The sequence below is a fragment of the Diplotaxodon limnothrissa genome, linkage group LG2 (assembly GCF_057381915.1).
Source record: "Diplotaxodon limnothrissa isolate DT_005_m linkage group LG2, D_limnothrissa_male_GT1.1, whole genome shotgun sequence".
NCBI lineage: Eukaryota > Metazoa > Chordata > Actinopteri > Cichliformes > Cichlidae > Diplotaxodon > Diplotaxodon limnothrissa.
In genome coordinates this window covers 19,202,705-19,334,049 of record NC_140597.1, presented here as the reverse complement: position 1 = coordinate 19,334,049, position 131,345 = coordinate 19,202,705, and the positions used below count along the sequence as shown (strand labels likewise).

Here is a 131,345-nt window from a genome sequence, read left to right as displayed (position 1 = left end):
GACTACCCATAATTCATCAGTGCAAGCACCCCCCCCCCAAACACACACACCACACACAGAGTCAGACTAAAACAGTGCTGTGTGTGTGAGTACGAGTACTTCCTGTACTCTGATTACAGAAAGTACATTGTGCAGTATTATTCTCCACATTACTGCCATAACGTTGTAGATCCATCAGCTGATCAATGAGTGAAACAAATCAAAATTTATTTCAGCTTTAACAAACAAATCAACACACATGAATCATTAATCCATGTTTACCAGCTATGACTCAACACTTTAATGTCCAAACAGAGGCGCACACACAAAAAAGAAAAAAAAAAAAAAAATACAATTCAGCAGCAAATAACATCAACATCATGGCCTGTGGTCCAATGGCAGCAGGACTCAGCTGTGGTCTCAGAGTGATGTCAGATGTACAGGGGGTGGTACTGGCGGTGAGTAAGTCTCTTCCTGCAGGTGGGACAAGTGTGTGATGATGTCAGAGAGTCTCTCAAACACTGACTGCAGAACACGTGACCACAACGGGTGGACACGACCAATCGGCCACTCCCAACAATCTGCGAAGAAAAAAAAAAAAAAAAAAAAAAAAAAAGCAAACAGAAATTAAATAACAACAACAACAACAACACACCAACAGCCAATCAGAGCAATGCACTCAAACGTCACTGTAATACTTTCAAAGTAAAACACAAAACCAGACTGAAACTTTCAAAATAAGAGTCAGCAAATGTATGTTTATTGATTAGGTTCATTGATCAGTGGCCATGTGAATGTAGTAAAGCCTGTATTTCATTACCCACAATGCCTCAGGAAGCACACTCGAGTCACCAACACCAATTTGTTCTGAGCACGCTCACACTGAAAGAAACGTCCCCTGCATTAAATCAGCAGCGAGCTGAGGGCTGTAAAGTCGATCTTGAAGGTTACTCAGAGCTCACACTAGCTGTGTCCCAGAAGTGAGAGACTGTGAAATGGGACGGTCTAGCCTTCAGATTTGTGTCACCAGCCATCTCGATGGGCATGAATAAACTCAGCCATCTGCTCCTTGCTATCTAAAATATAACAGGACACTGGAGAAAATTCTCAATCATCTCGACCATCTTCTGTATGGACAGCAAAGGAAGAACTTCATTGCACAGAGAAAAGCTATTTCTTCTGCACACATGACAATAAACACTTTGAATCTCGCACTTTAATCAGTTTTCTGTTTGACGTTTATTCAGCTGTGTGAAAACCCCCGAGGAACCCTCCCAATGGACTAATAAAGTTTTATTTTATCTAATAACTTTAATCTCAGCCAAACCGATTTACTCAGGAACAAATAAAACAGTGAAAAAAGCCAAACAATAACATTTAAGTCATGTGAGTGGCACACACACACACACCATGTTTAACCTGAGTAGCCAAAGACGGCGGCAGGTCTGATAACGATGTGCCGGGTGTCCGCTGTTCTCTAGTGAGCTTCGACCTCCCAGCTAGCCATCAAGCTGGTGGGTAACAGACATCTCCACAAACGTCGCACTTTTGTAAATATGCGATGTCTTGATAAAGCAGATATTTGAACTTTACACAGCTACATTCTCGCCTGGAAATATGTTAAAAGTTATTTTGTGACCCAGAAAGATTAATAAGAGTAATATTAAAACTAAGTAGCAGCCGCCATTGTTGGCAACTGGAATTGACTGGGCCGCGCTATGAATTCTGGGATACGGTGGGCCACGAAAGACACACCCGACCCATCCTTCAAAATCTTGGAAAATGAAGGACGCATTTGGAGGAGCCTTCAATTTGGGACAGCCTACCTCACGTTGTTCAAGTGCTGCCTCAGGAGGATACGGCCTAGGTTTTGGGACACAGCTAGTGAATGCTGCTCGGTTTGCAGTCCTGAATATCACGGCACAAGCAGGATTCACTGCACTGTTAATGTTAGCTATGTTATATTGCTGCCTCTGTTCGGCGGTGTCGAGCCAAACGAACTTTAACGTGTGTTTGAACGAGCTGACGGTTCACTCGTTAAGCTGAAAGAAAGATGCTTTAATCACAGGAGTCACACATGTGTCCACTGTACCATCTGGGAACTCTTCTTGTTTCGTAATAACACAAACACTAAATCCTCCTTCTCTTGTGCTGTTGTGTAGCAGTGTGTACACCTGAGACTTTCACCTGTCTGTCTGTCCTGCACACTCTCTCTTTTTCTTTCTCTCTGATTGTGGAATAAAAGTATGAACATGTATTTATAAGTTACACTTGTGTTTGAATCCTGCAGCTTATCACACATTTGATTTCCATGTGTGACAACTGCAAGTGTCCAGAGTGAGGACAGACTGAGGGACCCACTGCTGCACATCATCTGTGAGGCTTTGCACCCCTGATGATCCACCAGGACAAACTCAGCAGTGTGTGAGGAAGAGGAGGAGGAAGAGCCAGCAGCAGCTGACAGATGGAGAGAATAGACAGACTGTTCCCTGTTTGTGAAGGACTGCTAGAAAAGTTTAACATAACTAATTGTCTGTCCTGAATCAGTCTTATTAGGTAATGTTCAAATAATTTTATCATTCCAGTGTTTTCAGTGTGGGAGAAAGTACTCAGGGCCTTCAAGTTACACACTATGAAAGGCAGCAACAAGTGTAATATTCAGAAACCTAAAGTATGTATCAGCAGCAGAATGGACCTAAAAATAAATGTTTGTTTCAGTTCTATGAAGCTTTGAGTATTTTGGATTAGTAGTACTGCTGTGTTTGTTGCATCATATTGCTGTAATTGTTTATATATTCTGAGGTGAGTTGATCTATAGTGTTACATCATATTCTATAAGGATGTTATGTGTTTGTATACTTTCTGAGCACGCTCACCCTGAAGGAAGCGTCCTCGGAGCTCACACTGAGCATGTGCAGCAGGATAAAGAAAGAACCTCGCTGCTGGCACTCTGTTTCAATAAAGTTCATTTTTCTGCTTTATTCATGCTGAAAAGTCTGAATACACACACACACACACACACACTCTGACTGACCTCTGAGTATCCGTCCAGACACACAGGACAGCTGATTGTCCCTGGAGTTGACCTGAAACACAAAAACATTTGAGTGAGGTCACTGACAGGGTCAGTGTATCACCTGCAGAAGTTCAAGATTCTTTATTTGTCACATGCATAGTATATAACACACAGTGAAACGTAGCCTGACACGCTCCTCGGCATGTGCAAAAATTTGGGGGGGGGGGGGGGGTCGTAGAGGAAGAACATTATAAAAGTGTGTAGGGGTTGGTGTATCACCTGGAGGTGTTTGTCGGTGGCAGGAGGGTGGCACTGAGGACGGGGGGTGTGTCTTCATCTTCATCGCTGCTAACAAGATAACTCTGTACAGGTTGTCTCCAGTTCTGAGGACCTGAGTGAAAACAGTCACACAGGCATTAGACCGCTTCCTTAGTGAGAGCTCAGGCCTCAATCTAGTCTTTGGAACACAAAGTCTGACTTACCCTCATCCACCAGCTGAAGTTTTGGATACAGCAGGAAAAAAAACAAAAAAAACAAACAAACACAGAAGAAGAATTAGACATTAGCACACTTCGTGTGTGTGTGTGTGTGTGTGTGTGTGTGTGTGTGTGAGTGAGTGAGAGAGAGAGAGAGTTACCAGCACAGAGTCACTGTTGGTAGTCAGGTCGACCACAGCAGCAGCTTCTGCTCCACTCTCACAGGTGAGATCCACAACCACCTCCTCCTCACCTGAACACACACACAACCACAAACTCAGATTCGTGTACATGCTCTGCCCACACTTACACAGAGGGGAGGAGCCTGTGTTAGCCTGACATGCGGCACCGTCTCCATTCAGACCAACAGTGTGGCGATGAAATGGATTCACTGTACGCCTGCATCAGTCAGATAATTAAAAAAAAAAAAAAAAAAAAAAAGCAAAGCCAAGCGAAGTCCAAGCGAAGCAGATGAGAAATGAAACAGAGTGTCGAGATTCAACTATTCATCATTCTCGACGTTACCCGACATCAGTGACGTAACGTGGCTCCATCTTTACGATCAAAGTGTTTCATCTCCAAGTCTGGTGATTTTATCGATAACCAATAATCAGGTAAACAGATCGAGATAAACGGGCATGAACACTCACTGTCAAACATCTGGATTCTCACAGCTTGTGGTTCTTTATACCCAAAGTGGCTCCATTTGGCGGTGCCCAGCACGAACGACTTTAAGGAGCAGAGAGGTTCCCCACAGAGCTGTGACTGTCCCGTTTTTGGTCACCTGTGTATCAGACGTGTGGTCGCGAGTTTCAGGTGTTAAAGTCAAGTGTTAATCACACCCCTGATGAATTTCTAACTGTCAGGTGGATTTTGTTTCCTCTGGGCTGCAGGTGTGTCAGTGATCAGGAGACACCAGGAAACCCACTGACTGTATTTTCAGGTGTGGGAGGTCACCTTCAGCAGACAGCTCAGGTATGTTTATTTCTCTTAGCAGTGAGGACCTGCTACTTACATCACTTCCGGTGAGGTCTGAACATGTTTTTCTCTTCAGTTTTACTTCAAAAAGAAGCAGCTCTCTGATTGGCCGAGAGGTTGAGAGCGTGTCTAGATGAGTCAGGTCTGGTCTGAAAACACCTGTAGATGCAGGCCTATCAATGACTGTTCGATCAGTTGGAAACTGAGTGTACTGATCGGGACTGACCGTCCATCACATCAATGGTCTCTGTTGGGGGGGTGGGATCACTGTCGGCGTTCGCCGTCCTCCTGGTACTCGCAGCTCTCCCGCTCTTGGCGTTGTGTCTAGAAACCGGAGGACTTTGTGTGCTCCGCCTCTTCCTCTGAACCTGAAAACAGAATACCAGGAGGTGGAGCTTAACACACTTGACCAGGTAAACACCAGCTGACAGTGTGACAGCTGAACAGGTTAAACCACAGAAGAAGAAGATGACTTACAGAGCTGCTCATCTCTGACTTAATGATTCACCTTCACGGCACAGGTGAGGATGGAGACCAGAGAAACAGCTCAGGTACCTGCACCTGTAACAGCTGGAGTGTTATCGATTGTCAGTTTTAGACATGAATCAGTCTGCTTTGATCCACCTGTGACGATGCCCTCCAGCCAATCAGTAACAACCCTCGGCAATTCTTTTAATGAATCCATGCTGTGAGATTTTAAAAAATAAAACTAAATAAACATGGAAGAACAGAGTCCCACAGGTTTCATACACACCTCAGCCAGGTGTGTATGAATCCATCTGATCCTTGTTCATAGGGGAACAGGTAGTGATGGCCCGCTTGAAGCTGACGCTCCAGAGCGTGTGTCGAAAAAAACAACACACTGGTTCAGAAGCACTGTGTCGAGGCTTGCTTCGTTTGGCAAAAGTCATGTGACCAGTGACGTCCGAAGCTTCATTACGCACGTAACTGCTTCGGTACCCGATTCAAACGGATATAAGGAAGTGAATCATCCACGGGATTCGTGGAGTGTGTTGATGGTGACAGAGAGCGAAGAGGTGATCATTCCACTGACAGATATGGAGCCAGCGAGGAAGAGAGGACGTTATGGCGTGTGGAAATATTTTGAGTTGATTTTGCTCAATTCATTTTATCTGCCGAAGTGAAAAACTTGAAATGTCCAAAATCATGTTTTCATAATGTAAATATCATTACAGCATATGACTTTAGGAACACTTCCATGTGAATTAAAGCTAATGAAGACTACAAAAATGTATTTGACACTATATGTACATTACATTGCTACACAGTTTAGAAAAGCATTTTGTTTATTGTTTTTAGGTGATAGTCTGCAGGACCCAGGAATACCTGCATATCTACCAGCTTGCAGTGTGGTTCCTGCACTCCACAGCCTCTTCTGTTCCATGCAAGTGGATTTTCTCCAGGGCAGGAGAAACTATTTCTAAGAAAAGAAATAGACTCAGCCAGCGCACAGTAACACTAATCCTCTTTTTAAATGTAAATAACAAAAGGGCTACCTTACATTGATCATGTTTTTACTTTACAAGTTCTTGATTAGGGGTGGGTTTTGATTATCGCCTTTCTGATTACAATCCATGCTAAATTGAATAAAGTGATATTGATTCATTACAATCCTGTGTCGATTTGTAAATTAACGTTATTATGCCTGAAACGCCAGCATCTCAGGTTAAACCTCACAACATGTCGTCAAACACCATACAGCTAAAACTGTAACTGGGAGCAGGTTTACGGATTCTGCATACAAACGTGAACACAGAGCACGGACCCGACTCGTCAGAATCAGATTTTGGTGCGTCGTCGGGTCCGCGCTGTGTTTGCCTCTTTTTTTCTTCGCTGGCTTCTGCAGCTGCAGGTTTCATAACTCTCTGTTTACATCTCTAATTAAGTCTCACATGTGTCAGCTTTCTTGTAATAGATACGAAATTATGGATATATACTGATACATGACCAGAATTGTAATATTTCTGACTGAGGCAAAACTTTCCACATTCCAATCAAATTGAATCGGATCCTGTATCGAATCAAAATGATTCTACAAATCAGTGACGATGTATTACGCAAATACGCATTACATTTTTTCAGCCCCCCAATCGAGAAAACAAAACCAATTACATGTTCAAAGCAACGGAACGGTGGCCCAATATCACTCTTGAGTGAGCAGTGATGATTGAGCAGTCCGTTTTATTTTGCAGATTCAAGCTGCTCTTCAAAATATTCGCCACCAGATGTCACCGGAGAGGACTGTGTTGGAAAGCTTCGAGTAATGAACCATTTTTCAATACAAGCTTCAGTGCTTCAGAAAGCTTCATTTGGCCATCACTAGGAACAGGTATCTTTCTTCCTTTAGCATAAGAGACGCTGGAGCATCCTTTATGAAAGGGGAGGGGAAAAAACAAAACAAAAAAAACATCTGACCACGCATGAAAACAAACATGACCAAAGTGGATCATGTAAATGTTCCTTCTGACTGCATTTTCCATTTCATCCATACACCGCTGATAGATTTATAGTTTTGAACAGCAGCGGTTAAACTCACAGCTGAGCATCACACTGCTGGAATAAAAACTACTTCCTGTTGAGGTACTGTTGCACAAAGAACGCTGTACCAGCTAAAATTATGATCTATATCAGGGGTAGGCAACTCCAGGCCTCGAGTACCTTTGTCCTGCAGGTTTTAGATGTGTTCTTGATCAAACACAGCTGATTCAAATGGCTAAATTACCTCCTCAACATGTCTTGAAGTTCCCCAGGGGTCTGGTAATGAGCTAATCATTTGATTCAGGTGTGTTGACCCAGGGTGAGATCTAAAACCTGTAGGACACCGGCACTCGAGGCCTGGCGTTGCCTACCCCCTGATCTATATGAACAAAGTGTGCTCAAGGTTCTGTATGATCAGTGTTCATTAGTGATGTCCTTTGTTGTGGTACTGCAGGGTTTGTGTTTACTTCAGGTCAGCTGGGATCAGTGGTGATGGAGTAAATTTAATGCAGTTGCAGAATTCCTCTTCAAAAGGTGCTGCGACAGCCGCATCTGGATATTATATGCAATGGGACAGATTTACTCTGAGGTAGCAGAAGCAGCTGAATTAGTGACTCCCAAGGAGGGAGCGTGAAGGCTGCTAACCAAAATAACCCAGCGCAAAGTCAGGTTTTACTCGTTTTTTTTTTTTCTCTAAAAACAGCGATGGAATTTAGATAAGAGATCTGGATGAAAGAAAATCAATCTGTAGTTCATGTTCTGCAGTGTCACGCTGTTAAAAGAAACGAGTGTGAGGCCGTTCCTTTCCTCAGCGTATGTCTCCTACCCACCTTTCCTTTACCTCAATGATCCTTCCACCGTGGGCAAGTAAAAGAGGTTAGGAAAAGGAAACAGGAGGGACCTTTGAAACTCGCACCTTTTCTCCGTACCAGAAGCTGCTTCGTCTCTGTTCAGAAAGTCAAGAGTTCCTAATCTGAGCCTGATACATAAAACCAGGACCAGCTAAACTCGTGGAGCTGCAGGGGGATCACACTAAGGTCACCAGGAGCCGAAAGAAACGCTTCTGGTGACCCAGTGACCCTGCTGTCACTGATGATGATGATGGAGTTTTACCTTTACAAGAATTAGAAACACGGCCTTCAAGATTTAAACAGTAGATTCAGACACACAGATACTTTAAACGTGGCATGTGTGCAGTTGAGCTTAAACTTTACTTACTGTTAGCAATAAACTGTTAGCTTCCGCTGTCACCGTCACTGCTCCTCTTAGCAGTTTACTTTTAGCCGTTAGCACCTCTCTCTTCGTCACTGTGGTTCCTACCGTTAGCGTGAAGCTAGCGTGTGTGTCAGCGACAGATTTCCGGCCTCAAACATTTTAGTAGAGTAAAAAAAATAATTAAGTCGAATAAACGTACTGCAGAGGCTAACGTTAGCTACTGTCTGTCTCACAGCCGCTTCTTTTGTACCGGAAGTGTTCAAAAACACCGGCTCATTGGCGCCCCCTGCTGCCTCACCGCGTGCATCGCAGCGTCCACTGATTGAAGGGAAGACCTTTTTAAAAAAAATATATATCTTTATGGTTTTGTTTAGTTTATTTTATGTACTCAGACTGAACTACCTGACATGTACTTCAAAGTACTGCAGTAAAAGTACAGTTACTGTGTGGTTACTGCAGGGAAAAAGGCTATAAAAACACAGGACATTCAAATGAAACTGTTTAAATAACTCAGTCAGTCGCTGAAATCAAACTATATTCATGTCAAAGTTACATTGGATTGGATTAGTAACACCTGAAAGGAGAACCTGACCTGGGACATTGAACTTGTTTTATTTTAATAAACATGACTGTATTTATTTTGTTTGTAGTTACTGATGAGGATACTAAAACTCAGAGACACATGGAACCTTTCGACTGTGTTAAGCCCGACCCGCTCAGTCTACCTGAACCATTGAAACTCAGATGTAGGAAAATCCAGACCCTTCACAAAGAGCCTGGAGATGAACCTTCACATTTCAGATGATTCATGTCTCCAAACAGGAAATGATGATCAGCTCACATCATCACCACATGCCCGCTCCACCTTTGTGGCCTCTTTGGATTCAGTGCAGAAATTGCCTCATTTCACCACTTTTAATGTCATCTGATAAAACAGGTGACAAAAAAAGGAGCATTTGTGGAGTTTGTTGCTCTGTGGACTCAGTAACACTGTGATGGAAACAGCGTCCATGAGACGGATCATAATCCCATCCACAAACTAAACTCACTTCACCTCACTGATGTTGGCATGTTCCAGCAGGTCACATAAATGAGAACAGGTGAAACTGTCCTCATTAGACATAATGAAAAAAGCCCAAAATCATTCTGCTACGTTCCTGCTGCAGACACAATCTAGAGCAGGGGTGGGGAACTCCAGGCCTCAACGTCCTGCAGGTTTTAGACATGTCCGCTGATTTAAATGACTAAATGACCTCCTCAACATGTCTTTAAGTTCTCCAGGGGCCTGTTAATGAAGTAATCATTTGATTCGGGTGCACCAAGATCTAAAACCTGCAGCCCCTCAAGGCCTGGAGTTCCTACCCCCTCCCAGACTTTCTGTGACTGAAGTAAAAATGAAGCCATGTGAATCCTGCCTGATCACAGCAAGCCTCTGACGAGCTCCTGACAGGAATCAGTTGTGTCAGTCATACCTATCTATTACTTGAGTTTGTCAGCCATCTTCAAGGTTTCTTTTCCTGGAGTGAAAGTGCGTTGCTATGAATTCTGGGATGTCATGGCTGCTTCTCTGGTCATAAATGAGCCACACTGTAAACATGCTGTGAATAAAAGGCTCGATCTGCATGGACATGTGCATTTACCTGCAAAACCACAAACAGGCAGGAAACAGACCTGAACATTTTATTATTTTCACAATAAAAGCTTCACATAAACAGCCATCTACTTCCTGTCTACACACTAATTAGCACAAGGCTGCCAGCAGTGCTTTCTGGTATTGTAGTGCTGAAGGTGAGCCGGTGCAGAGGGAGTGCTCAGTTCATGGCGAGGAACATCCAGCCGGGCCCTTCAGAATCTGTTTTAAGGCCTGGCCTTCATGAACGCCATCAGGAGAACGCCTAGCAAGCCGGAGCACCTGGACACAGAACAGGTAATAAGAGAGAGAGACACCTGAATACAGCACAGCTGAGACCATCTCACAAAACATACTCCCTGAAGTACTTAAAGAAATGTTTCTGTCTGTAAATCAAACTCTGGCCCCGCCTCTGCCTCACCTGTCTCGGTGTCACACCCTTCTCTGGACTGACTGGACTGAATTTTTGTTCCTCTTAAATTGACTAAATTCAGTCTTTGGAGTCACAGGTGAGTCTGTACCTGTCAGGCGTTTCTCCGTGCATCAGTACAAGGAAAATCTAACAGATAGGTGAAGCTGATACTCTGATCGCACCTGCCGAGTTCACACAAACTTCCTGTGAGTCTCGTCACTGTGTGCAGTTAACTTGATGTGCATTCACCTGTAGCTCTAAGTGGAGGTGAAGGTCATGTGATCCACCTGGTTCATCTTTATGTGGTTGTCGAGGATCTGAAACATTTCCTGGATGTTCGGGACGTAACCAGACTGAAGCTTCGACCACAGGGGCACATCTGAGGGGACGACAGAAAGCGTTACACCAGGAAATGAGGTCAGAGGAATGTCCCTACCTGATCTCCACAAGGAAACCTGGGTGTGTTTGTACAGTTCAAAAATGACCTCTCACCTCCTGTTTAGGAGAAGGTAACTCAGACTCGTATGGTGAAACTACAACATCCAGAGGCAGGCCGCACCTCTTACTTCCCCTTGTGTTCTGAACTCGTCGTCATCCACAGTTTTAAAGAGGCGGGCGGCACGATTCATTGAGTAACTCAGATTATAACTTTATCATTTTAAAAAAAAAATCCTAGATTCTTCATTTAACGGACGGCACTTTAATAACAACAACGTACTTCTGATCTGGTTTCTCTCATATCACGTCATTGTACACACAATTAATAACAAAATAAATACATTAATCTGCACACCTTCATCATTTTGATTCTTGAGTTTATTCAAATATTTTTAATGGGCGGGAATTGCACAGCGATAAGCATTTCGCCGTATGTCACACAGTGCATGATATGTGACCAATAAACTTTGACTACAGACTACAACAGAAGTGTGTGAATAATAAACTGTGTTAAACCTAAAACACTGATAACAGCAGCACCGATGATGACGCTGGCACAGTTTAATGTGGAGGCGGAGTCTGTTTATACAACGTGAAGAGCAAAGAGGCAGAGGCGTTACCGACACAGTGAGCTTAGGTGGGAAGAAAGAAAGCACAGCCTCCGAAACAGCAGCGCTGTTCCTGAAGTCACCATTAAAACCTGGAAACAGCTGACCAACGGAGAAAAGCAAACTTTGTAGCTGCTCCACCCATCGCCGTTTAGTTTACAGAAAAATCTGCAGTAAAGCTGCAGAAGTAAGGCTACATCAAAATTTGCAGATGAATTGTTAACTGAGTCTGATATAATGTTTAATTTATAGAGCTCGCTGAAGGCTGACGGCAGCCAGCCCACTCTCCAGTGATCCCTACAGGGCTGAGTCTAAAGGGGGGCATAGAGTGTCCTACATCATATTTACCTCCAGGCTTTGTAACATTGTTTTTCAGATTTAAAGTGGAATAAAACTATATTGGACAACACGCAATGTGCCTCCTCGTATCGGTCTGAGCTGCCTCACCGCTTTCGGACAGACACTGTAAAACCCGATCGCACACTCGATTATTCTGGTTTACAGGCCTTCATCACTCTCTGAGCTGATACTTCCAGCTCAATCATGAACCTTCTTAAGCAGATTAAGATTCCACACAGGAACAGATCTCTCCTTTCACAATAAAAGTCCTTTACATAAATATAAAAGTTGTTTGCTGTTTTATTATATTTACTGTACAAACTACAACTTGATGTTTAATTACTGCTTACAGTGTGAAAATATCTTGGTTTACTATATATAGTAAACACACCCCAGTTCTTCCAGTTATTTATCACAATTCATGTGTTTCAAGTCCAGTGAATAGGTTGAAATGGTACAAAAGTGGTAAACTGCCAAAGGTTAAAAAAAAAAGGTAAGGTTACCCAAAACTGAAATGTAATGTATACGTCAGAATTATACAGAAAGGCCTTTTTCAGGGAACACAACATGAGTTAACAATTCAAAGCTGTTCTGCAGTATTGGAGGTTGATCAGCCTTGAAAGTTGGTGCTACTAATTCCTACAGGTGTTCCAACTTGTCTGGATTCCGTCCCCCTCTGTCTGCATGAAGCAGTGTTGGAGCACATTGTGGTACCATACCCTCATGGGCATCAGCTGAACAGTACTGTACTGTAGTGTGTTGATACAAACATGGTGAGAATAACAGTGGAAGAGACACAGACCATCATAACACATAAATGTCGATCTGTCCGACAGAGAAACTGCAAAGAAAGTCAAAGTGTCAGTGAGTCCAGTTTCCTTTAGCATCGAAAGGCTCAGAAACAAACTGTGACAGGAAGAGGTCTGCAGACCCAAAGACACGACTGAATCAGAGGACACGTTCCTGAGAGTTAACAGCTGTGATATAGGCGACTCACAGGACAACAGCTTCAAGCAGCTTAATAGTGGTCGTAGTGAGAAAGTCTCAGTTTCAGGTGTAAAGAGAAGGCTTTGAGCTGCAGGTTTGACAGGACGAGCTGCAGCAAGAAAGCCAGACGTCAGAATAAGACAAAGAGGCTTGTCTGGGCCATGAAACACCGACATTGCACTACTGAAGACTGGAAGAAGGTATCATTGACTGATGGATCAACATTTGGACTCTTCGTTTCATCACTCAGGATCTTTGTGCGCCGTGGAGTAGGTGAAAGGATGGTTCCACAGTGTGTGGCATCAACATGGAGGAGGAAGTGTGATGGTCTGGGGCTGTTTGCTGGATCCAGGGTCGGTGACTTTTACAGAGTGAGAGGCTCCCTGAACCAGAACACACAGCACTCTGCAGCTCCATGCAGCACCCTCTGGTATGAGGCTAGTTGTGGTGTTCGAAAACGTTTGACAGGTGGTGCATTTTATAGATATTATAAGCAGTTTTGGTCAAGTTACTTGAAAAAAGTAATCAGTAACTAATTACTTCCCCCCAAAAGTAATCCTGTTACTTTACTGATTACTTATTTTCAAAAGTAATTACTTAGTTACTTTTTTAAAAACACAATTTACAACCTGAATAGGTGATAAAGCGATAGATCTTTCAGCCCAATTCTACTTTTTCTGCAATTTACTGTTACAAGTAACGCATTATTGCCCATCTCTGATTATAAGAGGGTTTTTTTTTGTTTTTTAGAAAAACCATGAAACTCTGCGTGATTTCAGAAAAATCACACCATGGAGCCCTGCTCTAAGAAATGGTCACAGATTTAACTCCATTTGTAAAGCTGATTTAACAAATAAGTGTTCATAGTTTTTAGTGTTTGTGTAGCATCACCTAGTGCAAGTGTGTTTCGGAAAAATACACTGCTCAAAAAAATAAATAAAGGGAACACAAAAATAAACATCCCATATCTGAATGAATGAAATACTCTTAATACTTTGTTCTTTACATAGTTGAATATGCTGACCAAAAAAAAAAAAAAAAAAAAAAAAAAAAGTCACACAAAAATTATCAATGGGAATCACATATAGCAACCCATGGAGGTCTGGATTTGGAGTTAGGGCTGCTCGATTATGGCAAAAATGATAATCACGATTATTTTCACTGAAATTGAGATCACGATTATTTGACGATATTTATTTAACCCTTTAAGACCTACTATAGAACCAAGTCCACCAGAGCTTATATTATTTTTTTTTACATGCTGTAGTGCCATTTGTGGGAGCATTTCAAGTTGCTATACATCAATACAACTGTTATAGCCCATATTTTAATAATATGTATGCATTAAGTCCATAGTAATTATATAAATTGCAAAAAAGTGCAATAAACTACAAAAAAAATTGAAAATTGCTTTTGTTTTGTTTACATATATTTCTACTTGGAGAAATTTAAGAGGCTTATCCCTCAAAACTTTAAATACAATAAAGTTGCAAAAAATAGTTTCCCACCACAGGAAATTTATTTTGAGTGTCTTCATAGTTTTATTTTGGAGATACAGCAATTTTTATATACTGCAGGAAAAACAAAAAACAATCCTATGATGCAAATTTGCAAAGAAAACAGCATGTGCATCATTTCACTGTGGGAAGTGTTACGAACAGCTGATTGGAACGGCAAAGCGTGTTTCTGGAATATTATGTTTTTGTTCCTGCAAGCGCTTTTTATGCAATTTTTGCAAAGCTATATGTGGAACGAAACCGTGACCGAGGACAAGCTGATGGCATAAGATGTAAGTACAACTCCTCCGGTTTCATATGCAAAACAAATTATTGCGCTAGCTTACACGGTTCAGGTTCTACAGGGATTTAAAAATAGTTACGCAAAACGGAGCGTGCTGCTCTGACCGGCTTTAAAGGGTTAACAATGACTTTAAAAAAATAATATAAAATAGTGTGCAACACCACTGAAGTTTTTTTTTTTTAAACTCTCTTTTCAACCAACGGCAGTCACTCTCCAAATAACTTCTGCTTAGCTTTCCGAGCTTCCCTCGGGTCCTCTTAATCAGCGGTCTCCAACCTTTTTTGCGCCACGGACCGGTTTATGCCCGACAATATTTTCACGGACCGGCCTTTAAGGTGTCGCGGATAAATGAGGGAGGGGCTAATAATCGGCTCAGTCATTTTTAATGATCGTTGAAAGCCCAGATCGTAATCGTGATTAAAATTCGATTAATTGAGCAGCCCTATTTGGAGTCACACTCAAAATTAAAAGTGTAAAAACACACTACAGGCTGAAGCAACTTTTATGTAAGGTCCTTAAAACACGTCAAAATGAGGCTCAGTAGTGTGTGTGGCCTCCACGTGCCTGTATGACCTTCCAACAATGCCTGGGCATACTCCTGATGAGGTGGCCAATTGTCTCCTGAGCCATCTCCTCCCACACCTGGACTGAAGCATCTGCCAACTCCTGGATGGAGCAAGACATGATGTCCCAGATGTGCTCAGTTGGATTCAGGTCTGTGGAACAGGGGGGCCAGTCCACAGCATCAATGCCTTAGTCTTGCAGGAACTGCTGACACACTCCAGCCACATGAGGTCTAGCATTGTCTTGCATTAGGAGGAGCCCTTGTGAGACGATAGGCTCACAAGGGCTCTACGGATCTCATCTCATTCCTAATGGCAGTCAGGCTACCTCTGGTGAGCACATGGAGGGATGTGCAGCCCCCCAAAGAAATGCACCCCCACACCATTACTGACCCACTGCCAAACCGGTTATACTTGAGGATGTTGCAGGCAGAACGTTCTCCACGGCATCTCGAGACTGTCATGTCTGCCACATGTGCTCAGTGTGAACCTGCCTTCATCTGTGAAGAGCACAGGGCACCTTGGTGATATCTGACAAAACCCAAGCGTCCTGCACGGTGTTGGGCTGCAAGCACAACCCCCGCCTGTGGATGTCAGGCCCTCATGGAGTCTGTTTCTGACCGTTTGAGCAGACACATGCACATTTGTGGCCTGCTGGAGGTCACTTTGCACGACTCTGGCAGTGCTCCTCCTGTTCCTCCTTGCACAGAGGTGGAGGTAGCAGTCCTGCTGCTGTGTTGTTGCCCTCCTACGGCCTACTCCATGTCTCCTGATGTACTGGCCTGACTCCTGGTAGTGCCTCCTTGCCCTGGACAGTACGCTGACAGACACAGCAAGCCTTCTTGCCACAGCTCGCATTGATGTGCCATCCTGGATGAGCTGCACTACCTGAGCCACTTGTGCGGGTTGTAGACTCCGTCTCATACTACCACTAGAGTGAAAATACTGCCAGCATTCAAAAGTGACCAAAATGTCAGCCAGAAAGCATAGGTGGTCTGTGGTCACCCCCTGCAGAACTGCTCCTTTATTGGGGATGTCTTGCTAATTGCCTATAACTTGTTGTCCACTTCATTTGCACAACAGCATGTGACACTGATTGTCAATCAGTGTTGGTTCCTATGTGGACAGTTTGATTTCACAGAAGTGTGATTGGTCTTGGAGTTACATTGTGTTGTTTAGTTGTGTTCCCTTTATTTTTTTGACCAGTGTAGATTGATGTGTATGATGGACCAAAAACAGAAGCCTCCAAGGAACAAATGATATACTTTCAGGAAACCTTATTTCCCTGTGTTGGTTTATAACTACTGTTGGCAAACTGCTGTGTAATTAGGTGTATGGGGTCCTCTACAATTCTTGTGGCTTTGTGGATGCAAAAAGTGTCCGCGATGGAGGAAAGAGAGGCTCCAATGATCTTCTCAGCTGTTCCCACTATCCGCTGTAGGGTGTTAAGATCCGATATGGTGCAGTTACCACACCAGACAGTGATGCAGCTGCTTAGGATGCTCTGGAAGTACCTCAGTAGAAGGTGGTGCAGCATCTGGAACACTTAGCCTCATTTTTGCTTTTAGCCCTAATGGTTTCCGCTCAGTTATCACTTATCACTTCTGTCACTCGTTAGCTAACCTAAACTAATTTAGGTCTGTTAGCAGCAGCAACCAATGAAACAAATGACATCACTCTGTAGGGCTGTGCGATATGACCAAAATCTCATATTCCGATATAAGACATTTATCGTCCCGACCACGATATAAAAAATTTAACATTTTCTGTAAATTCTGTGATTCTTGGGCAGCTCGACTTGCGTGAAGTGTTTCGAGCTGGGTGTCCTTTACCTGGAATCCAGTGTTTTAACTCATGCATGAAACTATACATTTTTAGACATAGATTGTAAAGGCCGCCCTTCTCTTTGTGAGTGTTTATTACACGGCATGTTGCGGGGAAAAGCTTGTTCTAACGTTTGAGTCTGAAGTTTATTTTTTAGCACCTGACGGCTCTTTTTGCTTCTCATCCGTAAACACTCTGCATACAGCGGAGCCACGCGATGGTTTTACCGTCATTGTTGCTAACGACAGCACGTAAAAAACAGGCGCTTGTCCGTCCATAGTGTGGTTATATTAAATATAAGAGAAAGAGAGAGCTTTAAGAAATTAATATAGTCACTACAGTGACCATAGAAATAATGAAAAAATATTGCTGTAAACAGTTTATTTTGCGACACCACGAAACAAATGATAGCGTGATAGGAAACGATAGATGTTTTTATATCGTCATCGAACATTTATGGACGATCTGAGAACTGTCGACATTGCCTGGGACGAAGCTGAAGCAGTCGCTGCTGACCGACATCGATGGAGATCACTAGCTGCCCGATGCGCCGCTTGGCGTAGGAGGAACTAAGTGCTAAGTGTGCATCCGATATATATCGTTATATTGAACAGCCCTATCTGTGAATGTTTTTTGTTTTTAAATCAAGCTTCACATACAGTTTGTTTGAGCAGAGCTCCAGGATAGAAATTAGACTGAATACATACATGTTCTCTTTAATAACTCACACAAAGAAAAGAGTGAGAGATCATGTCTAAGACATGTACGCAGAGCTTGCTGTCAGAGTGACAGGAAGTATGAGCACTTTCATATAAGTAAACAACAAACTGGGTTTCTGGTACAGATCAGGCAGCATTACAGCAGGATGTGAGGTCAGCAGTGATGTAATTGGTTATAGTAAGAAGTGCTGTTCTGTTTCTGATGACTGACAGTTTATTACTCTGAATACTTTGACTTTAGTGCAGACAAGCGTCCAGGAAGACTAGCAACCACTGTTGTGGAAGCTAATGGGGTTCCTTATAAATAAACAAATAAACAAACAAGCGTGAACTACTACAGTAATTTGAGTTGTAGTACTGAAACTGTGTCACAAGCATGATGTTAACACAAAGGTCTGGTCCAATCAGAACTCACCATTTAGTGTGACCTCAAAGGCTCCAGTGGACAGGAAGTGAGTCTCCATCATGTTACAGAGGAAGAAGGCCATGAGGCAGGAGAAGATCTGCAACAGAAGCACAGTGTCCGTTACCATGGTAATCAGTAAACAGCACCCATTACCGTGGTAACAGCAGCAGGATAGGCGGACGATTCTACAAGCTAGCGCTCTGATCACACCATAACCTCAGTCATCAGTCTATTCATGAGTGTTTTTCCAAGGTCATTTAAATCATTCCTCAGTTTAAATGAGCTACACTGACAGCCTGGAGAAACAGGGATTGGTGAGATTTGGCCTGTCAAGCTCCTTTTCCATTACTACCTACTGGGATCAACTTGCCATGACTCGGAGCTCATCTACAATCACAATGAACACCGGTGTACCACAAGGCTGTGTGATGAGCCCTTTCGTCTACTCCCTCTTCACCCACGACTGCAGACCGGCTGATGGTTCCAACACCATCATTAAGTTTGCAGATGACACCACGGTGATTGGCCTCATCAGTGACAAGGATGAGGCCGCCTACAGGGAGGAGGTGGATCGTCTGGCTGAGTGGTGCGACAGAAACAACCTGCTGCTTAACACCGAGAAGACCAAGGAGCTCATCGTGGTCTACAGGAGGAATGCTGACCCACATCCACCCATCCACATTAAGGGGACGGCTGTGGAGCGTGTGAGCAGCTTCAAGTTCCTGGGAGTCCACATCTCCGAGGATCTCACCTGGACGACCAACTGCTCCAAGCTGGTCAAGAAGGCTCACCAGCGCCTCTTCTTCTTGAGGACTCTGAGGAAGAACCACCTGTCCTCAGACATCCTGGTGAACTTCTATCGCTGCACCATCGAGAGCATCCTGACCAACTGTATAACAGTCTGGTACGGGAACTGCTCTGCCTCGGACCAGAAGGCGTTGCAGAGGGTCGTGAAAACTGCCCAGCGCATCGCCGGAGCACCACTTCCTGCCATAAAGGACATCTACAGGAAGCGGTGTCTGAAAAGGGCTGGGAAAATCATCAAAGACCCCAGTCACCGTTCACATGGACTCTTCACCCTCCTGCCCTCTGGGAGGCGCTACAGGAGCCTCCGGACTAAGACCACCAGGTACCGGAACAGCTTCTTCCCCACAGCTGTCAGACTCCTGACATCTGACCCACGTTAAACTCATGGACTGAACACACACACACCCACAATGGACAACTGTACCCTCAAACACACAATAATAACATGGACTGAACCACCACTCACAACCACTAGCACTTTATATAGCCTCTGTAGAAATTATCCACACCCTCACTTATCTTAACTGCACTACTGTATAGCTCTGTGTAAATAATCATTCTGTACATTTGATAATTTTTAATCCTACAACTGTTTACAACTTGCATAGTTCCCATTTCTGTATAGCTGTATATCTCAGATTTCTGTATAGTTTTTTTATTTCATATTTATATCCTGTACATAGCTTGTACTCACTACAGCCTGTACATACTTATAGTTGTACAGTATTCATAACATACTTCACACCGTGTACATTATAACATACCACAATAGACCCATTTCTGTAATATACTTACATATCTATATTATTGCTAATATATATTGTAATATATCTATATCATGGCTAAAGCACTTCTGGATGGATGCAAACTGCATTTCGTTGCCCTGTACCTGTGCATGTGCAATGACAATAAAGTTGAATTCTAATTCTAATTAAAAAAAATATATGGTGGTTTAGATTTTCGTGAGTGACACACTCTCAGACTCATCGAACGATACTACTGACCAGCCAATCAGTGGCATGCAGTCAGACGATGTCACATTTTAGTACCTGCCCGGATCGATTGGAATCCTGGGAAAGCAGTTACAAAAAAAAAAAAAAAAAAAAAAGTACCAGGTGCTGTGACCTGATGCAAAACCCGGCAAACAGTGATGAACCGTGCAGAGTTGATTTGAGCAGGCACTAATGGAAAAAGAGCTTCAGAGTTAAGAGACTTGAGCTCACCTGTTGGATCCATAACCAGCACTGATTAGTGCATCAGATAGCACAGCGACTATCTGGCTCTTTGGATAAGTTATACTTGCAGATGTTTGAAGAATGAATGGAGAGCAAAGGACTCCAGTAATGTTTTTTTCACAGCAGGTGGGCATGTTCCAGTAGCTCTGATGTCACGGCAAAATGTGTAATAGGCACGCTAGTCCACTGTATCCATTTACACACCCATGTAAAAATTGGATTACCAGCAGGGGGAGCTAATGTATTTAAAGTCAAGTCAGTAGAGAGCAAAAAACATTAATTCCAGGGTCCTTAATCAGCAAAATCCATTATACTATGCTAATATGTATTTCCATGTAAATGTCTGTATAAACACGTTGCTGTGATTATATTCATGTTGGCTTGAAATAAAACGTCTCCTTCTGCTGGTACTACAGATTACTGCAACTTCTGCAAGCGTGTACATTTCACATTTTGGAGAGGCAAAGCGTGACATGGAAACAGTGGACGAGCGTGTTGATGGAATGGTAGATTTACTGTCATTAGTAAGTCCCACCTGAAACAACAGTGTGGGTGGAGTTTGCCTGTATGTGTCATCAGTTTGTGATTAAACATTATCAGTATTGAACAGCGGCTCAGGCAGCACCAATCAAGAACCACTAACAAACAGCCAATCACGGAGCTATGCACATGTGCTATCTGCTAAGTGCTGGTACCTTGTTGTTCTGACTCCAGGTCCAGGCAGGTGGCGTCTGGAGGTGGAGAAGCGAGAAGGGGTTCTGACCACTGACGATAACCAAAATGGAGAGCAGCTTCAGATACGAGATCAGCTGAGCCGCACACCTGACGGGAGGAGGCAGGTTAGACACAGCTGTAGAGGCTGGGGACAGAGTTTACAGACGGAGCACCTCACCTGCTGAAGCCAGTGGGAGGGTAGTTCTCGCCTTGGATGCGGATGTCCGGGTACACCTCACTGATGGCCTGAGAGTAATCCTGGAAGACTTTACTGTAACCTCAGGAGATACTGAAAGAAGCACATCAGTTAGGTGATTATAATCTGTCACACTTACACACACACACTGTCACACACAATAACATTAGCCGATCAATTATCAGGTGTATTTTTTTTATTTTCCCGAAAGACGGACGTTGAAGACAAGAACACCTGCCTTAAGGTGTCCAATTAGATGGTCAGAAGCGAAGCAACTCGAACTTGATCAGCCAACAAAATCCGGGTAGTCTCCAAATTCCAACCGACCAAATGAGCAAAGTTGGGTTACCCGAAGCTCGTTAACGACAAGTATTCACCGCTAGTTAGCGCTGGCGCCGTAGATCACGCTAACTTAACTCGTATTGTCGATGGTTTGTGTTTAGATTTTCAACCACCCTGTCTTTAGTTTCTCTTCACCTCGGTCATTCTCACGGATGCTCACCGCTAGCCTCCGTTAGCTTCTGCGTTAACTCACCAGTACTGGAACCGCAGTACGGGGCCGCTGTAGATCGCCGCCTTAGCGGGCTTTCCCGGTTCCGTGTCCGGGAAGACGGCCGGGTTGTCGGGTGGTTGGTGCCCACTCTGCGAGCTCGACCTTCCGACATAAATGTCCCGGAGGGTGAGCGCCGTGAAGAGGAACAGGGCCACCAGAAGGCCAGTCTGGCTGTACTCCGCCATGACTGCAGTAGTCAAACACATGAATCGGAAGCAGAACTACATTCGCTGATGCCACGCTTCCGCTCTGCTCTTTCACATTAAAAGAAACGTCCAGCGGGAAAAATGACGGTTTTTGATACATATTCAGCGGGCTTTAAATATTTTGATTGGAGCGATAAAGCTGGTTCGTGTTTAGATAATCTGAAATTTTTTTATCTGAAACATCAGCGGTGCGGTGAAGGGGGGGGGGGGGGGGGGGGTTGTTTTTTTTTACTCATCTATAATCACATAGTGACGTCACATTCACCCGACACAAAGTGGTAAACAGTGTAACGTCATAAACGTGGGACACAGCGTAGCGTGTGGTTGGAGGCGCCAAGGTGATAGAACAGATACAAGCAAATAAAATCGGGGATTTAATGATTTATTCAGCCTCTGACCCCGAGCACAGAGCACCTAACGGCTGACGTCACACAGGTACGTTTCCGCTGTACGGTCATGTTAAAGATTGCAATATCGAAGAAAAGAAAAAGGAGGTGTGATTCTGTTCTGAATGATTCAATATGTCGCTTGTCTCTGAGATTGTCATTGTTATTGTTCTAAATAAAGTTCATTAAAAAAAAAGATGCAATATCGAGCTGTTAACAGGAGAACGCATGAGATGTCTTTAATTAATGTAGGGGAGAGTGGGGTGAGTTGTGCCAGTTTTTACTTAAAGTGATTTTAAAGCGACCGTAATGTCCAACTAAAACATGTACACATATTTCAGGATGTTGAGCAGTAAAAATGTTCTGACATGTTCAGAACAAAATGACATTCAAATGAAGACGAAATTAACTGCAGTTGTCTTCACAAATCTGGCCTACTCCATAACATCCCAGCTGTTGATGCTACTCACTGCTCCCTTCTGGCTCTAAGTGGAATTGACAATTTAGTAGTCTGTTTCGTTTGTTCTATTTTGAAACTTAAACGCTTCAGCGGCTGCCTTTTGTGTAGTTTGCAATATTTGCCTTTATTTATCTGAAAAAGTCTCATGTTCCTTAAGTACATCTACCCTGTTGAACTTATTATGGGAAATAAATATTTAAATAAAAACAAGCTGCTGATTATTTCACATTTCACTTGTGAGCAACGGCACATTTAAATCTTACAAATATAGTTATTTGGCTTATATCGTGATATATATCGTTATCGCCTGAAATGAAAAAAACATATCGTGATATGAAAAAATCTTATATCGCCCAGCTCTAGAATATTGATATGGGTATGCATTTGAACGAGCTGGACATGGAGCCCATTTTTGTCTTGTCAAACCTCATGAACCAGAGACAGAGACGACATCCAGTGAAAACGACGCAACATCTGCAACACGGAGAGAGCTCACCTGGAACACCGATCACACTCACGTTTGTTTGTTGGCAAACAGGTGAAGTCCTGAAATGTTTCTGATCTCTGAGGAAGGTTTCTCATCGATAAATCGATCACTGCAAAACCTTGAGCTCACAGTTGCTTCACCAATTGTAATAACCTGTAAATAATCTGCTCATGATGGAAGATGAAGAGGAGTCTCATCCTTCCCTTCAGCGTGGTCTCCTACACATGGACTTCATATTTCACTCCATCCTGGTTCCTGTTGCAGTCATATGATATTTTACGGCCGTCCTTTCTGTGTCATCATTTCAGGCCTGTGAGGGTTACCATGTTAAGTGTGGGGGGCTCGTCGAGGATCTTCAGCCTTCCCATACGAGGATTCTGCTCAGCTGTGATCTACAGGAAGTCACTTCCACCTGTCATCACCTCTCCTGGCAACTACCTCCATAGATCAGGAGGGGGGGCACACGTGTCAGGTGTGCGGGCCCTGTCAGGTGGCAGCAGCGATGCTGCAGGTGGGTGGTACAGCAGCCTGGCGGACTCGACCCCAGTTCACCTGTGTGAACAGCTCCTGGTGAGCGTACAGGAGGCGAGCGGGTTGCCATGGTGGTTTAGCATCTGCGTAGCGACGCTGTCAGTGAGGACGCTCGTCACTCTGCCGCTCGCTGCCTACCAGCTGGTTGTCATCTCTAAGGTCAGTGACGCAGGGCTTCACATATAAGATAAGATAACCTTTATTAGTCCCATACGTGGGAAACTTGTTTTGTCACCGCAGAAAGTGGACAGTGCAAAGTTACATAGCAAAAACTGGAGAACACTGGAACACAATAAGAATAAGGTACTGTACACAACTGTACAGAATAGAATAAAATACTATATACAATAGGATAAAAATAGAATACAAATGCTTTATACAACTGAGTAGAAATACAACTTTGTTGGAAAAAGAGCATTGCACTTAGTCTTATTGCACATGTGTGGATGTGTGTGTTTGATCAGTTGAAGTCTTTGTTGTGGAGTCTGATAGCAGTGGGGAGCAAAGACCTGTGAAATCTCTCCGTCCCACATCGTGGGTGCCGCAGCCACTGAAGGAGCTGCTCAGTGCTGTCAAAGTCTCCTGCATGGGGTGGGAGATGTTGTCCTACAGGGATGACAGCTTGGCCACCATTCTCCTGTCACTCAACACCTCCACTGGGTCCAGAGGGCATCCTAGAACAGAGCTGGCCCCTTCGGATCAGCCTGTTCAGTCTCTTCCTGTCCCCAGCAGAGATGCTGCCACCCCAGCAAACCACACCGTAAAAGATGGCTGAGGCCACCACAGAGTCATAGAAAGTCTTCAGGAGTGGGCCCTCCACTCCAAAAGACCTGAGTCTCCGCAGCAGGTACAGCCTGCTCTGCCCTTTCCTGTAGAGGGCGTCTGAATTATGAATCCAGTCCAGTTTATTGTTCAGATGAACACCAAGGTACCTGTAGCTGTCTACAGCCTCAATGTCCATACCTTGGATGTTCAGTGGTTGCAGTGGAGGATGTTTGTGCCTGTGGAAGTCTACCACCAGCTCCTTGGTTTTACTGGTGTTGATGTGGAGGTAGTTCAGCTGGCACCAGTCCACAAAGCCTTGGGTCAGTTCTCTGTACTCCCTGTCGTCCCCATCAGTGATGAGGCAGACTATTGCAGAGTCATCAGAGAACTTCTGCAGGAAGCACTGGGTGGAGCTATGGGAGAAGTCTGCAGTGTAGATGGTGAAGAGGAACGGAGCTAGAACCGTTCCCTGTGGGGCCCCGTACTGCAGACGACCCTGTCCGACACACAGCCCTGAGTTCTCACATACTCTGGTCCGTCGGTGAGGTAGTCCAGAATCATGTGGTGAGGTGATGATCCACTCCAGAGTTCTCCAGCTTGTCCTTCAGGACCGTGGGCAGAATGGTGTTAAAGGCACTGGAGAAATCAAAGAACATGATTCTCACAGTGCTACCAGCGGTCTCCAAGTGAGAGAGGGAGCGATGTAGGAGGTGGATGACGGCATCATCCGCTCCAATGCCAGGCTGGTAGGCAAACTGAAGTGGGTCCAGTGATGAGCTCACAAGGCGCCGAAGCTGAGCCAGGACCAGCCGCTCCAGGGTCTTCGTCAGGTGGGATGTCAGAGCCACCATCTTGTACATGTAGCTGTTGAAGGTCATCTGTGCAGTGTCATTGCAGTAGTTACCAGAGTCACCTCACAATGACAAGGTTGCTGCTTCAGCTCGTTCTTCCTGTGTGATCCTGTTTCTGGCTGTAGGTGAGGCGGATGAGTGCAGAGTGCAGACCCTTTCTTTCACTGCATGAAAGCAGACTTAAACATGTTTGATGGTTTAAAATACTTTGAGTGGTCAGTAAGAGGGGAAAGGTCTGTCTGTGTCCACAGACTCATCCAACATACTTAATGCTGGTCACATGATCTCAGGTCAGAGTTTGAGGGTCTCATGATGTTTTTGCCGCTTCTAATCCATCTTTGTGCTTCTAAAAGAAAATCCAGCACTCCCACGTCTCTACATCTGACCTTAAATCAGACTGTAGTTTGTCCTCAGAGAGAAGAAATATTTCAGGAATCCAGACATTTTTCCCTCCCCCTTCTCTCCCACGAATTCTGTCCTCCTCGTCCTCCTCCTCGTGTCCTTTTAAACTGAAATGAAAAAGGAAGCCTCTGAGAATCTCAGCTGACACATCAGCTTTTAACCGCCTTTAAGTTACTTTACTTTACCTCATCATGTTTTGGAGGAATACTCTGCAGCTGCCTCTGAGTTTATCTAGTCAGAAGCATCCGTTTATTTAAGGTGCTTTTTTCCCCTGTGAGATGTCCCAAAAAAGTTCCAGTTGGTCAGAGCAAAGATGTAAGCTTTATCTAAAGCAGCCCCTTAGTTCCTGCAATGAAAAACCCACAAAACTAACTATTATTAACCAACCCCCCAGAATCTAACCATAGTAACCTTCAGGTGATGTGCAGGTGGAGGCACTACAGGCTGAAATCTCTGAGCTGGCCAAGAGACTACGCTATGAAGTGTCAGTCACAGCAAGAGAGAGAAGCTGGACGGAGAGAGAGAGCCGGTGAGACACAACTAACAGACTTAAAACAACAACAAACAAATACATTCAAAGAAACAAAAAAAAACATCCAATAGACAGCATACAACCAGTCAGTCTGTCCTCCTGCCAGGTTCCAGTTCAAGAAGAACCTGCGGCGGATCGTCTCTCAGCTCTACGTCAGAGATAACTGTCACCCCTTCAAAGCCAGTCTGCTGGTCTGGGTTCAGCTGCCACTCTGGATCAGTCTGTCTCTGGCCCTCCGAAATCTGAGCCTGGATCAGTCTGGTAAGAACCTGGACCAAATGAAACTAACCTAACCCAGCCCAAAATTATGAGGTAGGATACAGTACTGTGCAAAAGTCTTGAGCCACCCCTCATGTCTTAAAATTTTTGACTTTCCTGTATTTTTGTTAAGTGCTCTTGTGCGATAGTTCTCTTACGCGCTCATTCTTTTCCCTCCCTGCGACGTACAGCAGCTGGAGCTTCAGCTAGCAGACATACTGCGTGACAAACTGCACACAAACAGGCTGATATCATGAATAAGAGACAAAGAGAAATGCTTAAGGCACAGAGAAAAAAACAACTGAAACAGGCTGCATAATATATTTACCTATATGTTTGCAAACTTCGAAAAATTGGTGCACCTGCTCAAGAGTCATGCATAGTACCGTGACTTTTACCTGGTCCAGGATGTAGTCTACACCACTCCCAATCCAGGACCTCTGTTTTTCCTGCAGACCTGCAGGGGGCGCTGGCAGCAGGAGGTGCTCTGTGGTTCCCTGACCTCACCATACCGGACTCCACCTTGATCCTACCTGTCTGTCTGGGACTCGCCAACCTGCTCATCGTAGAGGTCAGTTTGTCAGCAGTATGTAATTAGCTGATCAGTGGTGTAATCAGTCTAAGCTTCCTGTGCACTTCTTCTTCAGGTCTTTTCTCTGCAGAGAGTCGCAGCGTCTCGAACCCAGCGACTGGTCTTGAACACCGTTAGAGGATTTTCTCTGCTGATGATCCCAATCGCTGCCACGGTGCCCTCTGTGAGTTTAAGGTGTAGTCCATCACATTGTCTGCCTGAGGTCTTAGACCAGGTCAGAACAGCCATTTGACATTCAGGAAAAAAGTTACAAGCTGAAATTTACAAAAAAGAAAAACATTTTAATCATAAAACATGCGTACTACACCTGCAGGGAAAATAACCTTTACACATTACAGCCCACTTAGACATGTGTACACCTGGACCGCCCTCATTTCCCGACCACTACACGTCCCATTCAACCTGAACAAGAACTTGAATTTGATCTGTGATCAAATGGGACACCATGGGACACATGGAGACTGAGTCTTATTCATTCACACAGCACAAATATGCAGGTGATGAAGGTGTAGTAAGCTGGTTAACATGAGACAAAAATGGCATTAAATAAATAAATAAATATAATTTTATTTATATAGCACCTTTCTAGACAGAGTCACAAAGTGCTGCACATAGGATAATAAATAATAAAAGGGTAAAACAGACAATATAAAACAGTCAGAAATTTAACCAAAAACAGTCTTAAAAAAGGTGAGTTTTGAGTTTTTTAAAAACAACTACCGAGTCCACAGATCTTAATGTATGAGGGAGAGCGTTCCACAGTCTCGGGGCCACAGTGGCAAAAGCTCTGTCACCCTTAGTTCTCATCTTAGTCTGTTTTATAGCAAGTAAGCCCTGATCAGATGACCTCAGGGACCTGCTAGGGATATAGGGCTGTAGCAGATCGGAGATGTAGGCTGGTGCCAGTCCATGCAAGGCTCTAAACTGAACCATTGAACTGGTGGACAGTAGGGCTGCTCGATTATGGCAAAAATGATAATCACGATTATTTTCACTGAAATTGAGATCACGATTATTTGACGATATTTATTTAACCCTTTAAGACCTACTATAGAACCAAGTCCACCAGAGCTTATATTATTTTTTTTACATGCTGTAGTGCCATTTGTGGGAGCATTTCAAGTTGCTATACATCAATACAACTGTTATAGCCCATATTTTAATAATATGTATGCATTAAGTCCATAGTAATTACATAAATTGCAAAAAAGTGCAATAAACTACAAAAAAAACTGAAAATTGCTTTTGTTTTGTTTACATATATTTCTACTTGGAGAAATTTAAGAGGTTTATCCCTCAAAACTTTAAATACAATAAAGTTGCAAAAAATAGTTTCCCACCACAGGAAATTTATTTTGAGTGTCTTCATAGTTTTATTTTGGAGATACAGCAATTTTTATATACACTGCAGGAAAAACAAAAAACAATCCTATGATGCAAATTTGCAAAGAAAACAGCATGTGCATCATTTCACTGTGGGAAGTGTTACGAACAGCTGATTGGAACGGCAAAGCGTGTTTCTGGAATAATATGTTTTTGTTCCTGCAAGCGCTTTTTATGCAATTTTTGCAAAGCTATATGTGGAACGAAACCGTGACCGAGGACAAGCTGATGGCATAAGATGTAAGTACAACTCCTCCGGTTTCATATGCAAAACAAATTATTGCGCTAGCTTACACGGTTCAGGTTCTACAGGGATTTAAAAATAGTTACGCAAAATGGAGCGTGCTGCTCTGACCGGCTTTAAAGGGTTAACAATGACTTTAAAAAAATAATATAAAATAGTGTGCAACACCACTGAAGTTTTTTTTTTTAAACTCTCTTTTCAACCAACGGCAGTCACTCTCCAAATAACTTCTGCTTAGCTTTCCGAGCTTCCCTCGGGTCCTCTTAATCAGCGGTCTCCAACCTTTTTTGCGCCACGGACCGGTTTATGCCCGACAATCTTTTCACGGACCGGCCTTTAAGGTGTCGCGGATAAATGAGGGAGGGGCTAATAATCGGCTCAGTCATTTTTAATGATCGTTGAAAGCCCAGATCGTAATCGTGATTAAAATTCGATTAATTGAGCAGCCCTAGTGGACAGTTATAAGTATTTGGGGGTTGTTCTTGATAAGACCCTGTCCTTTGAGTCACATCTTGCTGCTACAGTGAAAAAGGTTCAACAAAGACTGTACTTTTTAAGGAGGTTGAGAGGTTTTAATGTTTCATCTGAAATGATGACTCTTTTTTTCTATAAAAGTTTTATTGAATCTGTTTTAACTTTCTGTATCATTGCTTGGTACGGTAATATGTCCCTGAATAATAAGACCAGACTTAACAACCTGGTTAAAGTGGCTGGCAATATTTCAGGGAGGTCTCAGGTCCAGGTTGTGGACTTTTATAACAGGCAGGTACTGAGGAAGGCGACCTCTGTCCTGTTGTGTTCAGGACAGAGGTCCTGAACACAACTCTTTAATGATTTTCAACTGCTTCCATGAGATCGTCGTTATAAAGTGCCTGCAGTGAAGACAAAGAGATATAGATTGTCTTTTGTACCTAGTGCTATTATCATAGTTAATAACACTAAACCATAAGTGTTGTTGCCATTGCACATTGCACTTTTTTGATGAAAAATCTAGGTTGTTTTATCAGGCTTATATTATTTTGGTGAGTGTATGTGATGTGTTGGTTGTCTGTTTGTTTGTACGGACATACTGCAAATCAATTTCCCATTAGGGACAATAAAGTTACCATTGACCATTGAAATATCAAGACCAGGACCTTAAAATGTACTCTAAATTCAACAGGAAGCCAGTGTGGCTGAAATAGCAATGGTGTCACATGTGAATACTTGGAGGATCTTGTCAAAAGTCTAGCTGCAGCGTTTTGCACAACCTACAGATGATCCAGAGAACCTTTGCTTAGACACATAAACAAAGAGTTACAATAGTCCAAGCGTGAGGAAATAAATGCATGTATAGCTATCTCCAGTTCAGGGCAAAATAAAAATAGGGCTTAACTTAGCCACATTTCTTAAATAATAAAAACAAGACCAGACCAGAGAATTCACATGCCCATCCAATGTGAGAGTCGAGTCAAAAGTGACAACTAAATTCCTGATAGAGGATTTAACATACACAGGAAGAGGACCAAGGGCTTTCACTATCTGGGATACAAATCTGTCCGGAGCACATACGAGGACTTCAGTTTTCCCCTCGTTGAGTTGGAGGAAATTTACAGCCATCCAACGTTTGATGGAATCTAAGCATTCTAAGGCATTCTTCATCCTTCACATCAGCTGATCATGAGTGTCATAGCCCCGCCCTCTCTGAGCCTGATCTGAGCTCTAATTGGCTTATATCTCTTACAGGTAAAAGATTATTATGGCCACTGAATGGTTTAGGTGATTAAGTTGATCTGTATATAAGTGAAAGTTTTTAATCTCTCCACAGTCTGTGAAATGTCGGTACTGCCACCTACGAGCTTTACACTGGTGAGCTCGTTCTCCCGACATTTGTGAGTGAAGCAGCATTTGCCTCGTTTCCTGTTCATAAACACAGCTCTGACTGAGGAATGTTTCATGTTCAGATCTGCCAAGTCAACGAATGTTTGAACGTGTTGAGTCGCTCCCGCATTCCTGTCAGGTCATCAGATTAAAGTGTCTGTTCAGGGTTTTATTTTGAAAGAATGTTCCTGTGTATTAATCAGATTAAGGTGTTTTATTCTGAAAGTGTCTCACTGTGTCTCTCCTCACAGTCCATGGCTCTGTACTGGTTTGCTTCCAGTCTGGTGGGATTCAGTCACAACCTCCTCCTTCGCTCTCCTTCAATCTGCCGACTCTTGCAACTGTCGACTCCTCACTCGACATCTCCATACAGAGACCTACTGACCGCCTTCTTCGCCAAATACCGCAAATGACCGCGCTGTCAGATAATACAGCTGCAAACACCTACAAAACAAGTTGAGGACAGCAAACTGACTCAGTTTAATATTTACTAGCTGCCTGGGTCCACCTGATGGAAAAAAAAAAACCCAAAAACAGCTGACTGTAACTTCCTGTCAGAGTTTAAAGTCCTATAAAGTCAGATAAACGTCTGCGATGATGTGATCACCTCAGATATTTAAAGTGTTTGATGTTAATCTGAGATGTGTCTGTCTGGTCATAAATAAAGTCACTTCAGACTGTGAATGCTCTGTGTTCAAGTTCATCTCTGAACAATAACAGTGAATGCATGATCTTTGACCGCCTGTTTATTTTCCCACAGACACTCTCTAAACTTAGAAACCGTTAAAGAGGAAGGATTACAGATCAGCTACTTATTGATCAGATGTTTCCCGTATTTATACCTGTGTGGATCAATAGTGTCTTCTCTGATTCTTCTGTCACACAGTGTGACACAAAGTGGATGAGCTGTTGTGATACTCTGCACTTGTCCCAGAAGTACTGACTTTGTCTACATTATTCTTTCTATATATTTATTTGCTATGATTTGCTATGCACTGACTCTCCTGGCTTTGTTTGTGTGAGCATTCAGTCGCCTGAAAAACAAACAGCCAGCAAATTAAAGCAAATACTCCGTTACATGTTGTTTTATATTTTATTATGTCACAGAATTAAGTCATTTGTTTTCTTGTTTTCAATCTGCACACAGGTCATGTGCGGGAAAGGCCCGCCCAGCATCTCCTGACTACTACTGATGATCTGTCATCAGCAGGTTAAACCAGGAGGAGGGGTTTCTTGCTTGCTTGCTTGCTTTTGTTTGTCTCATGATACAAAGGGATTTGTTGCATATTTTTTCTTATATAGAGCCATTTAGTCATAAATGTGTTAATCAAAAGATTGGGGAGCTTTTTGTAATTCTCAGTCATTTCTGTTGAGTTTTAGATTCCTCAGCTCAAGCCAATGGTACTGGCTAGAATAACTGAAGGTAAACTGATTTGAGCTGCGTCCCAATTCAGGGGCCTCGTCCTTCGGATTTGAAGGCCGATTAGTTACAGCGACGTGACGAAGGCTGCTCCAAATGGGGCCAACAAATATGTCCTTCATTTTCCCAGATTTGAAGGATGGGTCGGGTGTATCCTTTGTGGCCCACCACATCCCAGAATTCATAGCGTGGCCCAGCCAAGTTTCCAACAATGGTGGCAGCTACTTAGTTTTAACGCCGACAGTCTCGGTTGTTGTGTCCTTTGGCAATACACTTCAGCTGTTGCCTACTGGTTGTGGTCAAATTCCAAACATTTTTTACAAATAAATAACTGCAAAGTGGGGTGTGCGTAATTATTCAGCCCCCTTTGGTCTGAGTGCAGTCAGTTGCCCATAGACATTGCCTGATGAGTGCTAATGACTAAATAGAGTGCACAACTGAAAACCTACAAGACAAGGCCGTCCACCTAAACTCACAGGCCAAACAAGGAGAGCGCTGATCAGAAATGCAGCCAAGAGGCCCATGGTGACTCTGGACGAGCTGCAGAGATCTACAGCTCAGGTGGGGGAAATCTGTCGATAGGACAACTATTAGTCGTGCACCGCACAAAGTTGGCCTTTATGGAAGAGTGGCAAGAAGAAAGCCATTGTTAACAGAAAACCATAAGAAGTCCAGTTTGCAGTTTGCCACAAGCCATGTGGGGGACACAGCAAACCTGTGGAAGAAAGTGCTCTGGTCAGATGAGACCAAAATGGAACTTTTGGTCCCAAATGCAAAACGCTATGTGTGGCGGACAGTGTTGGTCAAGTTACTTGAAAAAAGTAATCAGTAACTAATTACTGATTACTTCCCCAAAAAAGTAATTCCGTTACTTTACTGATTACTTATTTTCAAAGTAATTAATTACTTAGTTACTTAGTTACTTTTTAAAAACACGATTTACAACCTGAAGAGGTGATAAAGCGATAGATCTTTCAGCCCAATTCTACTTTTTCTACATAATCCATCATACAAAATGTAATCAAATGGAAAAGTATCTTTTTTTTAACTTGTCTTATCAGTTTTAATCTTTTAACTTTATGCATCAAGCAAAAATTTAATTATATGCAACATTCTCTGACTTGAATAAATTAGTTTAACATTTAAACCTATTTTCTGCACATTCCAGCACATAAAATACAATATTTTTTGTGTTTACACTCACTCTTTCAAGTAAAACACAGCAGAAAATAAATAAAGTCAAAGACTCAGCGGTCCTGTTGCTCTATTTTCACCTGTAAAGCAGGACTGCGGTAGGCGGAGGTTTACCCTGGTGCAGGTGTGCCGCGGTCAGTTGAAGAATCCGTGAGTTTCTCTGTGAGGTTCAAGGTTCTTTATTATTTGTCACATGCATAGTTATACAAGTATAACACACAGTGAAATGTAGCCTGACACGCTCCTCGACATGTGCAAAAAATTGGGGGGGGGGTGTAGAGGAAGAACATTATATATATATATATATATATATATATATATATATATATATATATATATATATATATATATATACACATATAGTATATACACTGGGTGAATGTGCAGTAGTAGCAGCAAGCAGGTGAATTCTGTACATTAATATGAATAGATATCTGACTATTTTACAGGATAGACAATATAAACATATTTAAAATTAAAGGAATTTGAAATGTACATTGTGCCTTGGTTTAGTGTCTGGAAGAGTCCTGTCTCAGTCAATTATAGATGATGTGAGAGGGCGGGTGTGTGTGTTTAGGGCACGGATGGCTTGGGGATAGAAGCTCCTCTTGAGTCTCTCTGTCCTTGCCCGGAAGATGCGGAACCTTCTACCAGATTGCAGAAGTTGGAACAGTTTGTTGCCAGGATGGGACGGGTCCTTCAGTATCTGCGCTGCTCTAGTCCGGCATCTCCTGGTGTAGGTGTCCTGAAGCAGCGTTCTGCTGTACGGATCACTCTCTGGAGAGCTTTTTGGTCCTTCACACAGCTGTTCCCGAACCACGATGTCATGTTCTGTGTGAGGATGCTCTCCACAGCGCCTGTATAGAAAATCCTGAGGATCTTTGGAGAGACCCTGAACTTCCTCAGTTGTCGTAGGTGATACAGGCGCTGCCTAGCCTTTTTGGTCTGGACCTGAATTCCCCATTACGTCGTTGCGCACTCGGTGCTTGCTTGGAAGTTTAGGGGTTTTTTTTGCTGTAAAGTTTTCTTCCCACGCACAATGGACGCTAATGTTTTTGTCACTTTTCATGGAATCAAACTCAAAGTAAGGTCAGTACTTCCACGCTTTAAACGCTGCACGCTCATACTCTCTCCCATAATCAATATGTGATCCATTGTTGATCTGCACAAGGCTGTTGTCACTAACGGTGCACTCGCTTACGTCACTGTCGTGAGACATTCTCCCAAAAAAATCACGGTTTTAGTAACGCAGTAACGCAGCGTTCCTACGGGAAAGTAACGGTAATCTAATTACCGTTTTTGCAATAGTAATCCCTTACTTTACTCGTTACTTGAAAAAAGTAATCAGATGGTAAATGGTAAATGGCCTGCATTTGTATAGCGCTTTTCTAGTCCCTAAGGACCCCAAAGCGCTTCACACTACATTCAGTCATTCACCCATTCACACACACATTCACACACTGGCGATGGCAAGCTACATTGTAGCCACAGCTGCCCTGGGGCGCACTGACAGAGGCGAGGCTGCCGGACACTGGCGCCACCGGGCCCTCTGACCACCACCACCATCAGATTACAGTAACGCGTTACTGCCCATCTCTGGTGGCGGAAAACTAACACTGCACATCACTCTAAACACACCATCCCCACTGTCAAATATGGTGTTGGCAGCACCATGCTCTGGGGGTGCTTCTCTTCAGCAGGGACGGGGAAGCTGGTCAGAGTTGATGGGAAGATGGATGGAGCCAAATACAGAGCAATCTTGGAAGAAAACCTCTTGGAGTCTGCAAAAGACTTGAGACTGGGGCGGAGGCTCACCTTCCAGCAGGACAACGACCCTAAACATAAAGCCAGGGCAACAATGGAATGGTTTAAAACAAAACATATCCATGTGTTAGAATGACCCAGTCAAAGTCCAGATCTAAATCCAATCAAGACTCTGTGGTAAGATCTGAAAACTGCTGTTCACAAACGCTGTCCGTCTAATCTGACTGAGCTGGAGCTGCTTTGCAAAGAAGAATGGGCAAAGATTTCAGTCTGTAGATGTGCAAAGCTGGTAGAGACGTACCCTAAAAGACTGGCAGCTGTAATTGCAGCAAAAGGTGGTTCTACAAAGACTCAGGGGGCTGAATAATTACGCACACCGACTTTGCAGTTATTTATTTGTAAAAAATGTTTGGAATCATGTATGATCTTCGTTCCACTTCTCACGTGTACACCACTTTGTGTTGGTCTTTCACGTGGAATTCCAATAAAATTGATTCATGTTTGTGGCTGTAATGTGACAAAATGTGGGAAAGTTCAAGGGGGCCGAATACTTTTGCGCTTTGTTGGATGGTGGAGGCTGTCATCTGGTGGTTAAATACTGGAGGTGATCAATCAATTATCTAATTATCAGAGACTCCACCCAACAACTCAGCAGACACGCCCAGGTATCCACCCCCTAAGAAAGAAAAGGGGAAAAAAAACCCACAGCTATCCTCTGGTGGGAGGAGTCACACATAAAACAAACACTGACAACATTGGATCATAACACAGTTAAAAGTTGAAATGTAAATGGTTGTTTTTTTATTATATAATTGATTTGTTTACATTTTATGTGGAGTGAATAAATAAAAGCATATTTATATATAAACATATAAATAAAAACATGTTGTTGTTGTTTTACATTAGTAATTCATTTTGTGCATAATTTTATATTACTGTTGATAATAAATTAATTAAACCAACAACTTGAAGAGCTGGTTGGGAGCCGGAATTCCCATCACTAGAGAAAGCGAACTCCCGGCACACCGTTTTCAGACCCCCCGCGATCTTTGGCTACTCAGGTTAAACATGATATATAAGTCACTCAGATAACTTAAAAATGTTATTGTTTGTTTTTTTCACTGTTTTATTTGTGTATTAAACCCCACCGAGACAGCGGTGACACAAATCTGACGGCCAATTTCACAGCCACTCACTTCAGGCCTACCCGGTCTTTGGAGGACACGGCCCACGTAGACTACGAAGGACAGGTCCTCCAAAGGATGCAGCCTAGGAATTGGGACACAGCTATAGTCAGTCTCTGCTTGATTAAGGTGAAGGAGGAGAGGTAAGCTGTGTTACCGATTCCATGTGCGTTTGTTAAGTTTCACAAATAATGGAGGTCACTGTAAGTAAATTGCCCGTCTCTGGGAACCCAAAATGTCTGCTTACCTTACCCCCTTCCTTGATACTCGAGTCAGACTGCTTCCCACAGTAATACTATAACACAGAGTACAGCACAGTTGTAATAATCAGAATACTTTAATGATCCCTGAGGAAAGTATGTGGTGTCAGTTGTACAAAGTCAATAAGAACAGTAACAGACCAAACTAAATAATAATACACTATAATGCAAAGTTTACAAAATAAGAACTAGCTCTAATATATAAAAATAACTCAATTATAAATATCTAGAATAATACGTGATATATACGATTCACATTTTACTTTAAAATGTAAAACTTTGTTATTTACTGCAGAGCGTGTGCAAAGAGTATAACTACTGCACTGTGTGCTGATGGAGCTGTACAGAGATGGCCTCCATTCCCACAACATTACTGGCCTTGTGACCAGTTTATTTACCCTCAACCTGCTGTCCCAGCATGCAACAGCACAGAGGATAGCACTGACCACAGCAGGCTGATAGAAAAATCCTGAACATTGTCTGACAGATGTTGAAGGACCTCAGAGACTCTGGCCGTTCCTGTAGAGTGCAGTGGCATTTTTAACCCAGTCCAGCCTATTATCAGTGTGTCCTCTGAGGTATTTATGCTCCTCCACAATGTCCACATTGACCACCTGGATTGAAACGGGGGTCACGAGTTTCCTGGTCTTCCTAAAGTCCACAATCAGTTCTTTGGTCTTTGTCACGTTGAGCTGCAGATGATTCTGCTCGCATCACGTGACAAAGGAGTCATCAGAAATTTTCTGAAGGTGGCAGGTCTCTGTGCATGTAATACTGTATGGAAATAGTGTAAAGTACAGTAGTACACAGTACAGTAATGCAGTATTACTTTACAGGGTCGTATTATCTTCTAGGCTGAGGGTGGGATCAGCTGTGGGTGGAGGCGGAGTCCCACCCTTGGAGCAGCTGTGTTTCAGCCCCTCAGTTTCAGACTGACTCAGAGCTGCTCGCAAACATGAAGTCTTTCTGCCTCCTCTCTCTGATCCTCCCGGTCCTCTCAGTCCAGGACTCTGCCCCTTTGGGATGTGGATCTTGTGATCTGGCTCAGTGTGCTCCTCTCCCAGCGGAGGGCTGTGCTGCTGGCTCTCTGGTGGACTCCTGTGGCTGCTGCTCTGTCTGCGCTGCCGCAGAGGGTGAGCTGTGCGGAGGTCGCCGGTCGGCAGCTCGCCGCTGTGGCTCCGGTCTGGAGTGCGTGAGAAGCGGCGAGAACAAGAAGAACAAGATGGGAGTCTGTGTCTGTAAGAGCAAATACGAGGTCTGCGGGACAAACGGAGTGACCTACACGAACACCTGTGCACTGAAAACTGCAGGCCTGCGAGCCCAGAGTGAGGGAAAAGAATCTGTCAACATGCAGAACAAAGGTCGCTGTGGTTCAGGTGAGGTCGCAGGTCATGGTATCAATCTATGTAGCCTGCAGAAGGGGGTCACTTATTCTGATATGTGGCTTGATACAGTTGGAGAAATAACCTGCAGCTGACGTACATATATACGTATGTATTTATACGTTGCTGTGATGTAAATGTAGAGCAGTTAAAAAAACCTAAACGTCTCTTTCCCCTTCTGTGGTCCAGCGGACTATGAGGCAGTCTGTCAGTTACAGACTGATGTCGCCTCTGATAATCCTCCTCCATCCCAAACATCACATTCCTTTCTACATGAAAACACCCACTGAGTGTGCTCAGAGCAAACTGAATTCCTGTGAGGTCACTGAGGACTTCCTGTCTGGACCTGTTTCACCCACATTCATCTTTTCTTTCTGTCTGCAGCTCCACTCATTGTTACTCCTCCAGGTGAGGTGTACAACGTGAGTGGCTCTCAGGTGTACCTGAGTTGTGAGGTGGTGGGCGTGCCCACACCAGTGCTAACCTGGAAGAAGGTGAGTTTGTGTGCCATCATTCAGCAGTTTGTCACACATTTAAGATGTATTTTGTTTTTCTCCATAAAAAGAAACACTCAAAGGTTCAGGCGTGACTCCACAGAAGTGTTTGCCTTCCTCTTTGCTGCTGACTTCCTGTTTCCTGCCGCTGCCAATAGAAACAATCAAAGTTCTCCACCTGGAAACATAAAACAGGAAATTATCCTGATTTAAACATTTCCCTGAACAGCAGCTTACATCACTACTTAACAACAATAGTCACCTTGAGGTACTTTAACATGCAAGGAACAGACCCCGCAGTATTAGAGGGACGCCAAGCAAAAATTAAATTATATCAACAGTCTTTGACTTGAAGAAATTGCTTAACACTTAAACCTATGTTCCGCATATTCCAGCATATAAAATAAAATCATATTTTGTGTTTACACTCTTTGAAATAGATGCAAGTAAAATGGCAGAAAATAAATAGAATCAAAGACTCAGCAGCTCTTAAATCTATTGTCAGCTGTTTATCAGGAGTGGGGCGGGTGGAGGTTTGCCCACAGCAGTCATGTCAGTGAGGGGATCCGGGGGTTTCTCTGTGAATGTCACATTCCCGTGGCAGCGTGCTCGCTCAGAAGTTTAGGGTTTTTTTCAACTGTAGAAAGAAGTTTTCTTCCCACGCAGAGTGAACAGCAGACGCTAATGTTTTTGTCACTTTTTATGAAAAAATGTTTACGCTTTAAACGCTGCATGGTCGTACTCTCTCCGTACGCACTCCATATTATCCATTGTTGATCGCCACACGTCTGTTACCACACGCTTACATCATTGTCATGAGACACTCTCACAAACAAAATCACAGGTTAGTACCACAGCAATGCAGCATGCTTAGGGGAAAGCAACAGTAATCTAATTACTTTTTTGCAATAGTAATCCCTTGCTTTACTCGTTACTTGCGAAAAGTAATCAGATTGCAGTAATGCATTACTGAAAATCTCTGGTGAGGATGTAACAGTATTAAAAGACAACCAACCTCTGTGGGAGTGGATGATATGCTTCTTCAATAACATGAGAGAATAACACGGATGAATTCTATCCTTAAACTTTGTTACTGCACCTTCAGAAGGACATGTAATGCAGTGTATTACCCACTGCTGTGTAATCTGTTACTGTAAACTTAAATGTTATTAAAAATGATCACGAAAGACAGTTTTCAAGAAATACAGTTAAATGTTCACTTTCTGTGGGATATGTCAGAACAAGGGTGTGAACTCAATTGAGTCTAATAATAGATTAAATTCCATGTTGAGGCTGTTATTTTCAGTAAAAGAGAAATGGTAGAGAAAGTCTGAGTATGGGTCAGCTGCATGATAGATAACAACAATTCAGTTTTTTGGTTAGCGTGTTATGAGGCTCAGAGTCGGCCTTTCAAAACTTAAATTGTTTTTGGCTCTATTGTTGATTGATAAGCTAGAGATGAAGATCGTCTTGGCCTGTGTCTCCAACATATCATTATGATAATCGTTGTTATCGTTGGAATCCGGTCTTTAAGTTATGACATGATGCTTCCGGGCCCAAACTACCCTGCGTTTAATAAGGCTTTTTGTGTTTTTAACATGTTTTAATGCTTTGTATCTTGTTGTATTTAATCTCAAAAAACCCTAAAAACAGTCTGTGATCACTGTCGGCCTCTCTTGGTTTTTATTACCGCTGTTCATTTTAAAACTCAGTTTTTAAACCCTTACGATGTAACTACAGCCCAGCCCAAGCAGCAGTAGAATGACTAACCTCATATTGTGGATGGATTATCTCAGTTGTTCTCCTGACTGAAGTTTGGTCCGTTTACAGCATCCTGCCATGCAATTGTATTTGTCTCTAACCATTGGGAACCCTCACGTTAACTTTTATGGAGTGGAAAAAAGTTAGTATTCATCCTCCAGCTTCACTGTGTTTATGCTATGCTAACATAGCTGTGTCGCTAGCGATCACGTAGCACAACATTATATACCAGCTAGCCCAACTTCAGTAACCCTTCAAACGTCACTGCTGTTTAGTTTTCTGTCTTCATTTATGTTGGAAGTGACAGCAGAGCTGTACGTTTGAATTTTTCAGAAATCTCTCAGTCAGAACATGCTATATCATGTTTAGGTGGAAACTAGTGAGCTAACTCCCTGCTAACTTCTAACTCTGTTAAATATCATAAATCCTGTTTTCATGGATGCCTGGATGTTAAACTTCATAGTTACACCTGGTAAAGCAGCAACGCTGATCATTTTATTACAGATGAAAGAATTTAGACAGTTTAAACTCTCAGTGATGCTGCAGTGTTTGTTTGGGACCTGCAGCGGAGTTTGGGCCCAGACATGGCTAATAACGTCAGACTTAAAGACCGGATTGGCTATGTGAGGAGTTCAATTTAACTTCACAACAGCTGCTGCCTCAAGGCAGTAATATAATAAATAGGTTAATTTACAGCATTCAGAGATATCAGCATGTTTCATGAACTTTATTTATTTTTTTTAAATCAGGGCTTAAAAACTGATTCTGACGGCTTGTACACTAAGGGCTCAGGTATGTTCAGGTGTGTCTATCAGGGTGGCAAGTAACGGCCTGTTTGAAGAGAATTTACAGACCTTAAGCCCTAAGACCTGCTCAGAGCTGTGGTGAAGCAGGATGTCCAATCATCAGTCTCAGCTTCAGGTGGGGATGTCAGGTGGTTCCTCCACCACAGTCAGAGTATGAGTGAGAAACCCGTTAGAAGACCACAGGGGTTAGACAACTCTGTGATGACATCACAGAGTCAATAAGGTATTTGAAGTTGGATCTCTAAGATTAGAGTGATGATGATAATGATGGGTTTCTTCTTTCAGATCCTCAGTGGGAAGAAGATGGAGCTTCTTCCTGGAGACCGTGACAATCTGGCGATCCAGACTCGAGGAGGACCGGAGAAGCATGAAGTGACCGGCTGGGTGCTGGTCAGTACAAACACTATGTTATGTCACTGCTGCAGTGGGACCAATCAAAATAGACCATGGTGTTTGTGTTTCAGATCTCGCCTCTGACCAAAGAAGAAGAAGGATCGTACGAGTGTCACGCCACAAACACCAAAGGAGAAGCTTCAGCAGTTGGAGCAATTCATGTGGTTGAGTCCATCGATGAGCTCACTGCCAGGAAAGGTAACATCTAAAATTACCTTATGAAACATCCCCCATGGTCATCACTGACCTTGGTCTCTGGAGGATTTACCTCAGCCTTTGTCAGCCTTTCAAAAACACCATCAGACTCAGCTCAGTTTTTCAGGCGTAGATTCTTCCACTTCTTCCATAACTATAAACTGTTAAATGAAGAAAAATGTTTCTAGTCCAAGAAGCAGACTTATCCATGTCAGTGAAACACGCTTTAGGGCGGCAGTGGAATCAGAGCTCCTGTTACTGAAACTTTTAAAATGATAAATAAAACATTTGCAGAGGCATTATCCAGCTTTTATTACCTGAGGCCTGTTCTCTTCTTATCCCATTACAAAGTAAGCAGAAAAATGATCCAGAGATGATTCTAAGCATGCCCAGATCATCCAGTTACAGACTGCTGGGCTCCTGCCAATTTATTCTGATAATCAGTCTTTTTTTCTTCACTAATCACAGATATATCATACAGGAATGTGGGGTCTAGATGGAGAGCACTGCAACCTTACTGACAAAATAAAGCATAGCCATCAGAATCCAGCATTGCCAAAAGTCTCTAACATAAACGAATAATGAAGCAGCCCAGGCTGCTTCATTATTCTTCTAAATTCTTCATTCCAGATTTAGAAGTGACTGGTGATGGTTAAGTTACATACAAGTAACATGTGTTGTACATGACACGTCAAACAAATGCAAACAGAGAACGTAACATCACATTCACAAGGAGATGATGAAATGAACTGAATATACAGGAAAATCAAAAGATTGGGACCCTTTTAAAAAACAGAAATGTTAATAAACACTGTATGTGGGATGACGTGTATATGTCTATGTATGAAAGTATTACATTTATACATACATACATGTATATATGCCACCCAAGTGTTTGTGATCATTGCTAATGAGTCTTTTACACACTGTGGAGGAATTTTGGTCCACTCATCATATGAGAATTGTTCTTATCAGCATCACCCGCATTTTTGAGGTCATGCCACAGCATCTCATTCAGATTCAGGTCAGGACTTTGGCTACGTTCACACTGCAGGTCTTAATGCTCAATTCCGATTTTTTGTTCAAATCCGATTTTTTTGTCTGCTTGTTCACACTACGAATAAAATGCGACAGTAAACGCGCTCTAGTGTGAACACTCAAAGCGGCCCGCATGCACAAAAGAAGACGTCACACACAACGCGCTCTGTTTAGACCCAGAGCAAACAGTATTGTTTGACTGATGGCCCTTAATATAGAGACTTCGGACTTTACGTTTCCCAATTTTTGCTTTAAGTTATTTTGTTATTCACATAATAATGTAGATAACCTAATAATGATCCTTATAGCTGTTTTAGAGGAGCGGTGCTTCAAAGGATAGTTGCAGATTTGTCAGAATCTGCAGATTATACAGTACAAATAAAATGTTCACGTTTCTCCAACGTTGTCTTCCCAACAGTTTCACTGACATCTACACGGGATGGCCAGGAAGCATTCGCGATGTCTTCTCGGGCGCTGATAATTGGCGTCTGTCTTGTGTCAGTGACGTAAAAGACGGATTTAATGCGACATGACCGTTCAAACAGCAGTCGCTTTCTAAAACATCGGATATGTATCGGATTCAGTACCACATACAAAAGTGACCCAGATCGGATTTGAAAATATCGGATTTGTGCCGTTCACACTGTCATACCATGATCGGATATGGGTCACATAGTGTCAAAAAAATCGGATTTGATGCGCTTTTGCCTGCAGTGTGAACGTAGCCTTTGACTAGGCCACTCCAAATTAAAGATGGACTTGCTGGTGTGCTTTGGATCATCATCCTGCTGCAGAACACAAGTGCACTTCAAGATGTTTTGGTAGAATTCACGACTCCATTAACAACAGCAAGACATACAGCTGCCAAAAAGTTTTGTCTTGCCAGAGCACAGAGTATGTTGGGGATCAAGATGTTTTCTTAGAAAACCGAGACAAGCCTTTCTGTTCCTTTTGCTAAGCAGTGGTTTTTGTCTTGGAACTCTGCCATGCAGGCCATTGTTGCCCAGTCTCTTTCTTATGGTGGAGTCATGAGCACTGGCCTTAACTAAGGCAAGTGAGGTGTGCAGTGTTTTGGATCTTGCTCTGGGGTCTTTTGTGACCTTTTGGATGTGCCGTTGCTCCACTCTTAGGGTAATTTATGTTATAAATTGGAGTGGGGCGATCACCTTTTTCACACATGGGTTTGGATTTTTTCCCCAAAGATGAACAAACACCTTTATTTAGAATATGCATGATGTTTTTAATTTTTTACTTGTGTTATCTTTCATGATCTGACATGAGCAGACCCACGAGCAAACATGTTTTCGCACCACTGTATATAAACAATATATCAAAAGATTGGGGGCCTGTTCTTCGTACCGCGCTAAGTGAGTTAGCTGGATGAGATTGTTGACGATTTCGCGTGATCCTGGATCGTTCGGTTCCCCGAAGCCCATCCGGGACTTGCTGTCATAGCAACAGAGCCGTAAGCGTAAACCTGCTGGGGAGCAGGTTTACTTTATGTAAACAGGATTAGATCGCGGCCACGCAGGTATGTCCGCGTCATTCATACGAAAGCAACAGCGATATTCCACCACTGTTTCACCATAAATAAATAACATCAATGTAACTAAAGATAATGCAGCACTTGATCCTTTTATTGATTTCACACAGATACATACAGGTCATCCCCTAAAAAAGGGAAATGTACTATTAACATTCTATTACATGTATGTGATTATTACAGATGTAATTCATATTTCAGAGTAGTAATTGTAAATTACTTCGTGTAATCAAGATGAGAGACCACGGCTATAAAAGCGAAGGTGGATTTGGGAAGTCTGTCGCAGTCATATCCTGTCCGTTTACGCGAGCAACCCATTGCGGAAGGTGCAAGATTGATAAGGAGAGTCCTCAGAATTCAGCGTATATTGCGGGACAGACAGGATCCTTTAGCTCAGCGCGACAGTGTGCTCATAGAGAGATATCGATTTTCCCGTGAGGGTATTATTCACTTAACCAACTTGTTGACGAGGGGGTGCAGGACCACCACCTGTCTTTTTTTTTGCTCTGCCCTTTTCTTGGTTGCTGTTATGAACAAACAAACAGAGTATTCCAGGGTCTCTTTCCAAGAGACGACAAGCAATATAAGTGATAAATATTACCATTCTGTAGAATATTCTTATATTTCACTTTTACTTGTTCCCATGTTCTAGTGGGTCCTGTTGTGGCTCTAATGTGAAAGGGGATATAATATAACATATTATAATATAATATAATGTAATATAATATTGGATAATATGGTGTGATATGATAAATCTACCCTACCGCCTACTGGTGTTGGCCAGAGGGGCCGATGGCGCAATATGGCAGCCTGGCTTCTGTCAGTCTGCCCCAGGGCAGCTGTGGCTACAACCGTAGCTGCCTCCACCAGTGTGTGAATGTGAGAGTGAATGAATAGTGGCATTGTAAAGCGCTTTGGGTGCCTTGAAAAGCGCTATATAAATCCACTCCATTATTATTGTTATTATTGAATTACTTACGAGTTTGATTTGTCAGCAACTTTCTGCCAGCCCTCTCTCCTTGCTTGTGCAGCCTTTGCAGTGTTCCCTTGCGTTTTAATTAAACTCTGAAACTCCTGAAATCCCTCACTCAAGAGTTCTTGCTCTGCTGCCGAAAAATACCGAGCGCGCTCCTTCGACATTTTCGCCGACCAATCAAAGGGTTGCCAATCAATGTTTCTACTATCGATGCGTAGCCCCTGTTGGGCCACCCAGTGATCTCACATTACTTCATCCAGCTATACTAATCGTCAACAACAGGTGTGTTCGGGGAACCGGAATAGCGAGCTCAGAGTTAGCGCGATGATTTGGTCTTGGATGTTTCATTTGATCTTGGATGTAGTAAGCGACGTACGAAGCACAGGGCCTGGGACACCGCCTTTACATTATTGACATTTTAAAATGATAATTTGTTGAACAAGAAAAGAAACATATCTGAAAGTAAATATGTCGTGTTTCTTTCAGTGACAAAGGAAGTCAACCTGTGATCAGCTGATCGTCTCAGGAATCCCAGACTTTTAACTTCCACTAAAACCTGAATTTGTTTCCTTTCAGTCGTTTTTAGTTTTAATCCAGCCTTTTTCAAACTTCAGTCTTTTGTTCTACATGTTATATCTTTTGTTATATTTGTAACTTTTAAAGTATTTTTCCTCCTCTGGGCACCAGCGGAAGTTTGAAATGGTGAAACAGGTGTATTTGTTTGTTGCAGTCTACACATTAAATATGAACCTTAAACTGCATGTTTTTCTTCTCAATTTAATAAACCATAATAATGTTTGTGTGTTGTTTGAATCTAATCAATATTTCAACTCTTTCAGTTAAATAATCAATGTTTTTACTGTGAAGGTCCCAGAAAAACATTATATTTTCAAAAATAAAAAGAGAAAAATGGAAAGATCAACTAATTCCTTGTGATCAATGTGAACTTTCATTAAATACAAACATGCATTCATCCATTTGCTTTTGCTTATCTGCGGCTGGGTCGTGGTGGCCGCAGGCTAAGCAGAGAAGCCCAGACCTCCCTCTCCCCAGCTGATCCAGTGGAACATCAAGCTGTTCCTAGGTCAGCTGAGAGGAGGCCCTGGGGCAGATCCTTTCACCTAGTCAACGGCGTACAAAGATCCTGCGCGATGAACCGTAGATTTCAAAGTTTGATTCCTCAGTCCATAAAACCTTCCAGTCTTCAGTAGTGCAATGGTGGCGTTTCATGGTCCAGACAAGCCTCGTTGGCTGTGTCCCAATTCAGGGTCTGCACGCTTGAAGTACGCGCACTACGCATACTACGTACGGTGCGTACTATAAGTACGAGAAGTGCGGAAGTGAGAGGCTTGTGAAATGGGACGGTATACGCTTTGTCGCGCTGTTCAGGTTGCCTAGCAACCATGATACTAACCGCGAGACACGTTACATACAGCTTTGTTTGACAGAAACGAAGGAGAAAAATGTTTTGTCAGTCATTCATTTTTGTCATGACATCACTTTGATTAGTTGAGTATCTGAGGCTGAGACCACGGGACTGTAAAACATGATTGTTGGGCTTCATTTCTGTGCTGAACAGTCATTTAAGATTAGTTAGTAAATAACAATTAGTTAATGTTGTTCATGAGACTAAAGTCATCTCACTGTGGTAATGTAAATATAATATGGCCAATATTATAGTATTGTCAGATTATTATGATATTGATTATTATATTGATTATGATATATATATATATATATATATATATATATATATACACACACATATACATATATCACTGACTTTCAGCTTGTTGTGTTTGTGGATATATGACTGACTTTAATTATTAAACATTCGCACATAAATAAGTGACGTCATATTCAGTACTTTTGACAGTTCACTCTTCGGCCGCTCCATCTTATTAGGGAAATTCCACATACATAAATGTAAATTTCAAAACTCAACCCCATCATTTAATTTGTTTTTGATTGAAATTGAATATTACTTAAACTCTCTTAAATTAACTTCCAATAAAAAAGGTTTATCATTGATTGAAATTCATTCAGAAATGTTTAACGAATGAGCTGTCACAACTTTCAAATACAAAGTTGTTATGAAGTCTGTCACATTCCCCCCCCCCCCTTTTTTTTCTTTTGTTTTTTTCCTTTATTTATTTATCCTTCTTATTTCATTGTACTGTATATTGTTACTCTTATTTGCCTTGTATGTCTGCTGTACAAACTGAACTGGAATGACTGACTTTTCGCTTTATAATTTCAATAAAGTTTGGGGAAAAAAAACCCCTCTTTGGCCGCTCCGTTCTGCCGTATTTTGCGGCAAAATTCTCCACATCCACCACCGCGCTATGACTTGTGGGATATATGGGACCACGAAGCGTGCACTGGACCACGCTTGATATTTGGGGAAATCGACGGCGCATTTGGAGTATGCATTTGAAGTACACTTCGAATTGGGACAGCCGTCGTCGCGTGGCAGTGATGTAACTGCACTTAAAATGCGTACTTCAAGCATGCAGACCCTGAATTGGGACACAGCCTTTGTCTTATTCTGACGTCTGGCTTTCTTGCTGCAGCTCGTCCTGTCAAACCTGCAGCTCAAAGCCTTCTCTTCACACCTGAAACTGAGACTTGCTCACTACGACCACTATTAAGCTGTGTGGACGTAGCCTGATTCAGTCGTGTCTTTGGGTCTGCAGACCTCTTCCTGTCAGTTTGTTTCTGAGCCTTTGGATGCTAAAGGAAACTGGACTCACTGACATCTTGACTTTGTTTGCAGTTTCTCTGTCGGACAGACCGACATTTATGTGTTATGATGGTCTGTCTCTTTTCCACTGTTATTCTCGCCATGTTTGTATCAACACACTACAGTACAGTACTGTTCAGCTGATGCCCACGAGGGTATGGTACCACAGTGTGCTCCAACACTGCTTCATGCAGACAGAGGGGGACGTAATCCAGAACAGTTAGAACACCTGTAGGAATTAGTAGCACCAACTTTCAAGGCTGATCAATCTCCAATACTGCAGAACAGCTTTAACCTCCTAGGACCTGGCGACATCACATTTTGGGTATTTAGACCAAAACACTCAATTTCGCTCTACAAGGGCCAAATATCCACTTAGGAGGATATTATACTTGTAACAAGTGTCACCTGGCAGTTTGTTGCTCTCTACCAGGTGATTGGCTGAAGAGCTGTGAAAAGGTAGTGGGTTTGTGGGGTGAAGTCAGCGCTCTTCTGTGGAAAAAAAACAGAGGCAATTAATTCACTCGAGTGCGAGTGGGTATACTGTCGGTAAGAGACTTTTGCCATTTTTGTTTGGATCATTTGCTATTGTATGTGCCTATTTTTAATGTGTTGTTGGACTTTTTTAGTGTGACCACGAATTTTAATAGAAGAATTGATCAAGCCCTAGATCGACGGCGCGCAGGGAAACTGATCAATATTGTAGGTATATTGAGTGTTTGTTTTGAATGGTTTCATAAAACTGATATTTTATTGGGTAATATTTTAATCGATAATCTCGATAGTCTCTGCTGTCCTTTCTTTGTTCTTTTGATTGATTTGTAATTTTGTTTTGGTTAGTTGTCCAGCCGTAAAGGCGGGTATTGATTGAGAGTGAGTTGTGTAAGGGCGGACTAACCTCCCTTTTTGTTTTTTGTTTAATTGTTTGTGCCACTTCCCTTTATCTCCCAGATCGCAGGTCATGCATAGCACTGATTTCCAGCTGCGCTGAGACCCGAATTGTTTGCAGTGCGTGCCACGATTGCAGTGTCGCTAAGCAGGGTGTGACGGGTTGCAGTGTTATTTTCGCACCGTTGGTGTGGTAAGTCTCATGTGCAGCTGGGATATCAGCAGAATGTGTTGTAAGTCCTGTCTAATTGATGTAATAAATAAATGATCAATTTATTTCTTTGCCCCATTTACTCATACCTTGTCCTCGGTTACATACTGCTACTGTTCTATCGAAATTTTAAACGAATATCCTCATATGTGGATCTCATTTTTCTTAGAAACAAAAATCAGGTTAAAAATGGTTTTTACATTCATCAGGTCCCAATATGCCCAAATATCAAAGAGAAATTAAAAATGCGTGCCATGGAAGACTTTGGGTCTTAGGAGGTTAAATTGTTAACTCATGTTGTGTTCCCTGAAAAAGGTCTTTTTATATAATTCTGACATGTACGTGTTTTTCCAGTTTTGGGTAACCTTACCGTTTTTAACCTTTGGCAGTTCACCACTTACCTTTGTACCATTTCAAGCTGTTCACTGGACTTACACAATTTGAATTGCAACAAATAACTGGAAAAACTGGGTGTTCTAAAACTTAACTGGTAGTGTATATATTAATATTCTTATATGCAGGTAACATGACCCTTCAAATGCCTGTAACGTGAGCGTGCTCAGAGTGAGAGAGGATTCAGTTAACTTGATCATCTGAGTTTTTAAATCGATCACCTGACTCAAAAACATCTCTGATCAATACTGGAGACTCACCAGTTGTACCTTAAAGTCATAACCCGTCAGGATAGTCACATGAAGAACAAAACACAGATCATCACATGATCAGGAACTGATTTATTGACTTTTACAAAAAGCAAGACAAAAAAAACTAAAAAAAACAACAACTAAACTTCGACTTTCACTTTCTTGTGACGTCACAATGTTCTCTGCATCCGGTTGATTACTTTATGATGTCATCATACGAGGAGCAATGCTCATTGACATCAACTCCTGGAACAGAAGCTTACAGGCGTATGGCATCCGCACCAGAGAGATCTGACAACAACAAACAAAGTGAGGTAAACAACACATAAGAACAAAGACAACCAAAGCATCTCTTCAGCTGGTTTTCTGAAACATGCTTGGACCCTGACATAAAACTCTGGCTTTTCTGTTCTTGAAAAACAGTAAGCCTAGGGACTTCTGCTTCAGCCAATGGAGTAACCGGTCACGTTGAGGAGTTGCTCTCCCACCTTACCTTTAGTTATTCCTTCTAATCTCGTTATCTTGGATTGTTTTCTACTCACTCAACATCGAAAGGGTTATAACCCCTAAAATGCCTTAAGGGAGTGGGAGAATATGCCGAAACAACAAGATAGAAGCGCTTCGACCGCTAAAGCTAACTCTCAGCCGGACCAAGCTAATGCTAGCAGCAACGCAGCCGCTAGCAAAGACTCGGAGATACTCAAAGCTATAGTAAAGCCAAAAGCGGAGATTCGAGAGGACAGCAGACAAAATATGGGCAAACTGAGCCATGAAATTAATGCAAGCTGGATAACATTGCCTGGGACATACAGTGCCTATCAGAGCGGGTGGATGAGGCGGAGTCCAGGATCACCCAGCTGGAGAGCTGGGCTGAAGAGGTGACCATGGCCATGTGCACGAGTCTGGAGGAGCGGAAAAGTCTTCAGCAAAAGATTACTGATCTGGAATCAAGGTCACAGAGAAACAATATTCGTCTATTCGGTTTGTTGGAGGGGGGAGAAAAGAACCCGGTTCCATAATTCATGGACCCACCTGCAAATACCGGAGGATTTTGACATGAAAATTTAACGCGCACATCGCTCGCTGGCAAGTAAACCCCTACCGGGGGCACCTCCGGGACCTGTCATCAACTTTCAGGAATATTCAACAACATGGTCCTGAGAGCATGGAAAAAAAAAAAAAAAAAAATCAAAGTAGGTGCCAGCTTCATCTATTTCGACCATGATTATCCATGTGAAATTGTCAAAAAAACGCAAAGAATACAGCCATAAAGAAGCTGCTCAAAGAGAAAAACATTTGGTTTCAGAGGAGGAAGATCAGCCGAATGCAGTGTCGCAACTTCGAGAGCTTCTGGGCTGGCAATCAGCAAAAGGCAACGGCCTAGCCACGGCAATGAGAGCAAAGGATAAGCTACAGGGTTTCCAAAGAGATCCAGTGGTTTAGTTTTAATGAGGAAGCTCCTTTCCGCTCCCTTTTGGCCTCACTTCATTCACCAGCCAGGTGGGAGAGTTGGTTCTCCGTTTACGTTCTTATACGTTGGGACTTTTAGGATGGTGGTGTTTATGTCTATAGACAGTTACTTTCCTTTCCAGGCCCTCTCACTTTGAGAGGCTTCCCCCCGACCCACCAACGGGGTCTTAGTTGGGGAGCAAGAGTCTCCTCTAGAAGTCAGTTCTTCATTGTTTCCCCTATATCTGTTTTGCTATGGTTTCGGGGGCCACTGTTCCAGTTTCACTTATTTTTACTGTCTTGTTCAATGTTGGATAATTTTAAAATAGCCTCCCTGAATGTTAATGGTTTGGGCAATCCACTTAAAAGGAAAAAAAGGGTTCTGGAGAAATTGAAGAAAGGATGGCTCACACGTGGCTTTTCTAAAAGAGACACATTTGTCAAAAAAAGGAACACGCTAAATTTTAATTTCCCAGATATTCCACTTTTTTATAGCACCTGTAGCAATAGCAGACAAAGAGGAGTAACAACTCTTATTTCTAATCTATTAAACTTTGATTTCCTTGATGAGGTTGGTGACAAGGTGGGCAGATATCTATCAAAGGGAGAGTTAATAATATTGTTATCACACTAGCTAATGTGTATATTCCTCTCGAATGTGATAGAAAATTATTTAAGTCATTTTTTTTGATGCTTTAATTAGAGTGGGCGAAGGGATTTTATTCTGTGGTGGAGACTGGAATACAATTCTTAACGTCTCCCTGGATATGACAAGTTGTAAGAGACAAAAAACATAGTTCAAAGGATCTTAATATCTTGATGAAAGAAACTGGTCTGTTCGATGTTTGAAGAGCCCTCCATCCTAAAAACAGGGATTACACCCACTGCTCATTCTCGCACCAAATTCATTCCAGACTTGATTTCTTCCTAATGAACGTTGTTGACTGACATAGAGGAAAGGAGTGGTCGATCGGTACTTCAGATTTATCAGATCATAATATGATTTATTTATCTGTTCAATTATCAAGTTTTGCCAAATCTACAATATGGAACTTAGGTATCCTCAATAAAGAGTCTGCTATAAAGGAGTTAAAGGGGGAAATAACCAGTTGCACAGGAGATAATAACGATGGTCAGGTTAAGGCGATTGTGGTGTGGGACACGGTTAAGGCAGTGAGAGGGGTAGACTGATTTCAAGGGTGGCTCATCTAAAAAAAAAAAAAAAAAAAGGTAAAAGGGCAGCATATGATGATCTCGAAAAAGATCTGAGAAACGTAGAAATCAAACTACAACAAAACGGCAAAGATCAAAGCTTGGTCAACCAAATTAGAGTAACTAAAAACAAGATAAAAGTGTTAGTGCAAGACGAATTGGAAAAGAGATTAAGATTCTGCAAGCAATCCCTTTACGAATCATCCCCGAAAGCAACAAATTCTAGCTAGGCGGCTCCGGAAGCAGGAACAAAAGCATGCTGTCCTTCGGATCAGGGACCCCTCTAACGCTAACTTGATTTATGATCTGGTAGAAATTCACACAATTTTTAATGACTACTACCAATCGTTATATTCGTGTCTAGCTCCAATAGCAGAAATATTTATCCTCTTTAGCTCTTCCTTCTCTTGGATTATTACAGAATGAAGCTTTATGCACACATAACTAGAGAACAATTAGATACTGCAATCAGTAACTTTAAAGCAAATAAGTGCCCTGGTAGTGATGGATTTCCAAATGAGTGGTACAAAATATTTAAAGAGGAACTTGCCCCTACTTTACTCGAATCCTTTAACTTGACCCTCGACAATGCTAAAATATCTCCATCCTGGCGTGAGGCAGTAATATCTGTCCTACCTAAAGAGGGTAAAGATAAAGAATACTGTGAATCTTACCGCCCCATTTCTATTTTGAATGTAGACTATAAATTATTTACATCAATAATTTCTAGACTAGAAGTCCATTTGCTGGATTTAATACACGAAGATCAGATAGGCTTCATAAAAGGGCGTCAAACACATGACAGTATCAGAAGAACGCTTCATATTATAGAAGAAGCAAAGAATCAGAAACTGAATATGGCACTAGTAAGCCATATTCAGTTTCTGAAAAAGCTTTTGACCTGGTCAGCTGGCCCTTTCTTTATAAGGTACTAGAGTGTCTAGGATTCAACAAGATCATTAAATGTATACAATCATTATACAGTAGCCCAGTGGCCAGGTTAAAGATCAATGGACATCTATCCTCTAGTTTTCAATTGAATAGAGACACCCGGCAAGGATGCTCAGCCCCTCGCTCTTCGCTTTGTTTATTGAGCCTGAATCCTGATATGTCACCCCCTGAGCTCATGTCAACTCTGAAAGAGTTTGGGGCCCTGTCTGGTTATAAATTAAATATTACTAAAACACAAGTCCTGAACTTTGATAATCTGCTGAACTCAATTCAGGAGGACACAACTCGCTGGTCTTCACTGACTCCGGACTTTAGTACAAGAATAGAGATTGTGAAGATGAATCTGTTGTCCAGATTCTTATATCTCTTTATGGCTCTGTTAGATTTGTATTGTTGATTGTCATTTATGCTTAGAAATATTTACTTATATATGCTTAGAGTTTTGTAATTAGTTGTAGATTGGTAGAGGTTTTGATCCTTGATAGTCTGCAAACTTTGTGTGTATTAGACAGCACTTTGGGAGCATGAGAGGTCATACCGTGTCTTATTGTTTTATGGTAGGATTAACGTAGTTGCGTCTGTTCTAGTCTAAGTGCTCTTTGTTTAGATGAACTGCAGGACTTCCTCACCGTGTTATCTAGGATGAACCATCTAGGGGGAGGGGGAGGCTACCCTCTTCCTGACCAAGGATGTTTGACCCTTTGATCAGCAGTCCACACACACACACACACACACACACACACACACACACACACACACACACACAGGCAAGGTACTCTTTGTGTGTATGTAGACGTCATATGTTAATGAACTTATGCATATTCATGTAACCTCAATAAAAGAACAGTGGTACGGGAGAACGGACGAGAGCAACTGGGGTCAAGCGAAGGAACGGTGCCTGTCCGGTTCTCTCCCGTGCACGAGAAACATGAAGAAGCTTGCCTACTTGTGTCTTGCTTTGCAGTGTAATTATATTGCCTTCAACGTTCCAGCGGATGGGTTCAAGCTACAAACCTATCATTAATTGGTCCTTCGAGCCGGATCCCTGGAATCGCATTCACCGAGGGGAGGAGGGACACGCTGAAAGACTGACGTCAGCCAGGAAGTTCCTGTGGATTCGCTGTCTGTCTTTTCTCCTCGATGAATGGCGATCGGCGGGATTCGATGCTGATATTACACGCTAAGCAACACCAAGTAAGTTTACAGAGGCCGACTCTATAACCGTGTCGTTGTGCAGTCTCCGCCACTTTGTGAGGCGTTGAGAAGTTCGCTGCTTTGTGGAGCGAAACCCGGGTTCCTTGCTACTGTGTGCAGCAAGAGGTTCCTTACCGCTTTGTGGGGTAAGAGGTTCCTTACCGCTTTGTGGGGTAAGAGGTTCCTCGCTACTTTGTGCAGCGAGAGGTGAGTTCTCCGCCACTTTGTGAGGCGTTGAGAGGTTCCGCGGGGTCCAGATTGTGCTGGACAGTAGGCCTATTTTGTGTTGTTGTCATTGTCGTTGTTGTCGTTGTTGTTGTTGTGTGAGTGTGTGCGGAGCAGAACATGTGGTCTGTGACACCGACTGCTGTTGTTATCATGGGTTTCTAAGCAACCAAGAGTGAGTCGGAGGGAGACAGACGTTTGTGCTGGACTTTGCTCCTGGCAGCACAAAGTATTTATGTAAAAAAGAGAGAGAGCGATGGCTCCTTAGCTGCGCGGGTTCACGCGAGCGCGGTCACGCGGACCTGAGCCGTGCGGTTAATCGCAGGCTTATAAATGGAAGAGATTCAAATGTTAGAAGTTTTCAGAAAACACACCAGCTTTGAAGAGCGTGTGGAGAAGGCCAGTCCACAGCACTTAAGATATGCTCTGGTGAATGGCTTTCCCCCCACCCCTTGCTGACACAATGTTTATTCTTTAGCTTGCCCTGATCGACAACAGCCTGTGTGCCAGACCATAGATTTAATTTAGGTGGATAGTTGTTAAAAGTAATCTACATTAAGCTTGTGGTTGCTCAAATTCAGTACAATGACATATGAGGTGAAGTGATATAGATAAATATTTAAACTAATGAAGTGCATAGAGGCACTTGACCTGTGTGAAAGACTGTCGTCTTATTATGAGCTATTGTTGAGATATAGAGCACACCTGTGAAAACAACTAATATGCTGAACCCTGTATGAAACATCTAAAAGTACATGATGGAGAAGCTGAATTGAATATGAAAGTGTAAGACTTTGCCACTGTGGGCAGAGCATGCAACTACTGTGTGATGTTGCGTTGCGTTTTTTTCTTTTTCTTCTGAGCTGATGAGCAAGCTACACATTATCAGATCAAGAGCTGTCTGAGAACTACTCAAAGAGAGGGAAACAGCTAGGATAACTGTGATAACTGGAGTGTGCAGCGTTTCCATGAGCAGTTTTCCTGCATCTTGACTTGTGTGTAGAGTGTTCATAACATCAGCATCATGTTTTTGTTTATTTGTTTGTTGGGTTGAAAAATAGTTAAATAAACTGGTGATCATATTTACGGATCACCATGGCACATATCATCAGCCATGTGATGTATTTTTGCAGATGACAAAGTGAGTGTGAATGTGTCTGACGTCACAGTGTTTTTGTGCGCTGTGTAAAAGTAATTGCCTTTGATTGTGAGTGAGAGCGGTGATTCTGCAGGTCACCAGCTATTGTAACGAAAAAAAAGAAAAAAAAAGAGTGAAAAAGAGAAAGAATTTATATTGTAGATGAAAAAAAAAAATCATAGGAAAAAGGTTTTGTGTTGATCAGCCAAAAACAACTACAATTTCATTTTCTGCTTTTAAGAAAAGACTGTTCACAAAAACACACACAGAGAGAGAGATGTGTGTTGATTAAGCAGTGATGATAATAATGAAATGTCTTAGTTTGTCACTTTCAGGTGAAAAGCAGACCTGAATCAATTTTCCACATGCAGCAGTCGGAAGAAAGTTATAGTTTAACATCATTGGAAACATGCAGGCCAAGTTTCTGGCTGACTTATTTACAGCGCCATGTGTCTCTCAACCTCACAAGCAAGCAAGCTCTCACCCCTCCCTGAAGACAAGGAATGCAGCTCCAAAGCAATAACATGATAAAGAGACAGCAGCAAGTCCTGAGCAAAGAGTCCCAGCAAAGCAGCAGCAATGTGGACAAACAGTATCAGAGAAGAAGAGCAAACCCATCATCCTGACTGATCGGATGGATGGCACTGTGTTTACAACAGGCTGTGACTTCACTGTGCATGTGAAGAAAACGTTTGAGGAGAACTGAACAGTTGGAGTTTGACATTTGCCACCTGTGGAGTAAAATGGCAAGAAGAGACAGTGGAACACAGGACAAAGCTGAAGGAGAACTGCCGGCTGTTTGGACTGTTGAAGTGGGAGAGGACAAAAGAGTGAGAGGACAACAGAGTGAGAAGACTAGGTGAGAACACAGAGGAATGTTGTTATTTAATGTGGGAAATCAAAATTTGGGTTAGCAAACCTGGGGAAAAGAAAACTGACTGCTTAAGTTGGAAAATTGAGGAGGAGTCTGGATATATGCAAATATAAAAAACATATACATCATATACAAAATCACACACACAAGCAGAACATGCATTAACCCTACTAACACAAACACAAGAGAGCTCATGAAGATTAGACAACATCTTCAGCATGTGAGTCTGTTTATCATCTTGTCCAAGTCACTTAGTGTGATGCAAAGACCAGTGGACTCATAGCACATTAGTTAAGAAATGATTAAATAATAGCAGAGAAATGTGTAGGAAAGGCACAAACACCCATGCAATGAAAATTAGCTTGTTATCTTTCATCAGTGTTAAAATAGTGTCAATTTAGCAGACACTTGTTATTAAATACTGAATTTATCCAATGCAAAAAATTGACTCTCCAGGTTGCAGGACAACAGTTTAACTTTTGTGGGAAAAAAGATCCTGGTTTGACCAACCAGTGATCAGACAATAAATTTAGTTGTTAAAATGGTAAATTGGGAGAAGCTTCCTGCTTGATTGAGGCAGCACATGTAATTTACTGTATGAGGGAAATTGTCTTTTGTGATACTATTTTGAACATACATTTCTGTTGCCCTGTCAACTTAGTGGGTTAATAGCTGATATGCAAATTAGTTGATCGGTTTTAGATTAATGAAAGGTGATTGAATTCTAGCACGAGTGAATGAGATGTGTTGGAGTTTGTTGTGTGTTGAGTGGAGACTCTAAAACACTGAGTTTCCTGTTTTGATGTGCGAGTGAATCCTGTATTTAGATACACAACTCTGAATACGTCAGAACAAACTTCTTTTGTGAAGTGCATGACAGCATGTCACATGTTTTATGATGAAGGGAAAAAGGAAAATTGAATAAAATAGATCTGTGGTTTAAATGAGTGAAGAGCACAGACCTGGTGTTTAAACTCATAGCTAATAAGACATTAGGCTTATGTTGTGAGTTGTGCAGCTGATGGTTGGTTTGGAGTGAATCTAGCTGATGATTCTTCTCCTGTTGTGAAGTTGATGAGGAGTTTGTGTCATGACTTAGCAAGGCCTTTTTATTTTGATACTTTCACAGTGCACTGAAAGTTTGGTTTGATAATCTCTGTTATTTTTCATTTTTATTTTTTGAACAGGCACTGATTTTGTTTGTCTATTTCTTTTCTTTAAGCAGATCTGCACGTCGGGAATTAAAAGTGCTATACGACCTGTCGAGAAAGCTGTTACAAGTGAGTTTTCTCCACATTGAAATGGGCTCAGGAGAAAGCTACTTATTGGGACAATATTAAATGAGAGTCCCTGTCCTAAAAAGGATTCAGCGATGTAATCCTATCTAAACTTCTTTTTCTTTTTGAAATGACGTCATTTTGCTGAGAGTGGAAACTAAATGCGACGATAGGTTCCACTATCAGCAAAGAAAGAAAGAATGAATGAATGAATGAATGGAAATAGAATAAAAACAAACTGACTGACTGGTAAAAGCTGACAGGACTTGACCACGACTCAAGTTTAACCTCCACCTAGACAGGACAAAAGGGTGGATGATTTTATGTGTTTTTGTTACAGGAGCAGAAAGATGACAGCAACATTCGAGGTTGCATGATGATTTAATCTTTTAAATGCCATTTTCTCTGTCTGTGAATTTACTATGTGTGTGTTATTCACTACCTTGTGTTGCTTACAGAGGTAATGGTGACAAAGTATGCAATACGCCTGCGCAAGCGCTAACATTTGCATTTTCTTTTCTACAGCATTGCAGTTTTTCATGTGTTTGATCATGTGATTTATAAGAGGATTAGTTAATGTTTTTTTTACTATAGGATTTCTGGGTTTATATGTGTATGACATTCTTTCTACAGCTAGGGATGGCTAACTTTATGGTGTTTTTATGGCACCTCTGGAATGTGGATGGCCGACGCCTGCCCACCAGGATAATCAATGTGTGTTGCTAATGTTTGTTTTTTGAGACTGCATGTACAAGATTCAGCAGAAGCGGACAAGTGACATGAGACAAACAAATAAGAGATGCGGTGTTATGGAATAGTTAATATGGGCTCATTTGCTGGCCACTCTTGAGCCCATAAATAATATATGAGTGGAGTGACTTTGCTTACGAGAAGTCACTGATTACATTACTGTTGACTGAGTACATGGGATGATCCATGTCTGAGGCAAATTATGGTAATAATTGTAGTTTACTGATTTGAGAAAACCTGCACATGACACTTGTCTTGCTAGTGCTGAATGCTTATTACTTTTATGATATAATTGTTTACAGGTATGACGTTTGATTTCACTTCCAGATTTTGCTTTCCAGGCCATGATGGTGTGTATGCAGGCTCCTGGCAGAGCCAGGTGTTATGCAAAACACACTAACATTTTTATTGCAGGATTATAGGTCCAGGGTGGTGCTGCTCCAGGGGAGGAGATGCCCTGATGTTGCCTGGGATATGATCTAGCTAATCTTTTTCTTTAAGACAGGAATCCAGGTTTGGTGAGTTGACGCATGGGTGTGTCCATGCGTCAAGAGGAGGGGTCCAAGGATTAACATTAAACAATGTTTTTTATTATTGTTGCAGTGATTTGTGTGATTAGCCGTTTTATTTACAAATATTAAACCTATGCAAGTGGTGCACCCATGTTCAGATGAGGCTTTGATGGCCTATAAGTGAAGTTCACTGAACTAAAGAATGTGGTTTGATGATTGTTGACATACTCTCCAAATAGTTTGTCTTCCTAGCAAGGAAATACAGGTGCAGCAGTAATCTCCTGAGAAATCTTCAGAGGCCCAATGAGAAGCGCATAGCTGACAGGACCAGGCAGTGGTTGAGGTCAAAGGTCAAGCTGGTTGGGGCCCATCATGAGATCAGACCTTGGAGCCACAGCAAGGACCATTTTAACTGCCTGCAAAATAGCGAGAGACCCTCCTGGATTTATCAGAGCCACTGCAAGAGGTCGAGGGCCCAGGAAACCCCGGCACCCTCAAGACAGCACAATAGAGAAATCTCACACTTGGTTGTTTCAGTGGTGAGGGGGGAGTGCTGATTGAGCCCCCGTAGGGTAAGCTCGCACTTCAACCTCCAGCCTCTGATCAACTCTAGGGCAACCAAGTGCGAGGCGTGACGGACCTGTGTGCGACCAGGACCCTCTTGGTTACCTTGACTACGACGCTCATCCTTATAGGACCCCAGCTGGTGCCGGAAACAGCTGAACCAGGAGGAAGGCAGAGGAGATGGACACATGACAACTCTCACCTAAGAGAGACAGATCCAGCAGGCCCAAAATCAGGACTATGCATTACGAGAAGGAGTGCCTGAGAGGATCATCCACAGGATGGGAGCTGAGGCCAGGAGAGAGACTTCAGGAGGATCAGAGATCATCTTCAGCACAGCAGACATCACACAGAGAGCTGTGCTACTGAGCTTCCAGGAGATCAAGAGGAGACTTCCCACAGCAAGATTTTAAATAAAATGAAAGATTCAATATTGACGCTGAGAAAGACAATTAAGGTGTACGACGTGCTCTGCCTTAAATCTTCAGCAGCGTTGGGATATGAAAACTCGAGGGATGAGGGCTCCATCGACAGCGCAGAAGGAGTTCGAGGATGACATCATGATTCTGTGAAAAGCACAGGAACCAGAAGCTATGGTGGTGATGACAGCAATTTCCTATGAACATCATCTAATGCTGTGCCACTGTACTGTGCATACGATGACACTCTGAAGGCTGCTGGGATCATAACAGCAGTAAGATGACGGAACCCAGCACCCTTTCCACAGAGAGCTTTTTCTGCAGAGCGTGGACAATGGCAGAGTCATAAATATCCCCCTCACAAGACGAAGGTCTGAAGTCAGGTGATGGGGGCTGGTAAGAGGCCATAAAACTGGAGTGCTGAGAGGTCTGCAGCTTGGAAATAGCTGAGACCCATGTTGACGAACAACAAAACCAACTGGTATGTTTGAATGTTTATTCTACATACATTTGGACTCTGGTCCTATGGACAGTGATGGAAACAACTGGAAGAGACATTCATGACGCCCTGCAGAGCTTAAACCACTCTGCAGAGAGACATGTGATGTGCACACCCGGAGGAAGCATCACCAAGCTGGGATGTTTTTGAAAATGTTATCTTCTTATTTTCACTATTAAATTAACAATTTCTTTGTTTGCTCATAGGATGCAGTTTGCCATGAGATGAGATCAATGAGGAATGGGATAACTGCTAATACATTTGTTGAACTGTGTACCTTTTCAGTAATTTAGGGTGATTTGACGTATGCTGAGTATAAAAATGTTTGCATTGAAACTGTCAGACATGAGGTATTCATACCTGGGAACTTTTCAAGCATAAAGGTCAAAAAGGGGGGAAATGTTAGATTTGTATTGTTGATTGTCATTTATGCTTAGAAATATTTACTTATATATGCTTAGAGTTTTGTAATTAGTTGTAGATTGGTAGAGGTTTTGATCCTTGATAGTCTGCAAACTTTGTGTGTATTAGACAGCACTTTGGGAGCATGAGAGGTCATACCGTGTCTTATTGTTTTATGGTAGGATTAACGTAGTTGCGTCTGTTCTAGTCTAAGTGCTCTTTGTTTAGATGAACTGCAGGACTTCCTCACCGTGTTATCTAGGATGAACCATCTAGGGGGAGGGGGAGGCTACCCTCTTCCTGACCAAGGATGTTTGACCCTTTGATCAGCAGTCCACACACACACACACACACACACACACACACACACACACACAGGCAAGGTACTCTTTGTGTGTATGTAGACGTCATATGTTAATGAACTTATGCATATTCATGTAACCTCAATAAAAGAACAGTGGTACGGGAGAACGGACGAGAGCAACTGGGGTCAAGCGAAGGAACGGTGCCTGTCCGGTTCTCTCCCGTGCACGAGAAACATGAAGAAGCTTGCCTACTTGTGTCTTGCTTTGCAGTGTAATTATATTGCCTTCAACGTTCCAGCGGATGGGTTCAAGCTACAAACCTATCAGGCTCTTCCCATTAAAATCCCAGATGTTCAATTCAAATCCTGAGACAAGTTAATATCACACTTTATATGCGCAGGAGCTGGACCAAGGATACAATTTAAAACCCTTCAAATTGATAGAGATCATGGCGGACTGGCCCTCCCCAACTTATTACTTGGCAGCAACATTGTTTGTTGATGTTCCCCGGCAGTGGGGACCCAATGGAAACAAATTGAGTTTAGCATGTCTCCTCCCCAAACATGGTTGGTAGAAAAATCAAGGATAAGTAACTTAGATAACCATATAGTGGAAAACACTCTTTTAATTTGGCATGAAGTTATTAACAAATACAATCTGGGGAGCAATATTAACATTTTGTCATGGCCTTCCTACTTACAGAAGTTCCCACCTGGAAGGTTAGATCCAACATTCTTGGGTTGTATTGGAAAACGTTTAACTGCTCTGTGTCTGTTTGTAGAAGCAGGCACCTTTAAATCATTTAAAAAAAATTGAAAACAGAATTCAATCTGGAAAATACGGATCTGTTGCGATATCTGCAGGTTCGTCATTTTTTTCCAATACAGAAATAAAGGGCCCCTCCTCCCCAGAAATTGATCTTGTCAAAGTCTTTACAAATGCCTACAAATGTCTGCCCACCAAAACAGTGTCTAAACACTAGAAAGGGCTACAAAAACAATATGGCAACAACACACTATATGTGAAGTCAAAATGGGAAGCAGAGTTGAAAATTGGATTGTCAGAGGGTGATTGGCTCTAAATGTGTACCACACAACAAACATCAACTAGCTCCTAAAGGTGGAGGGAATTCAGGTGGAAAACTTTTAGATTCTTTATTTCTCCACATATTACTAACAACTTTCAAGGGCACCGGCAACAATGTTGGAGACAGTGTGGCCACCCGAACGCCAATCACTCTCATATTTTTTGGACATGTACACAATTGACTTCCTTTTGGGACAGTATATCCAAGTTAACAGATAACATCATGTCCTATGCCATCCCTAAGGATCCCAGAATCTTATTACTGGGCTTGCTACCCAGAGATTTGATTCTAAAAAATGACAGATATATTTTTAAAATCCAGTTGATCGCATCTAAAAAGGCCATAACAAGGAATTGGCTTAAGACAGATCCTCCCTGAGTTAGTGCTAGAGATTATAGAGGAAATGCATCTTATGGAGAGACTGACTTTCCTTCTACGACTAAAAGGTCATCTCTTTCAACAACGTTGGACTAAATGGCATAAATATAAGCAAAGGCTTGAAAATTCTGTCACTTAATTTTGCTTATCTCTCTTTTTGTGTGATGATTGGAACATTTTGTTCCTCTTTTAATTTTGCTGTTTTTTTGTTTATTTGTTTTTTGTCATACTCCTGTCAGAATGAAAATTCTAAATAAAAAGTTAAAAAAACAAAACAGTAAGCGCTTACTGTTTTGTAAGCCTACTACTGTGTTATATATAAAATGTATTCAGTGCTCAGACTGAATACATTTGCAGATGTTTCTATTGGTGGATTTATCGTGAGCTCAGGATTGAAATCTCTGTCACAGTGTGTGGGGAGATCGTGGCTCAAGAGTTGGCAGTTCGTCTTGTAATTGGAAGGTTTCCGGTTCGAGCCCCAGCTCCGACAGTAGGACTGGGCAATATATGGAATTTTTAAATATATCGATATATTTTTATATGAGATATGAGATGTGACAATATTGTTTATATCGATATAGTCTATGTTACGTTTGAACTATACTTGTGGAGCCGCAAGTTTGCCTCTCTTTCGTCCACTTTTGTCTCTACGCAACATTAATCGGCCTCGCCTCTCCTTCACTGAACACAACTCCCCCTCCCCCATCGCTTCACCTGCAGGCAATGACAAGATGGACACGGCAGCTATCAAAGAAGAGCTGGTCGGTAAACGACATAACTGCATTAACAGGGCAAATCTCTTAACGAGTTACCGCGGATCGCCCCATGCATGGGGCTGGACGGTGTCAACGCATTAATGAGCTGACCGGGCTAAAATCCTTTCATTTTCTCAAAAATCGACAGTGCGCCTTATGTATGAATTCTGGTTGTGCTTACTGACCGCAAACCGATTGTATGTGGCACACGGCGCTCAGAAACCTTTCAAAAATGTTTTGGTACGACTTTGGTAAGCTACGAAACTGCTTGATGGATTGTTGGAGCATTACAGAGGAGCCTCGCAGAGTTATACGTACTCTGCTTCAACGTAATATTACCGTAATGTGTGTGTATAAGGACCAGTGTTGGTCAAGTTACTTGAAAAAAGTAATCAGTAACTAATTACTGATTACTTCCCCGAAAGTAATCCCGTTACTTTACTGATTACTTATTTTCAAAAGTAATTAATTACTTAGTTACTTTTTAAAAACACGATTGATAGAAGTGATAGATCTTTCAGCCCAATTCTACTTTTCTGCATAACCCATCATACAAAATGTAACCAAATGGAAGTCTCTTTTTAAAACTTTTAAAAAACGTTTTATCAGTTTTAATCTTTTAACTTTATGCACCAAGCAAAAATTTTATTATATGCACCATTCTCTGACTGGAAGAAATTTGTTGAACATTTAAACCCATTTTCTGCACATTCCAGCACATAAAATAAAATATTTGTGTTTACACTCAGTCTTTCAAATAGATGCAAGTAAAACACAGCTGAAAATAAATAAAATCAATCCTGTATAGCAGGAGTGGGTTAGGCGGAGGTTTACCCTGGTGCAGGTCTGCCGCATCGGTCAGTGGAAGAATCCGCGAGTTTCTCTGAATTTCCCATTACGTCGTAGCGCACTCGGTGCTTGCTCGGAAGTTTAGGGGGTTTTTTTCGCTGTAAAAAGAAGTTTTCTTCCCACACAGTGAACAGCAGACGCTAATGTTTTTGTCACTTTTTATGGAATCAAACTCAAAGTAAGGTCAGTACTTCCACGCTTTAAACGCTACATGCTCATACTCTCTCCGCACTCAATATATTATCCATTGTTGATCTGCACACAGCTGTTGTCACGAACGTCACACTCGCAAAAAAGAAATCATGGTTTTAGTAACGCAGTGTGCTTACGGGAAAGTAACAGTAATCTAATTACCGTTTTTGCAACAGTAATCCCTTACTTTACTTGTTACTTGAAAAAAGTAATTGTAATCCAGTAAATGCTCATAATTTATTTCTGAGTAATTTTTTCTTGTACATCTACGCTGTATGTTAATAAAAGTGCCTGTGTGAAAGCTGGGACACAGCTTTGACTAAGAACTCTTTTTGTTCTCACTTTATGGCTTTAAAAAAAAAATATTGACACATATCTTATATTGCCATCCAGCTAAAGAATATCGAGATAGGAATTTTGGGTCATATCGCCCAGGCCTATCCGACAGTCTCGGTCATTGTGTCTTTGGGCAAGACACTTCACCCGTTGCCTACTGGTGGTGGTCAGAGGGCCCGGTGGCGCCAGTGTCCGACAGCCTCGCTTCTGTCAGTGCGCCCCAGGGTGGCTGTGGCTACAATGTAGCTTGCCATCACCAGTGTTTGTGTGAATGACTGGATGTAGTGTAAAGCGCTTTGGGGTTCATAGGGACTAAGGCTACGTGCACACTGCAGGCGAAAGCGCATCAAATCAGATTTTTTTATTTATTTATTTATTTTTAACCCTATGCGACCCATATCCGATCATGGTATGACAGTGTGAACGGCACAAATCCGATATTTTCAAATTTGACCTGGGTCACTTTCGTATGTGGTACTGAATCCAATACATATCCGATGTTTTAGAAAGCGACTGCTGTTTGAACGGTCATGTCGCATTAAATCAGTCTTTTACGTCACTGACACAAGACAGACGCCAATTATCAGTGCCCGAGAAGACATCGCGAACGCTTCCTGGCCATCCCGTGTAGATGTCAGTGAAACTGTTGGGAAGACAACGTTGGAGAAACGTGAACATTTTATTTGTACTGTATAATCTGCAGATTCTGACAAATCTGCAACTATCCTTTGAAGCACCGCTCCTCTAAAACAGCTATAAGGATCATTATTAGGTTATCTTAGAGCTGGGCGATAGAACGATAACGATATGTATCGCGATATAACTTTTACTCGATAGAGAAATTAAGCTATCGCGATAGACCTCGCCGCTCTTGTCCTCTTAACAAAAAAAAAAAAAAAAAAAAAAGGTCAGCCAATCCAAATTAAGTAGCGCAGAGCCGAACCAATCACAGCCGCAGCGTCACGTCGCGTGACTTGTTACGCTTTGAGCGTTCACACTAGAGAGCGTTTGCTGTCGCATTTTATTTGTAGTGTGAACAAGCAGACAAAAAATAGGATTTGATCAAAAAATCGGTATTGAGCATTTTGACCTGCAGTGTGAACGTAGCCTTAGTAAAGCGCTATACAAATACAGGCCATTTAAAGTAAAGCAAAGGTTAAAGGTCTGGCAACACTTTCAGTATGAACAACTTAATTAACTGAAGAACGTATTTAACTATAAACTACTCAACCCTGTAGCTGTGGTCTCATCAGGGTCATTGCAGATCTATCTAAAAAGCAGCCAATCAATAAATCCAACATACAGGGAGTGCAGAATTATTAGGCAAGTTGTATTTTTGAGGAATAATTTTATTATTGAACAACAACCATGTTCTCAATGAACCCAAAAAACTCATTAATATCAAAGCTGAATGTTTTTGGAAGTAGTTTTTAGTTTGTTTTTAGTTTTAGCTATTTTAGGGGGATATCTGTGTGTGCAGGTGACTATTACTGTGCATAATTATTAGGAAACTTAACAAAAAACAAATATATACCCATTTCAATTATTTATTTTTACCAGTGAAACCAATATAACATCTCCACATTCACAAATATACATTTCTGACATTCAAAAACAAAACAAAACCAAATCAGCGACCAATATAGCCACCTTTCTTTGCTCCTTTCATCCTCAACCCGAAAAGGCCCCACAAGCTCATCTTTGATGATACCAGCCCAAACCAGTACTCCACCTCCACCTTGCTGACGAGTCGGACTGGAGCTCTCTGCCCTTTACCAATCCAGCCACGGGCCCATCCATCTGGCCCATCAAGACTCACTCTCATGTCATCAGTCCATAAAACCTTAGAAAAATCAGTCTTGAGATATTTCTTGGCCCAGTCTTGACGATTCAGCTTGTGTGTCTTGTTCAGTGGTGGTCGTCTTTCAGCCTTTCTTACCTTGGCCATGTCTCTGAGTATTGCACACCTTGTGCTCTTGGGCACTCCAGTGATATTGCAGCTCTGAAATATGGCCAAACTGGTGGCAAGTGGCATCTTGGCAGCTGCACGCCTGACTTTTCTCAGTTCATGGGCAGTTATTTTGCGCCTTGGTTTTTCCACACGCTTCTTGCGACCCTGTTGACTATTTTGAATGAAACGCTTGATTGTTCGATGATCACGCTTTCAGAAGCTTTGCAATTTTGAGACTGCTGCATCCCTCTGCAAGATATCTCACTATTTTTGACTTTTCTGAGCCTGTCAAGTCCTTCTTTTGACCCATTTTGCCAAAGGAAAGGAAGTTGCCTAATAATTATGCACACCTGATATAGGGTGTTGATGTCATTAGACCACACCCCTTCTCATTACAGAGATGCACATCACCTAATATGCTTAATAGGCTTTCGAGCCTATACAGCTTGGAGTAAGACAACATGCATGAAGAGGATGATGTGGACAAAATACTCATTTGCCTAATAATTCTGCACTCCCTGTATATATCCACCAATGAGGTACCGGCTGCGCATCTAGACACATGGTAAGAACCGATCGTTATGTCTAAATCAAGCACTTAAACAGCATTTCTATGGTACCATGGCTGCTCTGTTGTGTCACACAAAGCACAACTCAGGGCAAACACGCATGCTGATGACCTCTACCCGCAGCAAAGTGTCACATGAATTTACACGACCGGTAGAAATGCAGAAACACAGTACACGTGGAGACACAAGCAGCCATTTAAGAAAAAAAAAAAAAAAAAGTATAGGCAGAGCGCCGTGGACAGGTCAACACAAGTCTGAGACAGGTTGCTCAACACAGCTGTGCCAGAAACCTTGATGGACTTAATATTGATCATGCTTACCTGGGTTTTGTTGCGGCAACCACGACATTCGTACGTGTGTGTCCGTGTGTTGGCGATGGCCATCAGTCCGCACAGGTTACAAACGTGCACCTGGTAGGGATCAGATGCCTCGAACAGACGCTCCCTCAGGAACTGAGCTGCTCCGTGAGCAATCTGACAGTCACGCTCCATCTCGCCAAACCGCAAACCACCATCACTGAGGATGGACGGACGAGATCAGACATTAATCTCTTTTTACTGAGCACAGGCAGGCTGATGCCGGGCGCAGACATGCGCAGCCACGGACAGGTGCGTTACTCACCGTGAGCGCCCCTCCATGGGTTGTCGGTTGAGAATCTGGACCGGGCCGCGGGCTCTCGAGTGGATCTTATCGTCCACCATGTGCTTCAGGCGCTGGTAATAAGTTGGGCCGATGAAGATCTGAGACGTCAGCTTCCTCCCAGTGAAGCCGTTATACAGAACCTGATCACAAACCAGTACTCAATATAAATATTCAAAAGCATCAGACTCCGCCAATAGGAAGTGTGACCTTGCGCTGACCTCATTCCCTCTGAGATGGTATCCATATTCAGACAGCAAGTTTGACACCTTCTGCACGTTGACGGCATCGTTAAATGGCGTGGCGTCACCGATCTCACCTTTGTTGGCAGACACCTGAAACAAGACAGAGTCACCCGTCAGCCTGCAAGTCAAAAGCTCGGGTACATGTTTATCTTTGTTTGCACAACATAAGCAACAACGATGAGGCTCCATCACACCTACAGTCGTGGCCTAAAGTTTTGAGAATGACACAAATACTGGTTTTCACAAAGTTTGCTGCTTCAGTTTTTATGATAGCAATTTCATTGTACTCTAGAATGTTATGGAGAGTGATCAGATGAATTGCTAAATCCTTCTTTGCCATGAAAATGAACTTAATCTCAAAAATTCAATTTCCACTGCATTTCATCATTCAGCATTTCATGCCATAAAGGGACCTGCTGAGATAATTTCAATAATGTTCTCATCAACTCAGGTGAGAATGTTGACAAGCACAAGGCTGGAGATCATTATGTGCTGACTGAGTTAGAATAGAAGACTGGATGCATTAAAAGGAGGGTGATGCTTGAAATTGTTGTTCTTCCTATTAAACATGGTTACCTGCAAGGAAACACATCATTGTGTAGCATAAAAATGGCTTCACAGGCAAGGATGTTGTTGCTACTAAGACTGCACCTAAATCAACCATTTATCTGATCATCAAGAACTTCAAGGAAAGAGGTTCAATTATTGTGAAGACGGCTTCAGGGCGCTCAAGAAAGTCCAGCAAGCACCAGGACCGCCTCCTAAAGATGATTCAGCTGCAGTATCAGAGTGCCACCAGTGCAGAGCTTGCTCAGGAATGGTAGCAGGTAGGTGTGAGCGCATCTGTACGCACAGTGAGGCGAAGACTTTTGGCAGATGGCCTGGTGTCAAGAAGGGAAGCAAAGAAGCCACTTCTCTCCAAAAAAAACATGAGGGACGAACTGATATTCTGCAAAAAGTACAGCGAGTGGACTGCTGAGGAGTGGGATAAAGTCATTTTCTCTGATGAAGCCCCTCTCCGATTGTTTGGGGCATCTGGAAAAAGGCTTGTCCGGAGAAGAAAAGGTGAGCGCTACCATCAGTCCTGTCTCATGCCAACAGTAAAGCATCCTGAGACCATTTATGTGTGGGGCTGCTTCTCATCCAAGGGAGTAGGCTCACTCACAATTTTGCCAAAAACAGCCATGAATAAAGAATGGAACCAAAACATCCTCTGAAAGCAACTTCTTCCAACCATCCAAGAACAGTCTGATGAAGAACAATGCATTTTCCAGCACGATGGATCACCATGCCATAAGGCCAAAGTGATACCTAAGTAGCTCGGGGAACAAATCATTTTGGGTCCATGGCCAGGGAACTCCCCAGACCTCAGTCCAATTGAGAACTTGCGGTCAATCCTCAAGAGGCAGGTGGACAAACAAAACCCCACTAATTCTGACAAACTCCAAGCATTGATTATGACAGAATGGGTTGACATCAGTTAGGATTTGGCCCAGAAGTTGATTGGCAACATGCAGAGGTCTTGAAAAAGAAGGGCCAACACTGCAAATATTCACTCTTTGCATAAACGTGATGTAATTCTCAATAAAAGCATTTGATACTTATGAAGTGCTTGTAATTATACTTCAATACATCATAGAAACAACTGACACAAAGATCCAAAAACACTGAAGCGGCAAACTTTGTGAAAACTAATATTCGTGTCATTCTCAAAACTTTTGGCCACGACTGTATGTGTGCACTTCACTTCATTTTCTGCCCAACATCAAGAGATTTTACTTAAACACAGAGCTGCTAACATAATTAGCAAACACTTTATTCACGCTTTCATCGCATCGTTTCATACGTTCTTTTCAATCGTTCTTGCAGAGATTTCTAATTATGAGGCCCACGAATGCACAGGTGTTTATTTTAACTGCACACCATCTTCAGTCCTCCACATCCAAATGAGCAGCGTTAGCTTCAAAACTCCACACCTGGTGCTCAGATGAGTCTTTACGGTGAAGTAAAAGTGTACTTGGGTACCTGAGCCTCTGATAGTGCAGAAGGCTTCATCAGCTAGCAGCTGATCCCCACAGTGTCAAAATGAAAGGTGTGAAATAACCCAAACTCTTCGCCTCTGTCAGTGCACCCCAGGGTGGCTGTGGCTACAATGTAGCTTGCCATCACCAGTGTGTGAATGTGTGTATGAATGGGTGGATGACTGGATGTGTAAAGCGCTTTGGGGTCCTTAGGGACTAGTAAAGCGCTATACAAATACAGGCCATTTTTTTTCTCTTCATTTACCTGTCATCAGGTAAGAGAAGCAAGAGATCTGAAATTGGGCTTTAAAGCTAGCACAGGGTTGCAGAGTAGCCTGAGCTAACAGCTTTCAGAAATCTTTTCAGGAAGACACACGCTAGCACAACTGTCAAAATAAAAGCCTTATTATGACAAAAACCTTGTACTTTGTCACAGAGTTAGACTTCTTTACCTTAAAGATCAGTTGTTATAAATTAATTAAAGATCTGCTACAATTTGACTGTTGTTGTGACTGGCACTATGTGAATAAACTGATGTGTAATTATCGTTACCTTCCCCTGCAGACACTCAATCAAATGGCCGACTGTCATTCTGGACGGAATGGCGTGAGGGTTGATGATGATGTCAGGAGTGATCCCCTCACAGGTGAATGGCATGTCCTTCAAAATAAAGCAAATCAATGAGAGCCTTCAAAAATAAAATCTCAGTTTTGATTGTTTTTGTACTTTGAGCATCTTTGCTGTTTCCTTTCCTGTTGTGTTAAAAAATATAACTTTAATGAATCCTTCGTGTGTATGGGGAGCGGTGCCCTGATGATAGGTACGTGACCTGCTGGGATTACCTCCTGTCTGTACTGGATCCCACAGGTTCCCTTCTGTCCGTGTCGGCTGGCAAATTTGTCGCCGATCTGAGGAATTCGGACAGAGCGTACCTGCCGGAAACACGAAGCTGTTAAACTGTGGCCGTGTCATCTGACCTCTCAGGTGTCTCAGGTGTGCGCTCACCCTGATTTTGCAGAACTTGTAGCCCTCCTGATTCAGGGTCACCATGACCTGGTCCACGATGCCCGTCTCACTGGTCCTCAGAAACGTGCTGCAGTCTCTCTTCGTGTAGCGGCGGTTCGTGCTATCCAGCTCGTCGTCATTCTCTGGCAGTGTCACCGTCTTCCCAATGATCACGTCCTCGCCAGAAACACGGACGCCAGGTGCAATGAGTCCATCGTCATCCAGTTTGTCATAGATGGCATGTCGCATCCCTGGGCGTGATAAGAATATGATTAGCCCCGCCTCCTAAAACCTGACCGGTTGTCAGACCCGAGGTATTTTTCTGTAAATGGCACACTGGGTGTGGCTCTCTCTGCAGTAGAGTATCACTTCCTGTTCCAGTACACAGCTTGTATAGGTTATCTATGTAACCAATTTAATTAAAGCTTATAGAAAACTTCTTATTTCATACTGCAGCTTCACATGATTTATCCAAAGCGCACTCTGTTGATTACATTCACAATGATACTTGTAGTGTAGTGTTTGCAGCTCTGTACCAAGGTAGCGAAGGCTCTGTTAGTTCTCCTCCAGCAGACAGTACCAAGCAGCTGGGAAAACATGATGGCTGGGTGACCGTGAGGAGGAAGCGTAGTGTTAAACAGAAGCCCTGGGTACACCACCAACCTATTTATGTGTCTAAATGTTTTTCCCCACACTGTGACACACACCCTGGGGAATAAACACTAGAGTAAGTGTTGATTTTGTTTTGAGACATGTCAAACTAGAAACCTGCAATCATAATCGATTGTCTTCCAGGGCCCATCACAGTAGATTTCTTTCTGAAAGCGCTGTACTAACACAGAGCAGAGCAGCTATCTGAACGCTACTCCAACAGAGGTCGATCATCTTGTTAATAATTTCACCTCCTCACTAATAGTGCTGCAATAAACTATTATTTTGATAGTCGAATAGTCACCAATGGTTTTTTTTGGGATTAGTCGACTAATCAGATCATGCATCCATTGGACGTGAAACGTACAGCTTATTGCACCAGCAGCATCTGCTCTTATATAACTATCATTAGCTTACAGCTTTAAATGTTTAAGGTATGCGCTAGCTAAAAATAAAGACAAGATGATAATTTATTAAACTTTTAAGGAAATTTGCAGATTGTTTCGGTGGAGATTAATAAACTCAGCCGTCTGCTCCTTGCTATCTAAAATATAACAGGACACTGGGGTAAACTCTCGACCATCTCACACTTCTGTTTAATCAGCTGTGTAAAAACTATAACGTTAATCTCAGCCAAACCGATTTACTAAGGAACAATAACAGTTTTAAGTTATCTGAGTGACTTATATATCATGTTTAACCTGAGTAGAGAAAGACAGCGGGGGTTTGAAAATGATGTGCCCGGAGTTCGCTGTTCTTGCCGGCTCTAGTGAGCCTTGAACCCCGGCTAGCTATCCCACAGATGTAATATTATCTACAGCTACTTTTAGTACTGTTGATGTTAAGTTAGACTCTTTTTCTCCAATTGATCTTTCTGAGTTAACTTCCATAATTACTTCCTCCAAACCATCAACGTGTCTTTTAGACCCCATTCCTACAAAACTGCTCAAAGAAGTCCTGCCATTAATTAATGTCCCTGACCATCTCTGATTGATTTAGACCACAATATGGGCATAATGTGTGTCTGTTGTTGACGCTGACCACGCTGAATAAAGTAAAATAAAAAAAAGTCTCTGCAACTCTGAAAGTGTCCAAGAGACTTTTTTTTTTTTTGAACAGTTGGTCGCACCGGTGCGACCTAAGACCAAATGGGTCGCACTCTAGAGCCCTGTAGGGGGTCATATGATTGTTGTTTTTTTCTGTATGTATTATTGTAGGGTCTACCTTATAATATAAAGCACCTTGAGGCAACTGTTGTTGTGATTTGGTGCTGTATAAATAAAACTGAATTGAACCAAGATGAATTAATGAGTTCTCACCTTGACAGGTTTCACGCGTCGGCTTCTCAAAGATCTCCTCCTGATCAAAGCCTTTCTTAGACTCCTGCTCTTTGTATGACCGATAGAACACAGACCTGCCAGGTGAAATCACACTTTTAACACTCCTGTCACACATGTGGTCACAGGTGCATCAGCCAACAACTTACCTGAAGAAGCCTCGATCCACGGCTGACCTGTTCATGATCACAGAGTCTTCCTGGTTGTAGCCAGTGTATGAGGCGATCGCCACAATCGAGTTAATACCTGAAAGGTGTGAGAACTTTTATACGTGAGCATCTCAGTGGACAGTTGAGCATCTCAGTGGGCAGTTGAGCATACCTGCGGGGAGCTCCCTGAAGCGCAGGTACTCCATGGAGCGGGTGGTGACGAGTGGTTTCTGAGGGTAGTACAGCACGTGAGCGAGCGTGTCCATTCGAACATGGAAGTTGGTGATGTAAACACCCATGGCCTGCTTCCCCATGGCGGACTGATATGTGTTCCTGGGAGACTGAAAACATGCGTGTTCAGGCCCAAACTTCCTGTTTGCTTGCTTATCTATTTATCTGTTTGCTTGTTTATTAGTTTGTTTTGTCTGAGTACCTGGTTGTGATCAGGGAATGGGATGATGGACGCACACACTCCAAGGATCATAGATGGATGGATCTCACAGTGGGTGTAGGTGGAACAATAGGCCACGCCTTTCTCCTGGAGGTCATCTGGGGTCATAGCGAGCATGACGGTCTCCTCTTCTAGGGTGTCTATGTACTCCACCACACCGCTGGCCACTAAGTCCTGCCAGCTAAGTGCCAAAGAACATTTATGTCAACACCACCTGAAGCATCTGCAGCAATTGCCAACCTTCAGCACCATCTCAACTGTCTGTATTCTGCCTCACCTGTAGTTGTTATACTCGCGCTCCTTCAGCTGGTCGATGTGGCGTCTCTTCAGCAGCAGTTTCTGTTTCTCGACAATCAGCAGCGGTCGGCAGATTCGTCCAGCGTCCGTGTAAATTCTGATCTCACGCTCTCTAATGTCTCTGATCATCGACACCTGAAACGGTCAGGCGAGTTCTCAGTGATTGATCAACAGCCTGGTGGGCCTAACAAGGATTTCAATTAAATACCATCAAATATTTGATCAGGTAAACCGTTTGAATGACCAAGCGCTGCCCCGCCAATCAATAACTCAAATTCTGAAGGTTTGTGTTAACATCCTGTCTGCCACAGACGATTATTTTGATAGTCGACTAATCAGATCATGCATCCATTGGACGTGAAACGTACAGCTTATTGCACCAGCAGCATCTGCTCTTAGACAACTATCATTAGCTTACAGCTTATAGTGTTTCAGGTATGTGCTAACTAAAAATAAAGACAAGAAGATAATTTATTAAACTTTCAATGAAGTTTGCAGATTGTTTTGGTGGAGTTTAATAAACTCAGCCGTCTGCTCCTTGCTATCTAAAATATAACAGGACACTGGAGTAAACTCTCGACCATTTCACACTTCTGTATAATCAGTTTTCTGTCTGACGTTTATTCAGCTGTGTAAAAACTATAACTTTAATCGCAGCCAAACTGATTTACTCAGGAACAAATAAAACTGAAAAAAAACAAACAATAACATGTTTAAGTTATCTAAGTGACTCATATATCATGTTTAACCTGAGTAAATGCAGCCTCTTAAGGATGCGGTCCCCGAATTTGGACACAGCTTCTTCTTCAGGGTTTAACGGCAGCTGGCATCCTTGTACATGCAGTGCTGCCATCTTCTGTTTCAGTCCATTATTACACGCTTAAATCCTACTACTTATTCCTGCGTCTTTCGGGATCTTACAAAGCTTCAAACGACGCGGCGACTATTAAATTAGTCGTCAACGATTTTGATAGTCAACTAATCGTGGCAGCCCTACTGTCTACTTTTGATGTGTGATGGAAATCGGTGAAGTGTACTGTTCGGTATACACAACACACCGCTAAATCAATTGCATCCAGGCTGCATGAACAGGAAACAGTTATTGATTACTACAAGTCTCAGAGAGAATGACCAATGAGAGCAGAGAGCAGGGGGAGACAACCAGCTTACCTGTTCTATCAGGTAAAGCAGAGGCGGCAGCCGTAATCAAAGTGTTTGTGACGTCTCACAAGCAGAAAACAGATTTATGCCTTCTGTCACCATCCACCGTGTGAACATTCCAGTATTGATTACTGGTCGCGTGTGGATGTGTGCAACGGTGGTTACCTCAGAGACGATGATATCCATCTGTCTGCGGAGTTTCCTCAGTGTATTCATCAGCTGTTCTGGATCTTTGTGGATTCCCACCCAGCAGCCATTCACAAAGATTTTAGTGGCACTAAAATGTTAAAGCAGGACACACATTACACACCTGCAGGGTAATTAATAACCTCGTCTGACTATGAAATGGTCACGGACTCTGCAATGGCCGCAGGTGAGATCTCCTCCAGGTTCTCCATGCTCCACTCCTCCAGAAACTCCAGGATGGGCGATGGCTGCGAGCCCACAGAGATGTAGGCCATCAGGGCCAAGTTCTTCACCAGCCCCACAGCGTGACCCTGCAAACCATCAACTCCACAATCAATACGCCGGATCGCTGTGTTAAAGGTGAACCAATCTTACAACTTGCCAGGTGAGCGTTACCTCGGGCGTCTCGGCCGGACACACCATCCCCCATAGTGTGTTGTGCAGCTGTCGAGGTTTCGCCAGTTTTCCATCTCGACCGATAGGAGAGTTGACCCGGCGCAGGTGAGACAGTGTGGATGCGAAGGTGAGACGGTTCAACACCTGTGAACACAAAAATGATGAGCATCAGTGGAGGTAGAGCGGCAGGTGTCAGGCTCTCATTTGTATTTCAGAGTGAGCATCAGTTTACAGGTAGGCTTACCTGTGACACGCCGGCTCGGGCCTGGTGAGCCTTCTTCACGTCACCCCAGTTACCTGTGGCAAGAGAGTACTTGAGCCCGTCAGAGATGATACGCGTCTTAATGGCGAGCTCTAGGTTGAAATCCTTCCCGCGGTCGATGAACTTCTGAGCATAGATCCTGATTTCCTTCAGCAGGTTTTTAAACATGCTGATGAGGAGGAGAAGAAGAATGATGTCATTCCTTCATCCAATCAGATTGCGAGTTCCAAACAGAAAGCTGATTAACAATAACAGCGTCACACTGGAAAGCCTTCTTTGAGTAACAGAACCTGCGTGTACACAAAATCTGCATGGTCGACAACAGAGAGTCCTCACCCTCGGAACAGGAAGGCCAGTAATGGCCCGGCGAGGTCCAGCCTCTTGTTGCCATAGTGATCTCTGTCATCCAGTTCCCGCCTGCCGAGAGCGGCGAGCAGCAACCTGTGCACCATGTACCTGAAAACACAAACACAGAAGGATTCCTGTCAAGTGCGTGACTCAGGTCAGCCTCAGGTGCGACAGTCAGCCTCAGGTGTGACTCACCCTAAGAAGTAGGCCTTCTTGGTCTCGCAGAAATCGCTTACGCCGACATGTGGCAGCATCTCCTTTTGCAGGACTTCCTTTGCGTATTTAATCCGTCGCTCCTTCGTCACACCGGGTTTTGCGCCTCGTGAGCCAATGAAGTTCAACGCCACGTTCTGCTCCTGGATCACAAAAGCTTCGTCCAGAGAGGGCTTCACCTGAAGTAGGCGGGGTTAAAAGTTACTACCTGCAGACTGAGACAATCAAAAAAAATCATTAATGCGTCGCAGACTGACCATCTCCATCATCTCAGGGTCATCAAAGTCATAAATGATATGTTCCAGGATGTCTCTGTCCGATACGAAGCCCAGTGCCCGGAACACGATGATGATGGGAACTTCCTGTCGGATGTAGGGAAGCGTGGAGACGATCCTCTGACCTATGGCGCTCTTCTTCACTCCCTGAGAGATTAACAGCAATCAACAATCAGTGGTCTGGGTCAATTGGCAGACAACGTTCTGTTTCCAACAACAGAAATAAGAGCATCGCTCATCTCTCTAACTCAATGTTATGAGCTCTTCTCAGTTAATCGCAGCCCGGCTTGGGTGCTCACTTCACTTCCTGCTTCCAGGTAACTCACCTGCCCTCCTCGAGCCATCATGCTGACCCAGATCGTGCTGGTTGGGCGGGATGAATTCTCCAGGCAGGATCGGCACTCTGCGGTGTACGCATACTTCGAGTCCTTCTTGGCAAACACGTACACCGTGTTGGTGGCCATCTTTTCCTGAGCGATCAGCACCTGGAAACAGTGACACATCTGTTTACACGGCTGCCTGATGCCACTGATGCGGTATCAGTGTATGACGCTCCATGTAAAACAATGCAAAGACATGAATGTGCGCCTGTTAGCTTGTAAGCAGGACACGGCGTGCGGGCGTAGCAGAATCATCGTTCTCTCGAGTAAGCAGCTCGCCACGCAATGATGTCAAAGCACACCTTTTCTGACCCATTGATGATGAAGTAACCTCCAGGGTCCAATGGGCACTCGTTGAGTTCGCACAGGTCTCGGTCAGTCAGGCCACTTAGCAGGCAGTACGTGGAGCGAAGCATGATGGGAATTTTCCCAATGAAGGTCTTCTGGTGCTGCGTCTGCAGCTGATCCTCTCCCTCCTTGATGATTGTCTTTGTGATGTCCACATACAGTGGCGCAGAGTACCTGAGGGGCAGGTGAAATGGGACAGGATATGAGAAGGGGTGAACAGGAAATGACAGCAAAGACAGGCGAGAGGTAAAACTCACGTCAGGTTCCTCAGCCGTGCCTCGTTGGGCATCATGGGAGATGGTGCTCCATCTCTCTCCCAGTGGGTGGGCTTAGACAGGTAGATCTGCTCAAACTTCAGGAGATACCGAGGCTACACCAAAAACACAGTGATGTCGGTGATGTAAATGGTAAATGGCCTGTATTTGTAAAGCGCTTAACTTAGTCCCTATGGACCCCAAAGTGCTTTACACATCCAGTCGTCCACCCATTCACACACTGGTGATGGCAGCTACATTGTAGCCACAGCCACCCTGGGGCGCACTGACAGAGGCGAGGCTGCCGGACACTGGCGCCACCGGGCCCTCTGACCACCACCAGTAGGCAGTAGTGTCTTGCCCGAGGACACAACAACCAAGACTGTCCAAGCTGGGGCTCGAACCGGCAACCTTCCGATTACAAGACGAACTGCCAACTCTTGAGCCACGTCGCCCCATGTGACAGAGCGACCCCCCCCCCCCCCCATTCTCAGTCACACCTGGTGGTACTCACCGGCTCCTCCACCTCCCCTGAGGTGTGCTGAGCTTCAGCCTGCAGGTCGATGGGCGGAGCATCCTCCACGATCCTCTGAACAGACATCTGAATGAACTCATCGAAGGAATCTAGTTGCTGCCGCACCAGCCCTTTCTCGTCAAAATAAGAGCTGAGAAAGAGAGAGAGAGAGAGAGAGAGAGAGAGAGAGAGAGAGAGAGAGAGAGAGAGAGAGAGAGAGAGAGATCAAAATAAGAGCTGTGCTGGCCCCGTCAGAACCTCACAGGCTCATGCCAGATTCTGCACTCAGTAAAAAAAATTAAAAAAAATACCCTGTCAGGCCATCGCATGACCCAAGCTTAACATCTACCTGTCCAGTCTCTGATCGATACTTCAATGTTGATCAGTGGACTGATCACTAGACCAGCGCTGGTCTGGTGTTGGTACAACTTTGATTCCTTACCTGCAGCTGAGTTCAAAATGGCAGACATGAACTGTTCTACAGAGCAGATGATCATTTAATTCAGTTTCAGATTTGTGGCAACAGATCTTCTTATAGCCTCTGACTTATCTCTGTGCTTGTCCTGCTAGACCTCAGTGCAGCGTTCGATACGCCCAACTATCTATCCATGAAGCCAGATAACACACGCTTATCCCTTTCAGGGTCCACAATGGCGGCGCCTATCCCAGCTGTCTTAGGGCGAGAGGCAGAGTACACCCTGGACAGGTTGCCAGTCTTTCGCAGGGCTGACAGATAGACACAGACAACCATTCACGCATACGGACAATTTAGAACTTCCAGTTAACCTATCCCCACTAGCTGGAGTACCCAGAGAGAACCCACGCAAACATGGGGAGAACATGCAGTCGTAGATATATAGGATCTAACCAGACTCTTATTCTGGATTAGGGCTGCAGCTATGGATTATTTTACTAATCCGGTAAGATAAGAAATAACTTTGTCTTATAAATGAGCAATAATAAATATTCAAAAGAGGGAAAAACAAGAATTTTCAATTTGAGCTGCTCATTGGTTTCCATTTCAGTAACTGCAGGGTTTTTAAATAGTTTACTGCATATAACAGCTGACAAAAAAATTAACTCTTTGATTGTAATTGTGCAATATTAAAATTTAAAAAGGTCACACTAATAATATTAATATATATATATTAATATTATTAGTGTGACCTTTTTAAATTTTAATATTGCACAATTACAATCAAAGATATATACACACACACACACACACACACACACACACACACACACGTCTCAGTCAATTATAGATGATGTGAGAGGGCGGGTGTGTGTGTTTAGGGCCCGGATGGCTTGGGTATAGAAGCTCCTCTTGAGTCTCTCTGTCCTTGTCTCTGTGCTGACTCCTTCTAAAGTCCACCACCAGCTCCTTGGTCTTGCCGACGTTCAGCTGGAGGTGATTGTCCTGGCACCATGATGCCAGAATCTTCACTTCATCCATGTAGGCCGCCTCATCGTTGTGGGAGATGGCACCCAACACCACTGTGTCGTCAGCAAACTTCACAATGGTGTTGGAGCCATGGGTGGCCACACAGTCTGAAGTGTAGAGGGAGTGGAGCAGTGGCGAGAGGACACATCCCTGAGGTGCTCCTGTGTTGATGGTGATGCTGTTAGAGACGCATCTACCCACCCTCACCACCTGAGTTCTGCCAGTGAGGAAGTCCAACACCCATGCACACAGACGGCTGTTAAGTCCCAGATCCCTGAGCTTTGTGAACAGTCTGCAGGGCACTATTGTGTTAAACGCTGAACTGTAATCAACAAACAGCATTCGCACATAGTTACCCTGTTTCTTGTCCACGTGGCTGAGAGTGGTGTGTAGTAGTGATGTGCGGATCGATCCTGAAATATAGATTCCTCCGATACCAGTCATTTATGTTCTAGAATCGATTCTCACATTAAAATATCGATATTTTTAGTAATTTAGGGTTAATTTGTAGTTTATCATTAACAGCAACACAGTGGAAGGAAACTATAACATTCGGATTGTCTACATTCAAAGGAACTACTTCCTCTTCTGCCTTTCATAGTCATGTGCGAAATACGGCTGTATAAATGACTCGCAGTCCCTTGGCGCGCGCACTCACAACAATGGCTGAGCCTAATTGTGCAGACGTATTTTACCTCCACAAACAGCTGAGACATGGTTTGCGATACATGTGGCAAAAAAGTGCTCCAAGAGTGAGGTGTTGTGGCTATACTTTCCCAACCTTGAGACCTCAGAATTAGGGAGACAATCAAAAGGGCACATTTTACAGGGTTTATTTATCAGATAAAATACGTTAAATGTCACCGAAACAGCGGGGGTGTCCAAATTCAGAGGCTGCTTCCACCTGAGGACCCGCCCTTCCCGGTCTAAAGAAAGCCGGGTAGTACGTCTTGAGTTCCCTCGGTGGAGTGAAACTCAGCCGTCTGCTCCTTGCTATCTAAAATATAACCGGGCGCTGGCGTCTCACACTTTCTTTAATTAGTTTTCTGTTTGATGTTTATTCAGCAGTGTGAAAACCCCGGAGGAACACACCTGAGGGATTAATAAAGTTAAATTTAATTTAATCTAATCTAATAACTTTAATCTCAGCCAAACCGATTTACTCACGAACAAACAAAACACTGAAAAAGCCAAACAATAACATTTTTAAGTTATCAAAGTGACTTATATATCATGTTTAACCCAAGTAGTGAAAGCCTGCGGGGGTTTGAAGACGATGTGTTGATCGGCTCAGATATTTGAAGTTTACACAGCTACATTCTCACCTGAAAACATGTTAAAAGTTGGGTTTTTTTGCGACCCAGAAAGAGAAAGAAGAGTAATATTAAAACTAAGTAGCTGCCACCATTGTTGGAAACTGGAATTGGCTCGGCTGCGCTATGAATTCTGCAATATGGTTTTTCAATTTTGTTGTCCAGGTGGAAATTCGGGAGAATGGTGGCTCCGGGATTCTCCCGGAAAAATCGGGAGGGTTGGCATGTTTGGTTGTGGCAACATCACTAACCTTGTCAAACACCTCAGAGTAAATCATATCACAGAATATGAGGCGCGTATGTTGAGACGAACTGAAGAGGAGGAGAGGGACAGGTGCTGCTAGGGCGAGACACACGTCTCTCACAGAGTCCTTTAGTGCTGCAGGCAGGCAACGTGTTCAAATAGCGCATAACTTCAGTTTTTTTTTATTTCTATATGATGAACTCTGCATTATTAAGTGATAAGAACAAGTAATCTGATGTCCTGTAATCATTATGACGCTATAATTTGAGATACAATAAATAAAATAAGTTTTTTTGTATAAAGTATCGGTATCTGATCAGTATCGTCGATACCACCCTGAAAAGTACTTGGTATCGGATCGGAAAGGAAATCAGTGGTATCGCACATCACTAGTGTGTAGGACGTGGGCAATGGCATCCTCTGTGGATCTGTTGGATCTGTAGACGAACTGCAGCAGATCTGTGGTGTCTGGGATGGAGGAGGAGATTATGTTCTTCAGCAGCCTCTCAAATACCTTCATTACTACAGAGGTCAGTGCAACTGGCCGGTAATCGTTCAGGGATGATGGTTTGCTGTTCTTGGGCACAGGGATGATGGTGGATCTTTTGAAGCATGTGGGGACCACAGACTTCGCCAGGGACTCGTTGAAGATGTAAGCGAACACACCTGCTAGCTGGTCAGCACAGCAGCGCAGCAGACGGCCGGTGATGCCGTCTGGCCCCGCCGCTTTCCTTGTGTTCACTCTCCTCAATGCCACTCGAACGTCATGCTCCGCGATGCTGGTCACCGGTCTCTCGCTGATGACGTCACTGTCCTCGGTAGTTAGGCGGTAGATAGCATTAGCCGCCTGGCTAACCTCGAAACGGGCGTAGAACTGATTCAGCTCGTTGGTGAATGCAGAGTCGACGTTGATATTCTGTTTTCTTGGAAGGCTTTCTGACATTATTAAGGGAGGTTCTCACAGTATTTTATCTCCAGGATCAGGTATATTTGGTGTGACAAATAAGTGCTACAGAGTTTAGATGAAGCACCAAAGCACAAAATTGGGGTGTAAATAGTTAAGGTGCCAATATATCCCCCCTGCAGTGGTGGCTTCACTCACCCCTGCGTCAGATGCAACCTTTTCTACCTGCTCTTAAGGCGCAGGAAGGCGCTGCAGTATTCTCCAAAACTATAGGTGTCGCCACTCAGACAATATTGCATCATACACCCTGATGAGGAGGAGAAGAAGTCAAAACTGGAAGCAGAGACTTTGTCAAATGTGTCTTTGCAAAGTTCTTTCCACAAACTCAAATCTTCAAACAGTTGCAACATCTCCATGTGTGTGTGAGTCTGTCTCTGAGCTTCTGTGCAGGATTATCATTAAAATAGCGGGGGGAAATGGCACGTTCGCATACTTGTGTCTACAAACCAGCTGCGACTGCTGCAGCGCAATCTGCCAGGTTAGCAAAAGACAGTGCCTTTGTTTTCATACGCAAATGGTGGAAAAAGCATGGTGGCGACGGAGAATGAGAAGGGGGAAAGCGGATCGTTAAATGAAACAGATGAACCAGAATTGGTTTGTAAAAATGCTGCAACTTCAGTGGTGTGTTACTGGTTTGGCTTTCATTCATCAGATACACAACAGAGCACAATTTTTGATAGAACATCCAAGCAGGCCAAAAACCTGAGGTTGCATGGTGTTAAAACGGCTGCTTGCAAAAAACCCAAAAAAAAAAAAAAAACCTAACACAGCAGCCGCCAGCGCTGTAAAAAACGGTAGACTGGTGAGCAATGTTCCCTCTAATTTTTCATGTGTCTAAGCGAACACACAAACTCCCTGAGTAGTCCCTTGGACCACTGTGAGCAACAGCAGACGTGTGCACTGTGGTCACGCCAGCATCGAATCCATCCAAGTTACATGGTGTTACGAACTTGCATGTCCATGTGTTTGTTTTGTGCAGGTGTTGTGTCTTTTTATGTTAATTTAGCTGTGCCAGGGCCCTGCTCCGATTGGTGCGTGGATACACTGCCCCGACGTGACTGGTTCCAGCAGGAGGACCCGCCCATTAAAAGGAGGCTGGAGTGCTACAGTGGGAGAGGTCCTCGCGTTTCTCCTCATGACCCAGCAGTATTCCTGTGGCAGCCGCTGGTTGCAGTGCGCTTAAAAGTTGTGGAAGTGGAGTGGGTAGGGGTGAGCTGCCGTTTCTTTTGATCACCCGTTTTCTCCTGTTTTGAGTTAGTTAAGGAGGTCAGACTGTCTTTATTTTTGACTTTGTTTTGGTAAGGTCAGGGGTGCGGGATTTGTGTAGATTTGTTTTGTTTATTGCTTTGGCCCTGGCTCACCCTGAAGTGTTGACACTCCCGTTTTGGTTCCTTTATTTCACATTGTAAATAAACCACATTGTAACTAACGGATTTGTTTCTTGTGGCTGCTTGGGTCTTGGGGGGGGGAAGCGAGTGCCTCACTCATGTTATTGCCTGGCCCTAGACGGGTCATAACAATGGTTTATTAAAATAATCAAATTACAGCATGTACATTTATGTTAGACTACTTTTAATTAACTGCTTTAGCCCACTTACAATGAAAATTAAAAAATTTATTTCATGACCTGTGTAGCATGTTAACACTATTGGAAGTAAAAATAACTTGAACTCCAATTTTGAAAACAAAACTTTCTTCTTTTTTACAAAGTTCTGACTTGTATTATGAGTCTGTGTCTGTGGTCTGGGAGAGAGTCCTGTAACTCTGTCTGCAAAATACAGTAAATAATGACCAATGTTGGGCTATTAATTATATAGTTACTTCTTTTAAAAAGTAACTGAGTTTTGCAAACAACAAAGATTTTTGCAGCTGTTTACCTAAAAATGCAGCCAAGGCGTTTTTTAAATAAACAAACTATTTACAGAACAATCAGCTGTTCTGCATCAAATCTAATGCCACACAAATTATTTGTGCCACTCCAAAAATAATTTCTGTCCACTATGAGATAAAGGAGAACAACAGCCTGATACCTGCAGGCCTGACAGCAGCAGATGTATCACTGCTGTAACACCTGTAACATTCAGTAGTCGCCTCATTGTTCTGACACACACAACAAAACTATTGACTACACTACACGCTAACTACACAAGATTTGAGCTAAACGTCGCAAATCTCTCACATCTCAAAACACCGCCGTCACTCCTAAAACTTCCCCCTTCCTAAACAACTAAATGCCATGTTGCCATATCATTTTTTGATTGGTCGACATGGTACTTTTTTCGACCAATAGGAAAGGGTGGGGTTTTTTTTGGTGTTGTCTTTGCTCACAGGCGGAAAGTGCTTTCGAGCGTTTTCCTTATAAAACGCCGTTTTTACCATTTCTTCCCGCAGTAAATATAAACAACGACAGTATTCAGGAAGAAAACCAAACATTGCAGATATTTTCATCATAATTCTGGTTTTACGTGGCCTATCAACACAAAATTAAAACTGGTATAAAGTCCACACACCGTCAATTGTTCCGTCTGTCCTGCTCACATCTCCAATGGTTGTACACTTTGTCATTAACGTGGCTTCACTCCACATCAGCCACGCCGCTTTGCTAGCTAAAACACCGGTGTCGGCCCATAAGGACGCTGTCATAGCCTGTCAACGATGTTGATTAGCTACGTATATATGAATGTGAATCACATCATTGGCTGGACTATGGGATAAGGTGGCATCGTTCAGTCACTCACTGACTAACACTGCAAAACAGAATTGTTAACGTATTTATTTTAATTTCAATTCAGGTTAGATTGTTTTCTGTGCACAGAGACCGTGCCAGCAGTGCGCAATTGCGCATGCGCTAGAGCTGGGTGATATAAGATTTTTTCATATCACGATAGGTTTTTTCCATTTCAGGCGATAACGATATATATCACGATATAAGCCAAATAACTATATTTGTAAGATTTAAATGTGCCGTTGCTCACAAGTAAAATGTGAAATAATCAGCAGCTTGTTTTTATTTTATATATTTATTTCCCATAATAAGTTCAACAGGGTAGATGTACTTAAGGAACATGAGACTTTTTCAGATAAATAAAGGCAAATATTGCAAACTACACAAAAGGCAGCCGCTGAAGCGTTTAAGTTTCAAAATAGAACAAACAAAACAGGCTACTAAATTGTCAATTCCACTTAGAAACAAAATATTAATTCTAAAAATAAATCTTAGTTTTACAGAAGAACAGACAAAATTGACTAACTTTTGTCAATATCAAATAAACTGAGAACTAAAAGGAAATTCTCAATCTCTCCTTGTTGTATAGCTGAGCTTTTCAACCAGTTTTAACAGTTACTTTAGTCTGACAAAAGCCGAATGACGAATTAGCGCTTCCAGTCAGAGATTGAGCATGCACCGCTTTATTGTATTTCCAGACTTGCTTTCGGCACAGTTTACAGTGAACGCTACTCTGTTTTTTGTCAGACTTGAAATAGCCGAAATACCTTCACACTACGGAACTTCTATGGCTCTTCCGTTCGACAATCTCTCCGGCATTGGAACCATCATCTGTTGTCTCTTCGGTAACCTTCGGTCATGCTCGGTTGATTTTTCTCTAGTCGGCACACTCATTTCCTCCATTACCCAGCGGCACGGTGGCTGGCTGCTTCCCAAACAAATACACATGTGCGGCTTGGCACTTGTGCTGTACGTAACAAGTCACGTGACGTGACGCTGCGGCTGTGATTGGTTCGGCTCTGCTACTACTTAATTTGGATTGGCTGTTCTTTTTTTTCTTTTTCTTTTTAAAGAGGACAAGCGCGGCGAGGTCTATCGCAATAGTTTAATTTTTCTATCGAGAAAAAGTTATTTCGCAATACATATCGTTATCATTCTATCGCCCAGCTCTAACATGCGCGCAGTTTAAAGGGAACATTGCTGTTGGGTGAATAATGCAAAAAACAGAGATCTGAGATGGAAAACTAGCCAAAGTCAGAGGGAATTAATAATGATGTTTATCAAACGAGAAACATAGTTTGATCTTCTTTTTCTGCTGGTTCAGAGAGAGACAACACCTGCAGCATCAGAGACCTTTGAGCTGTCAGCTTTGAACACCGATGGCGGGTCCGTGTACGTGCCGTTCGGTCCGCGCTTTGTGTGGACTCACCATAATATTTTTCCTGTAAGAACAGATGATCACTACATCTCCACAAGGACACACAGGTGAGTTTACCTGATGACGATCCAGCACGCTTCCTGCCACAGGTCAGGAGTGATCTCATCATCATCTTCATCATACTGATTATCTGACAGAGACAGCAGGGATAAATATACGTGAGCAATACACATACTGAGACGTTGAAGCTTCACCGATCAATCAATGACAGATTGTCGGTTCAGGTTACTTCCTTTTCACAGATAACTGCACATAGAGTTTAATGATCAGTTTAAACAACTGGTGAATTGATCAGATACATCAATAAAAACAGATAACAATCTCACAGGAAAGTTATTGATCGTTCTGTTTTTAACTCACTGGTTCTGATCACGCAAACTGATCAATCAGAAGCAACACAACTGATCTGTTAAGTCAACTTCCTGTTTGTGTGAGTCGAGTGTAATGACATCACTTCCTGTCTGAGTGCAGGCAAATGCAGCACACAGCCTGAAGCTGGTGATATCAGGAGAACTCTGTTGATATGAACTGTGAGAGGTCCTGAAGACTGAGCCTCAGGGTTCATCAGAGAGCTGATTCCAAACTGCTGACCGCACGATGGTGATGATTTACTGTCAGATCACAAGTGATGGAGGTGACACATGGCTAAATCCAACGTTCAGTGTTTTCCAGCCCACACAGAATCTAATTAACAGCTGCAGTCTGACAGACTTTCATTTGTCACACTACAGATGACACTCCCTGTGAGCTCAAACAACTGTTTCATAAAATCCAAGCTTGGCTTTTGAAACACTTAAGTGATGAGTCTTGGCCCTACTCTCACAGCTTTGAGCTGATTACAATTCTCTCGTCCCCCTCATTCCAATGAATCATAAATGATCAAATCAGCTATTACACTCTGCTTAACACACTATTTACTAAGAGTTAAAGTTTGTGGAACAAATCCAGTTATTGTGGCTCATTTAAATATTCTGCTCTTGAAAGTAATCTCTTACAAATACTTGTGTTGTTAGTCTACTGCAAAAACACTTTGTCCCTGTCTTTGAGTCCTAAACCTGAGCCTCTTCAGTTATTCCAGGAAATTTATAAAGACAGCTGAGTGTTTTGAGCTGCTGCAGACATCCTGTCCTGTCTTTGAAGGGACATTTTCATTATCACAACCTGTAAAACACCTGTGATGAAGGAAGACATTTTGTAGTCCATCTTCTGCACTTTGTAGTTTTAACACCGCAGCCCTTCAGCCTTACGTAATTAAGGAGACTAGTGTGTCTCAGCACACCACACGTCTATTTTTCTCATCATCTCTTTCATTTCATGACCTTTACAGGTTAAAAGGAGGAGAAGACAGGATGAACTGACCTGCTGCCTGTAGCTTTGCCTCCCTGAGAAACTGGGTAATGACCTCTCACCTTTAACTTAAAGATAGATCGGTCAATTATCTTGTGGTCAACATTTACTTCCATTGCTGATCAATCTCTGATCACGGTCCAGCTTTCTTTATGCAGTGTTTATACTGTGTAAATATGGCGGATTGTACACAGTTTTTATACCGCAGAATTTACACATAATATAAGTGTTCGCTTTTATACTGTGGTACTGTTTATATATTGTAGTATTTGTGGGTGTAGTGTCACAGTAACGCTGAGTGTAAACGTCTGCAGCGATAATCAAGTTAAATAAAGGGTCCTCGTGCATTAGCAGCATTTAGCCTGTTAGCTCACACAAAGCCCCGCTGCTTTTAGCTGATGTTAGCACACGAATCAGGTGAGGCTCGTGATCTGCGTGAGGCTGACGCGTACCTGTGTGACAGGTGTTTGTTTGGATGAGTGATACTAGCTTTTGTTCTCTCAGAAATTACTAAAATGGTTAGCTGTAGCACGGGTTAGCTCCTCTGTCACGTCCTGTTAATAAAATTACCAAATAAATGCAAATAAAATTATCCACCATGTGACGTAATGACGTTTTACAGCTGTGCAGCTCACCTTCATCCTGGTCATACATGTTTATCTCCTGAAAACTTAAAACCACAACAACAAAAATAAAAACAACAACCACAAAACGTTGCGATCACCGCGCGCCCCGGAAACGTAGGTCACTTCTGCTTTGTTCTTCTTTGTTAGTAATAGGCAGAGGTGAAACACTACTGCCCCTCACAGGCTGGATGCTACAACTGCACAAATCCTCAGGCTTGCTCTCAAGTCAATGTCGTGTGTGTTTTTATTTGTTTGGTTTTCCAAAAAACGTTCTTTATTTATCTTCAAATATTTTATTGTGAAGCACAAGTAACAACTAGAAAAATTTGCATTTCCTGCGAAAATGCTGTGTGGATGCTTTAAAGCTGAAGCTGTATGCAAAAACTAGCTGAAAAAGCTGAAAAGTTGCAGAAATTGTAAAAACTTTGCAGAAGCAAAGGAACTTTGCTAAAATGTAATAACTTAGCAGAACTGCAATATCTTAGAGGAAACATAATACTTGGCAGAAATACAATAGCATAGCAGAACTTAGCAGAAATATTGTAACTTACCAGAAACATGATAACTTCTCAAAAATACAAGACTTTAGGAGAAATAGTATAAGATAACAGAAAGAATATATTTAGCCAAAAATACTTGAACATTACAGAAACACTATGATTTAGAAAAATAGTACAACATAGTAGAAATACTGTGATTTACCAGAGACACTGTGATGAAGTATGAATATTGTAATTTTAAATTAATACTATGTTTTAGCACAAATACTATCATTTGGCAGAAATACTATATTAAGCACAAATCCTATAAAAAGCACAAATAGTATGATTAAGCATAAATACTACATTTAGTAGAAATACTATGTTTTAGCACAAATATTATAAAAAGAAGAAATACTATATTAAGCACAAATCCTATAAAAAGCACAAATACTATATTAAGCACAAATCTTATAAAAAGCACAAATACTATATTAAGCAATATAAATATCCCATAAAAATCCTTTAAAAAGCAAAAATACTGTACTATGATTTGGTAGAAAAACTATAATTAATCAGAAATACTATATTTGGCAGAAATACTATATTTAGCACAAATCTTATAAAATAGCAGAACTAGTAATAACTTAAACAGAAAAATTGGAAAAGCAAAATGGACAGCTGATTTTTGCAGTTTATTTCTCGTAGTGCGGACTCCCCTCAAACAAATGGCCGTAATTTCCTAACCGTAGAGGCTAGAACGGTCATTCTTAGACCATTTTGTTCAGAAGAGATGGGGGAATCTTCCAGTGTTGACAATTTATCATTAAAATCTGAATTATTAAAGATATTTGACTTGTAATGCACCATAACTGAGTAGAGGCGAAGCAAAAACTGCCTTGACTTGCCCTCAAACAACGCTTTCTAACTCTAAATCTATTTGGAGTATCAATATCATTCTTTCACCGTAAGAGACAGCAGGCTTTGGTGAACAGTCATGGAAATTTTCAGGTCTCTGTGGAAATCCAACAAAAAGTTATGACAAGAGAAAAAAGTGGTTCATTTCCAGAGTTTGAAATCTGAGCGAAGGACAAATTTCCTACCCTCAAACAAGTCTAACTCATTTCAGAACGGTAATAGGTGAGAAAGAAATTCTTGAATTGTGAGCGTCAGGAGTGTCTGAAGATATACTGGGACAAGCCTCATGTCTTAAGTTTGTTTCGTTAAGGAGATATGACGATTCGAATATGCCTCTCATTACAGAAATCAAGCGGTGATTTTGAACAAACTCTCCATTGACTTTCTATGGAGAGTTTTCCGACTTTGTGTTGGTCTGAGGAGATTTGCAAAGATCCTATAAGTCCCACAACAATGATAGTGACATTTCCTGAAAGCCAGCAAAAATACCTACATTTTGATGTATAATTCGTGGAAGTTGAGTGAAAATTGAGCAAGTAGCAAGAAGTTGTTCGGACATGAAGAGAAAACTGCAAAACCTTCAGTGGCACACTGGAAGCCAAGAGTATAGCAACCATAACAACGCATGTATTTTGTGAAAAATCACAATTTGGCAACTCAAAACTTTAAGAGGAATAAAAGTAAAACGGTAAAAGCTTTGAAAAAGCTGATTTATACCTGAATAGCCCAATAATTTGAGAACATTTTAAAGTTTGAATGGTTGTTCTACGTGAAAATATGAGGAAGTAGTTAAGTTTCAAAAACAAGCAAATTTTAGCAGAATTGCAGAAGTTTCCCATTCATTTCAAATTAAAGGAAAAAAGCTTAATATTTTAAAAAGTATAATAGTGAAAAATACCAAAAGATATAGCCATCATTAACAGAAATAGCAGAATAGTTTAAAATTTGAACGGTGAAAATAGCACAAAAATTGTGGAAGTAGATCCACGGCGAAAAGTGTACGGAAACACCAAGAAGGAACTCAATAGTGTGGATGCTTAAAGCATCCACCCAATTACAAATTGCCCCATAGGCTGACATTGCTTCCTTTTTATATTTTTATCATCAAGAAAGGGGGAAAACAAACAAAAAACAAAACACACAACCAAGAAAGTGGAAAGTAACAAAAAGGGTAGCCAAAAAACAAGGGGGAAAAACCCCTCCCACACAATTACCTTATCCCAGAGTGCTATCAGCTTATTGTAACCTATGGTGAAGTCCACACAGTAGCTCTCACTTGTTTATAATTTCCAGATGCTCAATAAGTGGCCCCCAAATCTGATCCAAGTCCTCCAGTTTGTCCTTTATAATGAAGCGGTTCCTTTCCAGGTGAAGAGTATCTGTCAGCACGGAAATCCAGGCTTTCAAGGAGGGCACTTCTTTTCCCTTTCATAGCTTAACCTACCCATTCATTCACTTCCGCTTATTCCTTTTCAGGTTTGCTGGAGCCTATCCCAGCTGTCTTAGGGCGAAAAGGAGGGTACACCCAGGACAGGTCTCCAGTCGGTTGCAGGGCTGACACATAGACAGGGGACAACCAATCGCACTCACATTCACTCCCACATGTTGTGGGCCTGATCTCTGAGAACATCGAGAAGGCCTGCCTGGAGGAGATTAAGAACCTGGAGAACTGGTGCCAGGAGAACAACCTCCTCCTAAACGTCAGCAAGACTAAGGAGCTGATCATAGACTTCACTACAAAGCAGGCAAGGAATTATGAGCCCCTGATCATCAGTTTCCGGTACCTGTGTATCTACATCACTCTGTCATGGTCCTGTGACATCAATAGGGATGGGTATTGTTTAGGTTTTATCCGATACCAGTACCAAACCGGTACATTTGAAACGGTGCTGGTGCTTAAACGGTGCTTGAACTGGTGCTTAAAGAATGGAGAACACACACTTTGTCCAAAAACCTCTCATGTTCAGCTGTTTTTTTTTTTGTTTTGTTTTTTGTAAAAAGATAACAATGTTAGCCTTTTCTGCAGCTATAGGGGATTTATGGTATCACTCTTGGCTGGAAGCAGTGCTTAATCAATGGGGGAAAAAAACACCAACTTTGTCCAAAAACCTCTCATGTTTAGCTGTTTCCCACTTTTTCTTTGGTCATTTTAGCCTTTTTGGCCAGAGTGAAGGGAGCATCTGCCATCAAAAAAGAAGACAGGCGCATGTAACTACGACGGTGTTTGCTAGTTCACCTTACATGCATTAATGTAATAACGTGGTTAGCCTACTCAACGTAAATTACACACGAACAACATTAAGCTACTCACGCAGAGAAGAACGGCTGCTGCTGCCATCATCATCCGTCATCATTTCTGCTACACTGGCAGCGCTAGGGGCCAGGACTCTCCTCTTCGGGTTCTTGGGGGATGTTGCTAACTTCACATCTGATAACAGGCACCACACCCGCAGTAGATGTGCTCAGTGTGAGGTCTCGCAGCAAGCTATCAAATACGGTGCATTTCTCGGCTTTTAACAAAATGCTATACGTTGCCAGGTGTTTCATCAGATTCGAGGTGTTACCTCCTTTGCACAGTATCACCATAAAGCACTTGTTGCAGGCTGCTGAGTTTGCATCTTTTGCTGTGAAGTACAGACAGACTCTTAACTGCTTCGCCTTGGGCGTTTTTAATCTGTAGCTCTGCTCTAAAAGAACGTACGTACCTGGGCCCGCCTACTATCCTCGGAAAGGTAAAATGATTGGCTAGAATCTAAAGTGGATGACATCTCAGAAAAAAAAAAGCACTAAAATAAAGCACTGAAATGTGTGTGCTTTTGGGTCTGGTTACTACAGTTTATGTCAGAACCGGTGCCATTACCGGTACCCATCCCTAAAGAGCAGCTCGCCTCGCAGCTATTTATTCCCATGATAGTTACAGTTTACACAATAAAACACAAGCAACTCCCACCGTAGAACCCCCTTGGTTGCAAAAGACAAGGTACTGCGTGTGCGTGTGTGTGTGAGACCTCCTGCTCACCAAAAGGATCATAAAAGCAGGAAGCTTATACACAAGAAACAGATCTTTCAAATAGGATGTATCAATAATATACACATACAGTTCTTACACACACACTGGACATTCTGGACATTGTTTTCACTTCATCACTTAAATCACTTTAAGCATATTTGCACTGCAGAAGACATAATGTGGATTGCACAACACTGGACATTATATTCTTCATTTCCAGTTAATACTTGTACAGCTGCTGTTATTGTGTATATATATTTATTTATATTTCTTCATACATTCTTATATAGTTCTATATTGTGTATTTTGTTGTACAATTATTTTATTTTCAACTTTAATTTATATATTTTATCTTATTCTTTCCCAGTTAAATTTACCCTTCATTCTAATTTGTGTTGTACAGTTATTTCCTTTTTAACCTTAATTTATATTTTATTCCTTCCTAGTAAAATTTACCCTTTTTAATTTTTCATATTTATTTCCCTTTTTAATTTTTCATATTTATTTCCTATCTTATTCATAGCCTTTTCCTTTTTTGTTTTCTTTAGGTCACGAGCAGTTGTCCAAGCATTTCACTGCATATCGTACTGTGTATGACTGTGTACGTGACAAATAAAATTTGAATTTGAATTTGAAAATTTTAATAAAACCTCACCCCAGCACCAGAGTGACTGGAGAGATGGTCAGAGACAAAAGAATGTCTTTGATCCTACTGCTTGAACCAAGACTTTACAAATTTAAGAAACTCAATGACAACATTCAACAATTTGACTTAACAGGAAGGTTGGAGATTGGCCTATAAATAGCTGAGACAGTCTAGAGATGGCTTTTTAAGTAAAGGTTTAACTACAGCCAGCTTGAAGGCCTGTGGTACATAGCCGATTATTAGAGATTTTATTGAGATCCTGTTTCTCTTTATTTCTCTTTTTCTAGTTGCTTCCGTACGTTTTGTGCCGCTTAACTAGTCCCTCAGTTTTTATGAGTGTGTGTGAATGTGTGTGAATGTGTGCGTGAATGGGTGGATGACTGGATATGTAAAGCGCTTTGGGGTCCTTAGGGACTAGTAAAGCGCTATATAAATACAGGCCATTTACCATTTACCATTTTATGCCCATTCAAATTTTTACAGTTTCTGTCAATTCTGCTCTTTCCAGCTATAAATTTTGGTGGTTATAACTGTTATATTTTTTGCTATGTTAATTTTTTCATGCAGTTTCTGCTCCCATTGAAGTGGATAGCAGACATCCCATAAAATGCTCTAAGTGGCATATTTTTGAAGCTTAACTGCTTCCACATACTTTCTCCTAGAACCACCATTCCACCTTTAAACTGTTCTCCTGTTCTTCTTTTACTTCTGTCTAATTCAGCTTTTCTATAAGTTCTACCGTTTCCCTTAAATTAATTTTTAACTTTCGCATGAATTATGAGGTTCTCTAGCATATCGAGACCACACTGTTACATATTCCATATGTACGGGGTACGACCCCCCTTCGTCGTGGCGTGTGGATATTTCTTTAAGACACCCTGGCACGCCCGGCTACGTCCCACAGCTTACGTATAAAACAGCTGTGCAGACGTGACACCGGTGATCGTTGATCTCCACTTGTTGGCTGTCTCCCAATTCAGGGTCTGCAGCCTTAAAGTACGCAGCCTCAACGATCCTCAAGGGCCGCGTACTCAAAGACCGCTAAGGCCGGAAGTGCGAGGCTTGTGAAATGGGACAGTCTAGCCTCCGTTGCGCTGATACTGTTGTTTGTCAATAAAGTTTAAAAAAAAAAAAGCCTCCATTGCGCTGCGCAGGTTGCCTAGCAACCATGATACTAATCACTGGAAACGTGTCATACAGCTTTGTTTGACAGAAATGAAGGAGAAAATTGTTTGTTTGTTTCTACATGAGCTTTGATCATTGTCAGAGTATTTTTGTTTTTAAAGGTTTTATTATTCATATAATAATCAGCTAAGAGTGTTTATATTTCTGTTCTGTACTCAACCAGCTGCATATTTTAATTGCTGGCTCCCTACTCTATAACGGAAACTGTTTGCCTTCACATTATCAGTCTTTGCCTTCACATTGTCACTGTTTGCCTTCACACTAGCAGGAAACCGCCACCCACGAGTAAGAAACAACCTTGTAGAGAACACGAAGTTTTTTGATCAACCACACCTGTTTTCTTGACAAGATAAGGATGATATTTCCTTTTTTGTATGCTTCATGATGTGTATAAATAAAGCCAGACTGCACCAAGGAGGTGTGTGAGTCTCTCCCTGAGTCTCTCACCCGTGCACGTTTAAAACTGCTCTAAGTGTCTGAGTGATATTTCATTGCATCTGAGTACTTGATAAAAGAATATCTCTAACATTTAATTGGTCCTTCGAGCCGGAGGGACATTGATATTTTTTCAATGCTCCAATAGGAAACCTTCATCAAGTCCTGACGTTGTGAGAAGCCCACGCTGTCAACTCCTCTCCAGGCAGAGGATAAAGTCCAGAGACGTGACGTTCGGGTTCTGGCCAGCGTTCTTATAAGAGGTCCACGACTTCAGGGGTTGATGAAGGAAACCAAAGCAACCACACAATAACTCAGGTGAATATTTAGCACTCACTCACATCTTGCGAAAAACGACTGAGGCAACCTGTGGTCTGTACATAAAATAGTTTCCCGTCAAAATATGACAGCTTAGTAACAGTCTCGTCTGAAAAAGGACTGGTAGAAAAGTTACGCAGCTCGCCTGAAAGAGGGCTTGGAGCAAGCTTTATGTCAAAATACGACAGGATAGTAACATTCTCGTCTGAAAAAGGACTGGTAGAAAAGTTACACACAGCTCGCCTGAAAGAGGGCTTGGAGCAATGTAGAAAGACACAGTGTTGCCCAGAATAATACTCATTACGCGTATGATCTGTTGTTTTACTGTTTTGTTGGTGGAGTAAGTTGATTTTACAGCACATTAAGGAGGCTGAACTACTCCACCGAATTGTTTATCGTTGGTTGCTCGAGTTCTGGTGGAACGGGAAAAGGTTGCGTTTCATCACATAAAATTGACACCGCTTTCAAGGCTAGCTTGAAAGTAGAAGGCCGTGTCAATAGCCTCTCCCATTCCTCGTGCCAGAGAAAGCACCACGGGTGTGTATGTGTGTGTGTAAACGTAAATATATCTATGAGCTAATAAAAAATAATAAGAAAGAAAAATGGGTGGCTAGAGAAAAAATGTCCAGGCGCCGGACAAACTGCAGTGACTGATAAAACCCTTATTAAGTGTCTGAGTGATATTTCATTGCATCTGAGTACTTGATAAAAGAATATCTCTAACAATCATTCTCTGTAAGATTAAGCTCAGCTATTGAACGGTGTGTGGAGGTATGTAATAACGACAGGAGAGGTCTCAGTGTCTCACTCCAACTTTATTAACTGACTCTCAGAACTTCACATATAGTGAGCGCCAAAATCTCAACCCCAATACTTCCCTTCAACTTGGGTGTGAGTGGAGCCACCTGGTGGTCTGCCACACATACCCCCCCCCCCCTGAACACACAGTTAGGTCTCTATTCAGTCCAGGACCCTGGGTCTAAGCAAACGACCCGAACGACTGAACCTGGGAGGGAGAGAACAGGCAGAGGAAGGTCCATCCTGTGAATGAGGCTGGTGAAGGCGAGCAGGAAAGGCAGGAGGAGGCTCAAACGCCGGTGGTCCGGGGGTAGTCCTGGGGGGAAAACCAGAGTCTGTCAACCCCATCGAAGGAGGGCGGCCACGGCGAGGGGCCTGGGCCGGCACTACATTACTGTCCGGAAGAACATGTGCAGGTTTAAGTCTGTCAACACACACAGTCTCCCTTCGACCTCCAAAATTCAAAACAAAATGTTTCTGGCCCGGTTCAATAACCCTGAATGGGCCGTCATACAGCGGCCGCAGCGGTGTCCTGTGGGCATCGTGCCTGACAAAAACAAACTTAGCAGTCTCTAAAGTCTTTGGAACAAAGGTGTCAGGCACGGTGTCAGGAAAAGGATTTTCGGGCAAGAATTCTCCAGGCACGCGGAGGGGCTGACCAAACACTAGCTCAGCTGGGGAAGCACCGAGGTCCTCCTTAACCGCAGAGCGCAGCCCAAGCAAAACCCACGGGAGGCGGTCAACCCAATTGCCATCCTTTAAGGAGGTGCGAAAAGCAGCCTTAAGCGACCGGTGGAACCGTTCACACATCCCATTAGCTTGCGGGTTGTATGCGGTTGTGCGGTGGACTTTAGCCCCCAGTCCATCAGCCATGGCCGACCAAAGCACGGAAATGAACTGGGGGCCTCTGTCTGACGTAATGTCCGCAGGTGGGCCGAAACGCGAGACCCAGCTTGACAAAAACGCCTTGGCCACCACTGCTGCAGTAGTGGACGCCAGGGGGACCGCCTCCGGCCACCTGGTGGTCCGGTCAACAACAGTCAAAAGGTGCGTAAAACCTTGTGACTGCGGCAGAGGACCCACCAGATCGACATGCACATGATCGAAACGTTTGCCGGGTATGAAGAACGGCTCCAGGGGCGCCTTGGTGTGTTTATGAACCTTCGCACGCTGGCAGGGAATGCACGCCGACGCCCATTCCTTAACAGATTTGCGAAGGCCTGGCCAAACAAATTTAGAGCTGACCAGTTTAACAGAGGCCCGGACCCCTGGATGAGAGAGAGCATGTACCGAGTCAAAAACTTGACGACGCCAGGAAGCGGGAACCACTGGGCGAGGGCGGCCGGTGGAAACGTCACAGACGAGGAGGGGACCACCGTCCTGCACAGGTCTGTCCTCTAGTATGAGGCCCGTCTGGGTGGATTTAAGCGCGAGGATGTCCGGGTCACTGCTGTGATCGGCAGCCATGGCGGAGTAGTCTATGCCGAGAAAGACGGGAGAAACCAGCGCACGGGACAAACAGTCAACCACATGATTGGATTTACCAGCCACGTGCCGAATGTCCGTGGTAAACTCAGAAATGGCGTGCACTCCATGGATCAGAAACCTTGGACATGGCAAACGTCAAGGGTTTGTGGTCCACGTATGCGGTAAAGTGACGACCCTCGAGAAAAAAACAGAAATGACGAGTCGCCAGGTGGAGCGCCAGTAGCTCCCTGTCAAAAACGCTGTAATTGCGTTCGCTGTCACGTAGCGTACGGCTGAAAAAGGCGAGCGGTTGCCAGACACCCGAGATTCGCTGTTCCAGCACTGCACCCACCACTATGTCCGACGCATCGGTGGTCAACGCAATCGGCGCTGAGGGGGATGGGTGGGCCAGAAGGGCAGCATTAGCATTAGAAAACGCTTGGATGCTTTCCGGAAACCAGTCAACGGAGTCATTAGCTTTCTTACCCTTTAACGCCCCATAAAGGGGCTTCAGCAGATGTGCCGCTTTGGGGAGAAAACGGTTGTAAAAATTCACCATCCCCAAAAATTCCTGCAGTGCCTTAACATTCGTGGGACGCGGAAATTCCGAAACAGCTCGGACTTTGTCAGGCAACGGAACCGCGCCCTCGGCGGAAATACGCTGCCCAAGAAAATCGAGAACGGGCAACCCAAACTGGCATTTAGACGGATTAATAATCAGTCCATGCTCCGCCAAACGCTGAAAAACCTGACGCAGATGGAACATGTGCTGCTCCTTCGAGCTGCTGGCCACCAGTATATCATCAAGATATACAAAAACAAAGGGCAGCCCGCGCAAGACCGAGTCCATCAACCGCTGGAAGGTTTGGGCGGCATCTTTCAGGCCAAACGGCATGTGCAGAAACTCGAAAAGGCCGAAAGGTGTAATTATGGCGGTTTTGGGGACATCCTCCGCGCGCACGGGAACCTGGTGATATCCCCGTACCAAATCGATCTTCGAAAATACCGAGGTCCCCGCAAGATGGGCGGAAAAATCTTGGATGTGGGGAATGGGATAACGATCGTTCTCTGTGACATTATTAAGACGACGGAAATCCCCACAAGTTCGCCACCGATCATCAGATTTAGGCACCATGTGTAACGGAGAAGCCCAGGCACTGTTCGAATGCTGCACGATGCCCAGACGCTCCATGGTGGCAAATTCTTCCCGAGCGACAGCCAGTTTGGCAGGGTCGAGGCGGCGCGCGCGTGCAAACACCGGGGGCCCTACTGTAGTTATGTAATGCTCCACCCCATGCTTCGTCACCGTGCTCGAGAAAGTGAGGACAGAGAGTGAGGGAAACTCAGAAAGCAAACACTGAAAAACGTCACCCGAATCTACTGAGTTAGCATGCACGACGGGCTGAGCACCCCGAGTCAAACAGGGTAATGAGGAAAATGACACAGCATCGATTAAACGTCTGTTAGCAACATCAACCAGCAGTCCGTGAGCACAAAGAAAATCAGCGCCTATTATAGGCACAGAGCTAGCAGCAACAACAAAGTTCCACTGAAAGTCACGGTCGTGAAAGCAAACAGTCGCCAACCTTTCACCGAAGGTTTTGATGGAAGAGCCATTAGCCGCTGTTAGCAATGGCCCGCAGCCCTCAGCTAGCCTGTCCGAGCCAGCCGGGGGAAGAAGGCTCTTCTGTGAGCCGGAGTCCACCAGGAAACGCCTCCCCGAGCGTGAGTCCTCTAAGAAAAGCAGCCTTTCCTTGTTGCCAGCAGTCGCGGCTGCTACAGAGTGCTGACATGCCCGTTTCCCTGGGTCTGGAAACTGCAAGGCGGGAGACAGCGCCGTGCCTTCGCTCCAAAACGCTGGTGATAAAAACAAAGCCCCTTTCCGCGGTGCCGCGGTGCCGCCGTGCAGCGATTCCGGCCACCGTGGACGAGTCGGAGGGCCCCTGGAGCATGGGTGAGGGGGCGGGGGAAAACGCTGGTGAGTCCTGAACAATCGCCTGGACGCCGAAAGTCCTGGTAGCCAGGAGGATGCGATCCGCCTCTTCTGCAAGGGAGCAGTAATCCTTCGTGGCCAATAGCGGGGAGTTGGCAAGGCCAGCGCGGACTGGAGCCGGCAGCTGTCGGAGAAAGAGGTGGGTGAAGAGAAATCCTCCGTCATCCGCGCCCAGCTCGAGAGCGGTGCCATCGCCCAAGCCCGCGAGGGAAAGGAGTTTCTCGGCCCGCTCAGCATCAGAGAGGGAGTAACGCCGCAGCAGCAGCGCCTTGAGGGCGGCGTACTTGCCTTGGGCTGGGGGGTCCCGGAGGAGAGTCATCATGCGGCGGGTTGACAGCGGGTCAAGTGAGGCCACCACATGGTGGTATTTAGTATCGTCAGCTGACTCCACGAAGAGCAAACTGAGCTTCTACGTGCACGAACCATGAAGGAGGATCGTGAAGCCAAAAATCCGGCAATTTAAGCGCCACAGCAAACGCAGCCATCGGCGGAGGTGAAAGTCCGGCGGCAGCCGATGCTTCCAGGCCGGAGCTGGCTTCGTCGTCGAGCCTTAGCATGTTCGCTACAGGGGTCACCAATGTGGAGGTATGTAATAACGACAGGAGAGGTCTCAGTGTCTCACTCCAACTTTATTAACTGACTCTCAGAACTTCACATATAGTGAGCGCCAAAATCTCCACCCCAACACTTCCCTTCAACTTGGGTGTGAGTGGAGCCACCTGGTGGTCCTCCACAGGTGTATATTTTAAAGTAAAGGCTTTAACACCAAGTTAGTACAAACGTCACTAATGTCACATAACTTTGCCGACATGTGGCCAACAATATTGTTTAATTTTCTTCGTTATTAAACATTTGCACATAAATAAGTGACATAATATTCAGTACTTACTTTTCACAGTTTACTCTTCGGCCGCTCCGCTTCTGCCGTCTGCGGCAGAATTCTCCACACCGACTGCCGCGCTATGAATTGTGGGATATACGGGACCACGAAGTCTACACTGCCACAGCCTTAAAATTCAGGGAAATGAAGGACGCATTTCAGGGCTGCATTTTGAATTGGGACAGCCTTGGGCGCGCCGCTGTGACGTAATCGGCCTTGAAATGCGTACTTTAAGGCTGCAGACCCTGAATTGGGAGACAGCCGTTGTATGTGTGTGCGAAAGAGTGCTTACCTTAAGAGTACTGTGTGTGTGTGCGTCTATTGGAGCGTGCTTCGGCATCCTCCGTGGGCGATGTATTTCTCTCTTCTAGGTCCCCTGGTAGCCCGCAAATGACTGTATAAAAGATGGACGACGTGACACCGCCTCCTCCCATTGTGCAAAAATGAAGCCAAAATATCCCGCCTGTGGAGGCTGCCTTCTTTCAAATTTGGAGCCAGAGTCTGCGCAGTAGTGACTTGAGGTGGAGCGACTGTGTAACGCTCCCGCCCACACACCCGCTGGATGTGACCGCAAACCCGCCCCTCTACACTTTTTACTTAGCCCAGCAACTCGAGTTTTTTGCTGGTTTATCGCGACTGACGACTTGTTTAATTAAGGTAAATACAACCATGTCACTCTTATAAAAAAGACACACAGCGTATAGTTCTAAAATCACTCTGTTGTTAATTCGTTCGCTAGATTAGCCGCTAGCATACGCACTGTGTTGGAGGCTTGTTGCTAGCTAGTTAGCGATGCTACATACCTGTTACTCTAATAGTCTGTGTTATTGAAGGATTCAGCACTTCTTAGGTTTTTTTTTTATCCATTTTTAGACAGCGATGAGATCAGCTGCACACTTTACAGAGGCCCAGCGTTGCTGTTAATATCAAAAATATAATGCTGTCCTTTGAGATTTTAACATAAGACTGTGAGTGTAATGGATCTAAAACTGTTTAAATCTTCAGAGCCCTCTACAGCCTGGTAACATGGAAACTTTAAAAACATCAGCAGAATGTTTCAGTAGTGTAGTGTAATTTGTTCTTTTCATTTCATAATAGAATCCATATTTTATCAACAGCTACATTCACCCTGGGGAGAAACTAGTGAGGGAGACCATCAGGACCAAGCTGGGTTTCCTGGGTCCAGAGGTTTGGAGAAACTTTTCTTTCATCACAGCTGTCCTGTGCCAGATGTTCTGTTGACCCACTGAGAGAGGCATCGTTTAAGAAACAACAGGAATACTGAAGCTCATTGCATTGATCAAGCAGGACTCATGATCTTCACCAGCAGCTCCCTCACAGGGAAATCTTCTGCATTCCTCCGTAGGCCCACCCCAGAAGATGGATAAACCCAGCATTTCATGAACACTGTGGTGGAGACTTTTGGTTTGTGTAATGTTATAAATACTCGGACACTCCCCAGAGGCTCTGGACTTTTACATAAAGATATTACATTCAGTCCTGTAGAAAGTTATATAATTATGTAGCCTGGGAAATGGTTAGCCACGCAGGACACAATTACTGGGGTTCTTAATGTGCAGTTTTATTGTCAATGACGACTGAATAAACAAAAAAAAAAAAGTCCTTTGACCTTTACTTTTGTCAAACAGCGGCCATATGGACTTGTACTGAACATCTACAGCACGAGAGGTAACGTGGCAAAGTAACAGAATAACCTATTAAACAAAGATGCGCCACTACAATACAAGGAATAAAAGAAATGAAATGAAATACAAAATACAAAAATACGGCAGTGGCCTCTGTCTGTGCAGAACAAAATACAAAGAACTAAATCACACAAGGCTCCTTTAAAAAAATGTGGAAGGGTTACATACATGTTTATAAACACTTACATTCCACAGAAATCTCAGCTCACTTGCAATACTGGAGCACACAGATGATCTCGCAGCTTATCCCTTGCATGGAGAAAATGGCCGCTCCACGCTGCACATACAGGTCCTTTGCACCATACATTTAAGAAATACATCATCTTGTTAAAATACTGACGTTTTGCCACTGCACTACAATTATAACAATATGTTTCAATGAGTTATGTGCATATTTAACAATTCCTTACCAACAATTTAACTCCTTCACAACATTCCCGTTCCACATCCACAACAAAAAGAAAAGTAAACAGGAAGTCCCAAGATGCATTTCTTGTTAAGTTTTTTTTGGAAAACTGCAGTTAACCCTTAAGCACTGCCCCCCCCCCCCCCCCCCCCCCCCTCCCAGTGACCACAATATGCAACTACACAAACCTATAAAATTAACAGCTTCAAGTGCACACAACATGCAGATAACCAAAGAAATAGCACAAGCAATAACATTAAATTACCCAATAACATTCTTGCCTTACCATACATGGAAACAAAGAAACAACATTTTAAGACCCCTTTTTGAACCTTAAATGGATATTTGGTTAACTGAAATTGAAAATATTATTATTAATTTACCACTCGGCTACATTCTCCCCTGCAATCAGTCAACGCCCTCGGTGACTACTAAACCTCGACTGAATGGAAAATCCCCCCGCAGTGTTGTGTTGTGTTTTGTTTTGTTTTTTTTTCCAAACAGAGCTGCCCCTAGACTTGTTCAAATCTGAGATGCCACGTCAGTGCTAATTGCTACAGCATTGCAGGCAGATTTGGGCAAATGAAACAGGTTTGAATGTGACCCTGCAGTACTCCACTCACTTTTCCTGACAGCGGAAACAGGCTTAGAGCCTTTGCTACCCTCCACCTCAATCCTGGGCCTGAACTCTGGCCCAATGCAGTCGGAATCAGGGAAGTCACTGCCTCCGCCATCGGAACAAGTCCCCAAGTCTCTCTCTCTCCTAGTCATATCAGTAAAACTTGTTTCAGGTCCCTCTGACCCGAGACCATCTGCCTGTGCTGACACTGGAAAAATGTCCCTCTCTGACCATAAGGACACTTGTGGCACATCTAACCGAGGTAGACGATCAACTTCCTCAACAATGACAAAATCTGGTTCAGATACCACTGGTTCCTCTCCAACCACTGGGTGAGCATTGGTTTGTAGTTTGGTTTGAGTTCTGGGCTTCTGACCCGGGGCTGCACATGGTCGCAGCTCTGACCTATGAACATTTTTCGTTGGCCCTCCTTCAAAAGGTTCCACAGTGTGTGTGGTGCCTTGGACATCCACTACTTTGTAAATAGTGGGCCCCCAAGCATCCTGGATTTTATGCCTCCCCAAGGGCCGATGGCGAAGAAAAACAAACTGCCCAATGTAAACGGGGGGGCAATGGACTTTCTTGTTTTGAAATGAAATCCGTTCTGCTGCTTTTTGTTCAGAATACTCTCTGGCTCGCGTGTGGGCCTGCTTAAGTCTCTCTTGGTGAACAGAGAGCCAGTTCTGACCGTTGTCTGATACACACTCACGGCCTAACAGTGCATCAACTGGAAGGCGAGGCTCAAAACCAAAAAGAAGATAGTAGGGTGAGTACCCTGTTGTTGAATGAGGAGTAGCATTATAAGCATACACAAGCTCAGGTAGATATTCTGGCCACCTTCTTTTCTTTTCAGGTGGAAGCGTTCTCAGTAAATCATGAAGAGTCCTGTTATATCTTTCACACTGAGCATTTCCTTGTGGTCTGTATGGAGTCGTCCTGGTCTTTTTAACACCATACAACTGGCAAAGTTCTGCTATAATCTCGCTCTCAAAATTTCGTCCTTGATCTGAGTGGAGTCTTTCTGGCACTCCATACTTCATAAACCATTCCCTGAGCAAAACCTTAGCTGTAGTGTCGGCTTTCTGATCTTTAGTCGGAAATGCCTGTGTGAACTTTGTGAACACGTCAGTCACAACCAGCACACTTTCCCGACCATCTGATGCTGGTTCAAGGACAGTAAAGTCCACAGCTACTACCTCCAATGGCCTGGATGCCAGAAAGGCCTGCATGGGGCATTAATCTTTGGCTGCGGCATCTTAGACAAGACACACCTTTCACAGTTCTTAACCCAGTTCTCCACATCCTCATAGTAACCTACCCAAAAACACCTCCCCCTTAGCAGGTTCACTGTGCGCTCAATCCCCTGGTGCCCCATCTTGTTGTGGACACTCTCTAGGACCTGACCTTTGAGGCAAACAGGCAAAAGCAACTGCCATACTGGCCCATGGAGGGACTCTGGAACAACCCTGTACAACAAACCTTCCCTTTCCTGAATAAGGTTCCACTGTTTTAAAAGTCGTCTCACCAGGTTGGATAAGGCTGCCCTTTCCTTGTAACTAGGTTTCTTTCCACGATCCCAAAAGGTTCTGAACCCTGTGATGGTAGGATCACTGCCCTGAAATGCTAATAATTCCTCTCTGGTATAGCCTGGGAGCGTAGGAGTATTCCCTTGCTCTGTCACCACTCCTGAGCCTGACTCCCAAGCACGTATCTGTCTCACCTCATAGCATTCAAGACCTTTAGCTACAAGATCTGGTTCCAGAGCAGTCCCTCGCCTTACCAGGCTGCAGACAGGGACACAGTCATCAAATTCTGAATCTGGATCAACCTCCGGCTCCCCTGCAAACTTCTGCCTTGAGAGGGCATCTGCAGCAGCATTAGAACTCCCAGGTCGATACTTCACTTCAAAATCGAAAACTGACAACTGGGCGACCCATCTCTGCTCTACTGCGCCCAACTTAGCCGTTTTAAGATGGCAAAGGGGATTGTTGTCAGTGAGCACAACAAACTTCGAACCGAGTAAGTATCCCCTAAATTTCTCAGCAACAGCCCACTTCAAAGCTAGTAACTCTAGCTTCATGCTGCTGTAATTACGGTCATTCCTCTCAGCCTGGCGTAGCCGACGACTGGCATAGGCTATGACTCGCTTTGTGTCACCCTGTTGCTGATACAATACCGCCCCTAAACCATTTTGACTGGCATCTGTTTCCAGTACGAAAGGCTGTGTGAAATCAGCAAAACCAAGAATAGGGGCAGAGGTAAGTTTTTCCTTCAACCCCTCAAAAGCTGAACTACACGTGGGAGTCCACATTGCATCAAAATGGCGGCCTGCCCATCCAGATTTCTTTGCACTTAAGCATTTGTTCACCAGGTCATGTAGTGGCCCTGCAGTCTGTGAGAAGCCTCTGATAAACCTCCGGTAATAGCTACAAAACCCTAAAAAAGACTGGAGCTCTTTGGCAGTGGTTGGAACCTTCCAGTCTTTAACAGCAGACACTTTGGATGGGTCCGTCCCCACCCCCTCAGCTGACACTTGGTGTCCCAGGAACTTCACTGTGTCCTGAAGAAAGGCACATTTTTCGAGCTTCACCTTAAGACCAGTTTCAGCCAAGCGTCTGAGTACAGTTTCAAGTCTTTGGAGATGTTCATCAAATGTTTCAGAAAAAACTAAAATGTCATCAAGATACACAAGTAGCATCTGGAAAATGAGGTCACTCATTGTTGCCTGCATGAGTCGCTGAAATGTTGCGGGCCCGTTACACACACCGAAGGGCATCCTTACGTACTCATAAAGGCCAAAAGGGGTTGTGAATGCTGTCTTGGGCCTATCACGTTCGTGCATGGCTACCTGGTGATACCCACTTGCTAAATCTATTGTGGAGAAGAACTTAGCACCCCTCAGCGCATCAAAGCTTTCATCGATTCTTGGGAGGGGAAAAGCATCCCGCCTGGTTTTTGAGTTGAGCTTCCTGTAGTCGACACACAGCCTCAGACTACCATCAACCTTTCTGACTAGCACTATTGGGGAAGCATATGGGCTAGAACTCGCTTTGATTACTCCCTTCCGTAACAACTTGCCAATGTGTTCTCTCACTTCATTGTATTGTGTGGGGGGAATCCGTCTGTAGGGCTGTGTCACAGGTATGTCATCTGTGAGGTGTATTTCATGTTGCACTTTGTCTGTGTACCCTAGGTCTTCATCTTCTGTTGCAAATACAAATGAATATTTTCCTAACAGCAAAGCTAGTTGTGCCTGCTCGTCTGTAGTACCACCAACCTTAAGTTTATGTAGAATGGATTGAACATCTGTGGGTGGTTCAGGCCGCGTGCTTACACTCACTTCATCTGTATCTGCTGAAATTCTCTGAAACTGAACTTTACACAACTGGTCATTGTCTACAGTGTCAACCTCAGTCAAAAGTCCAAGTCTAGTCCTGGGTTGCAACCAGATGTCTTCATCAGACAAGTTCATGACCTGAACAGGAAAAATATGCCTCTCTGATGTTATCAAGGTTGGCACAACTACCAAACCTCCAGGTAAAGGGGCATTGCCAGGTTCAAGAAGCATTAAAGGACCTTTTTCACTGACAGTTTTTAGCCCTTTGGCCATGATGGTAGCCGCAGATGAGGCTGGGACATGGACAGCATCTTTCCCAGCGAGCCTGGCACATGAAAGTCTGTTTGCTACACTAACCGTTTGTACTCGCTGAAAAGCCTGCCTCCAGTTACTGTCAAGGTTACCCTTCATTGTGGTTTCAAACTCTCCATGTACTAGTTCTTGGCACTTTTTAATTACATTCATTCCAAGGAGACAAGGCACAGAGCAAGACTGTGCTGAATCTCTGACTATAAGAAACCCCCTTTCTGGGATTGTCAGCCCCATCGCCTCTACTTCCAGCTCCACATAGCCTACATAAGGTATCTCCAGTCCATTAGCTGCCGTGATCTTCAGCCATTCAAAGGTAGAATGGATATTGGTGTCTTCTGCTGACCAGTGTTCGTTGAAAAACCCCTCTGAGATGGTACTCACTTGACTGCCAGTGTCGAGGAGACATGATACCTCCACTCCCTGTAGTTTGATTTCTACAGTCCTACATTCCCTAACGGCCCTCTCTAAAACTACATCTTTGTTCAGTGTTTTAGTTTGTGAGCCAGTTGCCTCCCCTCGAATTGTTTGGCTCATGACAACCGAGGGCTCCAGTTTTCCTGCCCTATTGGAGACACAGGAGCAGCATCACTAGACCCGAGTTTGATTTGTGGACATATCCTGGCAATATGCCCAACCCCTCTGCACTTAAAACAAATTGGCTGACCATCAGGTGTAAATGCAGGCTGTGGTTTAACTCTTGGCTTGGGGTCTGGGGGAGTCTGTGGGGCACGTCTACACAGTTCCGCTACAGCAGTTGATAGTGCAGTCAGTGCTTTTCCTAATTCTGCTAACTGCTCTCCCTGGTGGGCAACAGCCCGTTGCACTTCCTCTAACACTGAAGGGGGATCGTTGTTCGGAGCTGTTTTAGTTACCGAGCATTGGGCCTCTAAGGCTTCTGATTGAACCATGTGGCTTCTCAACCCTTTCGTGGAATGAGATCGGTAATCCTCCATTTCCCAAAGGAGAGCCTCATCCCTCACCTCTAGCAAACTAGAGTGTGGTTTCTCCCTGACCATTTTCCTTAGTTCACGCCTCAGAGTGGCATTCTTTAACCCTTCAATAAACTGATCCCTTAGGACAGTGTTCTCATCAGATATTGCATTTGTGGACTGTTTTACTACAGAGCTCAGTATCTGAGAAAGTGCATGGGAATAATCACGGAGATCTTCTCCATCTGCCTGCTTACGGTTGTAAAAAGACTGCAGAAGCTGTGTGACACTACGCCTCTCACCAAACGCATTTCTTAGATAGGCGAATAAATCACTTGGCCCAACTGATTGACCCCTCATACATAACCTCACTTCCTCAAGTGCTGGCCCACGCAACAATGAAAGTATAAAATCACACTGTTCCTCGGTGCTCTGTTCTCTGGACCTTGTCACTCTTTCAACCTCTTCAATAAATTCTTCAACAGACCTCCCGTCCTTTCCCAATTCCCCTGTAAAGACTTGGACCTGGCGTTCACGTGGAACACAAATGTATGAACGGTTAAGGGCACGACCAGCACTGTCCCTTTGAGCCCTTGTTTCATCAGTTAATCTGATAAGGTCATCCCTCAACCTCGTCAGCTCCTGAAGCTGGTTTTGTATCTCATCATCTGGAGCCCTACTTGGTCCTGCCGGCTCTAATGGGCCCTGACTGGATAAATCCCCACCACTGGCATTATCCCCAGCATCTGGAGCACTTGACATGGCGCTTCTAATTCAGTCCACAGTCCAAGCTTAAGTATAGATTAGCTATAATAAGGATGCTATGGGAAAAGTCCAGTTCAAGGAACAAGACTAATCTTGTTCGCTGCTATCCGATTGCCAGGTCCAGATGGGTTCTGTCCCAAGCGCCGCACCAGCAACTCTGCAGAATCACCACCTCCGCACGTCCTCCCGCAGTGATGGTTAATCCCTGTAGTCTTCACCACTGCCGTATTTTTTGTATTTTTAATAAAAAGGAAATAACATGCCACTGTGCCGCCAGTTAAAAGTTAGTGAACTAAAACTCTCCTTCTGCTGCACACCCCACTCCTGGTACCAAAATTATGTAGCCTGGGAAATGGTTAGCCACGCAGGACACAATTACTGGGGTTCTTAATGTGCAGTTTTATTGTCAATGACGACTGAATAAACTAAAAAAAATGTCCTTTGACCTTTACTTTTGTCAAACAGCGGCCATATGGACTTGTACTGAACATCTACAGCACGAGAGGTAACGTGGCAAAGTAACAGAATAACCTATTAAACAAAGATGCGCCACTACAATACAAGGAATAAAAGAAATGAAATGAAATACAAAATACAAAAATACGGCAGTGGCCTCTGTCTGTGCAGAACAAAATACAAAGAACTAAATCACACAAGGCTCCTTTAAAAAAATGTGGAAGGGTTACATACATGTTTATAAACACTTACATTCCACAGAAATCTCAGCTCACTTGCAATACTGGAGCACACAGATGATCTCGCAGCTTATCCCTTGCATGGAGAAAATGGCCGCTCCACGCTGCACATACAGGTCCTTTGCACCATACATTTAAGAAATACATCATCTTGTTAAAATACTGACGTTTTGCCACTGCACTACAATTATAACAATATGTTTCAATGAGTTATGTGCATATTTAACAATTCCTTACCAACAATTTAACTCCTTCACAACATTCCCGTTCCACATCCACAACAAAAAGAAAAGTAAACAGGAAGTCCCAAGATGCATTTCTTGTTAAGTTTTTTTTGGAAAACTGCAGTTAACCCTTAAGCACTGCCCCCCCCCCCCAGTGACCACAATATGCAACTACACAAACCTATAAAATTAACAGCTTCAAGTGCACACAACATGCAGATAACCAAAGAAATAGCACAAGCAATAACATTAAATTACCCAATAACATTCTTGCCTTACCATACATGGAAACAAAGAAACAACATTTTAAGACCCCTTTTTGAACCTTAAATGGATATTTGGTTAACTGAAATGGAAAATATTATTATTAATTTACCACTCGGCTACATATTTAAAAATATCTGATCCTCTCTGGTTACTCTGGTATGAATAACTCTGAATTACTTTATGGTAAATAACACACTATCTGCAAAAAACTGTGAAAGAATTCCAGATCACAAGTTTGTAGTTCAACACACAAGTGACGACCTTTGACCTTCATCAGGTTTTATTTAATTGTGTCAGAAAACTCAAACCTGCCCTTCATGCAGCTGAGTACATCAAGTGTTTAAAACGGAAGCTATGCAGGTCTGAGATCAGCAGCTCTGTGAAACACCAAACTGAGGTCCTGTTAATGCTGATATATAGTGACACAGTTACAGGGGTGATTAATCCTTTTGTTTTTTTGTCTTTAACTTTATTAATAAAACAGCTGCAGCTTTCACTATAGCACGTGTGGTACTTTAACCTTTGTATTGTTTTCATCAGTTCGTTTTGCAGTTAACATGTGAACATGTTGGATGATCTGTCTGCTGTCACTGGGTGGTGCTGAGGTCTGAATCTGAGGGCAGCTCCTGTAATCACAAAGAGAACAGAACCATCAAACTCAAATGTAAATTTTATCCCTCAAAATTGAAATAAAGCTGATTCTTCTGTCCTCACACACTCAGGATCTGAAGTTCTTCTCTTACAATTTTTTCAGTATTACAGTACACTACAGTACTTTAATCCATAGTTCCTGATTAATGAGGAGTTACTGAAGCACAAGCTTTTAAAAAAAATGTTACTGTCTTTACAGATGTGGCAAGAGACTGAAAACATGCTGTTGTTTGCACATATTTAATACTCAGCTCTGCACAGGAGCTGCAGCAGGGTGCGTCCTGTTGCTTTTACAGTATAATACTTGTAATAAAAGTACAGTAACAGTAATTAGTGACTGAGTAGTCCGGGGCGTTTCTCTTGATTTCTTTAGACAGGGTAAATTCATTCACCTGCACGGATCAGCTAAATTTAGCTTACTTAAAAAAAATTATCTTTTTCTGTCAGACCTGATGAGAGCTGTTAACGAACTCCGTGAGGAGGTCAGAGCCATCCGCAATACTGGCTGCAATGAATCGGTAGATGCTGGGGTACTGCCTCTGGATTTGCCCTTGCACAACATTGAGGAGCTAAACAATGCAGAGGCATCTCTTCAATCACAAGAGGCAAATAAGGCAATGGTAAGTATATAAAGGTTATGTACACTTTGTAACTATAAAGTATAATAGCTGTCAGATGTGATTTAAATACATAAAGACGGCCTGTTGATTAAAACACACAAGCACTTGTGTACACATTTAAGACATGAGACACGCTAATTCCATCTCTTAAAATGTGTCTATAGGTGAGACGCTTTGCCTTGATTGGAGGGACCACATTGGAGGTGCGAGTCCGCCGTGTAATGGCTTATGCCATTACAAACCAGCTGGCCTCGGTACTAAACTGGGCAGGGAAAAAAACCAAGGACCAGACAAAGCAAAAAATGGCATTTAAAGATACAGTGCTCTGCAGATGCATATTTGGTAAGCTTTACCGTTTTTTTGCTATATTACTTTGTCTTTCTCAATAACAAGACTTTCATGTCCGGTTAATCTGGAGATGGAGTCTTTGGTCTTTGGCTTGTTTAGTCCTCGGGTTGTAGTTTGTACAGCCCGAGGACCCCATGTTTATTTTGTTTTAAAGGATACACGGCACACCATGTTAAGACTTATCACTTTTTCCGCTCATAGCTCTTTGGGAATCAAATGCAGCAGTTTGTAGATTTACGCCTGGTGACTTTCATGTTTATCAGCCTAGGAGTTTACATACTTTCTCCCCGCTGAAGACAGTTAAAAAGAGCTTACTCATGTGCTCTAATTCACTTTTGTGTGTGTGTGTGTGTATTTTTGTCCTAGATGGCCTGACGCAGCAGTTAGGGGCAAACTCTATGTCCGAGTTTGTCTTTGCACAAGCAGTGCAGAAATGGCTCCGATACGCTTCAGATCGTTTGGGTGGCGCAGGACGCACATCATGCATCCCCATCCCAGAGTAAAAATTACAAACTTCTGTGAAACATATAAATGTAAATAGGAAACTGTCTTTTAATAAAGTATTCAGCAAATGAAACATGCCTATTGTCCTTTTTTTGTTTAGTTTGTTTCTCTGTTACATCACATGCAATGCTTTCTTATTTTAGGATATTAATATTGACATGATACATTGTGAGACATTTGGGGTTTTTTTTATTTATAAAGGGTGTCCAATTTGAGGAATAAGTACAATTATGTGTTTAGGTGGTTTAACTATTGATGGAAACATGCAGTAGTTTAGTATTGGTTAAAATACCTATAAAGAGAGGTAGATTTCCAGTCATGATTTAACTTTTGCTAGACGACTCAGACACACATGTTTATGGCTTCATCTTATAGAATTCAATATCCCCGTGCTGGGCAAACAGGTTTTGCAGCTGTTTGAGCTAAGATTTTCAAGTTATTCACATAATGAAAACTTATACTTTGTTTCGGGCGAGTTTCCCATTCAAATGCATGTAATCGTCAGAAACGCACTGTCTTGACGAAATAAAGCGTTTTTGTACAACTTCATATAAATAGCTGTAACTTTTGATAGAAGATTCAGATATACGTATTCATAGCGTCATCTTATAGAATTCAATATCCCCGTGCTGGGCAAACAGGTTTTGCAGCTGTTTGAGCTAAGATTTTCAAGTTATTCACATAATGAAAACCTATACTTTGTTTCGGTCGAGTTCCCCATTCAAATGCATGTAACAGTGAGAAACGCACTGTCTTGGTGAAAGAAAGTGTTTTTGTACAACTTCATATAACTTTTGATAGACGACTCAGACTCACATATTTATGGCTTTATCTTGCAGACCTCAATATCCCTGTGCTGGGCAAACAGGTTTTGCAGCTGTTTGAGCTAAGATTTTCAAGTTATTCACATAATGAAAACCTATACTTTCTGTCGGACGAGTTCCCCATTCAAATGTATGTAATAGCGAGAAACCCCCTGCTTCAGGACACCTACACCAGGAGATGCCGGACTAGAGCAGCGCAGATACTGAAGGACCCGTCCCATCCAGGCAACAAACTGTTCCAACTTCTGCAATCTGGTAGAAGGTTCCGCATCTTCCGGGCAAGGACAGAGAGACTCAAGAGGAGCTTCTATCCCCAAGCCATCCGTGCCCTAAACACACACACCCGCCCTCTCACATCATCTATAATTGACTGAGACAGGACTCTTCCAGACACTCTAAACCAAGGCACAATGTACACTTCAATTCCTTTAATTTTAAATATGTTTATATTGTCTATCCTGTAAAATAGTCAGATGTCTATTCATATTAATGTACAGAATTCACCTGCCTGCTGCTACTACTGCACATTCACCCAGTGTATATACTATATGTATATATATGTATATATATATATATATATAATGTTCTTCCTCTACAACCCCCCCCCCCCAATTTTTGCACATGTCGAGGAGCGTGTCAGGCTACATTTCACTGTGTGTTATACTTGTATAACTATGCATGTGACAAATAAAGAACCTTGAACCTTGAACCCACTGTCTTGGTGAAAGAAAGCGTTTTTGTACAACTTCATATAAATAGCTGTAACTTTTGATAGACGACTCAGACTCACATATTTATGGCTTTATCTTATAGAATTTAATATCCCCGTGTTGGAAAAACAGCTTTTGCAGCTGTTTGAGCTAAGATTTTCAAGTTATTCACATAATGAAAACCTATACTTTCTGTCGGACGAGTTCCCCATTCAAATGTATGTAATAGCGAGAAACCCACTGTCTTGGTGAAAGAAAGCGTTCTTGTACAACTTCATATAAATAGCTGTAACTTTTGATAGAAGATTCAGATATACGTATTCATGGCTTCATCTTATAGAATTCAATATACCCGTGCTGGGCAAACAGGTTGATAGGTTTGTAGCTTGAACCTATCCGCTGGAACGTTGAGGACAATATAATTACACAGCAAAGCAAGACACGAGTAGGCAAAGTTCTTCATGTTTCTCGTGCACGGGAGAGAACCGGACAAACGCCGTTCCTTCGCTTGACCCCAGTTGCTCTCGTCCGTTCTCCCGTAACACTGCTCTTTTATTGAGGTTACATGAATATGCATAGGTTCATTAACATATGACGTCTACATACACACAAAGAGTACTTTGCCTGTGTGTGTGTGTGTGTGTGTGTGTGTGTGTGTGTGTGTGGTCAAGATGTGACCCTGTGAAGACTCCCCAAAGCTGGTGCCAGGAGTCTAGGGCTCCATCTGAACAAAAGGCTCTTATACTTAAAGAAATACACGTGTGTTTGCTAAACCATATATCAGCAAGAGAAGATACGACCTCTCCTAGGAGGTGTGTGATCTATGCCAGAACACTCTGTAGAGGAGTGAACGCACTCCCCTCTTCATGCTACACAGAGTTGTTACAGACCTCCTAGGATGAGACATTCTTTCAATCTACAAATGATTATACACCTCTAAGCATATATGGTTAAATATTTCTAAGCATAAATGACAATCAACAATACAAAACCTAACATTCCCCCCTTTATTGACCTTTATGCTAGAAAAGTTCCCAGGTATGAATACCTCATGTCTGATAGTTTCAATGCAAACATTTTTATACTCAGCATATGTCAAATCACCCTAAATTACTGAAAAAGTACACAGTTTAACAAATGTATTAGCAGTTATCCCATTCCTCATTGATCTCATCCAATGGCAAACTGCATCCTACAAGCAAACAAAGAAATTGTTAATTTAACAGTTAAAATAAGAAAGTAACATTTTCAAAAACATCTCAGCTTGGTGGTGCTTCCTCCGGGTGTGCAAATCACATGTCTCTCTGCAGAGTGGTTTGAGTTCTGCAGGGCATCATGAATGTCTCTTCCAGTTGTTTCCATCACTGTCCATAGTCCAAATGTATGTAGAATAAACATTCAAACATACCAGTTGGTTTTGTTGTTTGTCAACATGGGTCTCAGCTATCTCCAAAGCTGCAGACCTCTCAGCACTCAAGTTTTATGGCCTCTACCAACCCCATCACCTCACTTCAGGCCTTCGTCTTGTGAGGGGGATATTTATGAATCCTCCACTGTCCACGCTCTGCAGAAAAACCTCTCTGTGGAAAGGGTGCTGGGTTCAGTTATCTTACTGCTGTTATGATCCCAGCAGCCTTCACAGTGTCATCGTATGCACAGTGCAGTGGCACAGCATTAGGTGATGTTCATAGGAAACTGCTGTCATCACCATCATAGCTTCTGGTTCCTGTGCTTTCACAGAATCATGATGCCATCCTTAGACTCCCTCTGCGTTGTCGATGGAGCTTGGCACGCTCCCCTCATCCTTCAGGTGCCCGTCCGTTGTCCACAATCTCCTCTGTTGGCCTCTGGAAATCCCCCTTGGCACAGCTCTCATTCCAATGCAGTTTCATGGTCCTTGCTGTGGCTCCAAGGTCTGATCTCATGATGGGCCCCGACCAGCTTGACCTTTGACCTCAACCACTGCCTGGGCTGTCAGCTATGCCTGGAATGGTTCTCGCTTCTCACTGGGCCTCTGAAGATTCCTCAGGAGATTACTGCTGTACCTGTATTTCCTTGCCAGGAGGAAAAACTTCTATTTGGAGAGCATGTCAACAATCATCAAACCACATTCTTTAGTTCAGTGAACTTCACTTATAGGCCATCAAAGCCTCATCTGAACATGGATGCACCACTTGCATAGGTTTAATACCTGTAAATAAACGGTTAATCACACAAATCACTGCAACAATAATAGAAAACATTGTTTAATGTTAATCCTTGGACTCCACCTCTTGACGCATGGACACTCCCACGCGTCAACTCATCAAACCTGGATCCCTGTCTTAAAGAAAAAGGTTAGCTAGATCATGTCCCAGGCAACATCAGGGCATCTCCGCTGGAGTAGCTCCGTAACCCTGCAATAAAAGATATTAGTGTGTCTTGCATATTAAGTTTGCTTAACACCTTGCTCTCCCAGGAGCCTGCATACACACCATCATGGCCTGGAAAGCAAAATCTGGAAGTGAAATCAAACTTCATACCTGTAAACAATTGTATCATAAGAGCAATAAGCATTCAACATCAGCAAGACAAGTGTCATGTGCAGGTTTTCTCAAATCAGTAAACTACAACTATTACCCTAATTTGCCTCAGACATGGATCATCCCATGTACTCAGTCAACATTAATGTAATCGGTGACTTCCCTTAAGCAAAGTCACTCCACTCATATATCACTAGGAGCTTCAAAAGTGGCCAGCTAATGAGCTCCATATTAAACTTTTCCATAAACACTGCATCTCCTATTTGTTTTTCTCATGTCACTTGTCCGCTTCTGCCGAATCCTCTACATGCAGTCATAGAAAAACAAACATTAGCAATACACAGTGACCATCGTTGGTCAGACGCAGGTCGACAGGTTCCAGGGGTGCCATAAAAAGACCATAAAGTTAGCCATCCATAGCTGTGGAAAGAAGTGACACTAGTTTTCAACACAGGAAATTTCTCACATGTTATTCACATTGTCAAAGTAACCTTCACATTTTCCCAACAACACAGTGTAACAGCATCACCACTCATAACCTGTAAACACAGTTTTCTTCACACATAAACCCAGAAATCCTGTAGTAAAAAAAACCCATCAACCAGTTGTCCTGGTATAAATCACATGAAGAACTGAAATGCTGTAGAAAAGAAATGCAAAAGTTAGCGCTGCGCAGATGTATACACACTTTCTCACAGTTTCCTCTGTGAGCAACACAAGGTAGTGAATAACACCCCTGGTAGATGCACCGACACAGAAAGTGGCACTTAAAAGGTTAAATGATCACGCAACCTCGAATGTTGCTGTCATCTTTCTGCTCCTGTAAAAGGAAACACACATAGATTTCATCTGCACCTTTGTCAGGTGGGGGTTAACTTCGCACAGTCGTGTTACATCAGTAAAGTCTTGTCAGCTTTTGTCAGCTTTTACCAGTCAGTCAGTTTTTTTTCTCTTTCATTCATTCATTCATTCATTCATTCATTCATACATTCATTCTTTCTTTCTTTGCTGATAGTGGAACCCATTGTTGCATTTAGTTTCCACTCTCAGCAAAATGACGTCATTTCAAAAAGAAAAAGAAGAACTTTAGCTTGGATTACATCGCTGAATCCTTTTTGGACAGGAACTTACTTTCTAATTGTCCCAAATAAGTGGCTTTCTCCTGAGCCCATTTTAATGTGGAGAAACTCACTTGTAACAATTTCCTCGACGACGTGTCGTACAGCGCTTTCTGTTCTAATCGTGCAGATCTGCTCAAATGACAGAGATTATCAAACAAAACTTTCAGTGCACTGTGAAAGTATCAAAATAAAAAGGCCTTGTTAAGTCATGACACAAGCTCCTCATCTCAGGAGGGTAAATCATACCATTAGCATGGTTTATCATACCATCATACTAATTGGCAGGCTCAACTTCACAACAAAAGAAAAATCATCAGCTAGATTAACTCCAAACCAACCATCAGCTGCACAACACACAACATAAGCCTAAAGTCTTATTAGCTATGAGTTTAATCCCCAGGTCTGTGCTTTTCACTCATTTAGGCCACAGATCTATTTTATTCAATCTTCCTTTTTCTTTTTCCGTCATCATAAAACATGTGACATGTTGTCATGAACTTCACAAAAGAAGTTTGTTCCGACGTATTCAGAGTTGTGTATCTAGGTACAGGATTCACTCGCACATCAAAACAGGAAACTCAGTGTTTTAGAGTCTCCACTCAACACACAACAAACTCCAACACATCCCATTCACTCGTGCTAGAATTCAATCACCTTTCATTAATCTAAGAACGATCAACTAATTTGCATATCAGCTATTAACCCACTAAGATGACAGGGCAACAGAAATGTATGTTCAAAATGTATCCCAAAAGACAATTTCCCTCATACAGTAAATTACTTGTGCTGCATCAATCAAGCAGGAAGCATCTCCCAATTTACTATATCAACAACTAAATTTATTGTCTGATCACTGGTTGGTCAAACCAGAATCTTTTTTCCCACGAAAGTTAAACTGTTGTCCTGCAACCCAGAGAGTCAATTTTTTGCATTGGATAAATTCAGCATTTGATAACAAGTGTCTGCTAAATTGACACTATTTTAACACTGATGAAAGTTAACAAGCTTGTTCTTAAAGCTGCCTTTCCTACACATTTCTCTGCTATTATTTGATCATTTCTTAACTAATGTGCTATGAGTCCACTGGTTTTTGCATCACACTAAGTGACTTGGACAAGATGATAAACAGACTCACACGCTTAAGATGTTGTCTAATATTCATGAGTTATTTTGTGTTTGGAAGTGTTAGTAGGGTTAATGCATGTTCTGCTTGTGTGTGTGATTTTGTATGTTTCTTTTTTGCAGTGTTTCAGACTCCTTCTCAATTTTCCAACTTAAGCAGTCAGTTTTCTTTTCCCCAGGTTTGCTAACCCAAATTTTGATTTCCCACATTGAATAACAAAATTCCTATGTGTTCTCACCACTCCTCTCTGTTGTCTGTTGTCCTCTCACTCTGTTATCCTCTCCCACTTCAACAGTCCAATAGCCGGCAGTTCTCCTTCAGCTTTGTCCTGTGTTCCACTGTCTCTTCTTGCCATTTTACTCCAAAGGTGGCAAATGTCAAACTCCAACAGTCTCCTCAGTTCTCCTCAAAAGTTTTCTTCACATGCACAGCTTGTTGGAAACACAGTGCCATTCATCCGATCAGTCAGGATGATGGGTTTGCTCTTCTTCTCTGATCCACAATACACCCGGGCCTGTGGTGCTGTCTGAAACCATCCACATTTCACCAGGATTTGTGTTGCTGGCTGATGACATCCACAAAACACAAGGGCCTGTGATACTGGCTGATGCCATTCACATTACACCAGGGCCAGTGGTGTTGGCTGAGGACATTCAAATTACACCTGGGTTTGTGCTGCTGGCCAATACCATCCACGTTTCACCAGGGCAAGTGTTGTTAGATGAGGCCATACACATTACAACAGGGCCTGTGCTACTGGCTGAGGACATCTACATTTCACCAGGGCCTGTGTTGGTGGCTGATTCCATCCACAATATACAAAGGCCTGCGTTGCTGGCTAAGGCCATCCACATTTCACCAGGGCCTGTGGTGTTGGCTGGGGACATGCACATTACGCCAGGGCCTGTGGTGCTGGCCAATATCATCCACATTTCACCAGGAAAAATGTTGTTGGCTGAGGCCATCCACATTACACCAGGGCCAGTGCTCCCTGTGAGGCCATATTGACCACACCAGGGCCTGTGCTGCTGGGTGATGCATCCTCCTTTCCCCAGGGCCTGCGTTGCTGGCTTAGGCTATCCACATTTCACCAGAACTACGTTGCTGGCTCATGCCATCCACTTTACATCAGGGCCTGTGCTACTCGTTGATGGCATCCCCATTACACCCGGGCCTGTGGTGCTGTCTGAAACCATCCACATTTCACCAGGGTCAGTGTTGTTGGCTGTGGCCATCCACATTACACCACTGCCAGTGCTCCCTGTGAGGCCGTCTTCACCAGACCAGGGCCTGTGCTACTGCCTGATTCCATCAACATTACACCAGATCCAGTGTTACCAGTGAGAACAGCTTCACCAGACTAGGGTCTTTGCTAGTGCCTGATGCCATCCACATTATATCAGGGCCACCGCTTCCTGTGAGGCCATCTACATTACACAAGGGCCTGTGTTTCTGGCTTAGACCAATTAAATTTCACCAGGGCCTGTGCTACTCGTTGATGCCATGCACATTACACCAGGGCCTGTGGTTTTGGCGGTTACCATCCACATTTTTACCAGGGCCAGTGTTGTTGGATGAGGCCATCCACATTACACCAGGGCCTGTGCTACTCGATGATACCATCCACATTTCACCAGGGCTTGTGTTGCTGGCTGATGCGTTCCACAATACGCAAGGGCCTGTGCTACTGGCTGAAGACTTTCACATTACGCCAGGGCCAGTGGTGCTGGCTAATACCATCCACATTTCGCCAGGGCTAGTGTTGTTGGATGATGCCATCCACATTACACCAGGGACAGTGGTTCCTGTGAGGCCATAATCACCACACCAGGGCATTTGGTGCTGGATGAGGCCAACTTCACCACACCAAGGCCCGTACTGTTGGATGAGGCCATCCAAATTACACCAGGGACAGTTCTTCCTAAGAGGCCATCATCACAACACCAGGGCCTGTGCTACTCGATGATACCATCCACATTACACACGGGCCTGTGGTGCTGTCTGAAACCATCCACATTTCACCAGGAATTGTGTTGCTGGCTGATGACATCCACAAAACACAAGGGACTGTGATACTGTCTGATGCCATTCACATTACACCACTGCCAGTGGTGTTGGCTGAGGACATTCACATTACACCAGGGACAGTGCTCCCTGTGAGGCCATCTTCACCCCACCACGGCCTCTGCTGCTCATTGATGCCATCCACATTACACCTGGCCCTGTGCTGCTGGCTGAGGACATCTACATTTCACCAGGGCCTGTGTTGGTGGCTGATCCCATCCACAATATACAAAGGCCTGCGTTGCTGGCTGAGGCCATCCACATTGCACCAGGGCCACTGCTCCCTGTGAGGCCATATTGACCACACCAGGGCCTGTGCTTCTGGCTGATACCATTCTGATTACACCAGGGCCTGCGTTGCTGGCTCATGCCATCCATATTACACCAGTGCATGTGATGCTGTCCGAAACCATCCACATTTCACCAGGGCTTGTGTTGCTGGATGATGCCATCCACATTTCACCAGGGCCTGTGCTACTGCCTGATGCCATCAACATTACACCAGATCCAGTTCTACCTGTGAGAACATCTTCACCAGACCAGGGTCTATGCTAGTGCCTGATGCCATCCACATTATATCAGGGCCACTGCTTCCTGTGAGGCCATCTTCACCACACCAGCGCCTGTACTGCTTTCTGAGGCCATCTACATTACACAAGGGCCTGTGTTGCTGGCTTAGACCAATTAAATTTCACTAGGGCCTGTGCTACTCGTTGATGCCATGCACATTGCACCAGGGCCTGTGGTTTTGGCGGTTACCATCCACATTTTTACCAGGGCCAGTGTTGTTGGATGAGGCCATCCACATTACACTAGGGCTTGTGCTACTCGATGATACCATCCACATTACACCAGGGCTTGTGTTGCTGGCTGATGCGTTCCACAATACACAAGGGCCTGTGCTACTGGCTGAAAATTTTGACATTACACCAGGGCCTGTGGCGCTGGGTAAGGCCATTCACATTACACCAGGGTGTGTGGTGCTGACCAATACCATGCATATTTCACCAGGGACAGTGTTGTTAGATGAGGCCATCCACATTACAACAGGGCCTGTGCTACTGGCTGAGGACATTTACATTTCACCAGGGCCTGTGGTCATGGCTGAGGACAACTACATTTCACCAGGGCCAGTGGTGTTGGCAGAGGACATTCACATTTCACCAGGACCTGTGGTCATGGCTAAGGCCAACTACATTTCACCTGGGCCTGTGTTCATGGCAGATGCCATCCACATTACACCGGGGCCAGTGTTGTTGGCTGAGGACATTCACATTTCACCAGGGCCTGTGGTGCTGGCCAATACCATCCACATTTCACCAGGGCCTGTGATACTGGCTGATGCCATCCACATTACACCAGGGCCAGTGGTGTTGGCTGTGGACATGCACATTACGCCAGGGCCTATGGTGCTGGCCAATACAATCCACATTTCACCAGGAAAAGTGTTGTTGGCTGAGGCCATCCACATTACACCAGGGCCAGTGCTGCCTGTTAGGCCATATTGACCACACAGGGGCCTGTGCTGCTGGGTGATTCCTCCTTTCACCAGGGCCTGCGTTGCTGGCTGAGGCTATCCACATTTCACCAGAACTACGTTGCTGGCTCATGCCATCCACTTTACATCAGGGCCTGTGCTACTCGTTGATGGCATTCACATTGCACCTGGGCCTGTGGTGCTGTCTGAAACCATCCACATTTCACCAGGAATTGTTGTTGCTGCCTGATAACATCCACAAAACACAAGGGCCTGTGATACTGGCTGATGCCATTCACATTACACCAGGGCCTGTGCTGCTGGCCAATACCATCCGCATTTCACCAGGGCAAGTGTTGTTGGCTAAGGCCATTCACATTACACCAGGGCATGTGGTGCTGGATGAGGCCATCCACATTACACCAGGGCCTGTGATAACAATACGCAAGGGCCTGTGCTACTGGCTGAAGACTTTGACATTACGCCAGGGCCTGTGGTGCTGGCCAATACCATCCACATTTCACCAGGGCCAGTGTTGTTGGATGAGGCCATCCACATTACACCAGGGCCTATGCTACTCGATGATACCATCCACATTTCACCAGGGCTTGTGTTGCTGGCTGATGACATCCACAATACGCAAGGGCCTGTGCTACTGGCTTAGGACATTCACATTACACCAGGGCCAGTGGTGCTGGCCAATATCAACCACATTTCACCAGGGCCACTGTTGTTGGCTGAGGCCATCCACATTACATCACGGTCTGTGATGCCGGCTTCTACCATACACATTACACCAGGGACAGTGCTTCCTGTGAGGCCATCTTCACCCCACAAGGGCCTCTGCTGCTCGTTGATGCCATCCACATTACACCTGGGCCTGGGCTGCTGGAAGATATCATGCACATTTCACCAGGGCCAGTGGTGTTGGCTAAGATAAGATAAGATAAGATAAGATAGAACTTTATTAATCCCTCGGGTGGGTTCCTCTGGGAAATTCGACTTCCAAAAAAAGCACAGCAACGACCGAAGTTACAGTTACAGAATTGTTATATATATATATATATATATATATATATATATATATATATATACACACACACACACACACACACATATAAATACAGAGACAAATATAAATAAAATATACAAAGGGGATAAATAGAATAAATAGGAATAAAAAATAAAAATACAAGTGAATTGCACATTTCAAGTATTGAGTCTATTGCACTGTTGACTATTTACAAAAAGTATTGCACAAGGTATTGTACAGTGAGGTGAAGAAGCACTACAGCTTAGTTGTTCCCCCCTCCTTTGTCCTCCTGTTTCCTGTTTCCCCTCCCTCTCCCCTCCAGAGAGGAGTTAAACAGTTTGATGGCGTGTGGGACAAAGGAGTTTTTAAGTCTGTTAGTTCTTGTCTTGGGGAGAAGCAACCTGTCACTGAACAGACTCTTCTGGTTGTTAATGGCCGTGTGCAGAGGATGCCTGGCATTGTTCATAATGTCCAGCAGTTTCTTTAATGTCCTTTTCTCTGCCACTGTCACCATAGTGTCCAGCTTCATGCCGGCCACAGAGCTAGCCTTCCTGATCAGTTTCTCCAGCCTGGATGAGTCCCTCTTTGCTGTGCTGCTCCCCCAGCTCACCACAGCATAGAAAAGTACTCCAGCAACCACCGACTGGTAAAACATCCTCAGGAGCTTCCTGCAGATGTTAAAAGACCTCAGCCTCCTGAGGAAGTACAGTCGGCTTTGGGCTTTTTTATACAGGTGCTCTGTGTTGCATGACCAGTCCAGTTTATTGTCCACCCACAGCCCGAGGTACTTGTACTTGTTGACCACCTCCACCTCCTCCCCCTCTATCTGAACCGGCAGTGGACCTTCTCTGGACCTCCTGAAGTCCACAACCAGTTCCTTAGTCTTTGAGGTGTTGAGTTGCAGGTGGTTTGTGTGACTCCATGCGACAAAGTTCCTCACCAGACTTCTGTACTCCTCTTCCTGATCATCCCAGATACACCCCATGATGGCCGTGTCATCTGCAAACTTCTGAATATGGCATAATTCAGAGTTGTAGCAGAAGTCAGAGGTGTACAGGGTGAAGAGAAGAGGGGACAGCACAGTTCCCTGTGGTGCTCCTGTGCTGCTGACCACTGTGTCAGACGTGATGTCCTTCAGCCTGACGTACTGTGGTCTGTCGGTGAGGTAGTCGGAGATCCAAGCCACCAGGCAGGGGTCCACCTCCATCCTGTTCAGTTTTTCCTGAAGCATACTGGGCCGGATGGTATTAAAGGCACTGGAAAAGTCAAGAAACAGTATCCTGACCGTGCCTTTTCCCCCATCCAGGTGTGAGTGGGCTCTGTGTAGGAGGTACAGGATGGCATCCTCCACTCCGACACCCGCCTTGTATGCAAACTGTAGTGGGTCCTGGGCATGTTGTACCTGTGGTCGGAGGAAGTTGAGGAAGAGCCGCTCTAGAGTCTTCATAAGATGTGACGTCAGTGCCACCGGTCGGAAGTCATTCAGCTCATTGGGCCGGTTCCTTTTAGGGACCGGGACGATGCAGGATGTCTTCCATAGGGCGGGCACTCTCCCCAGTCGCAGACTGAGGTTGAAGACTCGTTGTAGCGGCTCCCCAAGTTCAGCAGCACACGCCTTAAGCATCCTAGGACACACCTTGTCTGGGCCTGCTGCCTTTCTGGGGCGAAGCTTCCTCAGTTGCCTCCTGACCTGATCCACTGTGACACTGGGAGATGTTTGGGAGGAGGGGAGGGGGGGAGATGTCTTGCTGCTGAGAGAGGGATTGGAGGAGGGGGGTGTCATGGTGTCAGGAAGGGGGGGGGGAAGCGAGGGAGGCAGGAGAGTGGGGAGAGGACTCTGTAGTGAAGGTGAGGGTGGGGGGGTTGTGGGCTGGTCAAACCTGTTGAAGAAGTTGTTGAGTTCGTTTGCCTTCTCCACAGTCCCCCCCACTGTGCTTTTCTTGGTGTTGTGGCCTGTGATGGTTTTCACCACCAGGCCCTGGTGGTTTTCACCCCACCAGGGCCTCTGCTGCTCGTTGATGCCATCCACATTACACCTGGGCCTGGGCTGCTGACAGATATCATGCACATTTCACCAGGGCCAGTGGGGTTGGCTAGGGCCATTCACATTACACCAGGGTGTGTGGTGCTGACCAATACCATCCATATTTCACCAGGGACAGTGTTGTTAGATGAGGCCATCCACATTACAACAGGGCCTGTGCTACTGGATGAAGACTTTCACATTACGCCAGGGCCAGTGGTGCTGGCCAATACCATCCACATTTCACCAGGGCCAGTGTTGTTGGACGAGGCCATCCACATTACTCCACTGACAGTGCTTCCTTTGATTCATTCATCACCACACCAGGGCCTGTGGTGCTGGCCAATACCCTCCACATTTCACCAGGGCCACTGTTGTTGGCTGAGGCCATACACTTTACACCAGGGACAGTGCTTCCTGTGAGGCCATCATCACCACATTAGGGCCTGTGCTACTTGCTGATGCAATCCACATTACACCTGGGCCTTTGCTGCTGACCAATATCATGCACAATTCACCAGGGCCAGTGGTGTTGGCTAAGGCTATTCACATTAGACCAGGGTGTGTGGCGATGACCAACACCATCCACATTTCACGAGGGCCAGTGTTGTTGCCTGAGGCCATCCACATTACTCCACTGACAGTGCTTCCTTTGATTCATTCATCACCACACCAGGGCCTGTGGTGCTGGCCAATACCATCCACATTTCACCAGGGCCACTGTTGTTGGCTGAGGCCATACACATTACACCAGGGACAGTGCTTCCTGAGAGGCCATCTTCACCACACCAGGGCCTCTACTGTTGGATGAGGCCATCCACATTACACCAGTTCCTTTGGTGCTGGCCAATACCATCCACATTTCACCAGGGCCACTGTTCTTAGCTGAGGCCATACACATTACACCAGGGACAGTGCATCCCTTGAGGCCATCTTCACCACACCAGGGCCTGTTGTGCTGGCAAATACCATCCACATTTCACCAGGGCCAGTGTTGTTGGCTGAGGCCATCCACATTACACCACTTCCAGTGCTTCCTTTGATTCATTCATCACCACACCAGGGCCTGTGGTGCTGGCCAATACCATCCACATTTCACCAGGGCCACTGTTATTGGCTGGGGCCATACACTTTACACCAGGGACAGTGCTTCCTGTGAGGCCATCTTCACCACACCAGGGCCTGTACTGTTGGATGAGGACATCCACATTACACCAGGGACAGTTCTTCCTGTGAGGCCATCATCACCACACCAGGGCCTGTGCTACTTGCTGATGCCATCCACATTACATCTGGGCCTGTGGTGCTGACCAATATCATGCACAATTCACCAGGGCCAGTGGTGTTGGCTATGGCCATTCACATTACACCAGGGTGTGTGGTGCTGACCAATACCATCCATATTTCACCAGGGACAGTGTTGTTAGATCAGGCCATCCACATTACAACAGGGCCTGTGATACTGGCTGAGGACATTTACATTTCTCCAGGGCCTGTGGTCATGGCTGAGGCCAAGTACATTTCACCAGGGCCTGTGTTGTTGGACGAGGCCATCCACATTACACCAGGGACAGTGCTTCCTGTGAGGCCATCATCACCACACCAGGGCCTGTGGTGCTGGATCAGGCCATCCACATTACGCCAGGGCCTGTGGTGCTGGCCAATACCATCCACATTTCACCAGGGCCACTGTTGTTGGATGAGGACATCCACATTACACCAGGGACAGTTCTTCCTGTGAGGCGATCATCACCACACCAGGGCCTGTGCTACTTGCTGATGCCATCCACATTACCTCTGGGCCTTTGCTGCTGACCAATATCATACACAATTCACCAGGGCCAGTGGTGTTGGCTATGGCCATTCACATTACACCAGGGTGTGTGGTGCTGACCAATACCATCCATATTTCACCAGGCACAGTGTTGTTAGATCAGGCTATCCACATTACAACAGGGCCTGTGATACTGGCTTAGGACATTTACATTTCACCAGGGCCTGTGGTCATGGCTGAGGCCAACTACATTTCAATAGGGCCTGTGTTGGTGGCTGATCCAATCCACAATATACAAAGGCCTGTGCTACTGGCTGATGCCATCCACATTACACCAGGGCCAGTGCTCCCTGTGAGGCCATCTATACCACACTACTGCCTGTGTTGCTGGCAGAAGCCATCCACATTACATCCGGCCCTGTGGTGTTGTCCGAAACCATTCACATTTCAACAGGGCTTTTGTTTCTGCCTGATGACATCCACAAAACACAGGGGCCTGTGATACTGGCTGATTCCATCCACATTACACCGCTACCAGTGCTTTCTGTGAGGCCATCATCACCACACCAGGGCCTGTGGTGCTGGATGAGGCCATCCACATTACACCAGGGCCTATGGTACTGGCCAATACCATCCACATTTCACCAGGGCCAGTGTTGTTGGCTGAGGCCATCCACATTACACCACTGCCAGTGCTTCCTTTGATTCATTCATCACCACACCAGGGCTTGTGGTGCTGGCCAATACCATCCACATTTCACCAGGACCACTGTTGTTGGCTGAGGCCATACACTTTACACCAGGGACAGTGCTTCCTGTTAGGCCATCTTCACCACAACAGGGCCTGTACTGTTGGCTGAGGCCATCCACATTACTCCAGGGACTTTGGTGCTGGCCAATATCATCCACATTTCACCAGGGAAAATGTTGTTGGCTTCTACCATCCACATCACACCAGGGACAGTGCTTCCTGTGAGACCATCTTCACCCGACCAGGGCCTCTGCTGCTTGTTGACGCCATCAACATTACATCAGGGTGTGTGCTGCTGACCAATACCATCCATATTTCACCAGGGCCACTGTTGTTGGCTGAGGCCATACACATTACACCAGGGACAGTGCTTCCTGTGAGGCCATCATCACCAAACCACTGCCTGTGTTACTGGCAGAGGCCATCCACATTACACGCGGGCCTGTGTTTCTGCCTCATGACATCCACAAAACACAGGGCCTGTGATACTGGCTGATGCCATCCACATTACACCACTACCAGTGCTTCCTGTGAGGCCATCATCGCCCGACCAGGGCCTGTTGTGCTGGATGAAGCCATCCACATTACAGAAGGGCCTGTGGTGCTGGCCAATACCATCCACATTTCTCCAGGGCCAGTGTTGTTGGCTGAGGCCATCCACATTACTCCACTGACAGTGCTTCCTTTGATTCATCCATCACCACACTTCAGGGCCTGTGGTGCTGGCCAATACCCTCCACATTTCACCAGGGCCACTGTTGTTGGCTGAGGCCATACACTTTACACCAGGGACAGTGCTTCCTGTGAGGCCATCATCACCACACCAGGGCCTGTGCTACTTGCTGATGCAATCCACATTACACCTGGGCCTTTGCTGCTGACCAATATCATGCACAATTCACCAGGGCCAGTGGTGTTGGCTAAGGCTATTCACATTAGACCAGGGTGTGTGGTGATGACCAACACCATCCACATTTCACGAGGGCCCGTGTTGTTGGCTGATGCCATCCACATTACACCAGGGACAGTGCTTCCTGTGATTCCATCATCATCACACCAGGGCCTGTGGTGCTGACCATTACCATCCACATTTCTCCAGGGCCACTGTTGTTGGCTGAGGCCATACACTTTACACCAGGGACAGTGCTTCCTGAGAGGCCATCTTCACCACACCAGGGCCTCTACTGTTGGATGAGGCCATCCACATTACACCAGTTCCTTTGGTGCTGGCCAATACCATCCACATTTCACCAGGGCCACTGTTCTTAGCTGAGGCCATACACATTACACCAGGGACAGTGCATCCCTTGAGGCCATCTTCACCACACCAGGGCCTGTTGTGCTGGCAAATACCATCCACATTTCACCAGGGCCTTTGCTACTTGTTGATACCATCCACATTGCAACAGGGTTTGTGTTGCTGGCTGATGCGATCCACAATACACAAGGGCCTGTGCTACTGGGTGAAGATATTCACATTAGACCATTGCCAGTGGTGCTGGCCAATACCATCCACATTTCATCAGGACCACTGTTGTTGGCTGAGGCCATACACTTTACATCACGGACAGTGCTTCCTGTGAGGCCATCTTCACCACACCAGGGCCTGTACTGTTGGCTGAGGCCATCCACATTACACCAGGGCCTTTGGTGATGGCCAATACCATCCACATTTCAAGAGGGCAACTGTTGTTGGCTTCTACCATCCACATTACACCACGGACAGTGTTTCCTGTGAGGCCATCTTCACCCGACCAGGGCCTCTGCTGCTCGTTGATGCCATCCATATTACACGAGGGTGTGTGGTGCTGACAAATACCATCCATATTTCACCAGGGCCACTGTTGTTGGCTGAGGCCATACACATTACACGCGGGCCTGTGTTTCTGCCTCATGACATCCACAAAACACAGGGGCCTGTGATACTGGCTGATGCCATCCACATTACACCACTACCAGTGCTTCCTGTGAGGCCATCATCACCACACCAGGGCCTGTGGTGCTGGATGAGGCCATCCACATTACTGCAGGGCCTTTGGTGCTGGCCAATACCATCCACAGTTCTCCAGGGCCAGTGTTGTTGGCTGAGGCCATCCACATTACACCACTTCCAGTGCTTCCTTTGATTCATTCATCACCACTCCAGGGCCTGTGGTGCTGGCCAATACCATCCACATTTCACCAGGGCCACTGTTATTGGCTGGGGCCATACACTTTACACCAGGGACAGTGCTTCCTGTGAGGCCATCTTCACCACACCAGGGCCTGTACTGTTGGATGAGGACATCCACATTACACCAGGGACAGTTCTTCCTGTGAGGCCATCATCACCACACCAGGGCCTGTGCTACTTGCTGATGCCATTCACATTACACCAGGGTGTGTGGTGCTGACCAATACCATCCATATTTCACCAGGGACAGTGTTGTTAGATCAGGCCATCCACATTACAACAGGGCCTGTGATACTGGCTGAGGACATTTACATTTCTCCAGGGCCTGTGGTCATGGCTGAGGCCAAGTACATTTCACCAGGGCCTGTGTTGGTGGCTGATCCAATCCACAATATACAAAGGCCTGTGCTACTGGCTGATGCCATCCACATTACACCAGCGCTCCCTGTGAGGCCATCTTTATCACACCACTGCCTGTGTTACTGACAGAAGCCATCGACATTACATCCGGGCCTGTGGTGTTGTCCGAAACCATTCACATTTCAACAGGGCTTGTGTTTCTGCCTGATGACATCCACAAAACACAGGGGCCTGTCATACTGGCTGATGCCATCCACATTACACCACTACCAGTGCTTCCTCTGAGGCCATCATCACCACACCAGGGCCTGTGCTACATGCTGATGCCATCCACATTACACCTGGGCCTTTGGTGATGACCAATATCATGCACAATTCACAAGGGCCAGTGGTGCTGGCTAAGGCTATTCAGATTACATCAGGGTGTGTGGTGCTGACCAATACCATCCACATTTCACGAGGGCCAGTGTTGTTGGCTGAGGCCATCCACATTACACCAGGGACAGTGCTTCCTGTGATTCCATTATCACCACACCAGGGCCTGTGGTGCTGGCCAATACCATCCACATTTCACCAGGGCCACTGTTGTTGGCTGAGGCCATACACTTTACACCAGGGACAGTGCTTCCTGTGAGGCCATCTTCACCACACCAGGGCCTGTACTGTTGGATTAGGCCATCCACATTACACCAGGTCCTGTGGTGCTGGCTAATATCATCCACATTTCACCAGGGCCACTGTTCTTAGCTGAGGCCATTCACATTACACCAGGGACAGTGCTTCCCTTGAGGCCATCTTCAACCAACCAGGGCCTCTGCTGCTCATTGATGTTATCCACATTACACCTGGGCCTGTGGTGCTGACCAATATCATGCACATTTCACCAGGGCCAGTGGTGTTGGCTAAGGCTATTCACATTACACCAGGGTCTGTGGTGCTGTCCAATACCATCCACATTTCACCACGGTTTGTGTTGCTGTCTGATGCGTTCCACAATACACAAAGGCCTGTGCTACTGGCTGAAGACATTCACATTACACCAGGGCCTGTGGTGCTGGCCAATACCATCCACATTTCACCAGGGCCACTGTTGTTAGCTGAGGCCATACACTTTACACCAGGGACAATGCTTCCTGTGAGGCCATCTTCAACACAACAGGGCCTGTACTGATTGGCTGAGGCCATCCACATTACTCCAGGGACTTTGGTGCTGGCCAATACCATCCACATTTCACCAAGGCAAATGTTGTTGGCTTCTACCATCCACATAACAGAAGGGACGGTGTTTCCTGTGAGGCCATCTTCACCCGACCAGGGCCTCTGTTGCTTGTTGATGCCATCCACATTACACCAGGGCCTGTGCTACTGGCTGATGGCATCCACATTACACAAGGGCCTGTGATACTGGCTGATGCCATCCACATTACACCAGGGCTAGTGGTGTTGGCTGAGGATATTCACATTACACCAGGGTGTGTTGTGCTGACCAATACCATCCACATTTCACCAG

At 43.9% G+C, this 131,345-nt stretch overlaps 5 protein-coding genes across 7 annotated transcripts; 2 read left to right on the top strand and 3 right to left on the bottom strand.

Annotated features, from left to right (window-relative positions):
- Positions 1–265: 265 nt before the first annotated feature.
- Positions 266–8,402, bottom strand: rnf4 (ring finger protein 4). 2 transcript variants are annotated; one of them, XM_085367826.1, is made up of 8 exons: positions 8,167–8,402; positions 4,927–5,019; positions 4,676–4,817; positions 3,633–3,724; positions 3,478–3,490; positions 3,275–3,386; positions 3,014–3,065; positions 266–560 (listed from the first exon to the last, which is right to left on the bottom strand). In XM_085367826.1, exons 2-8 carry the CDS (start codon positions 4,936–4,938, stop codon positions 411–413), a joined length of 573 nt encoding a protein of 190 aa, XP_085223952.1. In that variant the 5' UTR covers positions 4,939–5,019; positions 8,167–8,402; the 3' UTR covers positions 266–410. The 2 variants fall into 2 exon arrangements, with proteins under 2 accessions (XP_085223952.1, XP_085223944.1); XM_085367818.1 differs by having other exon boundaries at positions 4,927–5,010.
- A 1,433-nt stretch (positions 8,403–9,835) lies between these two features.
- Positions 9,836–21,599, bottom strand: selenot2 (selenoprotein T, 2). The gene is made up of 6 exons (XM_085367806.1): positions 21,377–21,599; positions 20,824–20,934; positions 20,627–20,753; positions 17,899–17,986; positions 10,455–10,584; positions 9,836–10,075 (listed from the first exon to the last, which is right to left on the bottom strand). Exons 1-5 carry the CDS (start codon positions 21,577–21,579, stop codon positions 10,463–10,465), a joined length of 651 nt encoding a protein of 216 aa, XP_085223932.1. The 5' UTR covers positions 21,580–21,599; the 3' UTR covers positions 9,836–10,075; positions 10,455–10,462.
- Positions 21,600–21,913: 314 nt separating this feature from the next.
- Positions 21,914–30,999, top strand: cox18 (cytochrome c oxidase assembly factor COX18). The gene is made up of 7 exons (XM_085367795.1): positions 21,914–22,035; positions 23,242–23,623; positions 25,911–26,011; positions 26,121–26,275; positions 26,728–26,843; positions 26,920–27,027; positions 30,603–30,999. Exons 2-7 carry the CDS (start codon positions 23,258–23,260, stop codon positions 30,762–30,764), a joined length of 1,008 nt encoding a protein of 335 aa, XP_085223921.1. The 5' UTR covers positions 21,914–22,035; positions 23,242–23,257; the 3' UTR covers positions 30,765–30,999.
- A 6,122-nt stretch (positions 31,000–37,121) lies between these two features.
- Positions 37,122–45,660, top strand: igfbp7 (insulin-like growth factor binding protein 7). Its single transcript, XM_085367783.1, has 5 exons — positions 37,122–37,549; positions 37,940–38,049; positions 40,902–41,006; positions 41,081–41,207; positions 45,248–45,660. The coding sequence occupies exons 1-5, from the start codon at positions 37,129–37,131 to the stop codon at positions 45,268–45,270; spliced, it is 786 nt and encodes a 261-aa protein (XP_085223909.1). The 5' UTR covers positions 37,122–37,128; the 3' UTR covers positions 45,271–45,660.
- A 3,665-nt stretch (positions 45,661–49,325) lies between these two features.
- Positions 49,326–88,479, bottom strand: polr2b (RNA polymerase II subunit B). Of its 2 annotated transcripts, none has more exons than XM_085360956.1 (25): positions 88,378–88,479; positions 86,453–86,525; positions 78,268–78,418; positions 77,757–77,869; positions 77,454–77,673; positions 77,098–77,256; positions 76,754–76,918; positions 76,479–76,675; positions 76,272–76,391; positions 75,918–76,104; positions 75,674–75,817; positions 75,449–75,588; positions 75,257–75,368; positions 73,911–74,065; positions 73,616–73,814; positions 73,355–73,523; positions 73,183–73,279; positions 73,016–73,110; positions 71,046–71,296; positions 70,883–70,972; positions 70,593–70,700; positions 67,996–68,109; positions 67,757–67,917; positions 67,456–67,651; positions 49,326–49,538 (listed from the first exon to the last, which is right to left on the bottom strand). In XM_085360956.1, the coding sequence occupies exons 1-25, from the start codon at positions 88,394–88,396 to the stop codon at positions 49,449–49,451; spliced, it is 3,525 nt and encodes a 1,174-aa protein (XP_085217082.1). In that variant the 5' UTR covers positions 88,397–88,479; the 3' UTR covers positions 49,326–49,448. The 2 variants fall into 2 exon arrangements, with proteins under 2 accessions (XP_085217082.1, XP_085217090.1); XM_085360964.1 differs by having other exon boundaries at positions 49,471–50,188.
- Between the last annotated feature and the right edge of the window lie 42,866 nt (positions 88,480–131,345).

What these genes read in the sequence shown, in the direction of transcription:
- rnf4 (XM_085367826.1), bottom strand. An exon ending in CCACCGACAAACACCTCCAG is followed by an intron (nt 3,066 to 3,274) that starts GTGATACACCAA and finishes TTTGTGTTTCAG; the next exon opens with GTCAACTCCAGGGACAATCA. An exon ending in GTCTGGACGGATACTCAGAG is followed by an intron (nt 561 to 3,013) that starts GTCAGTCAGAGT and finishes TTTTCTTCGCAG; the next exon opens with ATTGTTGGGAGTGGCCGATT.
- cox18 (XM_085367795.1), top strand. Translation starts at nt 23,258, where the DNA reads ATGTTAAGTGTGGGGGGCTCGTCGAGGATCTTCAGCCTTCCCATACGA. An exon ending in AGCTGGTTGTCATCTCTAAG is followed by an intron (nt 23,624 to 25,910) that starts GTCAGTGACGCA and finishes GGTGATGTGCAG; the next exon opens with GTGGAGGCACTACAGGCTGA. An exon ending in CCAACCTGCTCATCGTAGAG is followed by an intron (nt 26,844 to 26,919) that starts GTCAGTTTGTCA and finishes CTTCTTCTTCAG; the next exon opens with GTCTTTTCTCTGCAGAGAGT.
- igfbp7 (XM_085367783.1), top strand. Translation starts at nt 37,129, where the DNA reads ATGAAGTCTTTCTGCCTCCTCTCTCTGATCCTCCCGGTCCTCTCAGTC. An exon ending in CAAAGGTCGCTGTGGTTCAG is followed by an intron (nt 37,550 to 37,939) that starts GTGAGGTCGCAG and finishes TTCTGTCTGCAG; the next exon opens with CTCCACTCATTGTTACTCCT. An exon ending in AAGTGACCGGCTGGGTGCTG is followed by an intron (nt 41,007 to 41,080) that starts GTCAGTACAAAC and finishes TTTGTGTTTCAG; the next exon opens with ATCTCGCCTCTGACCAAAGA.
- polr2b (XM_085360964.1), bottom strand. An exon ending in ACCATCTCAGAGGGAATGAG is followed by an intron (nt 67,918 to 67,995) that starts GTCAGCGCAAGG and finishes GTTTGTGATCAG; the next exon opens with GTTCTGTATAACGGCTTCAC. An exon ending in CCCATGGAGGGGCGCTCACG is followed by an intron (nt 67,652 to 67,756) that starts GTGAGTAACGCA and finishes GTCCATCCTCAG; the next exon opens with TGATGGTGGTTTGCGGTTTG.